This window comes from Scleropages formosus, chromosome 20 (assembly GCF_900964775.1).
Source record: "Scleropages formosus chromosome 20, fSclFor1.1, whole genome shotgun sequence".
Lineage (NCBI taxonomy): Eukaryota > Metazoa > Chordata > Actinopteri > Osteoglossiformes > Osteoglossidae > Scleropages > Scleropages formosus.
This window is the reverse complement of record NC_041825.1, coordinates 24,736,701-24,880,879: the sequence shown is the minus strand read 5'-3', so window position 1 is coordinate 24,880,879 and position 144,179 is coordinate 24,736,701. Positions and strand designations below refer to the sequence as shown.

The 144,179-nt window shown below is 43.7% G+C and overlaps 4 protein-coding genes across 9 annotated transcripts; 1 reads left to right on the top strand and 3 right to left on the bottom strand.

The window, feature by feature from the left end:
* Positions 1-67,896: 67,896 nt before the first annotated feature.
* On the bottom strand, positions 67,897-90,470 carry LOC108927505 (GTP-binding protein 1-like). Of its 4 annotated transcripts, none has more exons than XM_018740865.2 (14): positions 90,414-90,470; positions 89,955-90,158; positions 85,643-85,754; positions 83,368-83,548; positions 81,875-82,223; positions 80,706-80,829; positions 80,471-80,585; positions 80,087-80,231; positions 79,304-79,486; positions 74,031-74,166; positions 73,408-73,586; positions 72,842-73,009; positions 71,336-71,386; positions 67,897-70,370 (listed from the first exon to the last, which is right to left on the bottom strand). In XM_018740865.2, exons 2-14 carry the CDS (start codon positions 90,150-90,152, stop codon positions 70,266-70,268), a joined length of 2,046 nt encoding a protein of 681 aa, XP_018596381.1. In that variant the 5' UTR covers positions 90,153-90,158; positions 90,414-90,470; the 3' UTR covers positions 67,897-70,265. The 4 variants fall into 4 exon arrangements, with proteins under 4 accessions (XP_018596381.1, XP_018596383.1, XP_018596384.1 ...); XM_018740867.2 differs by lacking the exon at positions 90,414-90,470 and adding an exon at positions 90,244-90,388; XM_018740868.2 differs by lacking the exon at positions 71,336-71,386.
* A 4,846-nt stretch (positions 90,471-95,316) lies between these two features.
* On the top strand, positions 95,317-100,073 carry lgals2b (lectin, galactoside-binding, soluble, 2b). Its single transcript, XM_018740831.2, has 4 exons — positions 95,317-95,361; positions 98,166-98,242; positions 98,428-98,599; positions 99,631-100,073. Exons 1-4 carry the CDS (start codon positions 95,356-95,358, stop codon positions 99,775-99,777), a joined length of 402 nt encoding a protein of 133 aa, XP_018596347.1. The 5' UTR covers positions 95,317-95,355; the 3' UTR covers positions 99,778-100,073.
* A 5,535-nt stretch (positions 100,074-105,608) lies between these two features.
* Positions 105,609-106,655, bottom strand: uts2r4 (urotensin-2 receptor 4). The gene has a single exon (XM_018740827.2). The coding sequence runs from the start codon at positions 106,653-106,655 to the stop codon at positions 105,609-105,611; it is 1,047 nt and encodes a 348-aa protein (XP_018596343.2).
* A 2,514-nt stretch (positions 106,656-109,169) lies between these two features.
* Positions 109,170-136,510, bottom strand: LOC108927507 (arf-GAP with dual PH domain-containing protein 1). 3 transcript variants are annotated; one of them, XM_018740870.2, is made up of 12 exons: positions 136,430-136,510; positions 136,068-136,172; positions 124,568-124,698; positions 123,975-124,066; positions 120,209-120,303; positions 119,689-119,801; positions 117,914-118,060; positions 117,730-117,813; positions 117,496-117,558; positions 114,626-114,697; positions 112,789-113,020; positions 109,170-110,803 (listed from the first exon to the last, which is right to left on the bottom strand). In XM_018740870.2, exons 2-12 carry the CDS (start codon positions 136,153-136,155, stop codon positions 110,775-110,777), a joined length of 1,146 nt encoding a protein of 381 aa, XP_018596386.1. In that variant the 5' UTR covers positions 136,156-136,172; positions 136,430-136,510; the 3' UTR covers positions 109,170-110,774. The 3 variants fall into 3 exon arrangements, with proteins under 3 accessions (XP_018596386.1, XP_018596385.1, XP_018596388.1); XM_018740869.2 differs by having other exon boundaries at positions 136,068-136,169; XM_018740872.2 differs by lacking the exon at positions 136,430-136,510 and adding an exon at positions 136,245-136,408.
* Between the last annotated feature and the right edge of the window lie 7,669 nt (positions 136,511-144,179).

Genomic DNA, 144,179 nt, shown 5'->3' with positions numbered 1-144,179 from the left:
ACATTTCATGCGCAAATCACTCTAATCAGCCATCTGCGCACACACAACGCACCCCCGCCCCAACCCCAGTCTGACTAGATGGTCCTCATCGACAACGATGGACAAACAACAGTTAAAACTATTTCTATGTATGTTGGATATCCTGCTGAGTTTTGCTCCTTTGTGTAATTTTTCATCCTATTTGCTGTGTGGGAAACTGAGAGGCATGAAAACTTCTGCTCCAAGAAACTGGACATCCACTAAACTGTAGGAAAAGTGAAGTGAAACAAAAACAATGTCATGCCCATTACATCACCTTGAACATCCGCACCTGCCCGAAATCAGAGCAGTGGGGTATAAAGAAGCCTCACCTGGACACCCTGGTTACAGAAGCTCATTTAAGAAACCCATCTCTCCAGCGTTCTCAAGTGAACCCATGACACTTACCTGTCCTTCCAAGTCCCTCATTCTTCTCAATCCCTCGTTCACACTCCTGAAATTCATGGCTCCCAACACTTGCATCACCTCCTCAACTATGACATGGGATTCTCCCGAAGACCTACGTTTGTGCATCGACTGATCCACACCTCTCCCCGACCATAAATCTTGCCTGCTTCCTTGTGTATCGACAATAAAGATCCCACGACTGGGTCCAAGCCTACCTCAGTCTCCTGCCCATTCAGTATGACATACAAAGAGCAGGATAACAGAGTGAAGGAGCAGAAGAGGATGAGAACAGAGTCTGGAGATTGGGCAAATAAAGGGAGACATAGGAAAGAGGTGTATGAGTGTAAGAGCCAGTGTGTGAGAGACTGGATTAGATTGTTATTTTAGTCAGGTGTGATGTTATCAGAAAACATTATGACAAACAAAGAAAATAAACAATTGTGTCAAAATGAGGTTTTACGGAGGGAAGAAAGCTAAACAACTTCTGTTTTGCTCACTGGGTTTCATTGCTTCAGTGTAATACATGAGTAATTGTAAATAACTAAGAGATGACTTCTCTTGGTGCAGGATCTAGTTAAGTCGAGTAATTATGCATTATATTACACTCTTTATAAAGTCCATCTCTGACACCCTTATGTGATGTCAGGTTTGCTTGGTAACCGAAATAATTGCATTAGGTTGTATACATCTTGGAAGGACGCAGTGGCGCAGCGGGTCTGGCCGGGGCCTGCTCTGTGGAGGGTCTGGGGCTCAAGTCCTGCTTGGGTTGCCTTGAGGGGGATTGGTGCCCCGGCCTGGGGTGTGCCCCCTCCCCTCAACCAGCCCTGCGCACTGTGCTGCCGGGCTGGGCTCTGGCTCATCGCAACCCCATTCGAGATAAGCGGTTGTAGACATTGTGCGTGTGTGTGTTTATACTTCCTAGTATAATAATATAGTATAATAACTACAGTGAGGTTGGAAACATTAAAGTCACCTTATTCCTGGTTATTTGACATTGAAATCTTTTTAGATGGGGGGTGTGGTGGCACAGTGGGTTGGCCTGTGCCTGCTTTCTGGTGGGTCTGGGGTTCGAGTCCCCCTGGAGGTGCCTTGTGACAGACTGGTGTCCTGTCCTGGGTGTGTCCCCTCCCCCTCCAGCCTTACACCCTGTGTTGTGGGGTTAGGCTCCGGCTTGCCGCAACCCCACTTGGGACATGGAGCTTCAGACAGTGTGTGTGAGTGTGTGTGCGTGTCTGTGTCTGTCTTTCTAGACTATACACATTGCTTAATATAACACTGTATTACACAATTATGGTCATTATTATTGTACACTACCTGCTGTGGTTCTCAGGAGGGAAACTATCCATATTATTGCAATTCTAAACTGTTCTTTATTCAGTCATTTACTAGAGCTCATGGAAGAATTTGTGTTATGAAAACAAATGTGTCAGGATTAACAGATGGAAATCTTACAGTCAAAACTGAGAAACACCCATTACTCATTGTTTGTTTGTTTTATTGCTTTAAATGTAACTGGTATATGATTCCTGCAGGTGACTTGCAGCTTTAAAAAAATAATCAGGTATTTCAGGCAATGTCATGTATTAGATATATCAATAACACTGCAGTGAGAATACAGTAGTGTCTCCAAGTCGGTTGAGATTCCTACTTGACCAGTTCAACTTCTCAATAGGCACTCACGCTGCTTCTGGCTGATCTTTGAGTTGTTTGGTGCCTTGCAGACCTTACCTGTCCCTGCAGACATCCCTTTGAGTTTTCAAGTTCTTCCCATGATAGCAGATGCTTCGGAGACTATCTTCAACCTGCCATCCCAGAGGACGTTGCTAAGGACGAAGGCAAGCAGCGCTGTGGCAGCTAGTTGCTCAGATGTTTGGTTAGGCAGATGTTCCAGCACTGCGTCTATGCTCCACTGGGGGAGGCAGTCCCCGGATGGAAACAGTATGTTGTGTTCTCATTGCTACAGTGGAATGCACTGAGGGCTTGAAAGTCCACACCTGTCACATTTTATAAGCCCATCAGGTTGGAGGTGGAACAGGGTGGTCCCCTCTCCATTAACCCAACCCCCCTTTCCCCCCAGGGAAGCTTGTACAGCAGTAACTAAACAGCCAAGCCAAAAATGCAAGTTAGAGAGTTTTCTGCACAAGAAGTAATCAGACACATTAATCACAGATGGGATAATCACATACATTAATCACAAATACAGGGCAAAATAACAGGTCACCCAGTGCCCCCCAGACCAAAACCCCACCCCCGAGATCCAATGTTACTCTGTAACATCATCACCTCCTTTCTCACTACATACTACCGTCATTTCACAAAGTGGGAGCCGTACTTTTAACGTCCTGCAGGAGTAACAGGATGGTAAGGGCAGTTTAGAAAAGAAAACTAATAAACAACACAAAGACAGCAAAGGCTAGCTACTGAAACTGCATTGTTTTAGACTCCGATTTAATTGAACCACTTATGGTATGACCTCATAATTACTATGAGTTTGTTAATGGAGCCACAGAGCCACAGAGCTAGGCTTTGAAAGAACATTTAAGGAGGACGGCCAATAATGTGATACTGTCGAAATAATAATTATCACCATCAATAATGGTTGCAAAAAGGTTGAAATAGAATAGCAATTACTGCTATTTGCATTGCTAGAAAAAAGTACACTAAGATAAAAATCAGTTGATCATTACTCATGCTGCAGGTGAGGTCAAAAAAAAAAATTGAAAATGATTTTGCAGTTGTTTACTCTGGTGCCACTGATCTGAAAAATGCCTAGCATTAGCAATATACTGATAAAACCATTTAAACTTAGAGTATTAATGAGCAAAGGCATATATCCTGCATGGTCAAGATGGTCAACTGATGGGAGAGTTGATAAATGATATCATATGTGCACACTGTAATTCCCACTTAGATGCTTTTGGTACAGCACATTGTTGATTTCTCTAATAATAATAAAGCAATAATGGAATAATATGGGGGGGGGCGCGGGGGCGTGGGGGCATGGGGGCGTGGTGGTGTAGCAGGCTTGGCTGTGTCCTGCTCTCTGGTGGGTCTGGGGTTTAAGCCCTGCTTGGGGTACCCTGCGACAGACTGACGTCCCATCCTGAGTGTGTCCTCTCTCCCTCCAGCCCCGCGCTCTGTGCTGCCAGGCTAGGCTCCAGCTTGCTGCGACCCCACTCAGGACAAGCAGCTTCAGCCAGTGTGTGTGTACAATAAGGTGCAAAATAATAATATAATTAATAACGCGTTCAGTGATATTTTTAGTTCAAAGGTATGTGTTGCTGTTGTATTCTGGGAATTACTGTGCACTGCATCCTGTACACAGAGACTGTAATGTCAGGAGGGATACATTGGAAGGGGATGGAAAAGAACAGTTAAATATGAAACTTGACAGACAGTTTGTGTGCAGAAAGACAGACAGAGCTGCACAGAGCAGACTGCCTCAGACTAAATAAGTGCAGTGTTGGAATTGACTTCTTTCAGACAGTGGCTGTGGTTTCATGGTTCTTTTGGGTCTCAATAATGTGGCAAATACTGATTTTAAAAGTGGTTTATTACAGTTCTGTGGAATCTCAGCTGCTGTTACCCATCACCAACAGCACGTATTTTCACTATCTTAGGTCTCCCAAATGCAATCCCAGTAAATGGAATATTGCAATAACAGAGGTTTTCAGGAAATTTCTACAGCAGGCCATGTCACAGAAATGTACCAATGAAAAGAAAACACGTACAAGTGTTGCATAATGTGGTAAAACAATAAAAGACATAAATTACGCTCTGTAGTGAATAATCCATAATAGGTAACTAAAACGAATTAGTAATAATCATAACAATATCATAAAGAGTAAATAATGAAAAAATATTAGAAAGTAAATTTATTCCATTAGCACTAAGGGGGAGAGGTGGCAGCAACTCTCCACAGACAGTTGTTTTCTCAACAAAAACACATGAGCTGAGGCTTTAACCACTTCTTAAGTCAAAGGGCAGATCCAGGCCTCTCTCAGTGACATGCGTGTGCGTGCGCCCTCTGCTCACACTCCCGCCTCTTTCCATTCCAATGAAATACATCAGACTTCACCAGAACAGGAGGTTCCCACTCTCCCTCAGTGGAGCAGAAGTCAGCCTACAACACTCTGGTCTCCCATCACACTCCTCAATCACGCTGCTCCAGTGCTCTTCTGGGGAGAGCCGGTATGAAGGAAGAGGGGTGACGGTCAAGCTGCAGTTTTGTGTAGAGCACAATGAAGTTTGATACTTTTGTCACTGAGAGGACATTTTTCTGTCCTGTACTTCTAAGTACAGCCTTCTTTAGGGTTATTTGGCAGGAGGCTAAACTTGCAGCAGAGAATGATCCTATTTAGGAAAGATATAATGTGCAGTTTTGTAGTATGCATAGATCTATTATTTAGATGATTGTTACGGCCTTTAGAGAGGGGCACGGTGATGCAGTGGGTTTGGCTGGGTCCTGTTCTCTGGTGGGTCTGGGGTTTGAGTCTTGCTTGGGGTGCCTTGTGATGGACTGGTGTTCCATCCTCAGTGTGCCCCCTCCCCCATCCAGCCTTACGCCCTGCGTTGCTGGGTTAGGTTCTGGCTCACCACGACCCTGCTTGGGACAAGTGGCTTCAGCAAGTGTGTGTGTGTGTGTGTGTGTGTGCGTGTGTGTGTGTGTGTGTGTATGTGTGTCTATGTATGTATTGTCTTTATTCATTCATTTTTGCTGAAGCCTTCTGTACTAGGCTTTTGTTTTTTTAAATTCATTCATCTGACACTTTTCTCCAAAGGGACTTACAATGTAAAGCTACCCATTTGTGGGGTATGATACTTAAGGCTGATACTTAACAAGTGTCAACTTACAGAACAACTCATAGTGTAGTGGATGGAGCTGACATGTTGGGATCCAAAGGTTCTAGGTTAAAATATCACCTGCTGCTATAGTCCCTTTGACAATGCTGCTTACCTAAAATTGTGCCAGTGAAAAGTTTGCCACTTGTATAAATAAGTAAACAACTGTGGATAGCTTAACATCATAAGTTGCTTTGGAGAAAAGCTTCAGCTGAATGGATAAATGTATGTGAAAGTTGTATTGAGTTGGGCCAAGGTCTTAGTGACTTCTCTGGTTTCCAGGGGAAGGGTAGGAATGGAAGTGGTTTACAAGTGTCTTCTTCCATACATGTTTGTGGGGTGCAAATAAAGGGAGAACATGCAAAGTTCAGACACCCTGATCCAAGCTTGAACCCCACAACCACCAAGAAGCTCAGGCACTGTAAGACACCACCATGTCCCCTTACCCACTTGTACAGCTGACCAGTTTGTGCTGATGAACAGGTATTATTATGGCAGTGACCAGTTCAACTTCCATTGCCAGACAGACACTACATTGTCTATCTGTTCTGCCTTAATCCTTTCCTTTTTCAAAATTCTACTGTAGTGTGAATATACTGTAGGTCACACCTTACAGTATACATTTAAAAAAAAAATCTGTAAACACATATCAGTACCTGTGACATAATTGTATATGAAATAAAAGAAAATTGCATCCTTTCTTTTCCAAGGACTGAAATATTCCTTTCCGTAAACACACTTTGAAAGAAGTGTTTTTCCAGTTTAGCATACTATTTGGGCTCAGGAGGTCAAAGATTGGGCCCAAATTGCTTTGAGCCTGTTATACGACAAAGCAAAGCACAGATCCTCTTCTTAAAGGTGCCATGAGAGGTAAAACTTGTTTATTCTTTCAGTTTAATGACAGTTTTGGCCTTAATCTGTATGTCTGTTCTTCCCTTTTTATTCTCCTTTTACTGTGGGTTGGAATGAACTTCTTAGCCTGCTAAGTGAGTCAGCTAGAGCAATCTGTGCCCACCGATATACACCACCCCCAAATGACATGCATAGCACAGCTGACCTGGGCCTTTGGTGGCCAGTGGGTGGATGCTGAACACTGAAACTTGTCAGTGGTCATGAGACGACACCACTGACTGACATGCAAAGTTTATAAAGCAGCTATTTGAGAAATCAGAACTGAAATCTTTTCAAAAAGATGGAGGCTTGGCACATTCATGATAAATTAGATCTCTTTTTCCATTTTGCACTGGATTGCACTAATTTTTATTATAGATTGTACATATTGGGGTGTGGTGGCGCAGTGGGTTGGACCGCAGTCCTGCTCTTCGGTGGGTCTGGGGTTCGAGTCCCGCTTAGGGTGCCTTGCGGCAGACTGGCGTCCCGTCCTGGGTGTGTCCCCTTCCCCCTCCGGCCTTACGCCCTGTGATGCCGGGTAGGCTCCGGTTCCCTGTGACCCTGTAAGGGACACGCGGTTCTGAAAATGTGTGTGTGTATTGTACATATGCAAGCATACACACACACACATCCCACCCCTTGACAGGTGCCATTGTAGAAAGATACACACACACATTTTCAGAACCGCTTGTCCCTTACGGGGTCACGGGGAACCGGAGCCTACCCGGCAACACAGGGCGTAAGGCCGGAGGGGGAAGGGGACACACCCAGGACGGGACGCCAGTCTGCCGCAAGGCACCCCAAGCGGGACTCGAACCCCAGACCCACCGAAGAGCAGGACTGCGGTCCAACCCACTGCGCCACCGCACCCTCCTCCATAGAAAGATAATCAGTCTTATTTACTTCTCCCATTAGTGGTTTTAATGTTGTGGCTGATCAGTGTGTATACATATATTTACATATAAGTGAAAGCTCAAAAGGTGGCGCAGCAGGTTTGACTGGGTCCTGTTCTCTGGTGGGTCTAGGGTTTGAGTCCTGCTTGGGGTGCCTTGCGACAGAGTGGTGTCCCATCCTCCTCAAGCCTTGCTCTGCGTTGTTAGGTTAGGTGCCAGTTCATCACTATCCTGCTTGGGATAAGTGGTTTCTGGCTCTTTGTCCATCCATCCATCCATCCATCTTCCATCCCGCTTGTCCTAATAGGGTCACAGTGGCAGCAGGAAGAGCAGAGAGGCCCAGCTGCCTCTGTCCCCCGCAACTTCCTCCAGCTCAGCCTGGGGGATCCCCAGCTGTTCCCAGGCCAACTGTGAGATATAATCCTTCCAGCAGGTCCTGGGCCGACCTTGGGGCCTTGTCCCAGTTGGCCGTACCCGGTATACCTCCAAAGGGAAGCACCCAGGGGACATCCTTATCAGATGCCCGAACAACCTCAGATGGCTCCTCTCAATGTGGAGGAGCAGCGGCTCTACTCTGAGTTCCTCCCAGATGTCCGAACTCCTTACCTTGTCATGGAGAGTGAGTCCTAACACCCTGCGGAGAAAACTCATTCTGGCCGCTTGTATCCGCAATCTTATTCTTTTGGTCATTACCCAAAGTTCATGACCATAGGTGAGGGTAGGGACGTAGATCGACCGGTAAATGGAGAGCTTCGCCTTATGGCTCAGCTCCCCCTTCACCACTTGTCTGGTACAGCAACCGCATTACTGCTGCCGCTGCATCCAGTCTGCAGCCGATCTCACGCTTCCTTCTCCCCCCCAACTAATGATCAAGACCCCAAGATACTTGAACTCCTCCACCTGGGGCAAATTCTCTCCCCTTACCTGGAGGGGGCATGCCATCCTTTTCCCTGAGAGAACCATGGACTCAGACTTTGAGGTGTTAATCCTCATCCCAACTGCTTCACACTCGGCTGTAAACCACTGCAGTGCATGTGGAGGCAACTTGTGACGGTGCCAAAAGGACAACATCATCTGCAAAAAGCAGAGATGTCACCTTCTGACTCCCACACAGAATGCCCTCTTGGCCTCGACTTCACCTTGATATCCTGTCCATTAAACCCAGAAACAGGAGTGGAGACAAGGCACAACCTTGGCGGAGTCCAACACCCACATTGAACAGGCTTCGCTTAATGCCCAGTATGCGGACACAGCTTTCGCTCCGTATGTACAGAGACCGAATGGCCCGCAGTAGTGGCCCCGGTACCCCATACTCCCTAAGCACCTCCCACAGAATTTCCCGGGGAACACGGTCATAGGCCTTCTCCAAGTCTACAAAACACATGTAGACTGGATTAGCGAACTCCCATGCCCCTTCAGTTATCTGTGAGAGGGTAAAAAGCTGGTCCACTGTTCCATGGCCAGGGAGGAATCTGCATTGTTCCTCTTCAATCTGAGGTTCAACTATCGGCTGGAGCCTCCTCTCCAGCACCCCGGCATAGATTTTCCCAGGGAGGCTTAGAAGTGTGATACCCCAATAGTTGGCACACACTCTCCGGTCACCTTTCTTAAAAATAGGGACCACCACCCAGTTTGCCAATCCGAAGGCACTGTCCCTGAGGTCCATGCAGCATTGCAGAGGTGTGTCAACCATAACAGCCCTGCAACATCCAGGGCCTTAAGCAGTTCTAGGAAGATTTCATCCACCCCCAGTGCTTTGCCACTATGGAGCTTACCAACTACTTCAATGACTTCCACAAGGACTCTGACAGTCCAAAATCCTCAGGCCCTGACTCTTGTAAAGGGAGCATATCACTTGGGTTTAAGAATTCTTCAAAGTGCTCCTTCCCCCTCCCGACAATGTCCTCATCAGAGGTCAGAGTTTCTCCACTCCTGCTGAACACAGCCTGAGGGAAACTCCTCTGCTGCCAGATGGTTTTCCAGAACCTCTTCGAAGCCGACCGATGCTTGTTTTCCATGGCCTCTCCAAACTCCTCCCATGCCCTGGATTTTGCTTCTGCAACCACAACCACTGCTAGCTTTTTCGCCAGTTGTCTGCTGAATCAGGAGTCCCCAAAGCCAACCAGGCCTTAAAGGCCTCCTTCTTCAGCTTGACAGTTTCCCTCACCACCGGTGTCCACCAGCGGGTTCTCGAGTTGCCACCCTGGCTGGCACCAACAAGCTTTTGGCCACAGTTGTGCCGGCTGCTTCCTCAATGGAGGTTTTGAACAAGGTCCATTCAGACTCAATGTCCCCTACCTCCTCTGGGACATGGGAGAGCCTCAGAGGTGCGAGTTAAAATCGTTCTGGACAAGGTCCTTCGACAGCCATTCCCAGCACACCCTCATTAAACGTCTGGGCCTACCATGTCTGTCCATTAGTTTTCCCCGCCATCAGATCCAACTCACCACCAGATGGTGATCAGTTGACAGCTCAGCACCTTCTCTTCATTGGAGTGTCCAGAACATGTGGCCTCAAGTCAGATGAAACGACTACAAAGTCGATGATTGACCTTTGGCTCAAGGAGCTCTGGTATCAACTACCACCCTCTCCAAGAAGGCCGAATACGCTGAACTGCTGTTCGGTGCATAAGCACACACAACACTCAAAGTTTTCCTCTCTGCGACCCTAAGTCGCAATGAGGCGACCCTCTCGTCCACCGGGACAAACTCCAACTTTATGGCTGCCAGCCAGGGGCTTGTGAGTATCCCCACACCCACCCGGCACCTCTCACCCAGTGCAACTCCTGAGTAGGAGAGAGACCACTCCCTATCGAGGAGTTTGGTTCCAGAGCCAACACTGTGAGTGGAGGTGAGCCCGACTATATCTAGTTGGTATTTCTCAACCTCCCACGCGGATTCCAGCTCCTTCCCCTCCAGTGAGGTAACATTCCACATACCAAGAGCCAGTTTCCGTCGCGAGGGGCTGCGACACCATGCGCCACCCCGCCCCCTTCCACTGCCTGGTACACATTGCACCCGACCTCCCATGTTGGACCTTGCAGGTGGTGGGCCCACATGGCCCCCCACGATGCCTTTTTGGGCTGAGCCCGGCCGGGTTACGTGGGCTGCCCAGCCACCAGGCACTCATCTAGGAACACTACCCCTAAGCCTGGTTCCAGGGGTAGGTCCCGGTGACCCTGTTCCCGGCAGAGTAAACAATCTTCTGTTCCCATTTTCCATAGAGGTTTTTCAGATCATGTTAGTCTGGGTCTTCACTACAGACCTGTTTGTCTTGGGAGACCGTACCAGGAGCATACTGCTCCCGATGACATAGCTCTGTAGATCCCTAGATCACGCAAACCCTTCCGCCACGACAAGGCCCCGATCCAGGAAGGGGTTTCTAGCTCTTTGTGTGAAATCTCAAATCAGAAGCTTTTCTGTTGGAGTCACTGTGAGCACCTCCATCCATCCATCCATCCATCCATCCACCCATCTTCCTCCGCTTATCCGGGGCCAGATCGTGGGGGCAGCAGTCCAAGCAGAGTCTCCCAGACTTCCCTCTCCCCCCACACCTCCTCCAGTTCCTCCGGGGAAACCCCAAGCGTTCCCAGGCCAGCCGGGAGACATAGTCTCTCCAACGTGTCCTGGGTCTGCCCCGAGGCCTCCTCCCAGTGGGACATGCCCGGAACACCTCACCAGGGAGGCGTCCAGGAGGCATCCGGAACAGATGCCCGAGCCACCTCAACTGGCTCCTCTCGATGCGGAGGAGCAGCGGCTCTACTCCGAGCTCCTCCCGGGTGACTGAGCTCCTCACCCTATCCCTAAGGGTGCGCCAAGCCACTCTGCGGAGGAAACTCATTTCTGCCGCTTGTATCCGCGATCTCATTCTTTCGGTCATGATCCAGAGTTCATGACCATAGGTGAGGGTAGGGACGTAGATCGACTGGTAAATGGAGAGCTTCGCCTTACGACTCAGCTCCTTCTTCACCACAACAAACTGGTACAATGACCGCATAACTGCGGACGCTGCACAGATCCATCCGTCAACCTGCCGCTCATGAACAAGACCCCGAGATACTTAAACTCCTCCACTTGAGGAAGCAACTCCCCCCAGACCTGGAGGGGGAAATCCACCTTTTTCTGACTGAGAACCATGGCCACGGATTTGGAGGTGCTGATTCTCATCCCCGCCGCTTCGCATTCAGCTGCAAACCTCTCCAGTGCACGCTGCAAGTCTTGATTTGATGAAGCCAACAGGACCACATTGTCAGCAAAAAGCAGAGACGAGATCCCGCGGCCACCAGAACAGACACCCTCCATTCCCTGGTTGCGCCTAGAAATTCTGTCCATAAAAATAATGAACAGAATCGGTGAGAAAGGGCAGCCCTGGCGGAGTCCAACATGCACTGGGAACAGGTCTGATTTACTGCCGGCAATGCGAACCAAGCTCCTGCTCCGGTCATACAGGGAACGAACAGCCCGTAGCAGTGAGCCCTGGACCCCATAATCCTGAAGCACCCCCTACAAGATCCCACGAGGGACACGGTCGAATGCCTTCTCCAGGTCCACAAAACACATATGGACTGGTTGGGCAAACTCCTATGAACCCTCCAACACCCTAGTGAGGGTATAGAGCTGGTCCAGTGTTCCACGGCCAGGGCGAAAACCGCATTGCTTCTCCTGAATCCGAGGTTCGACTATCGGTCGGATTCTCCTCTCCAGTTCCCCGGCATAGACTTTCCCAGGGAGGCTGAGGAGTGTGATCCCTCTATAGTTGGAACACACTCTCCGGTGCCCCTTCTTAAAAGGAGGGATCACCACCCCAGTCTGCCAGTCCAGAGGCACCGTTCCCAAACTCCACGCGATGCTGCAGAGGCGTGTCAACCAAGACAGCCCCACAACATCCAGAGACCTGAGAAACTCGGGGCGGATCTCATCCACCCCCGGAGCCTTGCCACCGAGGAGTTTTTGACTACCTCAGCAACTTCAGCCAGGGTAATGGACGAGTCCCCCTCCGAGTCCCCAGTCTCAGCTTCCTCTACGGAAGGCGTGTCGGAGGGATTGAGGAGATCTTCAAAGTACTCCTTCCACCGCCCGACGACATCCTCAGTTGAGGTCAGCAGCGCACCACTTCCACTGTAAACAGTGTTGGTGGAACACTGCTTCCCCCTTCCGAGCTGCCGGACGGTTTGCCAAAAACAAATACTTTGGAAAGACTGTACTTAAAGTACAGGCTCCAAAGTAGTAACTCATTGCAACAAAAGTGAATACACCTGTGATCACTAACACACAAATTAGAAAACCTGTGATCATTGAAACAACACTAAATACACTTGTGATTTCCAATTAGCATGGTTATAAAATTATCTCTGAACACCAGAACTTTCTCAGTTTTGCACCTGTGGGCTGTGTCTATCTGCATCATGGCTCTATGGGGGAAAAGCCTTGCCTGAGGAATTAAAAAATGAGTCAGACTACACAAAGATGGAGAAAGATACAGGAAGATTGATAACTGCCTCAAAATCAGTTTCAACACAGTTGTAGCAATAATCAGGAAGTAGAACGAGCTGTAGTTGTCACGTCCCACGGGTTCACTGCCCCTCCTGGTCAGAGGCGGCGCCACTCAGTGTCGCTAGTTAATGCTTACCTATCACCTCACAGTCTCGTAGGACATGGAGGTATAAAAGGAGCCAGCGGAGCAGAACTACTTGCGGATTCTTAATCAGCGGTTCTATTGTGCTCTCTTGGCGATTCGTAGTCTCTTGTTCCCACAATCTGTTTCCTAGGTGTGCATGTTCCAGTCCCGAGTGCCCGTCCCGTCAGTTCCTGCCTCTTGTTCTTCAGTCCTGGTCCATCGTTCCTGTCCGGTATTTCGTCACGTCTCGGGGTTGCGGTCATACTCAGATTAGCGTTTCACTGTTCACCGTAGTTCAAACACCGTGTGTGTTTCCTGGTCTCGTGTTTCCTGTTTCACTTCCACCGAGTGTCTTACAATACGCACAGTACACTTTTAACATCACACTGCACGTGAAGTCATTTTATATTTCGTCTGTGTTTGGACGTAATAGCAACGCGCGTCCGTGTCGGACTCCCGTCCGGACGCTACAGTAGTACCATTAATCAGAGCTGCAGTGGCTGTCCTCCTAACCTGACAGTGAGCTACTTGCACAATCTAGCGCTGAAAAACAGGCAGGCAAGTGCTTCAGACTTGGCAAAGGGGTTGTCAATGGAAATTGGTGGTTGACAGCTCAGACAGTGCAAAAGACTTTGTATAACATCAACCTCTATGAATGGCGTCCAAGGAAAAGCCCATGCTTGTTCTTTGGCACACAGCTGCAAGGTTAAACTTTGCTGAAGAACATAACCCCTATGAGAATTGGGAGCACATTCTTTCTTCATATGAGACTAAGGAATTTGTTTGACTCAGATGGCATCCAGCATGTTTGGTGTGAACTTGGCTAGGACTAGCACATTGAATGTATAGTCCTGACAGTGAAGCAAGGAGGTGGGAGTGTGGTGATATGGAGCTGCATGAAGGTCTTGGGAAGATGACATTTATAGATTGCACCATGAATTCCTGTGGATATGCCAAAAAACAGGTGGACAATATGACTCCGTCTCCAGAAACTTGACGGGAGAGGAACATTCCAGCATGATAACAATCCAAAGTACACTGCCAATATCGTGCAAAAGTTTTTAAAGAAAAAGTGAAAACCATGACCTGGCCAAGTATGTTGCCTGACTTGAATCCAGTAGAACAGCTTTGGGGTATTCTAAAGAGAAGGGTACAGCAACACAACCCTCTCCAGCAAAGAGCAGCTGAAAAAAATTCTCTGAAGAATGGCAGAACATCTCTTGAGAAATTTGTGCCACTCTGGTATCCTCCATGCCGAGGAGGATTAAGTCTCAAAAATAAAGGTGGACATACAAAGTACTGAAAAAATGATTTGAATCTTATGAAAGGTGTGCTGACTTCTGTTGCACTGGGTTCCTACTGTGAAGCCTGTATTTTTAATATAGTACAGTTAAACTTTTTTTTTTTTTTTACATAAGCACAAATACCCTACTATTGAATTTCAAAGTACTGTAATTACTGTAAGGTGTTACAATTTTGAATCATTTGACATTTAAGTGATATTGCACAGGGGTGTACTCTGTTCTGTTGTATACTGTGTGGTCCTCTCACACCATCTCGTGAACAGTGTAACTTTAGGAGTATCCACCTTCGAGACTTACCATAAGGGATGCTCAGAAGAGCTCAACTAGGTTGACTCTTTTTTTTTTTTTTTTTTCTTGCTCTCTCTTCATCAGAGTTAGGTCTCTGCTCTCCCAGTGGGCTTCCAAAACATGAAACAAGGGACAATTGTATTGTCCCAGTCATTTGGGGGATGTGATTAAGTTAGACTCAATAACAGACCTTGGGAGCAACACAAGATTTGCAACAGTAAAAACACAGAGATATCTATTCACAGGTGCTTCTAGGTCTTGGGCTGCTGGAATTGTTTCCAATTCCAGTGAAAGGCAATACATCACGTCTTCCACTATTAAATGTAGGACCCTTACTATCCAGAGCAGAAAAGTGTGTTGCAAAGCCTGGTAACGGGATCAAAAATCTCACCCTCAACATACACTGTCAGTTGTGTGCAAGGATGACACTACAAACAATATTTCACATCAAATTACTGATTTTTACCAGAATTATGCTTTAATCTCTGTTGTATCACATTTGCTCTGTCTCTGGTGGTATTATTCCTAGACTTATGCAATTACAGGACACAACATGACTCTTCTGCTGAAAAAACTAGGCATGCATGGCCTTGTATGTCTGACTCTCAAGTTCTTTTCTGAACATCTTTTTCTACAGCTCTTCCTGTCACCCTGTGCAGGGGATCAGGAGAGTAGTCTCAAGTGCTGTTAACTGATGTTTACTCGCTTTTTTGTATTGCACGGGGTTGCACCCAGAGAACAAAGCAGAACAATCAGCCTCAGAAGATAGGTGAGGAGAACATCTCTCAGTTGGGAGTTCCATGGCCAGGTGCATCAAAGCGGGTGTTTTTATACTGCATCTCTGGGGGGGAGGGTGTCGATGTGGTCGTCAAGCACTCGGTTGCTTGGCATACAGTCGTTGGGCGCGCCAGGGGTACCGGTACCAGTGAGGCTGCATTGGTGCATTTCATCTCCTGCAGTCTTGCCTTCAACAACGGATGAGCGCACAGTTCTTTCGGTGCTCTGAGTGAGCCCAAAGCTCAATCTGCAGTCAGCTGATTGTGTTTTACATACTACACATTGCATCCTTGCTGACGTTGTCCCCTGCAGCAATCCCTGAACGATGGATGGAGAAGCTAGTAGTGCAGCCTGCCTGAACTGCCACAGTGTATCAACAATTCATTGATAGCACAGGGGAGAGTTGGAAAACTACATATAAAGATAATCTCACTTATTTATAATACAGCCAAAATCACTGATGACATTATTTTATACAGTGACAAAATTTTGAACAGAATTAAAATGTTGGCCTCATCAGATAATGTGTTCATTGTAGCCATTGCTTTGCATTTAAAGGACTCCAGTTTGAATTCCATGTCTAGTACCCTTGTGCAAGATCCCTACCTTGAATCGGTACAGTAAAAGTACCCATAGTACCTCACAGCCATTCAAGAAGACTTGGCGCTGCAAGCATTCCTCCGGGCGCTCGCTCCAGAACGCCTGCAGCAACATGTCAGACTCATCGCCCCGGCTGACATGGACGAGGCACAGCACGAGGGGGAACGTACAGAAGCCGTCTTGAGGGACACGAAGGAGGCCACACATTCCTGTCGCTCCCTGGAGGACGTCAGTGATGATGAGGCTGAAGGAGAAGTGACGCGCCAAGCTGAGGCGCCACCCCTGCGCCAGTGATCACCTTTCATCTGCTGGCGTTGTTGGAAGTGAGGTCACAGGCGCGTCAATGCAGAGATCCCACCCCTGCCTCGTCTCAGAGAAATGGCAGAGGGACGACGCCGTGAGGGGGGTTTCGCCCTGTGACTCCTTCCCCTCTCAGGGTGTACCCTTGTTCCCAGTGGGATGCATGGGGAAACTCTGCTGCCTCCGGCTTCCCTGCCTAATAGAGGGTGTGCCTTGCGGAGCCCTGCTGGACACGGGGTCTACGATTTCAATCGTCCGCATTGGGGCGCTGCCTGGAACAGCGCACCAGCCCCCCGAGGGATGAACCGAGGTGTCGGCGAGCCAGTGCACGGTCACCAGAGAGACCATGGCGATGTGGGGGAGAAAATGTTTGTGTGTGGCTGTTGGCAGCCAGCTGCTGGAGCACGAGTTCTGGTTCACGGAGATCCAGGATCCGTACATTGTGGGAATGGACCTCCTGGCCAAGTCGGGGCGGTTCTGGACCTGGGCAGACGGTTGCTCCAGCTGGCAGATGAGACCATTGCCCTCACTCACACACGGCGGCGGCGGAAGACCCTCCAAGCACGTGCCCTCTTCCCTGGTTCGCGAGTAGAGGAGACCGAGGCTGCACATGAAACGGCAGCAGAGGGAGAGCCCCAGGCACACAGCAGAGGTGCCGCCGGTGCGGAGCGCGTCCCACAGCCCTCAGCTGCGACTCACGAAGCGGTGCAGACACTGTAGCAGCGCAGCAGGGCAGCGTTAAAAGAGGGTCAGTGAGAACAGTTAAGGAAGCTCCTGGATGCTTTCATTGACATCTTCGCAGCAAAGGATGAGGACTGCACCAGGACGGATCTGGTGCGGCACCGCATCGAGACAGGTGGCACGGCCCCCATCCACCTGCGGCCGCATCGCCGTGAAGAGGCAGATCACAGAGGAGAAGGTGAGGGAGATGGCCGCAGCAGGCATCATCGAGTCCTCCAGTAGCACTTGCTCAGCGCCAGCGGTCCTGGTGCAGAAGAAAGACGGCAGCTGGCGGTTCTGCGTGGGCTATTGTCATCTAAATGTGGTGACGAAGCAGGACTCCTATCCCCTGCCGGGCATTGACGATGCGTTGGACTGCATCGCCGGGTTGCAGTGGTTCAGCTCTCTGGACCTGTGGAGTGGCTACTGGCAGGTCACTTTGGCACCGGAGGCCAACGAGAAGATGGCGTTCACCCTGGGGTGGGACCTCTGGCATTTCGCAGTTATGCTTGGGCAGGTCCTGTGGCAACTCCTCGTACCCCGTGCCCTCAGAGAAGACGTGTTACGGCGAGTACACGGACCAGCCAGCGTTGGGCACTATGGCGTGTTGAAGACTCTGTGTCAGCTGCACCAGCAGTTCCACTAGGCAGGGTGCCGGCAGGACACCTGCACCACAAGCAAGGGCCCCTGGACCTGTCACATGCCCCTCACACCGTCTTCAGTCCGGTACCCCAATGGACTGCGTCGGCATGGACATGCTGGGACCCTTCCCCCTGACTGAACAAGGCAAGCGCTACGTGCTTGTGGCAATGGACTACTTCAGCAAGTGGTCCGAGGCGTACGCGGTACTGGACCAGAGTGCCGCTACTACAGCGGAGCAATTGGTGGAGATGTTCTGTTCCTTCAGGGCACCGGAGAAGCTGCACAGCGACCAGGGAAGAAACTTCGAGTTGCAGGTCATGAAGGCGGCGTGCGACCGGCTGGAAGTGTGGAAGACGTGCACCATATCTCTCCATCTGCAGTGCAACGGTCTGGTGGAGCAGTTCAACCGCACGTTCACGACACAGCTCTCCATGTTTACCGCCCAACAGCAGCCCGACTGGGACAGACACCTCCCTCTGGTCCTGTGGGCATCCCGCTCTGCCATCCAGGAATCCACCAGCTGTACCCCTGCCCTGCTTATGTTTGGGCACGAGCTGAGAAAGCCGGTGGAGTTAGCTTTTGGTAGCCCGCCGGAGCCCGAGGTGAGTGGGGAGCCAGGTCCGGAGTACCTGCAGCAACTGTGGCAGCACTTGGAGTCCACACATGCTTTTGCGAGGCACCACCTAACAGAGGCGGGGGGGCGACAGAAGCACGCGTCCCCTGGACCCAGGGGATCGTCTGTGGGTTTACAGCCCACGTAGGAAAGGCGGACTCTGCCCCAAGCTCGCAGACAGCTGGTGGGTCCCTGCATCATCCTGGACCAACTGTCTGACGTGGTGTACAGGGTGCGAATGAGGCACGAACGTCACCCGGTGGTGCTACACCACGACAGGCTCGCCCCTTACCGTCCCAAGGAGTCTGAAGCGGATCCCCCTGTTGTGAGCCCGCCAGGTCTAGCGGATTCACAGCCGACAACCAGATCCAAGAGGGAATGCAGATTGCCTCTGCACCTTTGGGACTTTGTGTTGGCAGGTTCGACAGTCGCCGGGACGGATGACTGCTGAAGGGGAGGTAATGTAACGGCGCTGAGGGGGTTATACCGGCATCCTAGTTGATGTTAGTGTTCATTTGTGTACATAGTTGTGTGTGTCATGTGCCGATTGGTTGTCGTTCTATTTATGTTCAGTGTTGAAGAGGGGAATTCTGGGGAGTCCCGGGGTAGCCCCTTAACCGTGGGGCATAGCTGGGGGCTGGGAGTGACCCAGGGGGATTCTCCAGTGTTCTGCACCTTTTTGTACTGTCATAAGTATTTTTTAAGACTGATAGTAAAAGACATATACGCATTTAATCAAGAGCACGTTCCTTTTACCCTGATTACTGAACCAATATCTATGTAGTAGTTCCAGAGGAGATGCTACAGTATATATCAACATATTTGTGTCCCCTGTTTAAATTAAATATGGATAAAACAATATCTGAAAACATACATTAACAGTATAAATTATTTCCCACAATCCTCTGCACTTCCTGCATTGTTTATGGTCATGGATGTGTGAAGGTTTTGCCCAAGTTTTCCATCAGCTGTATCTTAACTCATAAGGTTAGAAATATAATATTGTAATGACCCATGTTACTGCGATTTTGAGTGGAGAATGCGTTTATTGTGAATAATTACATTTAGGGAAAGATGTGAATGAACTGTGCAACCATGGGGTGACTTAAGGGGATAATAAAGGGGTGTCTGTCTTTGCCAGTGAGGAGGAGAAGTGAGCCTGGGTGTGCTAGGTAGGATGGGAAGGCTGACTTGAGGTGCAGGTCCTTGAGGAAACGTGGTTTTCGGACCAAGAGCATTAATTCCCTGTGTGCCGATGTTCAAATAAACGCTCATTTTGAACACTGCCTGTGTATCCTTCTTCATCCCATCTAAACCCAGAGTGCCATGTGCCATAATACTACAAACTGTGTGGTGAATTTCAATAATATAAAACAGATATACTTTGCTTGGATCAGGGTCTTGTCATGGCAGACAACATATCGGGAGCGGTATGCTCCTGGTAGAGTCTCCCAAGGCGAGCAGGTCTGGAGTGAAGATCCAGACTAACACAATCCAAAAACCCCCATGAAAAAGTAAACAAAACAATGTTTACCTTTCAAGGAATAGGGTCACCGAGACCTGGAGCCAGGCCTGGGGGTAGTGTTCCTAGGCCAGCACCTGATGGCAGCCCAGGTAACCTGGTCGGATTCAGCCCGAAAAGGCAACATGATGGTAAAATATTTTAATTAACTGTAGTGTGTGTAAAAAATGCCCATGAATGCTGCTGAACATCATGCTAAATGCAAAGCCAAATTAAAGGAGACCAGGAAGAAGTATAATGAATATAAGAAGAAGAATGTTCAACACCAAATGAAAAGCAGACCAGAAAAGAAAGAAAGAATTAAGTCTCCCAAAGCATCAGTAAAACCTCAACCGAGACCGAAATTGAGAAGAAACCAGAAAGAGAGCAGAAGAGTAGCGTTCATTGAAGAAAGAGTCCAAAAAATAAGGCCCCGGCTATGACAAAGTCATTTGCAAGTGCAAAGGCCTTGGGTGAAGCAATCTCTCATGCTAGATGGGCTCTATGGGCAGGATTGCCATCAACACCACGTCGTAAGAAAGCTATCTGTCATGAGCTTTTCCAAAAGACATTTGATGTTGGCAATGAAGAATCAAGCTCCAGTCAGAGTCAGTCAGAAGAACCAAAGCCTCTGTCAAAGGAGACCATTGATAAAGTTGTACAATTTTATGAGAGGAATGGTATCAGCTTCCAAGCTTCAGGAAGAAAAGTTTACTTACTCTAAGAAGTTGAGGGCATAGTGGTTAGAGCTGCTGCCTTTACCCCCACAGGCTGTAGGTTTGAATCTCACCACTAACAGTAGTACTCTTAAGCAAGGCGCTTACCCTAAATTGCTCCACTAAAAAGCCCACCTCAGGAAACAGGTAAATAATTGTGTCTTAACATTGTAAGTCACTTTGGTGAGAAGTGTCAGCTAAATGAATCAATTTACTGTGGTCTGCAAAGGAAGACAAAATCTTCTCCACCAGGGACAAAATTAAGGTGCAGTTGAAGTCACCTGTTCATGTAAACAGATGAGGATTGTATCAATTCAACTTAAACTTTTAAAATGATGCTCAACAAGGCATTACAATCAGTACTGAATTCAAGAATAGTGTCATAAAACAAGTGTTTATTTGTTATTTTAGTGCTTTTTACAAATTGCAACTTGCATTCAATTTGACGTGCCATAATTATATGTAAAATTGTTATCCTAGATTAGATGTCTTTTTTGGAAAATTCAGTTTATATTTGTGGTATATAAAAACTTACTTTGTTAAGAGTCTTGATATTGTTAACTAAGTTGATGTTGTAAGGTGTTGGCTTAATGACTTCTTATTATAACTGGGCAAATTGTAACATCAGTCAGTGTAACATAAGTCGCATAGTAGTTATGCACATTACAAAAAAATGGATTTTTTTCTTGTGCTAATTAGTCTGTGTATATTACTGGGATGAGGTCTTGCAATGTAATAAGTGGAAATTTTCTACTTCAAACAGATTTCAGAGAATTTTGAATTAAAGTTGACAAGAGTTTTTGCGTGTTCATTTTTGTAACACACACACATTGACTGAAACCGCTTGTGGGGTCATGGCAAAATGGAGCCTAACCCAGCAACAGAGGGCATAGGGCTCAAACCCCAGACCCACCAGAGAATAGGAGCTGGCCAACCCATTGCACCACTGCACCCTTTTTCCATTTTTGTAACTTCAGTCAAATTTCAAGCTTTAATCTCAGTGAGGTGTTCAGCTGTTCGTCGAGCTTGGCATTTAGATGGCAAACGTTTCATCACCAGTCGAGGTGAAATCATCAGTGCACAAATTGTGTGGAGTGTGTTGGACTTCTTTCTTTGTATATAGTTTGAGCGTGGGAATTGTCTGGAGGTTTGACGTGATTGGCCGGTTTGTGGTGACTTTCGGCCTTGACAATTGTTTTGGTCTCTGATTGGTCTGTTGTCTTGACCTAAACCGGTTTAAAAAAAACCGGTTTAAAACCGGTTAGGAACCGGTTTGATACTAGCTTGATCCTAATTGGTCCTTGCGTCGCATCAGTTCATAGATGGGATCCAGATCGGCGTGTTTGTTTATAGAGTGGCTTGAAGAGTACCAGGCCTCAACGAACTCTCTTGAGTGTCTTGTATCTGCCTGGGATTTCAAGCAACTCTATAAACTATCCTATCCCAGGCAGATAGACCCCAGATAGATTGTTAGACCCCAGCTCAACACCACAGACATCATGACATTTGCCAAGTCCCACCTAGGATAGCATAAGGTTTGGACCTGTCAGTTAAGAACCCTCTGTTTTTTTGCTAGATGGCAGTTCAATGCTATGGAAACTTGCCTGATACATCTGGGGTTTGCACACCAGATGTTCCCTGTTTCCAAGTCTACCCACAGAATTTTAGGAGGAGATGGGGAATATGCAACATTTGTAACAGCTTCAGTGCAACTGTGACGTGTGCTAACTTTGCTTGCTTTCTACTGGAGATGGATATGGGTCTGCTGGGAAGGAGGGTGAAGGATGCCTGGAGTCTCTTTTGTGTCAATGTACAGATCTAGTGGACATTGCCCGAATCTTTATGATGGTGCTTAAAACTGAAGGCACCCAGCCTTTGAACCAATGGACACCTCTTCAACTCCTACCTTTGGGATCTGAATGATCTGATTCTGATTTGATGTCACAATCTGCACAGCAGGCTTTATCAGGTTCTCATGAAAGCTTTGCTACAAATTCAAGGTGTATATGTAAGCACAGGAAGGAAAATAACTGAAGACAGATTAGGGTGACACAGCTGAGCTTTGGATGGTCTGTTGCATTATTTTTTTCCTACTTACTTCTGTGTTTCTGCCCATCTACCCTTCTTTCTGACACACCATCCATGCCTTGCATTTTCACCTGCTTTTCCCCTTCTAATCTGTTTACCTCTCATGCAGTTCTGATCATGCTGACCAGCCCTCAGATAGGCATCGTGTCAAGCCCCACCTTTACAGACACCCTCAGGGGACTGCAGGACTGACATTTCACGATATGAAAAACTTTTAACTCCACGTCCAATCATAAATCATTGTGGTTTGGTCAAGGAACCTCTGAGATACTCAATCAAAAAAGAGGATGAAACAAAGAAACGAATGCTGGATTGAAAAGGCTGAAGAGATTAGGTTTTGAAATCTGCTCACTGCAAGAGGGTTTGCAGATCATATGACAACCAATAGACCATCACCTGTGTTTTGACACTATGGGTAACTTGATAAATTCACCGTAACAGTGTTTCATGTCGCTCTCAAAATTAGTTTCTCCCAAACTTATGGACCTTTATCAAGTACTGTCCAACCCCACCTCTCCTCTCCTCCTTTGTGGGAGAAGCTATCTGAAACCCTTTTGTACACAAAGGCAACACACCGTGATGTTGAAACTTTGCCAGCTTATTCTCATTCTCCTTGTGCTGCAGGAAGCTGGAAGGCCTTTTCTGGGAGTTTCTACATCAACATTACTAACGATAAACACCCTGAACTCCAGCACTGGGATCTTTTCCCATGTCAGGCTTTGATGGCCATTAATTTACCGTGCAATTTAACAACCCATAAAGCCCGAATCCCACCTTGACTTTTGCATTCTATACACATTTAGTTGTCACAATTACTGTGTAAAAAAAAAAAAAAAATCGAAAAAGCACAAAGCATGACGGTTTGCACATAAATGATTTGGAGTAAACAATCCCAGTCACTAAGTAATTGCTCCTGCAATTATGTTTGTCTACTCTATCAATTCAAGCCTTTAAAGTTTGTTGTTCTCACAAATTGAGCCTTTGTTCAGGCATTAAATATTTTACCTTGAAGACCTGTTCTGTATATAATTTTTCAGCTTAAGATTTTCTTGAGCAGTTTAATAAATGCCTCTTGTTGCAGTGCACTGATAATACCTCCGCTTTACAGAGTATTTTAAACTTCTGAAGCTTGCATTCTTTTAGTATCACTCAACGTGTCTATTACAAGAACATGTTTAATTAGTGCTCCTTTCTTTGCAGCTTCCCTTGAGGATTTGAAAGCAAGGACTAGCAGAGTGATTGGCTGGCAACAAACTAATTGTATTTGTATTGTGGGCAAAATAACAATAGATTCTTTGCTGATAAAGGAACGATTGACACAAATTTTTGCAGTTTGACTGTTATGGTGGAAACATATGCAATTCCTAAAGTGATTTAAAGGCTCATTCTTTAAATATGTTTGCACTTGGTGGGCTTTTGTCTATGGCCTGAAATAAAGCCATACGTCAGATTAACGGATGAAAAATGAAAATCAGTTTCTCTGATTGAATGAGGAATGCCGACATCACTAAATGAAGCCTTAATCAGCTCCATGTGCATCGCGGTGTAATGAAATATAACGGCAGGGCTTCTGAAGTGGAACACAAATGTTGACTGTACTATTAAGAATTCATGAGTCACCTCCAGCCAGGTCTATGCCCACGGGGCCTGGCCGGGCTCAGCCCGAAGCCACAACGTGGAGCCGCTCTTCGGTGGGCTCACCACCTGCCGGAGAAACCATAAGGGGCCGGTGCGTTGTGATTTGGGCGGTGGTCGGGGCCGAGTGCCCGGCCGACCCAAACCTCGGGCGCCAACTCTGGTTTTTGGGACTTGGAATGTCACCTCACTGGCGGGGAAGGAGCCTGAGCTGGTGCGGGAAGTTGAGAGATACCGTCTAGATATAGTCGGGCTCACTTCCACTCACAGCTTGGGTTCTGGAACCACTCTACTCGATCGAGGGTGGACTCTCCACTATTCTGGCGTTGCCCAAGGTGAGAGGCGGCGGGCTGGTGTGGGCTTATTAATAGCCCCCCAGTTCAGCCGCCATGTGTTGGAGTCTACCCCGGTGAATGAGAGGGTCATCTCCCTACGCCTTCGGGTCAGGGAACGGTCTCTCACTGTCGTTTGTGCTTATGCGCCTAGCGGCAGTGTAGAGTACCCGGCCTTTTTAGAGTCCCTGGGGGGCGTGCTGGAAAGCGCTCCCACTGGGGACTCTGTCGTTCTACTGGGGGACTTTAACGCCCACGTGGGCAGCGACAGTGATACCTGGAGGGGCGTGATTGGGAGGAACGGCCTCCCTGATCTGAACCCGAGCGGTGAGTTGTTATTGGATTTCTGTGCTAGTCGCGGTTTATCCATAACGAACACCATGTTCATGCATAAGGGTGTCCACCAGTGCACTTGGCACCAGGACACCCTAGGTCGGAGGTCGATGATCGACTTTGTAGTCGTTTCTTCTGACCTTCGGCCATATGTCTTGGACACTCGGGTGAAGAGAGGGGCTGAGCTGTCAACTGATCACCACCTGGTGGTGAGTTGGATTCGATGGCGGGGGAAAAAGCTGGACAGACCTGGCAGGCCCAAACGCATAGTGAGGGTCTGTTGGGAACGTTTGGCGGAGGCCCCTGTCAGAGAGGTCTTCAACTCCCACCTCCGACAGAGCTTCAACCAGGTCCCGAGGGAGGTGGGGGACATTGAGTCTGAATGGACTATGTTCCGCTCCTCCATTGTCGGTGCGGCTGTCCGGAGCTGCGGCCATAAGGTCTCCGGTGCCTGTCGCGGCGGCAATCCCCGAACACAGTGGTGGACACCGGAAGTAAGGGATGCCGTCAAGCTGAAGAAGGAGTTCTATCGGGCCTGGCTGGCTCATGGGACTCCTGAAGCAGCTGACAGGTACCGACGGGCCAAACGGAGCGCGGCTCTGGCAGTCGCCGCGGCAAAAACTCGGGCTTGGGAGGAGTTCGGTGAGGCCATGGAGGAAGACTTTCGGTCGGCCTCAAAGAGATTCTGGCAAACCGTCCGGCGACTCAGAGGGGGGAAGCGGTGTTCCACGAACACTGTTTACAGTGGAAGTGGTGCGCTGCTGACCTCAGCTGAGGATGTTCTCGGGCGGTGGAAGGAGTACTTTGAGGATCTCCTCAATCCCTCCGACACGCCTTCCGTAGAGGAAGCTGAGGCTGGGGACTCGGAGGGGGACTCGTCCATTACCCTGGCTGAAGTTGCTGAGGTAGTCAAAAAACTCCTCGGTGGCAAGGCTCCGGGGGTGGATGAGATCCGCCCCGAGTTTCTCAAGTCTCTGGATGTTGTGGGGCTGTCTTGGCTGACACGCCTCTGCAGCATCGCGTGGAGTTCGGGAACGGTGCCTCTGGACTGGCAGACCGGGGTGGTGGTCCCTCTTTTTAAGAAGGGGGACCGGAGATTGTGTTCCAACTACAGGGGGATCACACTCCTTTGCCTCCCTGGGAAAGTCTATGCCAGGGTACTGGAAAGGAGAATCCGACCGATAGTCGAACCTCGGATTCAGGAGGAGCAATGCGGTTTTCGCCCTGGCCGTGGAACACTGGACCAGCTCTATACCCTCACTAGGGTGTTGGAGGGTTCGTGGGAGTTTGCCCAACCAGTCCATATGTGTTTTGTGGACCTGGAGAAGGCATTCGACCGTGTCCCTCGTGGCATCCTGTGGGGGGTGCTTCGGGATTATGGGGTTCGGGGCTCGTTGCTACGGGCTGTTCGTTCCCTGTATGACCGGAGCAGGAGCTTGGTTCGCATTGCCGGCAGTAAGTCAGACCTGTTCCCGGTGCATGTTGGACTCCGCCAGGGCTGCCCTTTGTCACCGATTCTGTTCATTATTTTTATGGACAGAATTTCTAGGCGCAGTCAGGGAACGGAGGGTGTCTGTTTTGGTGGCCGCGAGATCTCGTCTCTGCTTTTTGCGGACGATGTGGTCCTGTTGGCTTCATCAAGTCAAGACTTGCAGCGTGCACTGGGGAGGTTTGCAGCCGAGTGCGAAGCGGCGGGGATGAGAATCAGCACCTCCAAATCCGAGGCCATGGTTCTCAGTCGGAAAAAGGTGGATTGCTCCCTCCGGGTTAGGGGGGAGTTGCTCCCTCAAGTGGAGGAGTTTAAGTATCTTGGGGTCTTGTTCACGAGTGAGGGAAAAATGGAGCGGCAGGTCGACAGACGGATCGGTGCGGCGTCTGCAGTAATGCGGTCATTGTACCGGTCTGTTGTGGTGAAGAGGGAGCTGAGTCGTAAGGCGAAGCTCTCAATTTACCGGTCGATCTACGTTCCTACCCTCACCTATGGTCATGAACTCTGGATCATGACCGAAAGAATGAGATCGCGGATACAAGCGGCAGAAATGAGTTTCCTCCGCAGAGTGGCTGGGCGCACCCTTAGGGATAGGGTGAGGAGCTCAGTCACCCGGGAGGAGCTCGGAGTAGAGCCGCTGCTCCTCCGCATCGAGAGGAGCCAGTTGAGGTGGCTCGGGCATCTGTTCCGGATGCCTCCTGGACGCCTCCCTGGGGAGGTGCTCCGGGCTTGTCCCACTGGGAGGAGGCCTCGGGGCAGACCCAGGACACGTTGGAGAGACTATGTCTCCCGGCTGGCCTGGGAACGCCTTGGGGTTCCCCCAGAGGAACTGGAGGAGGTGTGCGGGGAGAGGGAGGTCTGGAGTACTCTGCTCGGACTGCTGCCCCCGCGACCCGGCCCCGGATAAAAGCGGAGGAAGATGGATGGATGGATGGATGGAGTCACCTCCACAAATGGTATAATGGTGCTGCTGATGCTGCTGAGGGTTTCAGCCCAAATTTACACTTGCTATGTATGTAATGTCTTTATTTTGTTTTATTTGGTGAGTCTGCTTAATAATTCTTTTCTGTTTTAAATAATCTGATGTACTACTCTACACAATCCACAAGACAGAAGTCTTTTGGTATATACAAATCTGCACATGTTAAGAGAATTAAGCTGTAGCTACAAATGCAGCATCATATAGGCTGTAGGCACTGACTGACTGATAGCTGTCTTGGGCACAGCAAATTCTTAAGCCATAGGTCATGTGAAGTTAAGTGGAGATGCGTGAAAACCGACTGATAGGTCTGCAGATTGACTGGGAATATCAGTCAATGAAGAGGTTAGTGGGATCCATCAAACAAAAATGCATGTTTTGCTCAACACAATCCCCCCAGTCTACTGATACTGTTGGATCAGTTTAAAGTGTTGGATGACAGGTTGGGTAAACTGACAGACAAACAAGAAAACGTGAGGAGGATTGTTGAGGGGCTGGCAGACCTATCAGAACATTTGTAGGTCTCCGCAGAAGAGGATATTTATTGTCTTAGCAGACTCCTCATCCACAGCAGCTTAGGAGGCTTATGATTTTATGCCACATTCATGGTAGTTAATGAGGTCGGAACAATTAGAAGGGTGCTGGATGAAACAGCTGCTGGTTCCCACAAGATGTCAATCTGATTTAACAGGTTTAGATCCTGAGCAACAGGTATCAATGTTGTTAAGGACAAAGACTAATGGCAAAAAGTGGCCTATTCAAGTCGTAGAAAGAGACCTACTATTTTGCAGTAAGACCCTTAGTAAGAAGTAAGAAGATCTTGAACATTGTTGAAAAATGTTAGACTAGCTCAGGCTGTAAAGTGTACCATCTTGCATTATAAAGAATATGATTTCTGGATGAACTGAGAACTGTTTAGTTACTGTGTTAAAACATCAGATTTAATGGTGTCTGCTTCAAATCTCCACAGCCAAACTTTCATTGCACCACTGAGAAACGCTTGAATTGCTTTAGTAAAACTAGTTGTATGAGCCAATAACATAAAACAGGATAGTTTGAAATTGTATAAAACAATATAAGCCATTATGAATTTGTTGTATAGCTTTGAGTACATTGTATGAAGACTGAATTCTTTAGTAAACTTGGCAATGCTTGGATAAGCTGGAAGAAGAAAATGACCAACATCCAGATGGATAGACTCAATCACAATAACAATGGCCACAGTCCTCTACAGCCTGATGACACAAGAATAGTATTACCCAGCTGGAGGCACTCTATTTATGAGGTCACCAAGAGCTGACATTAACTTGATGGCAGTTAACAACAAGAAGCAAGTTAAGAAAGACCATCGATGGACTACAGGGTTTGCTGGACTCTTATTAACGAAAGCAGAAAGAGCAGATGGCTTGCCACAGAGGCTGAAACAGCAGTACCTTCAACCTGTCAGCTGCTGGTCCATAACAATTAGAAACCTCTGACCTGAAAATTCTGCAAACATGCAGCTTTACAGGAAGGCAGACGTCAGCCACCTAGCAGCGTGGGGGGGTCTCGCTTAATGAACAGAAGCACACATTAACAAGTATAGCATACCACTCCCCATACACAAGAGAAGGCATGCAGGTGGGTGATATGATGAAGTCCACAGAATCAATCAGTCAAACACCTATTTCAGAATTCTCAGCTGTTCTAATAAGACAGTAGAGTTGAATTACAAGCATGTGAAACTTGCTTCCCTTTTCCTAACAGAGGAGGCCACAAATGATTGAGAGTTACCACACTTAAGGAGTGTGAAACAATGTCAATAAGTTTCTGCTTTTTTATTTAATTGTCGATCAATTTGTTTATTTAATGCAGATTTTTCTCCATGTTGACAATTGAATGTCTCTTTGGACTAATTCAGATCAAATACCTTGCTCAGTGCTACAATAACAAGGTTTCTCAGGATCTTTAACCTGTAACTTCTGGGTGATAAGTCTGCCCTTAACCACTGCGGCAATTACCCAACTCCCTTCCATTCAGTTGTGTTGATTTGTCAGGCCCATATTAATCTCAGCACTCTTTCTCATAGGCTTGCTGCACAGTTAATGTAGTGTTTTGTAGCTGTTATTAGCACTGTTGTCCGGTTGCAAAGAAGAAGGCTCCCAACGTTAATCATGCATTTAATATTATTATAATTTACAGAGCATGATATTCTACCATTTGTGTATCCCTCTTCCTCCTATCGGCACGGTGGCGCAGTGGGTTGGCCTGGGTCCTGCTCTCTGGTGGGTCTGGGGTTTGAGTCCCACTTGGGGTGCCTTGTGGTGGACTGGTGTCCTGTCCTGGGTGTGTCCCCTCCCCCTCTGGCCTTGCGCCCTGTGTTGCTGGGTAGGCTCCGTGACTCCGTATGGGACAAGTGGTTCAGAAAATGTGTGTGTGTTCCTTCCATCTTTCATTCTTCTTCATACGCACACACTGTCTGGAACTGCTTGTCCCAAGTGGGGGTAGCAGCGAACCAGAACCTAACCCAGCAACAAACACAGGGTGCAAGGCTGGAGTGGGGGACACACACCCAGGACAGGACACCAGTCCATCACAGGGCACCCCCAGCAGGGCTTGAACCCCAGACCCACCAGCGAGTGGGACCTGGCCAGACTTTCTGCACTACAGTGCACCCCTTGTTCTTCTTCTATCATCATCATCACCATAATTACCATTATTATTCTTATTATTATTATTATATATACTGGAGCACTTCACTTTAAGCAATACCTTTATTTAACACTACAATAGGGCATACCCTGAAGCATCAACATTATGATTTTATGTCTTTCACCAAAGTCGCCTGCTGATCAGCTCTCTGACTTGCATACTTTAAAGTATGTTACAGTTTCACTTTTGCCTTCTTGTTTTTACAGTAGCATATCTGCAGTAACAGCTGCACTGCTGGTATAAGAGGAATTGAACTGGGATATCTACACAGACCCATCAAAGTTATGTTTGCCTGTGAATCAGAGGTCACCGGAGGAGCCTGCATAGCAGGGAAATGGCGGCAATAAGCAGAATAACACGCTTTTTCCAGACGTGTATCTCAGGGTTGTTAGTTTAATTAAGCTCTGGAATGCTGATCAGCCTTCTCTGACATGTGCCAGAGTATTAAAACATAAGGACAATGCTAATAAAAAGCGATAATCCCGCCTGCATATTTCCTCATATTTTAAAGATTCATGCGGAGCAGTTTGGTTCTGGTTTTAATAAGCATGTCATTTAATTAACAATACTGGCAGGCGCTCAGCAGTAACAGTCCTCCTGTAGTAGAAGTGTTCTATCTTTTAAGGGAATTAGATGGAAAAAAAAATCTTTAATTTTCTTTTCTTCTATACTGTTTTAATAATAACTTTCATTTTCTCCTAAGTTTACTAAGTTTTCTACGTGATACCCAGGGAACTTACATTTGGAGAATATTTGAACCTGTTCTGGGTCCATTATTGTTCTCTCTATATGTTAACCATTGGATGATGTAAGTCTCCACTCATATGCTGATGATACACAGCTATATGTTTTGTTTAAGCCTGATGACCCATCACATGTGGTGTCTTTAGTAAATTGTTTTACCAGTGTAAAATTATGGATTAGTAATAATTTTTATGTTTAAATAAAAGTGTGTAATTTATCTGAATAAAAACCCTCAGTATCCAGGCTACAGTTGGTACAAGATGCTGCTGCGAGGATTGTCACTAGAACTAGGAAGAATGACCATTTAACACCGGTACTGAAATCTCTGCATTGGCTCCCAGTTACATTTAGAGTTGATTGCAAAATCCTATGTTTGACCTATAAGGCAGTACATGGCATTGCTCCAGTTTACTTTTGTGAGATTACTGATTCTTATATTCCAAGATGGTGTCTTTGTTCACTGAATGCAGGTTACTTTAAAGTACCTGTGATCAATAAGACCTCAGTAGAAGGGTGTGCCTTTAGCTATAGAGCTCCTAAACTGTAGAATAGTGTACCAGTTACTGTCAGAAATGCCCCATCTGTCTCGGACTTTAAATCCAGGGTAAAGACTTACATGTTTACTTGGACATATCACCAAGCAGTGTAATTCTAATTAGCTGTGCTTTTTCCCCACCTCTGTATTAACCTGTCTAATTTCTTTAAGCTAACATTTAGTAACAATTTTGTTCTTGTGGAGCATTGCTTCCCTATGAGAAGACCTGAGGAGGCTGGCCACTCATCATACCAGCACTCCATGCTGACTGAAGCTGATGACCACCTGCCATGGTGGACGAGATGTACTTATGTGAACTGCGACATCAAGTTGACACTCAGCTACAATGTTGTTATTAGTTGTAAATTGACTTAAAACTCTTCTTTAATCTAGAATGCCCAGGAGAGATGGGGCACTGGCACTTGGACCACCAGAGATTTTTCTCAGTTGACTTTAAGTTGGGAGTTTATGGTCCTTTCCTCCATGGCCAGTAGGCATACTAATAGCTTTAATAACTCGAAAGATAATGTATTACTCTAGTATATAGTCAAACGTATTATCTGTTTATTTGTGTTATGCATTCGTTCAGCACTCTGCAACACAGTGTGAGAAGAGCATTCTACAGAACTGAATTGAAGCAAATTGAATTGAGGATAACCGTTTTAAATATAAATAAACAAAGCAAATAATGCTCATGTGACTGTGTGTGCTATTGTCACACCCTTTTTCCACAAAGAAAATATTGCACAAATACTGTAAACTTTAATAAATGTAAACTTTAAAGTAACCATGCTAAAGTGACATCACACAGCATGTATACAAGACTTACATTTACATTTACATTCATTCATTTAGCAGATGCTTTTCTCTAAAGCGACGTACATCTCAGCAAAAATACAATCTGTCCATTAAATTAAGAGAAAGAGACATGGCTGCAAACGTGATTCTTAAGTAAACCTAGTTTGTTACTTTCCACTTGATGCACTGATGACATTCTCAGAAACTGTTATGTGATTTGCTGATGAGGCAAATCTAGGCTGGGACCACACAGAATGTATAAAAATGCAGAATGCAGTTCTCTAACTGGAAATATGCTACAGTAGTATTTTTTCATGAGGCCCTAGAGATATGAGGCTTGTTTTAATACAAAAAAAACTTCTTAGTAATGCCTAGCATGTCCTTGTAAAGGTATGAGAAGCACTCTAATGTGTATCCCACAAGGTACAGGTGCAGGAGGACAGCAGTCCTGCATAACAATGGGACTGAGCCTCCATCACAAATCCTTGAGGTGGCCTGTGCCCTTAGAAGGCGGTGTCTGTTTTTTCCCAGCATTCCCCTTGCTCCGTGCTGTCATGCAGCTCAAACAACCAATTCCTGTAACTCTGCCCAAAGGGTTATGACACTGACTTTCATTTTTTTCTAAGCTGACTTGTATGCTTTCAGCAACAAAGAAAATATATTCCTGGCACTCTATTGCTTTAAGATTTATACATCTGCTATGTGGCAACATCTGAGTTCAGCACTGGGTAAGTGAATGCACCCTGACACATTTTAAATGGTATCGTTGTGTCAGTGGTAGGACTGTGGGAGGCTGTAGGTGCTTGGAATTGAATCAGGTTGTAAGTTTGAAATAAGCCCTGTGACTTCCTGCACTCATTTGAGTAAAAAAAAAGGTAAAAACTAGCAAAATTTTACGAGCTCTCAGCTTCAGTAATGCACTCCTGGAGCCTTGGTTTAGGTTTACAGTGCCTCTGGGGGTGACACTTGATCTGTTCCACACCGAGACACTCCGGAGGACAGTGCAAGAGATGAGCCAGCTCCATAATGGCAATCAGATCTAATCAAAATATTTGATTCCAGCTTTAGTGCACTGAAAAGGAAAGAATTCATCACCGTGCCTTGCAAAGATGGCACCATTCCGAGCTCCTGCTGGCCTAATATCCTTTCTTTTGTTCTCATAAATTTCATTTCTCACTTCCTTTTTCTTATTTCATAATGCCTCATCCCTCCTTTTTTGTTTAGCTTTATTAATCTTTCCAGCTCAGTTTTCTCTCTATAAGTCACTATCCCTCTTTCTCAAAATCGTAGCCCTTTTCTTCCTGTGGTTTTCGTTCCTGTCACCAGCTGTTGTGTCTCATTCTGTCCATCATATTCCCTACATTGTCGCTCTTTCTTATCCCCATGTCTGTCTCTCCCTTACGTTTCACAGGGAAAACGGTAGTCCAGCTGCAAATGATGTCTGAAAGCACTTGCTGTTAACTAAAAATGCCTGGAATCAGTGAAAAATATCAAGTCCTGAACTAGAGATTATTCTTTATTCTCGTAGTTTTGAGAACATACTGGAAATGTTTTTAGACTTTCTGCAAACCTGTTAGAAGGCAAATTTTACAAGTTACCATACAAAGACTCCAGGACCTCCTGCAGCTTCTCCCCATATTTACTCCCCCCTCAATATCTCACCATCCCCCCATGTCCCCCTACATCACCCCCAAAATTCTTCACCTCTTTTTTTCATCTCAGCCCCATGATCAATAATTCAGAGCTCTCCTGCAGTGAATGTTGGCTGACAGACTGATTAAATGTTAGTGGAGTGTGATGCAGAGAAAGAGAAAGGGGGTGTGTGAGAGAGTGTGTGTGTTTATGTCTTTCAGTTGCTGATTTAGTCTGCTGAGGTAACTTTCTCCATAGTATTGGCAAGACACCCCAACTTGCCAAAATCACTGAAATATATGTGCTCATTATAAAGAGCAGATCCACTTGCTGCAGGGTTAAGTTATGCCATTACTGATTATCACAATCAAGGAGCTCCAGGAAGATGGACCTGATAAGCCACGCCCCACCTGTGCTGGGGTTTGGAAGACTTGTCAGAAAGTACTAACTGACACGCAGGAAAAACTTTCCGAAGGATGAGTTATGTTCATTGATACTGACCTAGTTTATGTATTATTAGTGCCAGGAAGACCAAGTTCAAAAAGAATTTTTTCAAGGTCACTCTTCCAGCGATTTGTCAAAATCCATCAGCAAACAGGAAGTTGTGCTTATTCAGTGAAATGACACATGTGCCATTCATTTTTTCGTAAGAAGGCTGCTCTGACATAATGATGGCAAAAAGACGAATACAAAACCCATGTGACTTGTGTTTAATTCCTCTCAGAAATGTCTCATTAAAATTCAAAAACAAGATTCCTTGTGGTTTATCGCATGAAACATATTTGTTTCTGTCAAGCTGAAGCTCACATAAAACAATTAACACTTATGAACCAATTAGTACAAGTGGCAGTACTGGCTATTATGCTGTCTCCTCAGAGATCAGGTGCAGTAGGTGAAACCATGGTTTAAGAACAGTGAGTGACCAAAAGGACCCTAACTCAGAAGCGGTGAGTAGATGGACACTTAGAGTAAAAATATGTATAAATATTATTGAATCTTAAAATAGAGAGGAAAAAAATATTACTCTTTATCTAGGTATGAATACAAGGCTTACAACGGGGGCATGGTGGTGCAGCGGGTTTGGCCGGGGTCTGCTCTGTTGTGGGTCTGGGGTTCAAGTCCTGCTTGGGGTGTGTCCCCTCCCTCTCCAGCTTCGTGCCCTGTGTTGCTGGGTTAGGTTCCAGTTCGCCGTGATGTTGTGCGTGTGTGCGTGTACAAGGCTTACAACAGTGCAGAGCAGCATAATGGCATACATATAATAATATTATCAATAAAGGCAAATAATGATATAAAAATACACACACACATTATCAGAACCGCTTGTCCCATACGGGGTCACGGGGAACCGGAGCCTACCCAGTAACACAGGGCGTAAGGCCAGAAGGGGAGGGGACACACCCAGGACGGGACGCCAGTCCGTCACAAGGCACCCCAAGCGGGACTCGAACCCCAGACCCACCGGAGAGCAGGACTGTGGTCCAACCCACTGCGCCACCGCACTCCCCTCTGATATAAAAATATATATGTGAATAATTATATTCACCATTTATTATATACAGTATGACACTCAGTTGTATGCATGAGTAAATTATTATGTAAAAGCTTTGTATAAAAACCTTTAGTACACAAAATTTGCAAGTCATTTTGGACAAAGGTATCATAATACACACACAGTATGAATCCACTTGTCCTAAGCGGGGTCATGGCAAACTGATGCCTAATCCAGCAACACAGGGCGCAAGGCTGTGGGGGGACACACGCAGGGCAGGACACCACTCCGTCGCTGGGCACCACAAGCAGGACTTGAACCCCAGACCCACCAGAGAGCAGTACCCAGCCAAGCCCACTGCACCACCTCGCCCCGGTATAATAATATAAATGAGTAAATATAAATATATAATTAAATAACTTATGTGTAACTATATTTGGCTCCAGAGGGTATACAGTACATAAAGAAAGACAGACTGACAGAGTCACACGATATGCTGTATACTGAAATAGAAAATATCCCTGCTAATGACAAAAGGCATTTGATGTCATCGGTTCAGTCCCGTGATTTACAAAAACTACTAAAATTTGCTCACAAAAAGGGATTTGGGTGGTATGATTGTCATCCAGTCTGTTTTACCGTTAATGGGTGAAGTTTTCTATAATGTTTCAAACAAGTCGATGGAGACAGTCGGCATCTTTGCCATTTGTTTGTACTTCTCATTGCTTTTTTCCCCAAACTTTATAGTTTTGTTATGACAGCTTTGTGTGTGTCTCTTCCTATTAATAGATGCTGTTGACTTTCTGTGTTTCTAATCTCACTGAAGCTCTCAGAATGCTGGAAAAGTGCTTTTGAGATAACATGCATCGCTGACATCACTGAAGCAAATCAGGTGCACCCAGCTGGGACGGCCATCCACTGGCAGCTTGTCTCTGACCCAGATGCTGTGGAAGAGAAGAATAAGATGGCTCCATTGACAAGAGCCCAACCTTCTATCACAAAAAGATGATGCTGGAGCTCAGGGTTTTGAGTGGCATAGAAGAGATCTAGAGTCTGGAAATCAGGGTCAAGGTGGAGGTCCAGAGTCTGAGGTTGGAAACACAAAACAGAGCCAGGTTGGAAACGTAAACTGGAAACATAGAGTTGGGGCTTGGAAAGGAACAGTGGAGACACTGATTTTGTGGTTGGAGGGGCAATGTGGAGACAAAGTCTGCAGTTGGAGAGACAAAGTAGAGACTTAGACTCTGGCAGACAGTGGAGGAGATCCAATGCATATAACCAGTAACACAGTAGAGGGGTGTGTGGGGGTTTTGCTTGATTCCCATGGCTGGTATTGACTGTTCTCTGCAGGTTCCCTCTGCAAGGGCATCACTGGGATGTTGGTTGCCTTTACACATATGGTGATGGAAAGTGTAAGTTATCCATTTTCTCTGTCCATCTTTGACAGTGGACACCATGTCAAAACCAACAGACAATTCCTGCAGACAGAAGACCCACTTGATTCCCTCATTCTATATTTGGACATTAATCTTAAAGTCTAACAAAAATGGATAAAGTATCTCAAGTTCTGGGGATGGAGGGTGATGACCTATACAAAAAAAAACTTTATAAATTGGGTTCAGATGAAGGGATGCAGGTCTGAAAAAGATTAGGAAAAATTCACCCAAATGGCATGCTTTGAAGGAATCCAGAGGTGTACATGGGTAAAAAGACATAACAACTTAAAAGCTATATAATTTGCTTTGGATATAATATTTTCCGAAGCAAATAAATAAGTGTTTTGTGCTTGTTTTGGGTCCTGTTTCTGATGAAACAACAGTTTGCTCTGTGTATTTGTCTCTTGGGTTGCATGCAGACACAAAAGACAGTGTCTGCTAGCAATGAGGCTGGTACTGGCTCGCATTTTTGCTTTTCTCTGACAGTCTGTCTTTGTGTCATGCACACACACACACACACACACACACACACACACACACACACACACACACACACACACACACACACACACACACACACATCCATATACAATAGCGCCATCTGCTGTATTCTACTGTAACACAAGGAAATGGCCTGATGCCTGAGACTCTAAGTACAGTCGGAAGCACAGCCTGATACTGTTATGAGATCTAGTGTTCCAGTCATTCTTGGTCTCTTCTTCTTGGCTTGAATTTGCAAACAAAGATTAGGAAGGATAGAATTCATGTCTGCTGCAGGCAAACTGATGAGTGATGAGGTCAATGCAAGACAGGCAAAGTCTGCTACAGCGGCTGCCTGGGAGGGACTGGTTTATGGTTGGTGCCAAGGGAATCGGGAAGGATAGAGTAGGATCTTATTTGCTGATTTATTTTTATGTTATCAATTATATAGCTATGGGGGCGTGGTGGTGCAGCAGGCTTGGCTGGTGCCTGCTGTGTGGTGTGTCTGGGGTTCGAGCCCTGCTTGGGGTGCCTTGCGATGGTCTGGTGTCCCGTCCAGGCTGTATCCCCTCCCCCTTCGGCCCTGCACCCTGTGTTGCCAGTACAAGTGGTTGTTGACACTGGTTGGTTATATGGCCACTGATCGCAGCACATTGATTCAAAAGATGATGAGAAGCGAGAGAGACTCTGTGTTGCTGTACATGCTGGTAACCTCCTTGTTCTCAGTGGACACCTGGTCCTGACTACATAAACAGTGGAAAAACCAAAAGTGGGACATGAGGCTGCTTGATATTTCCATTTTGTTTGAAACTAAACTGCCGGTGGCTCTCATCATCTCAAATGTGTGATTATACAGAATAAAGCCTCTTGCTGCAGGGTTAAGGAGTGTTAAGGAGCCATGGGAGGATATGAGGATATGATCTCATTCCCATCATTGTTGGGTGGCCAAAGTCCAGGGTTCAGGCACAGTCAGCCCCACTTGACCTCTGCTAGTTTCCTTTTATCCTCCACTTGCCCACTGGAGATAGTCAGGGAGGTGAGAGGGTTTCTTATCTTGAATAACATGCTGCATAATTCAGCATGCTTTTAAATAACTAATTAATTCATTCATAACCGCTCGTCTATTGTAGGGTAGCAGTAGTCTGTAACCTATCTCAGAAGCAGAGGTTATGAGGCAGGATGCACCTTGTATGGACTGCTAGTCAATTGCACAGCAATCTCACACACACACACACACACACACACACACTTTAGAGTCACTAATTCACCTGAAACCCATGTCTTGGAACTGTAGAAGGAAATCAGAGCACCTGGAGGAAACCCACATGAACAGGGGAAGAATATTCCAACTTACTTGGATTCAGACTCTTGTTCAAACCCATGGCCCAGGAATTGTGAGGCACCAACACCACTAACTGTGCCAAAATGCTGCCCCATCTTCAAAGCATTGTTTTGATTTTGATATATAACTGATATATTATTTTTATTTGCTTAAGAGATAACTTTTACTATTACTTATTAATCTCTTCCCCCATTTTTATTTATTAATGCTCATCCATGCCAACAGTTCTTTGGCCACAAGTTTGATTCCTTACACAAGTCACCAGAGACCCTATATCTTATTCTGCTCACATTCATGGAAAAGTCATTTTAACACATGCAAAATTCGGGATGACAATATTATTGAATAGTAAGAATATATGATAAGTCAAAAGTAAAAAAAAATAAGTATCTGCTTTACATCCATGCATGTCAAACACACACACATTTTCGGAACCGCTCGTCCCATACGGGGTCACGGAGCCTACCCGGCAACACAGGGTGTAAGGCCGGAGGGGGGAGAGGACACACCCAGGACAGGACGCCAGTCCGTCGCAAGGCACCCCAAGCGGGACTCAAACCCCAGATCTACTGGAGAGCAGGACCCGGTCCAACCCACTGCACCACCGCACCCCCTACGCATGTCAGACATCCATTTTTAAAAGTAAATGGTAAGTAAATGCAAGTCAGTCTCCAGACTCCTGCTTTTTTCCTCTTTCCCCTTGATGGCAGTAACACGAATTTGTCCAAAAGGCAAGGCTTCACTGCTTGAATGGAGTACAGTTACCCCCACATAATAATCCTGGAGTACATCAACCTGCCAAGACACATGGGTGTTGGGCAGGAAGTCAAGATGCTAAGTGTGAGTGGGTCAGCAGAGAGCATGTTAGCCTGGAGCAGCTGAGCCAACGGTGTGGAAAACTGCTGACTCTGGAGGTGCAGGGAGCTCTCTTAATACTGTATAAATACACCTGACAGTTTCATTTGCACACATTAAAACCCTGGTCCTCTACCTTCTCATCTACCACAGAAATGCAGACATCATAATTTTTATGCCTTTCACCTCCACAATGAGGCACACCTGCGGCTGATCAGGGTCCGGGCTCATAAAACAACTGCCTGGAGTTCAGGAAGATGTGGAACCACATTCAGCCTTACTGCTCACCGACGCCTCTCGCATCACCTTACGTACCTTTCCTGACCTAGACCCTCCTCCCCCCGACTCTCCTCATCTTCCTCATTTCCTTCAACCCATTGCCTGATCTTTGACTCACGGTTTTCAGATTCTCCTCGTAACGAGGTCTGCTCCTCGGTGACCCTCGCTAGCTTCCTGACTACGACTTTCGGATCATCCCCTCACCTTGTGCACCTCTGCGCTGCACTTGGGTCTGATGACCCACTTTCTGGACAGAAACATGACAATAATATTTTTCTTATCCTTCTTCCTTGATTTTCACCCAAACCTATGTGGCATGACGCACATGCGCACTTTCTGACCCGCTTGTCCCATACAGGGTCGTGGGGAACCGGAGACTAATCCAGCAACACAGGGCCTAAGGCTGGAGGGGGAAGGGACACACCCAGGACGGGACGCCAGTCCGTTGCAAGGCACCCCAAGCGGGACTTGAACCCCAGACCCACCAAAGAGCAGGACCTGATCCAACCCACTGCGCCACCACGCCCCCCCTGTGGTATGACATTTTGATTGTAATATTATAATACTATCATTTCTTAATTATCTGAGTTATTTGATGCTTACTTAGTCATAAAATGTTTTAAAGGAAAAGAAGGGATGCTACAGTGGTCTGCAGTGTTAGTGTCTGTTCTGACATTCTCAGTGCCTGTTTAGATTGCCTTTGGAGAAGTTAGTATACCATATATACAGACAGAGAGGATGTAGAGGATCAGGAGTCAAATACTTTTCTTCCTTTGTTCAGCTACCATACACTAGTTGAGGTACCAGCCAGGTTAACATTGTGAAAATCACACAACAACTACATCAAACCCAAGCCAACTCCCCAGGTGAGGTAAAGGACACAAAATAAACAAAGTTAATCCCACAATTAAAGCTATTTCACAAATGAAGTTTATGCCATGCCCCAACAGAAGTTAAGGCCTAACTGAGAAAGCTAATATCACTGCCCAGCTGAAGAAAAGTCTACACCTAGGGTTTGGTTGTATAATTAGGCAAATGCAGCCAACTGCCTAACCCCCGGGCCGTGGACCGGTACTGGTCCGTGCCCTGTTAGGAACAGGGCCGCACAGCAGGAGGTGAGCAGCAGGCAAGTGAGCGAAGCTTCATCTGTATTTACAGCCGCTCCCCATCGCTTGCATTACCGCCTGAGCTCCACCTCCTGTCAGATCAGCGGCGGCATTAAATTCTCATAGGAGAGCGAACCCTACTGTGAACTGCGCATGCGAGGGATCTAGGTTGCGCGCTCCATATGAGAATCTAATGCCGCCGCTGATCTGAGGTGGAGCTGAAGCGGTGATGCTAGCGCTGGGGAGCGGCTGCAAATACAGATTAACATTAGCAGAGAGGTTTGACTGTACAGAGACCATAATAAATCAATTGCTTGCAGACTCATATCAAAACCCTATCAGTGAGTGGCAAGTGACAATTAAGCTGGATATGGTGGCAGGTTTTAAGTCAGAATCTGAGTTCTATAATTATTTCATTATATATTACAATCTAATAATAATAGAAATAAAGTGCACAATAAATGTAATACGCTTGAATCATCCTGAAACCATCCCCCGGTCAGTGGAAAAATTGTCTTTGGGACCGCTGGCCTAGAGGACCCAAAATATTGCTGATGAATTCAAAAATAAACTGTAATCTTCATTCATCAATACATTTTTAATAACCACTTTTCTTGATCAGTTTCACGGCAGGCCAGAGCATATCCTGTAATCACAGGGAGCAAGACAGTGGGGCCTACACCCTGGATGGGACACCAGTCCATTGCAAGGTAAAACTGTAATTTTGGAAAATTTTTTTAAAACCTTGCTTAACAGTGAACAGCATTAGTAGAAACTGAAGAAGATCTGCAGCCTTACGTATTATGTATGAACATCATATGATGCATCGTCGCCCCATTTCCCGAGAATAAAGTATTCTTCTAAGCAACAAGCAGTGCATATTTATTTGTTTTACTAATGAAATTCAGTCTTGAAAATAAGTTTAGTTTTCAGTTGTTAAAGTAGAAATTTGTGCTCAGTGCATTTGTAATATTCTCATATGTGTTATTATAAATAATTACATAAAAATAACAGAAATTTCAATTGTACTTTCCTTTTTATGATCTGTATCTGTTTAAAATAAAACAATTTTAACAAAAATATGTGTACCTTATGTATATTAAAATTGTGTAATATATACATAAATGCATACATCTATACAAAATATGTGTACATTTATGTATATATTACACAGTTTTCTCCAAAGCAACGTACATCTCAGTGAAAATACAAATTAGTCCATTACATTAGGAGAAAGAGACATAGCTCCAGAGATGTGATTCTTAAGTAAACCTAGTTTCTTGCTTTTCACTTGATGCACCGGTGTTCATCACTCGAGTAGGTGCATAAAACGCAGGATAGATGAATCCTGATAACCTTTCTACATTTTTTTTATTATTATAATGTACACAGACATTTACATACAATACAGGAGTAGCATCTGTGTAAAGGCTTCTCTGGGGATGATCATGAAGTTACGGTGCATGAACATTTATACCATACAAGAGCTGGAGAGGTCTTGGGTGAAGTAAGTCTGGAAAAGGTGAGTTTTCAGACCTTTCTTGAATGTAGACAGAGTTTCTGCAGTTCTGAGCGAGAGGGGGAGGTCATTCCACCACAACGGAGCCAGAACCGAGTACTTCCATGCTTTACTTTTTGTGCGTGGGACCACCAAGCAAGCAGAAGTAGACAAGCAAAGGGTCTGGTTGGGGTGTAGCAGTTGATCAAGTCCTGTAAATATCTGGGAGCAGTTCTATTGATGCATTTGTAGGCAATAACCAGGCTCTTGAATTTAATCCGGGCAGCTATGGGAAGCCAGTGCAGAGAAATAAGTAGAGGAGATACATGGGAAAGCTTTGGCAGGTCAAACACCACTCATGCAGCAGCATTCTCTATCAGCTGCAGAGGTTTGATGGCAGTAGCAGGAAGGCCACACAGGAAAGAGTTGCAGTAGTCCAGACGGGATGTCACCATCACCTGGACAAGTAGTTGGGCAGAGTCAGTTGTGAGGTAAGGATGGATCCTACAAATATTATGCAGGATGTATCTACAGGACCGGACTGTGGCTTCCATGTGCTGAGAGAAAGACAGACTTAAGTGAATCGTGACTCCCAGACTCTTAGCTGAGGAGGTAGGCAAAATGAGTGAGTTGTCCAGTTTGATCGATAAATCGTGACAGGAGGACAGACCAGCTGGGAGATGAAGAATCTCTGTTTTGGAGAGGCTGAGCTGGAAGTGGTGATTGTACATCCATGAAGAAATGTCCGACAGGCAGGCAGCAATGCGTGAGGAAATGTCTGACGCTCCAGACGGAAAGGAGAGGAGGAGTTGGGTATCATCAGCATAGCAGTAGTATTTGAATCCATGGGAGGCTATGACCGGGCCGAGAGAGGAGGTGCAGATCGAGAAGAGAAGAGGACCCAGTACTGAGCCCTGCGGGACACCGGTTGACAGAGCCAGAGGAGAAGAACGAGAGCTCCGCCAGACCTCTTGATAGGATCTGTCAGATAGGTAGGACTACCTTTCTCACTGCCGACTGGCAATTCCAGAGTCCCATGTGTGTACCTTTACTTATTTGTGATAATTTAGAGATATTTAGAGATATAGAATTTTAAGATTTTAAGGGGTTCTGGATTATTTGTTATCAAGGAGTGCCAAAATCCCTGGTGGCCCTGGCTACACCCACAACAAGGCTAACACTAAGCCAACAGACCAACTGAATTTAAGATAGCCAAACTGAAGCAAAGGCCATTCTACTATTGTGGTTCTGGTTTATGACTATGTCCCTACTGAGGCAACAGTTATGTACCAGCTAAAGCCAAGTCTACCACTCAGCTGAGACAAATGATGCCACACCCTAGTAGAGGGCAAGTCCACTCCTTCAAAGAGGCTAAAGCCAGAGCTCAAAATGGAGCCACAGCCATGATTCAAGCAAAACTCTCAAATACCAAGTACATCAGTGGTTAAAAATATTGCAAAGTATTTAAAGACACTAGATTACCTACTGCACCGAGTAGCGCTGCCACTTCACAGGGCCTGGGTGGTGGTGCTAAAGAACAGTCTGTGTGGGGTTTGCATGTTCTCTCCATGAATGAGTGGATTTCCACCAGGTGCTTATTTTTCTTCCAACAATCCACAGAGATGCAGTTCAGGTGAACTGGTGACACTAAATTGCCCATCGTGTATGAACACTTGACCACGTGTGTGAGTGTGATGCTCCGTCCAGGGGGTACCCTCCTCAGCCTTGTCCATACTGCTTCTGGAATAGACTCGGGTTCACCATGACCGTGTTCAGGACAAGTGGTTACTGAAATTGGATAGATGGATGGATGGATGGATGGATGGATGGATGGATGGACGGTTGGTTGGTTGGATGGAACGCCCACAAGCAAAAGCTGATCTATTTTTTCTGTAATAATGCTTTGTATTTTTTGAACTGTCAATTTCACATGAACAAGTTCTAATAAATAAAAAAACGCATCAATCTGTACTTTTTTCTATTCTTGGTCATTTAGTTGTATTATGTTTGCATGGTGTGTGTGGTTTTGTGTTCTGTCTGCATTAAATTATGTTCTTGTCTGCTGCATTATCGGTAATCTTGTTTGTATTAGTCTATGTCTAGTTCAGTATGTGCATTTGTAACCTGTACGTGTGATGTGCACTGTAGGTTTGCTCTAAACCGGAAACAAATTCCTTGTATGCTCAGGTATACTTGGCCAATAAAACTGATTCTGAATCATACTTCTTGTTTGCTTTGCAGCTAATTTTGTGCCAGCTTTCCTGATGCAAAAATTATATTGTGTCATTCCTCCTGTCTTCAGCGGTGCAGGTCAGTTTAGTTTTTTCCAGTAAACTGAAACCACGGCATTTCCGCCAGTTTGCTGTAATCCTTTTCCTTCCTCACATCCACTTTTTATAATTTGCTTCTGTCTTCATCCTCTTGAAGACTGAAGAAGCCCCGAAGGCTTGTACACTATAACAAGCCTTATCCTCTATTGTTACATAAGAACTACAGGCATCAGCCTAGTGGTTTTAAAGAACTTGACTTATCACTGTTCATTGCAAGTTTTTTTAGAAGTTAAGACATTTGGAAAGATAGTCAACTTTCTTTAATTCTTTAAATTTGCTGCAGCACAGCTTTGCAATACATTAAAATGTACACAACAGAGACATCTGCTGTTGAAGAGAACATCAAACTGAATGGTCAGTCTAACCCATCTTCAATTAAATGAGTGGCAATGTCAGCAACTGTGAAAAAGCCTAAATTTATTAAGGCAAAAGCTGTACAGGGGAGAATGGGAGACAGAGACACACCTAGGAGGGACATTTGGTCTCATATATTTACCATTGCAAGCTTATTCAAAACTGCTGATGACTGGATCTGCAAACATAAAGATAGCAGATTCAATTGCCATGGAGGGTCCCTTTGTGGCCTTATGTGAAATACATCACATGAATGGCTTTGATAAAAACATCCTGCTGTATCCAGCAGCAGGCTGCACAGCTAGTGGTTAAGAACATGAGAGAACTGGAGGTTACTGGTTCATATCTCACAAAGGGTGATGAGGGGAACTGGTAGCACAGTGGTTAGTGCTTCTGCCCTTGCACCCCTAAGCTGTAGGTTCCATTCCCACCTCTAGCTTTAGCAAGTTACTTACTGTAAAACTACCCAGCTGTATAAATGGGTGAATAACTGTAAGTTTCTTTAGGGGAAAAAAAGCATCAGCAAACGGCAGCATGGTGGCACAGCAAGTAGTGCTACCGTCTCACAGCACCTGGGTGGTGTGAGAGAATGTGGATTTGATCCCTGCTCAGTCTGTGTGGAGTTTGCATGTTCTCCTTGTGTCTGTGTGGGTTTCCTCCCACAGTCCAAAGACATGCTGTTCAGGTTCCCCCATAGTGTGTGAGTGTGGTTCACTGATGCATGGATGAGTAACCCCTTGTAAGTAGTGTATCTAGCAATGTAGTCACCTTGGTGAATAAGGTGTGTGGGCTAGTAACACTACATAGTATCTGCTGTAAGTTGCTTTGGACAAAAGTGCCTGCTTAGTGAATAAATGTAAAGGGACTGTGCTGTACTACCCATAAGCAAGAAATCTAATGATTGCACCAGTAAAATAATTGCTCTATCTGCATAAATGGAGGGCGGCATGGTGATCCAGTATGTAGCATTTGTCGTTCTCAAAACCGGCCTTCCATGTGTGATGTTTGCATGTTCTCTATGTGTTAGCATGGGTTTCCTCGAGTGCTCCAGTTCCCTCACATGGCTGAAAGGTATATATTTCAGGTGTGTCGGTTACTTTAAATGGCCCTTAATGCATGTGTGAGTGAACAAGTATGTGTGGTGATTTCTCTGCAATGAACTGGTTTCCTATCCAGAGTGTATCCTGTCTCACATCCTGTTTCCAAGATAGGGTCTGGACCACCATGACCCTACACTGGACAAGCACTCATTGAAAATGGAAGAATGAACTGATAGATGCATAAACGGGATGACATTTGTATATCAGTTTGAATTAATGTGTTAGATAAGGCAAAAAATAAAATTATATAAATGGGAGTACAGCAAAATTGTGAACTAAATTGCTTGTGGGAAAAGCATCTCCTGTTCAGTGAACTGAAGCAGCACAAAGGATTGCAGTGGTATCATGGCACTTTAATACATGGGCTCTCACACTCTGAGATACTACTGTCTAACATGACAAATGAGAAGCAACTGATTTCAGGGGACAGCAGCAGATCCGTTTGATTTCCTTCACTACAACATTTGGATTAAACCCAAGGGAAACAGTAGTGGACTTTACTAATCCCCTTTATTATCAGTCTTTCTATCAAGAAACCTTATCTGAAGCCATTCCTTTTACAAGGAATTAGCAATCATAGGCTGTTGAAGTTGCCCTCGTGCCATGCAGAATCCAACTTCACTCATTAAAAAACTCATCCCAGTATCTCCAGCCCTTTTTCACCCCATTACATGATGCTCGTTGATCCTCCAAAGTTAATTACATCTATCTGCCGTTCAGTCCTGTGGTTCATCCTACTTTTTTCCCTGCCTTTGTCTTTGTATTTTATGGTTTCATAATCATAGGCTCCTTCTACTTTTTTCCTCAGGCTCCCTGCTGCTTAATTGTTCCTTCTTCCTGCGGTTTTGCCTCACATTCTGGATATTCTCCATTGGGACTCTGTTTGAGAAGGTCTGGTTCTTGCTTTCATTCTTTTTGATGCTTTTCACTCTGTCCTCCCTACAACACTCCAACTCTATTCCCCTCCTGCTGTCACCCCCCTCACCACCACCAAACATATACACACACCACACCACATACTTCTATTCCCTCCACCCTCCTCCAGTTGGTCTTAATTATTTTCCCTAGATTAGCTCCCTGGCGATTTCCACATCTGATCTCTGACTCATATCAAATGAGAATGAAAGGGAAGGTAGTGAGCAAGAGAGCACAGAGAGACAGAGAGAGAGAGAGAGAGAGAGAGAGAGAGAGAGAGAACAAACTAAAGACATAGAGGAAAAGAGTTAGTCCAGAAAAAGCACTGTAAGAGAACTTCACCATTTGATTCCGGGGAAAGCTGGTACTCTGTTGAATGGATGATGAGGAGTCTGTACTGTGAACAACTGCAGACAAGGCATCTGGGCAAAACAAGGAGGTGGTGGCAATTTCTCAGCCGTCCACATAATTTAACTATTTTGGCAGCAATAGCATGTAGATATTTCTTAGATATTTTTAAAAATGAATAAAGCATCACTAATCTGAAAACCCTTTGCTATTTTACTTAAGAAAGGATAAGGTAAAATCTGCTTGCAAGTAATTTTTTTCTCTTAGTATAAAACAGTATCTATATTTAACATTGAACTGTATCTTGAACTCTCTACTCCCTTATATTCACATCACACATACACTTTCTGAACCGCTCGTCCCACACAGGGTCGCGGGGAACCAGATCCTACCTGGTAACACAGGGCGTAAGGCCGGAAGGGGAGGGGGACACACCCAGGACGGGACGCCAGTCCGTCGCAAGGCACCCCAAGCGAGACTCAAACCCCAGACCCACCGGACAGCAGGACCCCGGCCAACCCACTGCACCACCGCGCCACCGCTATATTCATATCAACTGCTTCTAATATCCTGAATGAGACCTTCTAAGAATTCATTCACATATTAAGATGATATTTCAGTTAGGCACTTAATCACAATTGACATCTCAAAGAAATTAAGTTGACTCAAGTGAATCATGGCCTTAAAATCTTGCCAACACACAGCCTTGCCCATTTTCTCTTGCTCATTAAATTTAATTCTGGTAAAAGCTGGGTTTTGCAATAAATATGCCATTGCAATCACCACTTGTTGGATATGTAAAAAAACTATTCCTGAAATAGCTCAGTTCATCTGTTAATATGAGACAGACTGACCATTACCTTGGCATGGATCCAATATGGATGGTGGCAAAATAAGATGGTGTTATGGAGTACTGGGATGATCATTCATACAATGGACAAGTTATGAAGATGCTATTCATTATCTGCCTTGGCAAGTGCCTTTTGATAATGTACCGGGTATGTACCAGGTAGCAGGTAATAGAAGTTACAAAAGTTGCTGGTTCAAAACTAAGGAGGGGCTTTGCTGTTGTACCCTTGAAAAAGAGAGAATAATCTAAATTCTTCAGGATTAACATCCTGGTAGGAGGGCACGGTGGTGTGGTGAGCTTCACCGGGTCCTGCTTTCTGGTGGGTCTGGAGTTTGAGTCCTGCTCGGGGTGCCTTGTGATGATGGACTAGTGCCCTGTCCTGGGTGTGCCCCCTCCCCCTCCAGCCTTGCACCCTGTGTTGCTGGGTGAGGCTCAGGTTTCCTGGGACAAGTGGTTTCGGACAATGTGTTTGTGTAATATCCAGGTTTGGGTAAAAGTTTCTGCTAAGCAGCATAGAAATGCCATTGGATTGTTTTTTCCAATGTATTTAAAAATCTGCCAGCTGTTGCAGCTACATATTCTCTGAAGCAGTTCATCTCAAGGATAAAACACACCAAGAGGTGCATAGAACTGATATAATTATTGCTTAGTCCCAGCTGTTTTGTAATGCATTTAGTTTATTCTTGCAATGAAATACACACACACACACACACACTTTCTGAACCGCATGTCCCATACGGGGTCACGGGGAACCGGAGCCTACCCGGCAACACAGGGCATAAGGCCGGAGGGGGAGGGGACACACCCAGGACAGGACGCCAGTCCACTGCAAGGCACCCCAAGCGGAACTCAAACCCCAGACCCACCAGAGAGGAGGACCCGGTCCAACCCACTGCGCCACCGCACCCCCTTGCAATGAAATACTTGTGCATATATTATATTTGCGCTGCTTGTGTAGTCTATGGCAATATATCAATCCTTCATCAACAACCGCTTGTCTCAAGAGTGGTTGCAGTGAGCCAGAGCCTTACCCAGCAACATAGGACAGAAGGACAAAGGGGGAGGGGACACACCCTGGACAGGATGCAAGTCCATCACAAGGCACCCCAAGCAGGGCTTAAACCCCAGACCCATCACACAACGAGCACTGGCTGAACCTGCTATGCCACCATGCCTCCCCTGGCAATATGTCTAGGATGTTAATAACAGTGTCCCATTAATGTATCCCTGCTGAACATGGTAGGATCGGCCACCTTGGACTTGTATATGGTCTGTGCTAGTCAATAAATGGTTGACCAAAATGAAAATGTTCAGAATGGTCAATGAGCTAGCAAACTGTTAGTCTTTTGGTTAGTTGGACATCAAGCAAATTACTACAGTAAGGTGCTGTAAACACATCTGAGCAGTGATTTAAACTGGAATCAGTTCATGCTCATGTGACCTTAATTTATGTTATTCATATTATATTTAACACCTGACAGAAATGACTTTTTGATGAATTTTTAATGAGCCACAAATCATTGCATAATTAAATTAGATCTTGGGACTTAGATTTTAGAGCATGCAATACATAAACAATGATTTTCTTCCCAAACTAAGAGGGATGGTATGACTTTAAAACGTCAGGCTACGTAGGCCTATGTTAGATTGCTTTGGGAAAACCCATCTTCATAAATGGCTTATGGAACATTGTTATTAATATTAGTATTAGTGTTAGTATTAGTATTAGTAGCAATATTCAATGCACTTTGTCCTGTAGGACTGATCTGCTTTAATTTTCAATCTGTAAGTTCATGTATGGAGAATATGCAGAAGAGCAATTAGGGTCTATTGCCCAGTTGTGTGACTCACCACCCATTAGTCCAAAACAATTTGAAGAAATGTAGTGTGAGCCCCATTTCTGACTATGTGAAGCAATTGATTTTTCTTGGTTTATGAGATGTCATGACCAGAGAGATTTATATTATCCCATGATTATTTTCCTAAAGCCATATTATTGTAGAATTTTCTTTGGTTAAGCAGTAAATCTGTGGTGTACAAGTGCTACACTGTCCCCCTGAGAAATAATGAGAGCCTATTGCAGTGTAGCTTGAAAATGAATTAGCTAACTCCTGATATATATATCACTTCTATACATCACTATATACATATATAGAACTTCTTTTTTACATTTACATTTATTTATTTGGCAAACGCTTTCTCCAAAGCGGCTTCCAATAAATTTTATGTAGTGTTCTTGTGTGTTATTGTCAGGGACAAGGACGGGAGACAGGACATAGGGTTTGGACCCAAGTGCGGGTGTGTTTATTTCTGTGCCAACACACAGGAGCAAACAGAGAATGGAGGTCAGGGACAGGCGTGGGTCTTCCAAGGCATGGACGTCATTTTCATGGGCGAAGCAGAACTCAGTAAACGGGTGAACAAGCAGAGGTCAGAAGCCAGGAGAATCAGGAACAGGGAATAGGGTACTGGGAACAGACCGCTGAATCACAGGCCAAGCAGATAGGCATTGTAAGTTTCTGCAACCCTGTGCCGTGACAGCGCTCCCTTTATACCTGGTCGTGCTGATTAGCAACAGGTGCGGTCGCTTGGCTTGCTGACGAGGGCATGACAGTTATAGTTTTTTAAATCTGTGGTGAATTAAAACATAGTTTTAATGTGGTACTGGTTTCAGAATAGAAGTTAATTGAGCATAAAAAAAGTCACAGTCATTTTGGGCTTTTGACAAAGCTCTATATTGACCTTGCTGTGTTTGTTTTTTGTTCTCTCGTAACGTTTCAGTGAATTCATTTTGTTGCCTTCCTGTTGTAGGAATCAATTACCTTTTCCTTGCAATACACAGCAACAAAGATTCAAGCTTTTTGGTCATTTGCACATCAGAAATTGTGCAGCCGTTAATATTCCTTTCCTTTTCCTGATGGGTTTTTGAAATTTTCAAAGTAAAATCAATTGTTGCAGTCTAGCTACACAACTTAAAAATGGTCGAAACCTGACAGGTATCTCGTAAAACCTGCAGTGCATGTTCTATGTTGCATTTTCATGTCACCTTGGAGGTTTGAACAAAAATCCATGCCGACTGTTCAGCAAAATGTAAGACTACGCCAATCTTACATTATCATGTTTGCATGGCATGTGACACAAGAGTGTAGACAGAGCCTAATAAAGATGAAAATTCATTTGTATTTTGATTGGTTGGCTAGCCTCCTTTACTAATAATGTCACTGGCTAAGGGAACAGTTTACATAGTAATGAGGGATCCTTAGGCCTGTTCTGTATAGTTCTAGTAGAGCGAATATCTGGCTCTTGTATGTCAGCTGTTTGCCAGGACTCCCGTGTACTTTGTAATGAAGCTGTTGTTTTACCAGCAAGCAGCTTGTCGTACAAATACAACACCTGGAGTGCAAACTTAGCATTTCCACTGGTTGTCGGATTTACATTGCTTCACATACAACCCATGTAGGAGTACGCAGCAAAAATATATGTTTGACTGCTTGTGTTCACAATTCAACAAATCTCACAGAACATTTTCTGTCTGTGGATACTAAAATATGCACATTCTTATTCATTACAGGCTCCTAAATAGTTATACTGATTACGCTTAAAAGTAAAAGTTGTCCCAATTGGATAAAAAAGAACTGACTTCAATTTGTGGGTTTCTCTGGAAGTTTTTTGTATAGTAATCTTCCTTTTGTTTTGTTTTCCTTTGTTGCCATGTGGCTCCAAGCTGACTGTCGATTCTGACCTAACAGAACAAAAGACAGCTTTAGGAAGTTATTATCCACAGGAATCTGGAACTTCTCAGAATTTCCTTTTACATGTACAAGCTCATCTTTCTCTGGAAAGTTTCTTTTCCCCCTTTACACAGCTGATAAGTTGCAATCGAAAGGCTCATTGAGATTTTTCAGTTCCCCTTTGTCCATCATGCTGACTCCTCTGCTCAATTTTTCCAAGGAGAAATTCAAAGATCACAGCATGTCCAATGGTGAACATGCAGATGAAGAACTGTAATTAGTTCTAGGTTTGTTTTCCACAGGGAGTGGCTGCCTTGATTGTAATGCTGCCCTGCTTGCTGACAATGCCAGCAGAAAGTGGAGTGAGGGCTGGTATTTGGACTACTGCCTTGGCCTTTCCACTAGCACTCAGCCACGCTAGGTCCTATGTCAATCTGCTTGAAACCTCAGTCATCATCACCACCACGTGATCCAACTAAAATGCTACAGAAAAAGATTATGCTTCAATAAAGCTTGATAGCACAATGTGTGAGCTCATAATTTTGTGTTTGCAAAGGAAACTCTAGTGGTTTATTAGTTTTGCACATTATTCACCCTGAGGTGATAGTAAAGTGTTACTCTAACCATTAGTGGTAATGATATACAAGCAAAATAAGGGAGAAGGCTATCACCTGAGGCTGATTCATTTCTCCATCCAATTCTCCTTCCCAGAATCTCCTGTCTTCTGCTTAATGGAAGGAATTATTCAGTTTTGCCCTCTGCTTTAAAAAGAAGTGAGTCATAGAGCCAGGAGAGCAACACCAAAGCAAGTTTGTAGATTTACTTTAAAAGGTACCAGTTCTGGTAGCAATTTAGGAAGAAAATCTTTTTCAAAATGGAGGCAGGATTTGTTAGATGGAGGAGAGGTTTAGGGGAAAGGCATTGAACTTGGGGTGAAACGTAGTCCTGTCCAGTGTGCTTACTCTGAAATTTTGTCACAGGCTCTTAGCATTAAACTTAGTCCTATCATAGGTATTGAGCTTATACTTTAGTCCTAACCTAGGCACTCAGCTCAAAACTTAGCACCGATCTAGGAATTTAGGTTAAACTTTACTTCTGATGCGGCCCATAGATAATACCTTCGCTGAACATTTAGCCAGACCCTTAGCCCAGTGTTTAGTCCTTTGTCCTGTACCCTTAACCCTGAGCCATGTTAGTAAAAGATCAAGATGGTCAGAAATTAAAGAAATGCAAATAAAGGTATAAAAAGAAAATGATGTATATAAACCTTTTTGATAACATTGTTTATTAGGGTAGATCTGGTTTTTCAAAATCACTCTGTCCACTAGTATTTGGCCCTAAAAAGCTGAGTCACCTAATGGCTTTTCAGTGTCTCTGCAGTTATCTGGTTTACTCATGCATCCAATTGGATTTCACTGCTGAGGGCACCACTCTATTGACTACCCTCACTCCCACACTGCTTCTCATATGGGTAATGGCCTCTGATATGGGTAATGGAGTCTTTGATTCAGTTGTTCATGTCCAAAAGCAAAACTGACACTTCTTGGAAAGCATATTTGGACTGTCTTGTCCTACAAAGATTTCTTGATGCAGTCTGCCTTAAATTTTCTTTGCAAAGTAAGGCATCCAAATTAACCAAATACAGTATGTGGTAACACTTGATGAATCATTCAAGGTTAAAAAAGAACAGACTATGAAAGCAAAAAATCCTGTACTGAGAATGATTATGAAAAGTAGCGGTGTGATGCTCCAAGTGGTGTTACATAGAGCCCAGTTTGTGGGATTCCTTCTGCCCAGATACATGACCGCTTTATGACCTTGTGTGCCCAGGTCTCTGTCAGTCCTCTAAGTGGGAGCTCCGTGTGATATGATACATCTTAAGGAAACAGCGAGAAAAGGATGTTGTGGGAAATCCAAGGGATTTAGTGCTCAGTAACATTATCATGGTATCACGTGTAGCATTCTCCCCTGCAGCTGCATGAAAGCATCTTAAACTCATTAGAGAGATCTCTTGGCACTGCAAGGATTGCATTAGTGTAAGTTATGGCCTTTCTGCCCTTTACGTGTATAACTGATTCATATTCCTGAATATGAATCCTTTTGTGGTGCGTAAATGATGCTCTAGTTCATCAAAAGTCTACATCACTATCCAGGTATTAATTAAAGGGCACAAGCACTTATGCAACCTAGGTATTGACTGTTTTAAATTTTCTTTAAATTTTTTTTTTTTTTTTTTTTTTAAATCAGTTCATTTTTTTTTCATTGCCTGGTGAGGTGTAAGACTTTAAAAAGTTTGTCATTATTTGTGTTTTGACTTTAGTCTTGGGGTTAGGGTTAGATTCAGTCAAAGCTGAACCTTGTAAAAGGGTGTAGACTTTTGATATCCATTGTATACTATGCCCCGTCCTGGGTGTGTCCCCTCCCCCTCCGGCCTTGCGCCCTGTGTTACCGGGTTAGGCTCCGGTTCCCCGTGACCCCCTATGGGACAAGCGGTTCTGAAAATGTGTGTGTGTGTGTGTGTGTGTGTGTGTGTATACTATGCATTACCCTCCATTTCTGTGGTGGGTGAATTTTGCTTTACTGTAAAATGTACAGTTTCATACTATGAGACTGCTCAGTTTGTACAGTTTTCAGGGCTAAAACATCTTTGAGCCTTCTCATACTTGAAGTTTTTCACTTATCTGTTTTCCTTAAATGCTATCACTTCCCTTTTAGATAGAGGAGAGTCTGGTTACAGACACACACACCCTGGCTGAAGCCACTTGTCCTAAGCAGGGTTATGGCAAGCCAGAGGCTAACCCAGCAACACAGGGCATAAGGCTGGAGGGGAAGGGGACACAGCTAGGATGGGACACCAGTCCACCACAAGGCACTTCACAGGGGACTTGAACCGCAGAGCCATGAGAGAGCAGTACCCAGCTAAGCCCACTGCACTATCATACCACCATGTCCCCCTCAGGGTCTGGTTAACATTTGTAAAAAAAAACATTCCTTTTTAGTCTGTCAGAAAATATAACCTTCTCAAGTAGTTATGACTGGAAGAAAAATGGAATGGAACTGCAAATTATGCTTGCTTTTGTTTTAGTGAGGTCTTATGAGGGGAGTGCAGAGGACCTCTCCCAGGTGTCACTTTTGCCTACTGAAAGGAAGACAAAAAGATACTTCTGTGAAGGAATATTAACATTCTCTGTTGGTTCTGAAGTGGTTTAGCAGCACAAAACAAACAGAGATTGAACAGAAAAGTCATGTTCAAGGTTTACTACTACATTTAACAGACACCTTTATCTAAAACAACTTACAATGGATACTATGTAGTGTTACTACCCCACACACACTTAATTCACCAAGGTGACTTACACTGCAAGATACACTACTTACAAGGGGTCACTCATTCATACATCAGTGGAATACACTCTCTCTGTCACTCACACACTACAGGTGAACCTCATCAGCATGTCTTTGGACTATGGGAGGAAACCCACACAGACAGAGGGGGAACATGTAGACTCTACACAGACTGAGCAGGGATCAAACCCATATTCTCTCATATCACCCACATGCTGTGAGACAGCAGCTCTACTCACTGTACTACCATGCCAGTTTAGCTTTTGGATGAATGCTATTTGTCTTGTCATTGTCGCTAATAAAATCCAGTGTATGAAGGACAAGAGAGTTGTACCCCTGAGGGAACGCAAGCAACAGTCTACAGAAAATATGTGCTGAACTTTTAACGAGTCTTCAATGAGTGCTATGTCCCACAAAAGCTGTAATGTCAAACAGAACAGGTGTAAGCTTCTCAAGGGTACTGGCTGCTATTGATGGGTTAGTGGGTCTTTTTATGCTGTAGATGAAGCGCAAGCTGTATTTTTTTGTATGCAGTGTTGACTGCAATGTGTTGTTTTCTTCATATTCCCTGTGCTCTCAGTGGGCTGCAGGAAGGGGCACTTCATGAGAGTATTGAAAATGCAATGCAAATGAAACTTCCAACAAATCCAAATTTGTGCATTATATTTTGCATTGGAGGTCCGTCGCTGCAGTTCATGGTGTTTCAGGTAAGTGTAGTGTAGCTGTGGAGCTAAACAATTCTGTTTCCTGTAGTGTGGAGTGGGCATGACTTCGTCGATCGATTAATCGTGTCTCTTTGGTTGTTTGTTTTGGTTGCCATTGTTGGGGTAGTTTTGACTTTCATTAGGAATCTCAGCTGACAGGAATTAGCCCAGTTTAAATAGCGGCTGGCAACCCATAGCAGCAGCGGCTGCGGCAACCTCTTTGTCCAAAGATTTGGGGTGCAAAGACGAGGGAGTCTACTCGTTTGAGTCCACCGAGGGAGGCTACCGGCACTGCATTCCGCGAGGGATCATGCATCAAACATGTCGACCATCAAAGTCATCTATGGGAACCGAGCCATGCAATGTCACCACCACCAGACACCTGAACGCTCTCGCTGCTACAGCAACCTGGTTTATCTTCACCTGTCAAACCAATCATCCTGCTTTCATTTCTCCATGGGACTCTGGAACTGCCAATCTGCTGTGAGAAAGGCTGACTTCATACCAGCCTACACCTTCCATCTCTCACTGGACCTCCTGGCCCTAACTGAAACCTGAATCACCCTAGACAACTCAGCCATACCTGCAGCTCTCAGCAGAGGTGGAGGCACAGGCCTGCTCATCTCTCCCCGGTGGGAATATTCTGTTCTTCCTCTTCACCTGCATGATCAGTCCTCCTTTGAATGGCATGCTGTCTCTATCACTGCCCCAGTCACTCTTGTTGTGGTTACTCTTATCGCTCTCCTGGTCCTCTCGGCTGCTTCTTGGATGACCTTGACATCTTGTTGAGCTCTCTCCCTGGGGACAACACTCCGTTGATTCTCCTGGATGACTTCAACCTGCATGTCAACGACATTCATGCAAGCAGCCTTTTGCTGCTCCTACAGTCCTTCGATCTCTCCCTGTCCCAATCCCCAGCTACTCACAAAGCAGGCAATTGTCTTGACCTCGTATTTTCCCGCAAACTATGGCTGTCCCATCCTCTCTGCCACTCTACTGCATGTCTCTGATCACTTCTTCATTTCCTTTCAACCATGCCTCACCACTAATTCCTCACCTCTTTCTGCACCCATTGTCACCTTCCACCGCAACTAAAAATCACTCTCACCTTCCTGCTTTGCCTCTGCTACGCTGTCCACTCTCCCTTATTCTCGGATCTTTTAACAGACGATGCCATTACTATTTTCCTCTCTGCCCTATCATTCACCCTTTACTCTCTCTATCCATTGCACCTACTCGAGTGATGAATATTGATGCATCAAGTGGAAAGTAACAAGCTAGGTTTACTTAAGAATCACATGTCCAAAGCCTGTCTTTCACATGTCTCTTTCTCAATGTAATGCACAAATCGTATTTTCGCTGAGATGTACATCGCCTTGGAGAAAAGTGTCTGCTAAATGAATAAATGTAAATCCAGTGCTCCTGTGGCATAATCTCCTTTATCACTGATGGACATGTAATGTACATTGAACAAGCACACAGAGCTACATGGGCATATCGAGGATCAACGAAAAGTGACTTGTGGGTTGCTTTGCTTTCAAGAATTGTTCAGTTGTTCATAATCAAGCTTTTCACTGGTACTGCATACTGTATTCATACATATGCACACATACAGGGGACCATTAGCAAAAATTTTTCACTCACGAACCCCCAAAATGCAAGTACAAGACTCAGTGATGTTAACCACACACTCCTGAAGCTTTTCAATCAGTCCTTTTATGGAGGAATCCTTGACAAAATCAAAGTCTTCATTATGTTCAAATGGCTAGCTAAATTGGGCAGAAGAGCCATAATGGTTTCCTGCATTTCTCATGTCAAGGTGATAAATGTATTCAGGCAGACATGGCATTCTGATTACTTCCACACAGATGAAAAAAAGAGAGGAAATTTTCATGCCAGTATTTTTTTTCTTTCCATGCTCTAAAAGAGTCACCTAATACCATGCTAAATATGTGTTTTACAGTACTTACTAATAGTTCTAATCATGCTGAGAAATTAGAAAAAAATTGGAATGAAATAGATGCCATTAGAAAGAGCAAAATATATTTGCGAAGGCACTGCTACACAGCCCGATTAAATTTATTCTGAATGTATCTTTTTCCTTTTTTGCTATGTTCATGGGGGGGTGGTGGTGCAGTGGGTTTGGCCGGGTCCTGCTCTGTGGCAGGTCTGGGGTTCAACTTCCACTTGGGGTGCCTTGTGATGGACTGGTGTCCTATCCTGGTTATGTCCCCTCCCCCTCCAGCCTTACATCCTGTGTTGCTGGGTGTGGCTCCAGCTCACCGTGACCCGGCTTGGGACAAGTGGCTTCAGCCAGTGTGTATGTGTGCTATGTTCAATAACTGCTTGCCTTATGCAGGGTTGCAGTGGTCCATTTTTGTTTAGGAAAACTGTGTTGATTGGACATTTTGAGGAAAGACTGACACATGTACATAATTGTTCAGTACTGGTTGTTTTTACAAAATGTGTGATGGCCCCAATGTTGCTCTGATTTCTTCCTACAATCCAAAAACAGGTGGGTTGCTAACTCTAAATTGCCTTTAGCATGCATGTGTACCTGTTTGTGGCTACCTGAAGATAGACTGGCATCCTGTCTAGAATATGCCTAAAACATTATGCTTCCTGGATAGACCCCAGACTCCTATGACCCTAAACTGTTCACATCCAGGTTACATGAAAAAGCATAACTGAAAACTGTGAAATACCTGGTTTATTTGCTTGTATACTGTGAACACCCATTTGTTCAAGACATTAAATCACAGATTCTACTGTATGTAAAACCAAAAATTCACATTTCTTACAAACTGATTTGTTCAAGTGCCAAACATTTTATTTTTCTATGAAATGGACCTCAAATGTGCAATTATTTGATTCTTCAGCTTTTCACCTAAGTCTCAGAGATAGTCTTTTTATTTACCTCGTGGATGATACAGACATACAGTCATATGAAAGAAAATCTTGCCTTTTTCAACATATCTGGAGATGTTGACATTTGATCTTCATTTAAACTGTTTCTGTAGATATAGGGGGTATACTTGAATAAAAACAATAATGAAATTTAGATTTTTCAGTCCCTTATTAAACAAAAAAATGTCACAGATGTAATATTCCTATATGGAAAAAGTAAGTACACCCCAGGTCTCAGAAGCAGTTATTGCTCCCTTTAGCAGAAATAACTTCTTGTAGCCATTTTGTGCAACTGTCTGCCAACCTTACATCAACTTGATGAAATTTTTGACCACTCCTCCATGCAGAATTCCTGTAATTGATATTTGAGGGTTTTCTTGAGTATATGGCCCATTTGAAATCCTCCCGCAACATTTCAATGGGATTCTAATCTGGAAAATCAAAATTTACTGGTTTTGGAGCCTTCCCTTTTGATTCAATAGAGGATCATTGCACAAAGATGAGAAAGGATGTGGTACCACTGGCACTTACACTCCCAGAGGTTTCTTTTTCTACTCTTTATCATGGATTTGAGCTTTTCGTTTTCCTCTCCGGGAGGTGTGGTGGTGCAGTGGGCTTGGCTGGGTGCTGCTCTCTGGTGGGTCTGGGATTCAAGTCCTGCTTGGGGTACCTTGTGACAGACTGGTGTCCCTTTTGGGTGTGTCCCCTCCCCCTCCAGTCTTGCATCCTGTGTTGCTGGGTTAGGCTCCAGTTTGCTGTGATCCCCCTTGGGACGAGTGGCTTCAGCCAGTGTGTGTGTTTTCCTCTCCTCAAGGCCTTGATAGCTTACTTGATCATCTCAGCCACACTTTAATCACTGTTCTGAAACTGTACATATTTATCAATTTTTAGTGCTCTAGATAACCCTGCTAAGGGGAAAGCTATGTAAAAATTAACTTAATTCAGGTTTACTAAGAAAAAGGGGTGCGGTGGCACAGCGGGTTTGGCCTGTGCCTGCTTTCTAGTGGATCTGGGGTTCCAGTCCTGCTTGGGGTGCCTTGTGATGGACTGGTATCCTGTCCTGTGTGTGTCCCCTCCCCTTTCAGCCTTACACCCTGTGTTGCTGGGTTAGGCTCCGGCTTGCTGTTGGGGCAAGTGGTTTCAGACTGTGTGTGTATGTTAAATGGCTGACTCCATCCCATGCATTTATATTAACTCTACTGCCAGCAGTTCCTGTTGGATGACAGGCAGAGGGATTCTCTCATCACCTCATATAGCAGCTGTTTGGAGTTATTATCCACTTGTGCAGAGACACATTTCACAGGGCAGTCTACACAAAAGTAGGCAGAGTAAATGTGCTGCGATATGTCTGTCGCAGAAACAGGATCCAGTAATTTAATGTGCTAAAGGATTTTTTTCACTCAGTACTCCGGTAATGTGGTTGTTGTGTATTTTAACCACCCCCGTTGACTGACAGACACAAAGACACACACACACAGACATACACACACACACAAACACTTGTTTGTATAAAAATATCTGGTTTCTAACCACACCTCCCTTTTTCTGTTTGTCCTTTAAGTTGTTTCATTTTGTCAAATAGGCTGCAGATCTGAGGCTACACATACTCAGGGTCAGAGTGACCACACTTGAGTGTACGTTGCACATGAGATTGCCCATGGATTGAGGAACATTTTGAAGTTTATGGAGGTGTCAGGTGTTGGGGTTAGAAGTCTAAATGGGATTTCAGTGGAGTCAGACAGTATGTGAAGTATCATGAAGTGTACATGACACCATCCATGAGCATCCTAAGATGGAAGTACTAATAATAGGCATGTGGAGAATATGAAATTACTTATTATCATCGGCAAATCTGTGAGGGTTGAGAATTGCAACAGTGAGAAAAGAAAATGGCAAAAATAACAATATTATGGAATGTGCAAGACTTTAATAAATGGAGGTGGCACTTCCATGAATGACCTTTTAAAATTCAGTATGCAGAAATCCCGGCTTGATTGGCTTTGTAGCTAATTAAGTTAGATGTTATTGCTTTTTGATAACAGCAAAAAAGCAAGGCTGACGTGTTTTTACTGTCTGTTGGAATCAAGTTTAATGGATTGCTTCTTATATAGACTTCAGCCCAGTGGTGTGGCCTGTGTTGTCCAAAATGGGCAGAAATGACATGGCATTCTGCAGCTCATTGTGCTGCTTGCACCACTGGAGATCTCATGGTCCTGCTTCATAAATCTGTCTGTACCCACACTCTTACATTAGTCTGAGTCCCATAGTTAGTCCTATGGGCTTGTGATAACTAGTTAAAAGCAGTGGAGATGAGTCCATTTTAAGAGGAGGGAGAGAGGGGAACACAGGACAACCACTGGCAACAGCGAATGACCTCTGGCCTCTTGTCTAGAGACTGTTGTGGAATAACTGTGGAAAGTGATTTTAACATTGTGAAAAATCGTATGTTTATCCAAAGAATCGAAGGGGGGTGCGGTGGCGCAGTGGGTTGGACCACAGTCCTGCTGTCCGGTGGGTCTGGGGTTCAAGTCCCGCTTGGGGTGCCTTGCGACGGACTGGCGTCCCGTCCTGGGTGTGTCCCCTCCCCCTCCGGCCTTACGCCCCTGTGTTCCCGGGTAGGCTCCGTGACCCCGTATGGGACAAGCAGTTCTGAAAATGTGTGTGTGTGTATCCAAAGAATCGAATAAATTCACGTGGGCGAAGGTCCAAGGATTTGGTCAAGTCTATCAAAAAGATTTTTTTGGTCACTGTAATCCTAGTGGTTACAGCTGAAATTACAGCTAGAGACTAGAAGTATAATGACTTACATTTTCAACTCATTGTATTGAAAGTTTTCTGCTTTTCTGCTTTTGGTCTTGATGGGTCTTTTAACCACATTTGTGGTTTTGTTCCACACCAACTGTCCGGCATTCAGTCTCAATTTCTGTTTCTAACAGATGTCTTTTTCTGAGGTTTTTTCCCTGAATGCCTTGCTCAAAAAAAGTTATTTGACTAGTTTGTCACAAAAAAATGTCACATAAAGCCAGATCATTGCTAATGGCTTAAATCTTAATTGAAGGGCATTGAGAAAAGAATGAGGTAAATATGGCTGGGTGCCCACTGGGATCAAAAGCAGGCAAGTGGCCCGTGCCGGTAGCTGGTGTGTGACATTGTGTTCAAATGTCTGCTCTGGCAGTCAATATTTAACATAGCAGAGGAGCGCTCTTGTGTATACGAGTTATTAATTACACTTGGGTGTCACCCAAAAAATGCAGAAAACACCCATCGAAATAAAAAAATGAACAGCACCATGACTTTAAAAAAAGAGAAAAAGTTGAAGCAGCTTAAGGAAATTAGGTACTGGTCACTAACTGATGATGTGTGTTGCACAGTTGAAGTAACACTATGTGCAACTTCTAGGATATAGTCATCCATGAACAATATAGGTAACCATTAGTCAAGTGCAGGGTTACATCCGGAAGCATAGGGCAAGTGGCAAAATATAGACTGGGCAGGATGTCAGTCCATCTCAGGGCAATTACCTACACTTATTCACTCACATTCTTGAGTCAACAATTCACCTGAAACACATCTTTGGACTATGGGAGGAAACCATGAGAGAACATGCAAACTCCACACCGTAGAGCTGCTCATGAACCTGCATCCAGAGTCACAGTACAGGAGCTGTAGGGCACCAGCACTACCTGCAGTTCCTACCCTTTGGTAGCATATCTGTTAGATATAAAACAGGTAAGTACAGGTTAAGTTCTGAGTAAAAGATTTCAAGTTAAAGCCCTTGAAGTGCTTCATTTGCTTCAGTGAAAACATATACAGCTGTGTGGATGATAAATGGCTCTCCAGTGAAAGCTGTCCCTATCATTATGCATCAAACAATCAGCTGAGGAATTGACTGATATTATGTGAAGGAGTACCATCTGTAAGTGTTATAGGGAGACAAAGAACTGGGAAAGACATGAAGGGTTCGCCCTTAGCACTGCCAAGTGTCTTCCTTCCTTCCTGTGTGAGGTGTCATCCTGTTGGTCCCTTCTAGAGGCCTCATCACCACAATATAAAACACACACACTAGTAAAGAGTTATACATCAGTTCTGAAATACCAACACTCATGAAATTTGTTTCTGTGGTTAAACCTTCGATTAAGCAATTAACAGAGAACCAAGTAAATTCAACATGGATCATAGATGTTCTTGGCCAGTAGTCTTTCTTTTGGCCTAACTCTTGGTTACTGTAGCAACACAGTTTCCTAGCAACTGCTGCCAAAGCAATGTTAGAAGGTGCTGTGCCAATAGTAGTAAATATGGGATTTTGCCCTTTAGGGTTTAGGGATCTTTCTTCTCTTTTGCTAAGAGTGAAAATCAATGCAGCTACAGTTATACAAGCCAATATTAGTCCCCCCACACATAGCTTTTAGCTGTAATCATTAACTGCTATTGACGTGGCCTGTCTTTCCTCAATCGTGTCATAACAGCAATGGATTGGGCTCCAGCACACTGTCAAAGATCCACTAATGAGCATGTGTTTGTCTCACAGGGTTTCTGACATGGGGAGCACTCTGTCAAAACAAAAATGTCATACTGACAAAAACATAAAGTACTTTTTTAATTATTTTTCAAGGATCAATACATACATATGACTGTACTGAGAACAGATCGCAAAGGTTTTAATAATATGGTTTTCAGAAAATGGTTTTATGTGGCCAGCTGTCTGCGGATGTGGATTTGAAGTTGGTATACTCAGTGAAGTTTACATGTTCTCCCTGTGTTCGCGTGAGTTTTTGGCCACAATCCAAAGATGTGTTTCGGGTAAGCTGGTCACTCTAAATCAACATTAGTGTGTGATGGAGCAGCTTCAGATTCAAGTTGCATACTCTATGCTTCCAGGATACGATCCAGACCATCGTTTCCCTGTGTTGGACAATGAATACTAATAACAGATCTATAGATGATGTAATTAGTTTTTTTCCAAAGAGATTTGCATATTGATAAAACATGTACAGTGTTAATGAAGAAATATTGACTTGTTTTTCATAGATACCTCTGCCGTTTCCTTCTAAGACAAATGTTTGAGAAACAGCCCCTTGGTGCCGACATAATAGTTGTGTTGGGTCAATAATTTGTTTTCTTCTCCATTTACTGTTTGGGAAACAACAATGCAGATGTTATCACTGCCTTTCTATCATAGTATTTCCTGAGTTTTGTTACTGTTGCTCGGTCATCATGCATTGCAGATGGTCAGCTGTTTACAAGCATGCTGACGAAGACAATGGTGAATGATGAGGACTTTCACTTCTTTATGAAATGCATTTTTGTGCTCTTATTGGCCTTTCTTGTTTGTTACCTTGCAAAGAGAAAGCACGTTGCAAGTATTCCACCTCCAACCACAAACATGCAAGGGTCGTTGTTCTGTCTGGTGTGATTTTTTTTAGCTTGCTTCATGGTGACAACTCTCACATCATATCTCTTACTCACACTCCCTTGCATTTGTATAAAACATACCTGTACATACATACAATGTCTAGTGACTATTTTTGTATATTGGGTACTTTATATTTTTATGTATTTTTAATCCCTCATTCACATACTCTATCTTCTCATCTGTCTTGTCACTGTCATTCTGTCTGTGCTGTAGAAGTTTCTGTCACCAAGACAAATTCCTTGTATGTGTGAACAGACTTGGCAATAAAGTTCGTTCTGATTCTGATTTTAAAAGTTTAATATTAGGTGCTCCAGCTCAGCATTCTCTTGCAGGCACAATGTAAGCATTCAAAGCAGGAAGCAGTGTGATATGAAGAACACAACAGTACACACAGCAGGTGAAACATGTAGAAACCCTACTGGGCCAGTGTGGAACCAATTTATGGACAAGCATGACCTTGCCTGAACATTCATGTGGCTGGGAGTACACGAACCAGATCACTGGGACACTGTTTGCCCTACAAGTTTTCCTTCAGGATGCCTACACACATGCCTCTGAGAAAGGTCAAGAGCAACATTTCACAAGGGGCCAGCTGGTAGTGTAGTGGTTAGTGTTACTACCCTTAGATTCAAAGACTGCTGGTTTGAATCTCACCTCCAGCTGTAGTACCCTTGAGCAACCTACTTACTCTAAACTGTTCCAGTAAAATTACCCAGTTGTGTAAATGGGTAAATAATTGAAAGTAGCCTTACAGTAATAAGTAACTTTGGAGAAAAGCATCTAACAAATAAATATATATATATATAAACAACAAATAAATGTAAATGCAAGCTGCATTTCAAAGGAAACCATTTGAGAATTAACTAAACAGCAAGAAGTGCTTTGCTTTTTTCAAAATACTTGCTTAATTTGAATGCACTTTAAAGAAACTGCAGAGTGAAGTGAAAAATGAGGAGTTAAAACGTAACATTTACATTTACATTTATTCATTTAGCAGTTGCTTTTCTCCAAAGTGACATACATCTCATAGAAAAAACAATCTGGATTACCTTAGGAGAAAGAGACATATCTGCAGATGTGTGATTCTTAAGTACAATTAGTTTGTTTCCTTCACCATATGCACAGATGTTCATCACACAAGTACCCGCATAAAACCTTACCAGAATATTGCCGATTCCTAATCACCTTCCTAGTAGTTTTTTTTTTGGAGATATATATAAACTATATATAAATAGATGGGTGGCATGGTGGCACAGTGAATAGCACTGCTGTCTCACAGCACCAGGGTGGTGTGAGAGAATGTGGGTTCAATCCTTGTCTCCCCATCTCCTAGTCTGTGTGTAGTTTGCATGTTCTTCCTGTGTCTGCATGGGTTTCCTCTCACAGTCCAAAGACATGCTGTTCAGATTCCCCCATAGTGTGTGAGTGACACAGAAAGTGTATCCAGCAGTGTATAAGGTGTATGGGCTAGTAACACTATGTAGCATCCATTGTAAGTTGCTTTGGAGAAAAGCATTTGCTAAGTGAATAAATGTAAAATAAACATTTATGCTATGTTGCAGGAGTGGCTCTGTAAAGGACTCATCTGAGTATGATGATGAACAATTATACCTTACATGAACTTAAGAGATCATTGGAGAAGTGAGTCTGGAAGAGATGCGTTTTAAGACCCTTTTTAAATTTGGACAGAGATTTAGCAGTTCTGAGTGAGAGGGGTAGGTTGTTCCACCACAATGTAACCAGAAACAAAAACCTCCGTGGTTTACCTTTTGTGCGTGGGAGCACCAAGTGGGCAGATGTGGAAGAGCGTAGCAGTCTGGTTGGGGTGTAGCGGATGATCAACTCTTGTAGATATCTGGGAGCAGTTTCATTGATGCATTTGTAGGCCGTAACCAGGGTCTTAAATTTAATCCAGGCAGCTATGGTAAGTCAGTACAGAGAAACGAGTAGAGGAGATACATGCGAAGGCTTTGGCAAGTCAAACACAACTCAGACAGAAGCGTTCTGTATCAGCTGTAGAGGTTTGATGGCAGTAGCAGGAAGGCCAGAGAACAGAGAGTTGCAGTAGTCCAGACAGGATGTCACCATGGCCTGGACAAGTAGTTGCACAGAGTCGGTTGTGAGGTAGGGACGGACCCTGCGGATGTCATGCAGGATGTATCTGCAGGTCTGGTTTGTGGCTTCAATATGCTGAGAGAAAGATAGACTTCAGTCAATCTTCACTCCCAGACTCTTAGCAAAAGAGCTAGGCGAAATGAGTGTGTTGTCCAGTTTCATCGAGAGGTCGTGACAGGAGGACATGCCAGCTGGGAAGTAAAGAATCTCTGTTTTGGAGAGGTTGAGTTGGAGGTGGTGATCGTACATCCATGAAGAGATGTCTGACAGGCAGGCAGCAATGCGTGCAGAGATGTCTGACGCACAAGGTGGAAAGGAGAGGAAAAGCTGGGTATCATCAGCATAGCAGTGGTATTTGGATCCATGGGAGGCTATGACCAGATCGAGGGAGGAGGTTCAGATCGAGAAAAGAAGAGGACCCAATACCAAGCCTTGTAGAACACCAATTGAGAGAGCCAGAGGGGAAGAACAAGAGCTCCGCCAGACCACTTGATAGGATCTGTCAGATAGGTAGGACTCAAACCACCTTAATGCCACACCTTTGATCTCAAGCTGGTTAAGAGAGGAGAGTAGAATCTGGTGGTTGATTGTGTCAAATGCTGCAGACAGATCGAGGAGGATGAGGACTGAGGAGAGGAGGGTGGCTCCAGCAGCTTAGAGAGCATCAGACACCGCCAGAAGGGCCGTCTTGGTGGAGTGACCAACTTTGAAACAAGACTGATAATCAACAAGGAGATGGTTCTGGGTGAGGAATTCAGACAGTTGATCACAGGCTGCCCACTCTAGGGTTTTAGACAGGAAGGAGAGGAGAGAGACCAATCTGTAATTTTCAACCAGATTGGAATTCAGGGAGGGTTTTTTTTAACAGAGGTGAAATTAGAGCAGTTTTGAAGGCAGCTGGGAAACAGTCAGAGAAGAGCAAGGAGTTGATCTTAGATATGAAGGTGGAGAGTTGCAGGGAAATGTTCTGTAGAACATTTAGGGTGAATACACTGTTCAAGGGTGCTACAGCTGGAGACAGGATTTGAACCTGTGACCTTTAGATTCACAGGCAGCAGTTCAATTTACTACGCTACTAGCTACCCCTTCAGTTTGTTATACTTTTGCTATATTGAATAAAATGGCTTTGTTCCATTTCTTCACTAATTTCACAGAAATTGGAATACGAATACTGCAGAGTATCAATTGTAGTTCATGTTGCACTCATTTTCACTTTTTTAAAATGTTTTTTCACATTTTTTCTGTGCTACCAGAATACTGTTTTTGCTTGCTAGTTATTGCAAAGAGGAAGCAACTATAATGGAATCATTAATGAAAAGTTCTGTAAATGAAATGCAGTTGCTGAATAGACACACTGAGTGAGTCGATACGAAATTTGGTGCCTTGTAGCAGTGTGGCCAGCCGATGTTATCATACGGCAGATGTACAACACTGGCACTTGAAAATACTATAATAAGGTAAGGTCTCACTGTTGCAATTCACAGATGTAAGTCGAGGACTGTCTGTATTTAACACAAGATTGGCTCCGACGTCTGCTACGAGTTATTTGGCTGTCTGATACTTCCAGTGGACCTTGTACAAGCAGTAATGCATTTGCTGCTGAATAACCAAACTCAAAGTTGCTGGCTCAAGTCCCAGAGAGCCCTGCCACTAAAACCAGCCATCATATATATACACTGTACTTAAAGTGAACTTCCAAAAAAGCGCTCAGACAACAACTACTGCCATGTTCAAATTCATTAAATTTCAAAAGGATTCATTTATATCCCATTCACACACATAAAATGCAATTTACTAACCAATTTATCCCCCAAAGCATTAGGAGCTTGGATAGGAAATGTCTAAGAAAAAATGTGTTAAAAGGTAATTGCCTGGAGTAGTTCAAAAATTCAAACAAGTCAAATTTCATGCTGGTACTTTATAATTTATTTAGAAGGATGTACAACACAAACTCACACCACTGATGATTTTTTTTAAAAAAATTCCTTTTTACACATACATAAAATGTCTCTCGAAAATAAGTCATGCAATACTATAAAAAAGGGGGAAAACGCATGGCATTTCAACAATTCGTTTGTTAAAATCCTTTAACCTACACATTTTCTTTTGAACCCATGCCTTATTAAAAGAAATACTATTTGAAAAAACCTAATAAAAATCCTTAATCTTAGAAAAAGAATAGAAATAATTATGTTTTAACTTAGTCCGTCTTCAGACATTCGACTCCCCGGTGTAAATAAATATTCACATCAACTCAGTTGGTTAAGGTTGTTCCCCCCCATTCTTTCAACACTGAAAACAAAGCTAAGTGGTGTGAGACCTCAAGTTGGGACAGTGCAGCTCTACATTTGCAATTCTGTACACAACCTACACAGCCACCAAGATACTGGTTTGTCAGATAAGGTCTTGATCCCTCAGTGGTGGGTATCTTTAGGGGAATCTACCCTCGTGATATCGGCATGCTGCCTGTTCAGGGCCCGCCAGTCAAGACTTATGGAAATTCAACTTGAGATACAGAGAATTACAAAGAGCACCTTCAGTTGAAATGAAGTCTCATCACATTTCTCAAGCAGGAATCCATGAACAAAAGGAGCCTCGACAGCATTTAAGGCATTAAACAAAGAAAGCTGAATGCCATGTGACAACAATTTTTGCAGCTTTTAAAGAAAAAAGGTGGTTTTGGCAGACCAATCTCCTACCAAAAAGTAATTTAAAGAAAATACTGCTCTCAAAATGACCGCTGAGGACCCAAAGCAAGATTACGAGATTATTCGGCATGACAGGTGGTTTCAGAATCAATTCAGTATAAACTGGTAGATACAGCGTGTACATTGACCCGTCCATACAGTCTGCTTTCAGAGGGACCAGCCATCCGAGCTCACTTATGCATGCCACGCCCTCCTGATCTGGAAAACAGTGACGGAGAAGACGACGAAAAGCCCTGCGGGCCCCCGATGGGGCTGCAGCTGTAGCACTTGGGTGCTGCTAGTCTCCTCAAATGCCCACAAACTACATAATCAGATACAACAGTGCTGGGTGAGAAGGAATTTTGCATAGCACAAAGCAAATTCCTACTCGCCTAATCCCAAACACACCGTTTAAATTCCTCTGATTATACCAAACCTGTATCCTATTCAAATCTGAATACATTGCAATCTATTTTATTATTCATTTTGTTTTTCCTCCAGTGAAGGCCGAGACACTCAGCTATGTCTATTCTAAAAAAGAAGGCCGTAAATTATTTGTTCGCTCTTAACATGTACCGGTATCGTACAATTATATTGGCAGGAACTCACAAGCTTCTTGCTGTATCAGGACAATTTACTCTTTGGAGGATTTTAATCTGATTTCCAGATAAATTGACAAGGAACTTTCTAGCACAGGGCATTTGCTGCCATGTGCTTCTACTTGTGGACCCCTTATACAAGGGTCGGCACTCGCAGCTAGTCACGCACTTTGGTGATGCTAGGCAGCTAATGAGGTCCCTTCCTGTGAAGGGCAGACCTTCCTCACTGCAATGAAGGGCCAGCTAGTTTTGGTCTGGTTAAATTCACATTGAGAGCATGCATTCAGCTGTAGCAAAAACACAATGTGTGAGAAATGCAAGATGCTCATTTTCTTTCTACAAGACTTTATCCTTCCTTCCTTTTTTTTTTTATGAAAACATTATATAAAAGCCACAAGCGCTGTGAAGCTGAGCCAGGTTGGAAAGATCAGAAGAGGTATAATTTACCCTTAAACCCCATGAACTGCTTTCCACAGCTTTCCAGTGATGATGGTTACACTTAGTGTAGGCGAGATATGACACCCCCCCCACACATGAATGTGCCATTGTGCCAATCGAATAAGGTGCAGTTGTTATTCAGTGCTTAAGCACCTTGAACTGGACACATGGAGGGTGATGAATGTCTCCCCATCACGTACATCCCATGAAAGAGTTGTACAACAGGTGTGGAGAAGACTCTTCTGAAAGAAGAATCTCAACAAACTCCAAATTAATGACTGCAATAGCCATGGAGAATATCAGAATGGCATATGCCGTGGAACTTTAACACATGGGTCTGATCAACTGGGGGGAAAAAAAAAAAACCCTAACTAAGCTTATCTGGATGAGTGGATAGACTGTGAATGCATGAAGAACAGAGGCTCACTTCTGATGGAGTTAAAAGAATAGACAAAATGGGAAGGACTGGGGGCAATCAACCTGGGTGTGCTTTCAACTCAGCGCATGTGGTCAGACAGACTTTTTACAGAGACATAGAAAAGTTGGGGGGAAGGGGCGATTAAGACCCTCCTACACCTCCAGCAGAGGTCACTGTTGAGCTGGTGAGAGATTTGCTTTTATGGCGCTGGCCTCCTCGTCTTCTGCCTCCACCTCCTGACTTCGGCTGAAAGGAGAAACACAGTATCAACAGAAAAAAAAATTAAATATTATCATGTTATCACAGTAACTATGCAACACATTCATGGAACTATTCAGGTCAGCATAGGTTCAGTCATGATGGCAAGATTTCACCAAAAGAACCATCTGCATTTATTGCTTTGATATAAAAACAATTTGAAGAAAAAATAAGGAATTCTAGGATTTTACTGCCACTAGTAAGGAGTTTGTGGATTTTCCACAGAGGGAAGAAACCCTAACAAAATCTGTATGGTGACACAGACAGAGAAATGATTGTGTCGATCTTTGTTGTAACCCGACAACCTATTTGTAAAGAAAACATAGCCCATAAATGTTGAAATGATGACCTGACTATAGTGTATCCAGTAGCGAGAAGAGGCCATATTCTACGGGAATGACAGAACCCAATGTTTTTGAGCATTACAAAGAGCAACTTGGACTCAAGGCTAATCAACAACAGTGCACCTAAAGGGACAAAGCAAGGAGGTTTTAGTTCCAGCTCCACTGAGCTCTCCTTCTCAGTAGTGTGTGGTCTTTTGCTCCAGGACTCATTGTGGGATCTAGTATGCTTAATCAAGACTATGATTCTTCCTCAACCATTCCTGATAACCTACAGGAAGAGGAAAAAAAGAAAACCACACTGATGTGTTTTTCTCCAAAACAGCAAGTTTTAGGCTTGGTAGTGAAGTCAAACTTATTATTGTTGTCAAATAAGCAAAATTAGTATTTAATGATCATCTTGTGAATTCCAGAAAACTCCCGCATGTACAGTGGTCTGCATTAACTAGAGCTGAGGACCTCTGGCCAAGACTGAACCCATGTAACCTGCTAAGCTCTTAGTGGCATCTGAGGAGCTGACAAATATCTACACTGAGCACTCAAGGGTCACAGACAAATTACACCCATGTCATACAAATGGAGAACCAATAAATTAGAATTTTTCTCTTTTACCTTGTTCTCTTTGTTGCCATCTTTACTCTGCAAGTCCTCCTCCCCCGCTGTCTAACAGCGAGCCGCAAGACATGAAAGCAGGGAGGAGCGCAGGAGACATGTCAATAGATTGGGTTACGGTGAAAGTGTCGGGATGCGAGTGGGGAGAACAAAAATGAGTAAGAAAAAGCAAAGCAAAAATAGGTGACAGATGAAGTGAACAAAAAATGGAAGAATAAAAAGGAAGAAAAGGGATTTTGACAAAGACTGCACGAAAAAGGCAGTAAAATGTGGTGAAGTAGAAAAGAGTTGAGAAAGATGCATGGGGGCGGTGGCTGCCAGGGCACTACGAGACGCAGAGAGATTACCCAGCAGATCGGAAAGGACAGGAAAAAGCTGCAGGCGAGACAAAGGGCTGGCAGCGCGTGGAAATAGGGTGCACGCCGCCAGTTACTGACTGCGTCTAATCTCTGTGCGTGCAGCCAAATGCACTCATGCGCACGGCCAAGAGATGCTGACAGAGAAACAAACCACTGGCGCATTTCAGATTTCAACCTGCTTCTCTGAACCTACCGATCCAAAGCCTTCTTTCACATCTCCATTGCTGCCATCTGTACAAGAAAATATAGTGCACCAGTCCCTGTCCTGCTCAGCCTTCTCATCTCCCGCCCTTTCATCTGTACTTCTGCACTGCAGTGCAGCACCCAACTTCATTTTCCTGACTAAAATACATTATGTATCCAACAAAAAAATGAGTTTCACTGCTTACTGCACTGACATCCAACTTCATTTACATCTTTGTTCTCCCAAATATTCTTTATATTTACCTATTTTTTAAAAATGACCAGGCTATATAAGCAGATAAATTATTAAGTACCTTAACATTAAGTTGTTTGGGAAAAAAGTGTTACTTGAATGAATAAATATCAATGTATTTAACTGGTGTTTTTTCTAAAGCAACTTATAACTTTAAGATACTTAGTAAAATGATTTATTCATCTAAACAGTGGTCTTTATTGAAGAAATTCAGGATATGAACCTTGGTCGAGGGTGCTACAGGAGGAGTAGGGACTCGAACTTTGGTCCTTCTAGTATAAGGTGATGGGTCTAACAACTACACTAAGCTGCCCTTTAAATAGGGACAGCAGTGTGTGAAGAAGCATCATGATGGTGCAAAAAAACCATCAACCTTTTTTCCACTACTCTCACCAAAAATTTTGCTGTGATACACCTACAACTGTTTTCACCTTCTCTCCCCTGTGTGATTTTTTCCGTTTCCAAAAATCAAAATGAAGCTGAAAGGAATAAGATGTGATGAAATGCCAACCTTTCATAATAATGCAAAAATAGAACTTGAATAGCTGAAGCATTGAACTTTCAGCGAAATCCTGGGACAAACAGAAATCATCTGGGGAAATTATTGTGAATGGCATGACATATAAAAATGGTGTATACACACTTTGTGATCACCCCTCATATTTCCACCCCACTGCTAGCCACCACCCCCAACCTTTGGATTCCACTCACCTGCTGCTGCACTGAGTGTGGGCTGGTCGGTCGCCCCTGAGATGCCATCTCCTCGTTGAGTGATGAAGCCACGGCATCTTCCCGGCGTGGCGCAGTCTTCTTTGTGGACTGCATCTTCATTTGTGGGGGTTTGGCATTGGAGGGTAGGTTATTGCTGGACTGCAGCAGCTGGAAACGTGATTTAGAGTGCAACAATCGGTCATTACATTATGAAGCACCTCCTCACAAATCTCAGCTGTAAGCTTTGAGGAGTGCCTCATCATAATTAATTGAGGTCAGCTTGGGTTAACTGCTATATTGAAGCTTTTGCTGCACAGCTGATGGTTGGCTACTCTATATTTTCCAAGGCACGTGTTACGGGAAATAAACCCGAACTCCTCCTGGACTTTATCACAAATAGAACATCGCCACCTGGTGGTAAAAGTGCAAAATGCAGAACATTTTGTCATTTCTGAGTTGCCAAAGGAGACCCTTGTGACTAAACAGATCAATTAAGTGCAGCAGCAACTGTCAAACTACACATTTTAACCTTAACTGCTTTACATCTCTTCCTAAGGCCCCCTGACCTTAGTGATGGTGCCTACAGCTTTGGTCCTTCCTTCCCTGAAGACCAGCCTCTGCTCTGTGTGTAGGTATTCTGGGGTCTTGATGAAGCGGAAGTGCACCGTGGCTTTGTCCCCTGTCCGCAGACAGTCTTTGCTCATAGACAGGATGGTTGCCGTTTGCCTGATGCTCCCACAATGCACTACATGACACACAATAAACAGAGACAATTTGCAAATAATGCTAATGTGCACAAAGAAAGGTCAAGGAAGATGCTGCCTTTGATTAGATGAGCCAATGATAAGGTACTTATTGAAAAAGGCACATTAAGAAATAAGAGTGGTAAGCAAAGGGTCTGGATGTACAGGAATTATTACTTATCTTCATTTATCATTAACACTGTTCAAAGCAACTTACAGCATTAAGCCACTTAAATGATTTCTCCATCAACACAGCTGGGTCATTTTTACTGCATCTTGCTCAAAGGTACTACAGCAGTAAATGCAATTGGAACATTCGAGTGCAAGGCAGCAACTCCAACCACTTTGCCGTAAGACTGGTACTTGTTTGTGTAGGCCTCAAAAGCACTCTTGACCCAGTTGAGCACCAGGGATTGGTTTGCAGTCACCGGTGTTACCGAACTTACCCATGGCCTGGTATCTTGGCGAGATGGTGGTGGGGTGGTGTAGCACCAAAATCTCCGCCTCAAACTCCCAGGATGCCTGTGGGCTCAGCTTTGGTGATACCATCACCATGCCTTTCCTGATGGAGGAGCGCTTGATCTGAAAAGCATAAGCAGACAATGAACAAGGAAGCACTTGAAAACAAAGACATGCACAAGACATGATGAAAATTATCCAGAGACAAGGAACTAACTTATGTTTTTCTCCACTGTGATGATCAACACCTTCACAGAAATACCTCACACCTGCAACTCTCTGCTTCCTGATGCTTTTCTTTTCATTAATTCATTTAGCTGATGCTTTCCTCCAAAATGACTTATGTTAAGGTTACAATTATTACAGATATAAGCTTACAATTATTTAGCCATTTATAAAGCTGGGTAACCTTACTGGAGCCATTTAGGGTACAGCTGGAGGTAGGGATCAAACCTGCAACCTTTGGGCCCAATGGCAGTAAACTATGCTACCAGCTATCCTGAAAAAAGTAGTTTCAACCACTTACTAGTGTGACTTCCTCTTACAAAAATCCACAGGGTAGAATATCTGTAAACACAGCTTACATTCTGACGCTTCATTGACGGAGGTTGCGGCAAGAACACTTTTAATACTTCTGACTTTTCCATACCAATTTTTACTCTCAGTTGACATTGAGGCCTACAGTCCACTAGAGGAAAAAAAAAAGTTCATGGCTTCACTCTACTGGCTTCTTCTGTTTCAGAAGAGAACTCAAAGTCCAAAAACCAATCATTAGATGTAGGTGCTGGTTTTAATCAGTGCACTCAAGCTATTTAAAAAAACAGCACAGTGTCTCCTGAGAAACCGCAAAAATCAAACTTGTTCACTTGGTAAAGGTTTTAAAAAATAAAAAAAAACTACAGGATTTAACTGAGGACAGAGCATTATTTGGTCTAAATGTATTAGGGTGAACTCTTTTCCTGATGTTCAAAAAGCTAAATGTATTGGAAAGGAGCTCAACACAAAGTGTCTATTTTGCCTCAGATGTCTTGTGTTCAGAATTTCAGTTATCTATACTTTAAACTGCAGCAATTCAAAAAACTGACAATTAAAAATTTAAGTGGCCTTCTTTCACTCTTTATAACGGTCTTATTACTAATAAACAACATACACAGCAGTTCAATGCCTTCTTACAGTTCAGGGAGTTCCTCCTGTAGCAACGAGTTTCTGTACGATTCAAACCCAAAATAGCTGAAGACCAGTGGATGAGTCAATGCTGTGAGTTCATGATAACTTAGAAAATCCTTTAGAGGATGATACTACAGTCATCCTTGAACATCAGGATATACGATATATCTATAACTGATGCCACAAATGACAGTTTTTAAACTTATGGTAGTGCGATAGTTACAGAGAAGACAGGACTGTATGAATATTGCTGGAACTATTATACCTTAGACAACAGATAGAAATGTGCCCCTTATGAAGAAACTAAAACCAAGTCTTTTGTTTACCCCGCCCGGTATGGGGTCACCGGGGCCCCACCCTGGAGCGGGCCTCGCATGCGAGTGCCTGGTGGCCAGGTCTATGCCCACGGGGCCTGGCCGGGCTCAGCCCGAAGCCATGACGTGGAGCCGCTCTTCGGTGGGCTCACCACCTGCCGGAGAGACCGTAAGGGGCCGGTGCATTGTGATTTGGGCGGTGGTCGGGGCCGAGTGCCTGGCCGACCCAAACCTCGGGTGCCAACTCTGGTTTTTGGGACTTGGAATGTCACCTCACTGGCGGGGAAGGAGCCTGAGCTGGTGCGGGAGGTTGAGATACCGTCTAGATATAGTCGGGCTCACTTCCACTCACAGCTTGGGTTCTCGAACCACTCTTCTCAACCAAGGGTGGACTCTACTATTCTGGCGTTGCCCAGGGTGAGAGGTGGCAGACAGGTGTGGGCTTATTAATAGCCCCCCAGTTTAGCCGCCATGTGTTGGAGTCTACCCCGGTGAATGAGAGGGTCATCTCCCTGCGCCTTCGGGTCAGGGAACGGTCTCTCACTGTCGTTTGTGCTTATGCACCTAGCGGCAGTGTAGAGTACCTGGCCTTTTTGTAGTCCCTGGGGGGCGTGCTGGAAAGGGCTCCCACTGGGGACTCTGTCGTTCTACTGGGGGACTTTAACGCCCACGTGGGTAGTGACAGTGACACCTGGAGGGGCGTGATTGGGAGGAACGGCCTCCCTGATCTGAACCCGAGTGGTGAGTTGTTACTGGATTTCTGTGCTAGTCACGGTTTATCCATAACAAACACCATGTTCATGCATAAGGGTGTCGATCAGTGCACTTGGCACCAGGACACCCTAGGTCGGAGGTCGATGATCGACTTTGTAGTCGTTTCTTCTGATCTTCAGCCATATGTCTTGGACACTCGGGTGAAGAGAGGGACTGAGCTGTCAACTGATCACCACCTGGTGGTGAGTTGGATTCGATGGCGGGGGAAAAAGCTGGACAGACCTGGCAGGCCCAAACGCATAGTGAGGGTCTGCTGGGAACGTTTGGCAGAGGCCCCTGTCAGAGAGGTCTTCAACTCCCACCTCCGACAGCGCTTCAACCAGGTCCCGAGGGAGGTGGGTGACTGAGTCTGAATGGACTATGTTCCACGCCTCCATTGTCAGGGCGGCGGTTCGGAGCTGCGGCCATAAGGTCTCCGGCGCCTGTCGCGGCGGTAATCCCCAAATACGGTGGTGGACACCGGAGGTAAGGGATGCCGTCAAGCTGAAGGAGGAGTTCTATTGGGCCTGGCTGGCTCATGGGACCCCTGAAACAGCTGACGGGTACCGACGGGCCAAACGGAACGCGGCTCTGGCAGTCGCCGCGGCAAAAACTCGGGCTTGGGAGGAGTTCGGTGAGGCCACGGAGGAAGACTTCCGGTCGGCCTCAAAGAGATTCTGGCAAGCCGTCCAGCGACTCAGAGGGGGAAAGCAGTGTTCCGCCAGCACTGTTTATAGTGGAAGTGGTGCGTTGCTGACTTCAGCTGAGGATGTCCTCGGGCGGTGGAAGGAGTACTTTGAGGATCTCCTCAATCCCTCCGACACGCCTTCCGTAGAGGAAGCTGAGGCTGGGGACTCGGAGGGGGACTCGTCCATTACCCTGGCTGAAGTTGCTGAGGTAGTCAAAAAAACTCCTCGGTGGCAAGGCTCCGGGGGTGGATGAGATCCGCCCCGAGTTTCTCAAGTCTCTGGATGTTGTGGGGCTGTCTTGGCTGACACGCCTCTGCAGCATTGCGTGGAGCTCGGGAACGGTGCCTCTGGACTGGCAGACTGGGGTGGTGGTGGTCCCTCTTTTTAAGAAGGGGGACCGGAGATTGTGTTCCAACTATAGGGGGATCACACTCCTTAGCCTCCCTGGGAAAGTCTATGCCAGGGTACTGGAAAGGAGAATCCGACCGATAGTCGAACCTCGGATTCAGGAGAAGCAATGCGGTTTTCGCCCTGGCCGTGGAACACTGGACCAGCTCTATACCCTCACTAGGGTGTTGGAGGGTTCGTGGGAGTTTGCCCAACCAGTCCATATGTGTTTTGTGGACCTGGAGAAGGCATTCGACCGTGTCCCTCGTGGCATCCTATGGGGGGTACTTCGGGATTACGGGGTTCGGGGCTCGTTGCTACGGGCTGTTCGTTCCCTGTATGACCGGAGCAGGAGCTTGGTTCGCATTGCCGGCAGTAAGTCAGACCTGTTCTCGGTGCATGTTGGACTCCGCCAGGGCTGCCCTTTGTCACCGATTCTGTTCATTATCTTCATGGACAGAATTTCTAGGTGCAGCCAGGGAACGGAGGGTATCTGTTTTGGTGGCCGCGGGATCTCGTCTCTGCTTTTTGCAGACGATGTGGTCCTGTTGGCTTCATCAAATCAAGACTTGCAGCGTGCACTGGGGAGGTTTGCAGCCGAGTGCGAAGCGGCGGGGATGAGAATCAGCACCTCCAAATCCGAGGCCATGGTTCTCAGTCGGAAAAAGGTGGATTGCCCCCCCCCCCCGGGTTAGGGGGGAGCCGCTCCCTCAAGTGGAGGAGTTTAAGTATCTCAGGGTCTTGTTCACGAGTGAGGGAAAAATGGAGCGGCAGGTTGACGAACGGATCGGTGCGGCGTCCGCAGTAATGCAGTCATTGTACCGGTCTGTTGTGGTGAAGAGGGAGCTGAGTCGTAAGGCGAAGCTCTCAATTTACCGGTCAATCTACGTCCCTACCCTCACCTATGGTCATGAGTTCTGGATCATGACCGAAAGAATGAGATCGCGGATACAAGTGGCAGAAATGAGTTTCCTCTGCAGAGTGGCTGGGCGCACCCTTAGGGATTTAGGGTGAGGAGCTCAGTCACCCGGGAGGAGCTCGGAGTAGAGACGCTGCTCCTCCGCATCGAGAGGAGCCAGTTGAGGTGGCTCAGGCATCTGTTCCGGATGCCTCCTGGACGCCTCCCTGGTGAGGTGTTCTGGGCATGTCCCACTGGGAGGAGGCCTCGGGGCAGACCCAGGACACGTTGGAGAGACTATGTCTCCCGGCTGGCCTGGGAACACCTTGGGGTTTCCCTGGAGGAACTCGAAGTGGTGTGCGGGGAGAGGGAAGTCTGGAGGATTCTGCTCGGACTCCTGCCCCCGCGACCCGGCTCCGGATAGAAATGTTTCCTCATTTTTTGTTCCCTTTAAAATTAAGTATTGTGATAAAAATTCAATGGACCACATAAAATGTTACAGGTACACACACTGGCTGAAACTGCTTGGCCTGAGTGGGGTCGCGGCAAACCGGAGGGCGCAAGGCTGGAGGGGGAGGGGGACATACCCAGGATGGGACACCAGTCCATCGCAAGGCACCAGGACTCGAACCCCAGACCCACCAGAGGGCAGGACCTGGCCAAACCTGCTGCGCCACTGCATCCCCCATGTTACAGGTAATAAGTAAAATAATGAAGTCAATCTGCAAACCTTAACCCCAAGGCAGGAACTACTATCTCTTGGAAATCAAGGTAAATGCTTTTAAATAAATAAATAAATAAATAAAATAAATAAATAAATAAATTGAAACAAAATTAAAACTACAATTAAAAATCAGCATCTAACAAAGGTGTCCAGAGAACTTTAAAAATTACTACAAAGCCTCTACAACAGAATAATATTAGGATGAGCCGGCAAAAATGCTTGTCTTGGGTGCATTCTTCTTTGAAAAATAATTATGTCCAAATTCCATCAGTCATAACCTAATGAACCAGAGTGAGTGATTATGACAGAGTAAGACACGGTTACTGACCTTCTTGAGAGCAAAGGAAGCCGTTTGGCCACCCCTGACCTCTTTCACTGGCATCCTTTTGCGGTGGATGGACTTGACTGCGATGGGGATGAAGTTTCCCAGGGGGTCAGGGCCCAGCAGCAGCACATCGTTAAGCCGTATCAACCCTCGTAATGTGGTACCCGACACCACGGTGCCCACGCCCTGGGTCCAGGTGGTAGGAAATGGGGAGGGTTCCAGTTAGTTAGCACAACTGTTTGCCTGGGCTGCTCTGGCTTGGCTAATGTCATTAACAGCAAATTAAAGCATATGAGAAGTTGAAACACAGACAGACAGAGTGTGTTTCACTATTATTAGCCTGTATTTATATGACACCTTTGTTCAAGATTATATGTATTAAATGATAACAGTGAATTTATCCGTTTATACAGTAGGGTATTTTTTCCTGTATCAGCTGAAGATAAATACCTTGATCAAGGATTCTACAGAAAGAGTGAGATTCAAACCCAGGACCTCCAAACCACACAGTGAAGGCTCTATCCACTATGGTGCTCCATAATACAAAGTTTGTCGACAACTGGAACATATTGCTCCAACATACTAGTAAAAGTGTGTTGGATCGGTGTTTTTGAATTGTACTTTGGACTTATGAGCCAAAAACATTTTAATAACTGGAGGGAAACTGTCATTGCATGCTTAAGGTAAGTACTTAATATAGATGCTTCATTTATCTAAATGGAAGTAAGTGAGGGACTGTACATCTCCTAATGTAATAATGTAAATTAGTGTGCAGATGGAACTGACCGGTACAGAGTATGTGTCGTCAATCTGAAACTCTGCAGGCTCCTCATCACTGTACGATGTCCTGGACGAGAGCAAGTTGAGGAACATCTTCAGCAGGTCCATGTTTTCTCCTGTCACATTGGATATCTGGAAGATGGGGCACATCCTGCAGGTGCGTACAGATGGGAAACAAAACAAGACGTTCACAAACAGGGTGGCGCAAATATGTTGCTCATACGCTACAGACATGGCAACATATGGAATATGGTGAAGGGAAGGTGGAAATGCAAGCACAAAAACAAGCAAATGTGGCATTTGGGATCACTTCTGCGTGGCTGGCATGTGGCAGACGGCAGACACACAGAGCACTCGGCAGCTTCAAGGTAGCAGCGCGTGACGGTGTACCTCTCAGAACTGAAGTTGGAGGCAGTGACGATGACATCATCTTTGTTCTGCACCAGAACGGGGATCTTCCTACAGCCTGGAGACTTCAGCAGCCTCTGCAGCAGCTTGAGGGTCTCTGAAAAGTGCAAGTGTATGTACAAGCATGCACACAACTTCAAAACATGGTAAATTCTCATGATTCTCTAGTGTGAAAATGAGACCCCTCCCAAGAAGGGGACCAGCTCAGGTTACTTACCTTGCAGAATGTTGGTGGGACACATGTCTATCTTGGTCACAACCACAAACACGGGGACATTGAGAGCCAGCGCCAGGCCCAGGTGTTCCTTTGTCATGCCAACAATTCCAGCATTGCTTCCAACCTGTTAGATGAATATTTTAATATCTGTACTGATTAAACAGTGGGAAACTAAATTTATTGAGTTCTCCCTGATGTCTAAGAGGTAGTGGGTTCAGATAAGTGTCTCAGTGTGTAGAAGCACAAGTTAAACAGTTACATGATCTGAAGGGCCTCCTCTGAAATGCCTACAGTGGGACAACAACTGACAGACTGCATGTGTGCAGGTTGCACCTTTTAATTGTATATCAAGGTTTTGGTGATCTTGCATGCCAGACTGTCAACTGACAATCATGACAAGACCTTAAAATTTTGGTCAACATAAAGAAAAGGTAACATGAAAAAAAATGATGCTATGCTGAAATCCTGTTGTATAATACACACACACACTTTCAGAACCGCTTGACCCAGACAGGGTCGCGGGGAACCGGAGCCTACCCGGTAACATAGGACGTAAGGCCGGAGGGGGAGGGGACACACCCAGGACAGGACGCCAGTCCGTCGCAAGGCACCCCAAGTGGGACTCGAACCCCAGACCCACTGGAAAGCAGGACTGTGGTCCAACCCACTGCACCACCGCACCCCTTGTTGTATAATATTTAAAAAAATAGTTACAAAAATGAGTGAAACAAAAAAATTTATAAGAACAATATTGGATATGATGTTAATGTGCAGATGTGTCGCACAATTCAATATTAGTGATATAAATTCTTCAATGATACTTTTAATAGTTCCCTATAGTTGATTGCAGAGAAATGTCAAGTTCAGTGGCAGTTTATTGATTTAAATAAATTTCTCAACTATTCATTACATATTGGTCTTTTCAATAATTTCTTTTTTGTTTGATTAAGTCAACAAATTAAAAAAAAAAAAAAAAGAAAAAAAGTTTCACTGCTAGTAACCCCTTTTCCACTCATATCAAGGCTGAGTCAATATTGCTGGCTACCAGCACAACTCTGTATGGGGCTGTTTGGATTTTGTTTTCAAAGTCATCTCAACCAAGTAAACAAATGGAAGTAAAACATGTCACGAAGGTGCCAGTGTGATGGCAAGCCCATGATCGGCCTCACCATCAGCATGCAGAAGTCAGGCAGGTGGCCCGTCATTCCGAACACAGTGGTCTTCAGGTACTTCTCGTGGCCGGCCAGGTCAATGAACGTGATGACTTTGGAGGACTTCTCACAGATCTTAGTCCAGTCTAGGCTTCCCCCGTGACTGTCAGGCTTGTTGACTACCTGGCCCTCCTGGTCGAAACCAAGGATGTCATTACCCACGCTGCTGGTGCGCCCACTCTCCATCTCATGTTTGTGCCGGAAGAGCTTCTGACGGGCAAAGCCACGTCCGTTGTCCAGCTCGCCATGGGTCAGCACACCTAGCAGAGTGCTCTTGCCTGCGTCCACGTTTCCAACCACGGCCACCCTTTGGGGGAGAAGAAGCCCAGGCAGCAGCAAACATAAGGGAACTTAAAAGGCCACCTCATTTGCACTTCCTCCATGAATGAGTAACCTACTGAACTGGCATGCTGCTGCCTACAAGGTCACGTGTTTTCCAATTAGAGCCCTGCGTTTCTTTCCAGCCACTTCCCCCAACTTAATTGGACCCATTAGTAGGCAGTCATAATTTTGCACTATTTATTAGGCACGAGGGCAAAAAAGACTGCAACCACTCGATACACAATATAAATTTCAATAAAGTATTATAAAATACCCAGTGGATTGCAGTACTTATGTAATTAAGGGTAGCGACTAACAAAAACTTTGATACACAAAGTCAGGGACCTATGAGGCTGCTTATGGCCTCAAATAGCACAAACATCCATTTTGTAAACAAAATATTTCAACTTCTCATCTGCACTGTTCACGGTATAGTTTTTGTTAACCAGGCAAATAAGACATTGTGATCATTACCTAAAAATAAAAGATTCCTAGGACCCTAACATATATTAATGTTCAAATCATTTCAGAATTTACACTATAAGGTAGTTTAGAGATTGATTGTATTTATATTTAGCCCACACATAAAAGCATAATGGAAAAATTACATATATAAAATGTTACAAATTGCTCAAGGCTATATAACGTGAAAAGAGAAAAGAAAATTGACTGTTAAAGGTTTTGGAAATTAAGTCTAACTCTTGTTCATACAAAGCTCTGCAATTAGCAAACTTGATGGATACTTTTGATCAATAACCCGAAAACTACTGAACATTTGACATGTGACTAATTATAAAGCAAGCAAGTAAGAGCTAAAGGAACAAAAAGAAGAAATATCTTTGTGACCATTGCATTGCTGCTGAAGAAACTTTAAGAGGAGAGAGACCCAGGTTTGCATTAGAAATCAAGAACCTCCAAATACCCAACCCTGCTAGGGGTGCCAATTTCAACCCCCCTTACGCCATTCTCTGGACTGGAAAGTGCAGAGAAAATTCACCATTGACTAAAGGTGGCGCAAAAACCCTGTTGAGGCCCGAAGGATCCCTGCTAAGATCTCTGGAGGACTGCAGTAGGGATGGAGTACTGACATTGGCTGTCTGCATAAAGCAGCACCCCCAACCCATCCTCACCTGACCTCCAGGAAGTCTGCCTCGCCCACCCTTCGGCGGATGAGGTAGTCACGCACACGTCCTCCTGCCTCAGTGCGCTCCCGCAGGAGGATGAGGTCGGCCTCCAGCTGCTCGGTAAGCGACTGCACCGTGGCCACCGACGCCTCCATGTCCGCTTCAGATAAACCATAGTCACCACCGTCTAGGAATGGACACAGGTGGAATGTGGCCATCAAATAAACATCACTCATGATAACTCTGACAAATAAATATCAAGGGTACATGTCCATCTTCAGCTTCCATTGATGAACCAACACTGCCAATCCCATATATGTGCAAGAAAATCTGAGGGTCAGAAACAAGAATGGCAGCAGGAGGAATACATAAAGCAAGAACTGATCAGACATCTACAAATTTGAAATAAGGTTAAGTGTGAAAGGAAGGAAAACTAAGGTATGGGAGGTAATAAAGTGTGGGCTGATAACACTACCGAGTTTGTTGAAAGTTGCTTTGGAGAAGAGCGACTGCTAAATGAAAACTGACGTGTCTGATAAAGGATTGATGGGAAACAGAGAGAGGGAAGAGAAACTCCACTGTACCAGCACTATGAGCTGTGACCTACAGCCTTGTATGGGTCATGCCATGGATCTGCTGGTGTAGCCAGAAACCACGGTGACAGTACAACGCACCTCTGTTAGGTGTTTAAAGTTGTTTTCCCCAAGGACTTGTTGTCCCATCGGACCTGGTGCTACAGGGTAAACCTGCAGCTTTCTAAAGTGTTTGGCCAGTGGGTCAATGTCGGGGGTGCAGTGGCATGGCAGGTGTGGCCAGGTCCTGCTCTCTAGCGGATCTGGGGTTCGAATCCTACTTGGGGTGCCTTGCGACGGACTGGCGTCCAGTCCTGGTATGTCCCCTCCCCCTCAAGCCCTGCGCTGCTGGGTTAACCTCCGGTTCACCGCGACAAGCGGTTTCAGACAGTGTGTGTGTGTGTCAATGTTCCACACAGGAGAGTTTCTGCAGAGGTAAATGGTGGATATACAGTGTATATATACAGTCTATGCAACACAAGGACTAAAGGCAAAGCTGAACAAAGGTCATCGTATGAAAAAAGTTGTATAGCTTTGTCTTGATTTCCCAAGGATGTTAATGAAGGACTGTGAGCAGATTTACTTTAATGAAGATTATGCTTTTCACTCCTATGCCTTTACCCACCACCTGCTACCAGAAGCAGAGTCCAGTTTCCTGTGCATAACATGGCATGTGGCTTTTCATTTGCAGTATAACAGCTTCCTTTGATATAGGACAACGTGGGAAAATATACACACTGGATCTTCAGCTTACAAACTAGAGTTACCAACTTCTAAAGACACAAACATTTTCCCGCTCATTTATTTTCACTAGCATTCTCTATACTTACTCTATTTTCTAAAATGTTTTGTTTCTACCAGAGACACCCAAATTCAGATCACTTTCACAGTGCTCACAGCTTACGTCTGGCATTTGTGAGCATCAGTAAACAATAATGAAAATGTTGCATATGTTTACAGAATGAATCTGTCAACAATCGGCACTGAATAGGAATTAATGGAGGTGACATCTTTATATTAAATCAATTAAACTTTTAAATTACAAGTAGATCAAAGTTTACAAAAAATAAGACTTATAAAGCATTTTATCTGCAGTCAGTGCATGAACAGTATCAGCAGATATACAGTGTTGCTTGAAAGTATGTGAACCCTATAGGGATAATTATTCTTGTAAAAAAACATTTAAATGAACATATAAAATCTCAATCATAAAATACTTATAAAATGAATAAATTATTAACACACCTGATTCTACTTACCTGCTTGGTTTAACCAATGCAACTTGGGGTTCATTTGTGCAGCTGCACAACTTGTATGTTTCTACCACACACACACACACACACACACACACACACACACAATTTCCTCTAAAGTAACATACACATCTATTGTGTCACATGAGAAACACGGATTCTCATTAAATAACCTTTTCATGGTAAAACTAAGGGACACAAATGATTCGCATACTTTCAAGCAGCACTGTACAGAGGTAGTTATCTAACACCGGGAAATTTATTTAGCAATGGTTCTGAACAGAATAAATTAAACATTTTGTTACCAATTCACATCACAACCAAACTCCCAAATATTTCATATTTCCCACTGATGCCTGATTTACCCCATGGGGTGCCACACATCCTGAGTTGAGAATTAGTGGTGGTAGGGAGGTAAAGGTGAGGCATGCGTGGAGGCCTGAGCAGCTTCCTTACCGGAGCCCACTCCCACGACATAGATGGTCTCCCCGCAGCCCTCCTCCATGCGGTCTCTGAGCTGTCGCAGCAGTGAGTCGTACTGCTCCCCATTGGGGCTCACCAGCGCAAACTGCATGGGAAGAGACCGAAACGGGTGTTTTTCTCTGTGCCACTGTGCTGACAGTGCAGTGCAGGTGCACAATGACTGTGGTCCCTGCAGTGCAATAGGGACCTGTGTCCCACAAAGAGACATGTCTCTCTGTAGCCCCTCCAGAAGCAGACCAGCTCGCAGTTCCTACACAAATGTCTCCCAGTATTCAGCAGATCTCACCCCCCCATCCTTCTGTGCAGAAAAGAAAACTTTTTATACTCCCAACCAATTAACAAAGTTAGGTTTGTCTTACATCATTCAAACAACATGCTTCCCAAGGTTTTCCAGATGTTTCATCAGCCTGTGAAAGTCACAGTCAATCTATGTCTATAGCCAGGAAACCATCGCCTCAATATGTTCCAACATGTTTCTCGAATTTTGGCACTCACTCACTGGGATGTCCCATGGAAAAGTTACCCGGTGGCACGCTCTCTTGTGTCTGCACAATACGGAAACTTCAACATTCACAAATAGAAGTTATTGCTCTGATTTTTTTTTAAAAATCTGCCACTGATACACAGATAATAAAATGCATTCAGATCCCTTAAGACTTCAACAGTTAAATTATTTAAAACAGATTCTTCAGCATGAAGTTCAAAGCGCAAAACGCATCAAAGTGTAGCACTGCTGACTCTATGTTCCTCTTGAACACAAGATATGGAATTGAACCCAGAATAAACTTGGGGTTGTGGCACTCCAAAAATATGGAACTAAACATTACCTGTAATTACCATCAGCTTCTCTGCTTTTCTGCAACAAAGCCTTTTCACCATGTTTACAACCTCATGTGCTCCACTGCACTACAACACATTGAAAACAGTTATTTCAATCCCAGGAAGAGTCGTGACATTAACGGAGGAAATTACAACACTGACTCATCAAGGACCACTGAGGATGTTAAGCAAATAGAATCCACACGTAAGCCACTGTGGTTTCAAACTAAGTGAAGGGGTTATATGATTTCTTTGAATGCACAAGGCTACATTACAGTAATAGAACTGAACACTCTGGTTATGACCCACATGGTGGCCAAAGGAACAGTACCCGGTACCTACAGAGGCTGATCGGTAGTTACATCCCACCAAGAGTGCTGGTTTCTCAGTTTAGGCTCCAGTGCACTGGAAGAAACTCCCTCTGACCCTCAAGAACTGCTGATTCCCTTCCAAGCATTCAGGAAGGTCTCAAAATGCATCTCTTTCAGACCCAATTCAATGCTGTTTGGAGCTGAAGATGTCAAAACAAACAAAGAATTTTCCATAGTCATGTGTCTGAAATTAATGCTCTGCCTACTGTGAAATGCACTTTTGTTTACTCTGGGTTATATATCACTTTGGAGAAAAGCATCTGCCAAATGCGGAAATATTAATGTACACGTGGAGGCACCAACCTGGGGCAGATGAGCTGGAATACTGCAACAATACTAGGGTATAACATCACAGAAAGCTACTCACTGATATAATGGTCTGGCCTTCAAAGTGTGCTGATGCTGGCCCCTTAAAAAGCGCAGATTTTGAACTTTTTCAGAGATAAACTTTTGAGATCCATTTCTGAGCACATTTCTCTTCCACAGATGGAGACAAACGCAAAGATAGGTGGCCAGCACTGACCAAATCAGACCGGACCAACTCCAAGAGCTTCCCCGATGGAAGGCTGCCATCAAGCCCGAAGGGCCCACGCTGACCTGCATGCCGCAGCCACAAACAAATTACTGCCATGCTGCACAAATGAATATTTCATGGCAAATATGTCTCTTCTTATCTAAGCTGCTGGTGGAAAAGCAAAAGGTGGTGATTTTGAGTTTAAGCAAGTGAACCACTGATCCCTAGTCATCAACAGATCTCCAATACCCCAATTCCCATCTATTTTTTACTCCACTAATTAATGTTGACATTACATCTGGATGCCTCAGAGCAAGTGTCTCGAACCCTGGCCCTCGTGAAGGACGTAATTTGTTAGCCTCAGTTCCTGGCAGGCTCTTCATTATTCAGCTTTGATTGGAATTTTTAATGAACACTCACATTTCAAATCACTTTTAAGAAAAAAAATGAACAAGTTGAGAACTCACTATCTCATTTCAATCACAATATACCAAAGTCAAACATTACAAAACTATTGCATGACCTAATATTCCCTTTAGTTGCTCAACTGAGCTGCACGATGCATTGAAAGAAAGCATCTGCCAAAAGCACACGTAGCTGTGAAACTGAAAATAAATTTTTAAAAAAGTTTTTCTTAGTTTATCAATACTTACTACTCAGCTGTTGAGGAGCTAAAAACTAAACAGCCAAATATTAAATTGATGAAACCAATTCAACTATTCATTTTAAAATGTCTTCAAGGACCAAGGCTTCAGATCCCTGCCTTGGAGAGACCACACACACCTCATTATTACATGCATATTTGCCTTAGAACACTCAATATTTGAATAGCACTGGAAGAGACAAATATTCTTACAATACAAGCTTTAAAAGAATTCGCTATATAGCATTTTATGGGCCACGGAGCATACTTCTCCCACACTCTTCAATAACCTGGTTGTAATCAGTAAGCGCTGCTCCTGTCACAGGCCTTGCTTCACATTAGAGAGCTCCGAGCGCAGAGGAACATGACACGTTTGTCCTTCTCTCTGACAGTCGCTCCTGGGGGTGGCAGATTGTTTTTTTTTTTTCTTTTTTTGTCACAGGTACTATAGAGATCAGAGCTGTCACCTTGTTATTATAAAGTCCTTGGTTTCACTTTCACTCCTGCTGGAATACCCTTGACCAAGGTACTTTTGCTAAATTGATACGATATAGTATTTTGGTAACTCATTTTAAAGTTGGTTATCTAATCACTGTTAGTCTCACTGGACAGGTGTAATATATTTAAAAATTAACAATGAGGTAATACTGCTGGGACTGTTCCATGAACCTACACTCTACCTGAAGCATCTGACTCCAGCTGCCACCTAATAAAAAAAAGCAGCATGTAAGCAGTTCAGATGAGAATGCATACTTTTATACTACTGAAAATGCAACAAATGTCACCACTGTAAATACATCCTGTCAGACAACAAAATGCCTTAATGTGAGTCACATGAATCTTGGTATGCCCTCAGACATGAAAAACAACACCCCACAGAGGAAAGTACCATGTTACACCAGGGTTTCATCAGATAAAGCACTATGGCACCATGCTCAGAACACATGTCATTTCATCACCAGTGTCATGGAGGTCAGTACAGCCTTGCATAGGAAACCTGGACGGAAACCCCTTTCCCAAGTCAAGGACTTCCAATTGAAGTATGGGTAAGACACAGCACTCTTGCATCAGCAATGCTTCATATTATTATTATAATTCACTTACTGAATCTGACACTGAACAAACATGTCTAAAATACAACTAGAACTTCTAGGGTTAAGAATGATCACACTACAAATTTTACAAGATGATTCCCGCCAATTTTTCTTAACGTTTTATTTTTTTCTAAAAATATTTGCACGTAGAGCAGTCGAAGCGAGCTGTGTTTCCACACGAAGCCGACAGGTGTGACTAAAACGCACTCAGACGAAGGAGGAGTTTCGGAGCAAATTAATTAAACTGGCTGTTATTCTAATATAATAGCAGCCCGAAAGAAGAGGCGCACTGTTACCACGGTGACTAACGTGAAAATTATTATTATTACCACCACTATCATCATCACCATCTCATTACCTCAGACAGGTCTTCTAATCAAGAAAATTTCCCAAATCGGACATCAAAAGTTTTATTATTCAATCAAATCATGTTGTTTCGTCAGCTGCAGGAGGCTACTCTCCTCACTCCTGCACTTTTCCGCGTTAAAAAAGTCCGTTTTGACTTGACTTGTGTTAGAAGCTTCCGTTACATATTTGGTTCTTACATGACATGTTCTTATTTTCTTCTCCTTTCCCCATAAAAAATAATATATAAAGGAATTTATCTGTTTCTGCGAGCTCCCGGTTGGTCCCTAAGCAAACACAGTAATGGCGGCTCGAGACGTGTCATTCATTTTACGCTTCTCCCATTAGCCGACTAGCTAACTCGACTCTTCACACTCCCGACTGACATATTTTGTGCATTATAATTATCATTTACACCATAAAGTCTTCGAATAAAGCTTACGCAAGATATAATTTCATAAAAACGAACACTTGTAACAATATGGGACATGCGGCCTACCTTGCTGGTGAGGTCTAAATGATCCCCGGGCTCACCGTTGAGTATATCACCGTCCTCGAAGCTCTCTGTGCAGGTTCCGTCTTCTGTACATCCCCGCTCAGGTGCAAACATGCAAGCAGGTACGACAGACTCAGCAGCTGGGGGTACCATTGCACCCGAACTTAAATTCGGCTCTGTCGCCATCGACGACGCCATCATCAGCAACTTTATTAAACAGAAAAAAGGGTAAGTAGTATGTCAAAACACAAACAAACACACACTGTTCTTGCAACCAGAGTTTCACACCAACCTAACTTGCTAGTAGCACCCGGTACCCTTAGCAAGGCAATTGATTGTAAGCGATCCACTCCCTCTTCTAATAATTATTTGTGAACAGTTAATTACTGACATGAACTTTCAAAATATGCTTCTATTTTGATCGTTAGTTCTTCACTATCAAAAATATTACTACATACATACCAGGGGTTATGCTTCAGTACCCACTGGGTACTCACAATTTGAAGTCACAACCACGCCCCTAGTGAATTATTCATAAAACCTCATGTAAGTGGTAGGTGTTATTCCATCAGCCCCACCTCTTTTCATATCCCTCACTGGAACCATCCAATCAAAACACTTTGAGCTGAAAAGCCTCGCCTCTATAAAAGTGTAATATTTTTATTCGTGTTTAACACGAGACCATCCAGTCTTAATTCCAGGACTATATCGCCCCGCCTTTTAGACAGTTTTATTTATCGTACACAGAAGACGGTCCAATCACAAGTGTCTTTCAACATAGTTCCTCCTCTTTTGTCATATTATTAAATATTCAAATTATATACTTCCATCCATTCCCAAATTACGTGTCAGTATGGGCGTGGTCACAGAGTGGGCCCTGTTAGTGCAACACGTTGCTAGTCACTGCTGTGACTCCTGCAAATTTGGATGTTATGAGAAACACATTAAATATTTAATCTATTTATATTAATAATCAATATTATAATTATATTATTTATATTAATCTTTTTTATTTCGTATTGATATGTTAAACGTAAACAATACAAACATTTAGATAAACTTAGTGTCTATAAATTTGACAGTCTTCCTGAATATATAGAACAATATTAAAACAACCTTTCACAAAGTGTGGTAACATTATTTTTTTACCCCCTTGTGTGACGTCAGCAAGTGCAAAAAGTGTCACGAAACCTATATGAAAAGACACTTATTTAAAATACATGAACCATTCACTGTATTACTTGTAATGCATATACAAATGTATGCTTTTAGCATACAGTATTTTAAGAATTAATACATAAGCTGCCAGGTGACAGATCTGAATCAATATTTATAACCTCCAGGAAATGATCATCTTATTAACTATTTCATTCAAATGTAAATCTCTGAGGATACCAGGAAAATCTTGTCTGATGTATGCATCAGTTAAGAATGAACTCAAATGCCTGGCTCTTGTCCTTATGCCAGCATTGTATATTTCTAATCTCTCCTCACCCACAATGAGGTGTGAATTACCCACCAACCCAGAATGTGCCGGACAGCACTGTTCAGAAGCTGAACCCAAACACAGAGACAATCGTAATCTTCCTAAATAAAGAAAGTAACTAGAAATTTATCCATAATCACACAAACATTATATATAATATGTAACCTTATGCAAAAATTGATTAAATTTATTTTTTACTCATTAATCTACTCTCAATAGGGGGTGCGGTGGCGCAGTGGGTTGGACCACAGTCCTACTCTTCGGTGGGTCTGGGGTTCGAATCCCGCTTGGGGTGCTTTGTGACGGACTGGCGTCCCGTCCTGGGTGTGTTCCCTCCCCCTCTGGCCTTACGCCCTGTGTTACCGGGTAGGCTCCGGTTCCCCGTGACCCTGTATGGGACAAGCGGTTCTGAAAATGTGTGTGTGTGTGTGTAATCTACTCTCAATACTCCATAATAACAAAATAAAAGCAAGATTTTAGAAATTTTTGCTAACTTGTAAAAAAAAAAACTGAAACTTCACATTGACAGAAATATTCAGACCCTTTACGTAGTACTCGTGGGGGCTGTGCGTGTACTTGTACTTGTGTGTGTTCTCAGTACTCAGTTGAAGTGCATTTGGCAGCGGTTACAACCTCGAGTCTTTCTGGGTATAACGTGACAACCATTACACACCTGGATTTGGGGACTTTTGTACTTTCTGTGAAGTATTCAAGTTGAGCAAAAGTGAAAAGGTCTGAATACAGTACTTTCTGAGTGCACTGTACACAGACCACTACATAAGTTGAACTCTACTCCTGAACTCCCAGCCTCTTGAGCTTGTAAACTTCTAAAGAATTTGTCCCGTTTTTCTTTTTATAGAGATGTGTCCAGCTGTTTAATTTCTTTTTCTGTTTTTCAGTTATATTTTAAACTTATTAGTCAGTTACCTGGATAGAGTATAAAATGTCAGATTAGCTGACTATTTAAGTTTCTTTCACAATACCAGTTACAAGTACCAATTTGATTTGTTATTTACATTTAATTTATTTAAATATTAAACATTTATTTATTTGTTTAAATATACCATACCTCAGCAAATAGTCAATCAAGTCATTAATCTATGAAATATCCATAATATATTGGGTATTACACTAGTTATGTATTATTACCATTTTAAAGTTACATTTGAATTAATATTGAATGCAAATATTTGTTTCAGATATTAAAGGTAGACATATATTAGAGGTACAGGAAGCAGTTAGAGATATTCTCATGATAACAATATTAGCACAATGAGCTCATTTGGGGCAAAGGCAATGTTCAGTAGCTCTTCAGACATCTTACAGACTCTGAAAGAAAAGTATTATTGGTATTCCTGAGAATATTATTTGTATAAAATTTGATTTAGTGAAACTCCAGGAAGGGTATACTAATATACAAGTTAACTGTAACTGCTGTAAAATGTTATGGAAGGAGAGTAAATTACTGTCCAGCTGCCAATATTAACTTCAACACTCTGGTTCAAGCTGCTTCCCAATTCCTACAAGAACTGTTCACACATTACGCTCAGGTCGGACCATTACGTTCATATCGTCTATCTAAAGCTCTTGTTTTTTGTAAGATAAATTTTCTTGACAAATTGCGAGAAGGTTATTTTTAAATGTGGATAAATATAGGGTTCTGCAGCTTTAGAAAAGTCTTGGTTTTCGAAACTGTTCACACATACTTCTCCATATTATATCAAAAGTAAAGTGAAAGTATGTCAACTCCATATGCCCCTTAGTTTTACCACAAAATCGTTATTTAGTGAGAAGCAGTCTTTCTCATCTGACATAATAAGAGTGTAATGACCAGTTCCATATGTTGCTCTAAAGGAAGTCATACTATGTGTAGTAGAAAAACAGAAGTAGTGCAGGTGCAGAGGGTTTGACTCGGGCCTGTTTTCTGGAGGGTCTGGGGTTCGAGTCCTGCTTGGGATGCCTTGTGATGGACTGGCATCCTGTCCTGGGTGTGTGCCCTCCCCCTCCGGCCTTGCGCCCTCTTCTGCCGGGTTAGGCTCCAGTTCTTCGCGACCCCGCTTGGGACAAGCGATTTCAGACAGTGTGTGTGTGTGTGTGCGCGCAGGTGCAGAAATAAGTGAATCCCAAGTTGCACTGGTTAAACCAAGTTGGTAAGCAGAATCACAATTGTAAATCACAATTGTTTATTCATTGTATGAGTTTATTTTAAGACTGGAGATTTAGTTTTCATAAGTTTTTTTCACTATTGTATACCAGAACAATGACCATCCCTATACACTTCAATGCTTTCAAGCTGCATTGTATTGATCCATATATTTGGGGTTTTTTTTTTTTTTGGAGGGGGGGGTCAAAAAAAAGTGTTACATTACAAGTGCGCTATTCACATACATTTTCTGAACTGCTTGTCCCATTCGGGGTCGCAGGGAGCCAGAGCCTAACCTGGCAACACAGAGCGTAAGGCTGGAGGGGAAGGCACCCCAAGCGGGACTCGAATCCCAGATCCACCAGAGAGCAGGACCCGGTCCAACCCACCGCGCCACCGCACCCCCAAGTGTGCTATTCACAAGTTTAAAACCCTTGTTCAGGTATGACTGCATATCGTATGACACGTATGTGGATGGAGCCATCTGAATGTGCTCAGCCCTGTCAGGTCCCGGGTGAACACAGTTTCGGATATGATGTAATTGGATTTATAGGACTCCTTATCACTTCACTCCCTGTTAGTTCCCATGTGTTTGATTTTATGGTGGTGTCCTGTTTGCACAACATTTTGGTCTGGATGACTGTGGTGCCTAAGCAATGACAATGGATGATTTGTCTGCTGACCTCGGGATCTTGAAGGTAGCTTATAGCTGCTGAACTAGTTAAGGAACACAGAGAATAAAACCTCTTTTGGGGTAACATGTCAATTCAATGTATAGTTGTGTTTTGTACGTACTGTGTAATCCCAAAGAGTGTATTCAAAGCATTGTCACTTTTGAATAAGAAAATAATTGTGGTTGAGTTATTCTAAAAAAAAAAAAAAAGTTGTTCATCTGTATTTATCACACATATGTTAACAGCATGCATCCTCAGTTTGAAACTTTTGTCCCACAAATTTGTAATTATGAATCTTTGCCTGAAATGAGCGTAACTGTGAAAAATAAAGTTATACTGACATACAATGACTATGCGTTTAGAAGCAATAATGCAGAAGACCGGGGAAAAGTACACAGTATTTGGTACTACCAGGCAGTGCAGGAGTTCATTCATTCATTCATTCATGCATTCACTTATTTTGCCACTTTTGGTTCACCCCCTGAACTGGAGTTGTGAACCTTCTTTTGTTGAACCCATTTAACAGGAAGAGTAACTTTCATTCAGGAAACTATACTAGGAGTTAAGCCTCATTTCCACTTTGCTCAGACCAAATGGTACTCATCCGACTTTCAGATGTGTTGTGCATTTTAAATAAAAATATTATACAGTTTCCTTATGTCATGTGAATTCCCTTACCAAATTACAGCACATGACGATTGCTTTGTTAAGGGTTATGGAAATATTAAATTTGTGATTTTCACTCCGAAACTGTTATTTCAGAGAAATACAGTCAAACAACATTTAAACGTTTGAAGCCCCAAGCAAGTATTGCTAAATTTAAAATGCTAATGCTGTGCTAGAACTAAGTAGTCCTGTTTTGATTGCATTAAGGACCCGTAGAAAACGTCAATGTCTTTAAAAAAAATAGTATTTTTCCGATTAGCTATGCAAATATGCATTTTCTTTTTTATTGGCTATGTAAAGATTTATTTTTTGATTGGCTATGTGAACGAACGCTTATTTATGATTGGCTAGAGTGCTCCCCTGCTATGCAATCCAATAAAAAACGGAGGAGGGCAAGCATTCGGTGATGAGAAGTGCTACACTGATGCAGGCACGATGAGTGTAAGTTTCTACTTCAATTTACGGTACTTTTCACGAATGGCTATTTATTCTTGGTTTTCTCTGTAGTAAATGGGGCTCTTTATCATTAAAAAAAAACTTAAAGTGGCAAAGAAACGTGTCTGTTTCAAGCAAATTAGTCATTCATGATTTTTGTAGTGTCAACTTAATTTATTTATTTTTTTGCGAAAAAATATTTTCTAAGTTCCGGGCGGGTTTATTACCTTAAATTAGTCGCGCTTTTTCATCTTTGTGGTTATAATCATGTTCAGGCGCGTGCCGTATGCAGCACCTGCATGATCATCATGTGCTCAGTCAGTGTCAATGATTTTGTGCATGGAGAGCAGTTCTGGTGACGGGCACTTGTCCCACATCAGCACTTTTCACCTTTCTCTTTCTGACACCTTTGTCCAAGGGGATTTGGGGTAGACAAGCAGCTTCACTGTAGTTTACCCATTTATACACCTGGCTTATTTTTACTGGAGTAATTCAGTCAGGGTAAGCACCTTGATCATGGCTATTAAATTACAGCAGTAGAGTGGGATGTGAACTGACAACTTTCTGATAGGTGACAGTACAAGCTACTGCAGTACCTGCTTTGGATCCCAGTAGTACAGGTTAATAGGGCATAATTAATGACAAAGTTCAACCTTTCAAGAGCTCACTCCTCTAAGGTTTGGTCAAACAAAGTTACAGGCTTGTGCCAGTTGGTATGCCAGTCTTTGTTTTCCCAGTAATTTCAGTTGTGTTTCTTTTAATGAATAATTAGTGTTGTATTGAGAACTATGGCCCTGAATTAATGCAGCAAGAATACTCTACAAGGGGGTGCAGTGGCGCAGTGGGTTGGACCGGGTCCTACTCTCCGGTGGGTCTGGGGTTTGAGTCCCGCTTGGGGTGCCTTGTGATGGACTGGTGTCCCGTCCTGGGTGTGTCCCCTCCCCCTCCAGCCTTATGCCCTGTGTTGCCAGGTTAGGCTTCGGTTCTCTGCGACCCTGTATGGGACAAGCGGTTCAGACAGAATACTCTGCTGTATACATGGTGAAATTACCTAGCATACAAACCTCAGACTATAAATTGCGTTGACCAAAGGTCTCATAAGTGAATAGATAATCTGCATCAGTGGAATTGGTTTTGCTAAATTCTTAGCTGGTGTAACACAGCCAGTAAAGGTCCAGAGTTCATGTGCTGGAGTCCTGCAATTACCTGGGTGGGTCTCTCTGTACTTGGTATTACCGCCTTCTCAGCAAAGATGTGGAGACTTCAGAATAGGAAGCAATTTGCACAAATGCCTCTAAGAGTCAATGCCATTGATCGCATTTCATGAGGATGCAGATATCGATAGCAATGATTAACCAGTTTCCACTTCTCCCTGGATGATGGCGATTATCTGTATGTGTGGCGCAAGCGTATAGGAAAGTGTGTAACGCATAACCTTCTAGAGCGATGTCAGTTTTTTTAATTGCAATTGTCTAGTGTATATAACTAATTTGAAATGGCTTATTTTCAAATAATTCTTTTAAAATTAATTTTAATGTTGAATAACAAGCTCAAAGGCTGAATTAATGGATTTTTATCATAACTGTTTAAGGAAAATTTATGTAAAGTCCCTGATGCATCTTGACTGAAAGAGTGCCTTCAGTGTGTTGTTATAAGGTCTTATACCTGAGCTTTTATCTCTTTTTTGGAAAATAGAGCCATTAACATCACTGAAGTAATTGGCACATTCCTACCTGTACAATTCTTCAGATATTACTTGCTGTTATGGATGTAATGTCTGACATGTACGTTTAGTACACGACAGAGCTATGATCTCCATTCATCTATTGTCAAGGTGAATGCGTAGGGTCATGGTGTTCCTGAACCTATCTCAGAAACACTGGGCACATGGCAGGATATGTCCTTTCATTGAGCAAGCTCTCACAGGTAACCCGTAAAAGTCAGGTGACCAGATGTCCCCCCCCCCCCCCCGTGGCCTGTACTTAGGTCTCTATAGCAACAAGGCCTTTCCCAGGTTGCGAAACACTTGTCTCCACCAACATGTCAAATTTATGGTACTGCTATCTCCACCATGACTGTCCCAACGGTCAATGGGGTCCATTGGTTCCCGTCCACACCTGTTTATGACCTGTTTGCTTATCATCTAGCAGGTTGATCGTTAACGCAGAACTCGCAAGTATGAGGAAGCAGCTTGTGCATCTGAACAGTGACATACTTATTTGCCTCTTCACCAGTCAAAGGCTCACTGTGGCTTTTCTATTAAGTGAAGGACTGCAATGGTCACCAATAATATCCCCAGGTGTGCCATTTCTCATGGTGCACTTATGGGATATGACATCACAAAGTATAAGAACAAACTTCCCTCTGTCTGGGTTTCTGTAAATCATTAGTCATTCAACCGCTTCACTGAAATACACACAAGTTTGTGGACAACTAAGATGACTGCTTTAGAAAGCTCTATTGGAATGGGGTAGCAGGAGATGGGGTTAGAGCCAACATCTTGTGCTCATGGGACATATGTTCAAATCCCACCTCCTGCTTTAGTTCCCTTGATTAAGGTACTGTATGTAGCCTGAAATGCTCCAATTAAAAACTACACTGTTTGATAAATCAATGTAAAACTAAATATGTAATGCTGTAAGTCACCTTGACTACAGCTAGAATGGTATGCTAAGCTACTGCTGTAAATCGCTTTGGAGAAAAGTGTTGGTGAAACACCTTACTTTGTCAGTGGAGGAATACTGCTCTCATGAATACACTCATGAATGATCCTTAGGTTTGAATACCTTCCCTTTATGTGCTTCAAACAGCTGACACTGAAGAATATGTCTATAAAGGCTGGGAAGGAGCTGAAGATCACAGGTGTTCCCAAGCCTGATGCCCTCAGGTGAGCTGCTGTCGGGTTTGATCTTTGATGCATCAGGATTTGACGGCACGTTCCTGGATCTTCACGTTCCACCTCATAGCTTCAGCTGTGCCAGTCGATCTTCCCTGGTGTCATGTTATCCTTCATGTATCACTGCTCTACATCCTTCAGTGTGCTCATCTCCATTTTGCTCTCCCTCTGCCAAGTTTCTCTGTCAACATTGGCCACGGGGAGGACAACATTGCACTGCACTTCAACCCTCGGTTCAACTATCAAGGAGACAACAATGTCATAGTCTTCAACTCCCGCCACGGAGGCTCCTGGTCTGAGGAGCGTAGAGAGAACCACTTCCCCTTTGAGCAGGGAGAAGAGTTCAAGGTGAGGCACCCAGCGCTCACATATAGGTGGTCCTCCACTTGAGATGCATGTGACTTACAGTAACCTGGACTTCCAATGTTATTAACCTTATGTTATTTTCAAGGCCCAACATTTGGTTGTAATGTCTAATGACTGATCCATCTGCTTTACAGCAACACTGGCTTGCCGCTGTGCAGCAAAACACCCATATTTCTAATTGAATCAGTCAATGTCTTACTGACTTACCCTCATTATATACAAAAAAATTAGCTTTGATTTACTGACCATCTCATTTGTGATTCCATTAGTTACTTTTCATTTAAAATCACTAGCCAGTGAAAACATGAGTGCTCTGGTGGTGCACAAAAGGAAAAAGCAAAATAAAGTAGATTTGGAAATGAAAGTGAACATGTCACAGGAAAACAGTTAATTCTGTTCATTATTTTAACATAATGTTTGAAATTAATGGAAAAATATAACAAAGCCCAGTATACAATGTTGCATCCATGCGTGTTAATTGCTTATATATGTTAATGCAATAAAGGGGTTTTGAGATTTATGAAGAGGTCATCAGAATGGAACCCCACTGTAAGTTGAGCACCACCTGTACTACCCCAAAAGGTGGGGTCCACTGTTTCCATCACATTTGCATCCTTTGCCAATCTGCAAAGGGAGCAGTCCTATGGAACTGGAGACTAGAGCTGTGGAGAACAATCATTATTGCATGAAAGTATCATTCTTGGGTGCAATTATTAAAAACAAGTTGGAGTGGATGAAACAAAGTACTTTTTTACTTGTAGTGTCATGTTAGTGAGAAGTTACTACAGTGCCGTCCAGTGGTGAATGGCTGTACTTGCATGTCCCCCTATGTTGATGCCCAGGGCCTTTTAAATTCTGTCAGAAGATACTGTGAGGGCTCTTTACTTTTAAGAGTAAGTGTAAATGGATTTGACTGGGATCTCTGTCATACCAATTCAGATATTTTACTTAGCTTAACATTCTGCAGTGTACGTTTATGTGAGAATTACCATCACTTTTCCATCACTCAACAGGTGACCATCTCCTTCAACAATGAAGAGTTTCGGGTCAAGCTGCCTGATGGCAACATGCTGTACTTTCCCAATCGCTTTGGTGACGACAAGTACATGTACATCCAAGTAGAGGGAGATGCCAGGGTCACTGGCTTCAAATTGAAGTAGTCAAATCAAGCAACCGGGAGCATCCTTGTTTCGACTGCTAATAGGTTTCAGTGTCTGACTATTGATTGGCTGATGGGTTTCATGTCTGTCTGCTGATTGGTTAGCCATGATTACGTGCTTATCGTCTATCTAGACACTCGTGCCTTTAACATCCTCCTCCTCGCAATACACCTTTCACTTGTATAAAGGCTGTGAACATGCATGCAGACAACTGACCTCAGTAGTGACCATGTCATAATCAGTTACCAGTCTGTAAATGGCTTTCTCACATTACATATGTGTTTTAATAAACCACTACATCCTTGCTGTGACTCCAGCCTTAGTTTTTCCACCCTAAAACTAAGTGCTCTGCTGACGAGATAATAAAGCTGTGCATAAGGCTTTTACCCTAAAGGGTGCTGGTACAAATCCTTCTGTAATAACTATGATGAAGCTACTTGCCTTGAACTTATACAGTGAATAATGCTTATATATTTACATTTATTCAGCAGATGGTTTTTTTTTTTTTTTTTTTTTTTTTTCTCTTGCCAGAGCAACTTCTAAGGAACACTTTGTAGTGTTATCAGACCACACACCTTATTCACCAAGGTAACTTACACTGCTAGATACACTACTTACAATGGGTCACTCATCCCTACATCAGTGGAACATACTTTCTCTGTCACTCACACATTTTAGGTGAACCTGAACAGCATGTCTTTGGCCAGTGGAAGGAAACCCACACAGATGCAGGGAGAACATGCAAACTCAACACCAACTGAGCAGGGATCAAACCCATGTCCTCTCACACCACCTGGGTTCTGCAGCACTACTCACTGTGCTGACCTACAGTATATATGGGTCAAATACTGTAAGATCAGTTAAAAGCACCACCAAAGCAAGAATCTGATAATCCAGTACATTTTAGGTGAACTGTTCCACATCTACAAACATCTGGACACTATGTGCAGCTAAGTGTTCTACTGCTATATTAGGAATCATTCTAAATCCTCATTCATGAATAATCTAAGATAAGCCTAGTCAGTTAAAGGAATATGAGTCTGGTATGAAATTTTTCTGATCTATTATAGTACTTTGAGTAATATGGCCAAAAATGTTATGACAGTCATTGTATCTGTAATACAAAAACTGTGAGAATGATAGATTTTGGGTCTATAATGGAAAAACACCTGTCAGTCACTTTCATCTGCTGAGAGATTTTGCTGCAGTTTAGATAGATATCAGATTACGTTCAGCTATTTCCATAAAATGATGCTAGATACCAGATTACATTCAACTATTTCCATAAAACGAGGTGTGACATCTAATGAACTTTGTTATTTAAAATGAGCTTCTGTAGTCTCACATTATTCTGCTATTTTCAGGAATGTGTAGTGACCTTTTTTTGTGTAGAACATTCTGAACTGGTCAAGCATTTCCTCATGTCGTCCATGTTTTTGTGCACTTGCTGCCTTTGGACTGGTACGGACAGTCCAACTGCAGGCAAACAGGCGGGGCTCTCCATCCACCTAAGTGTGTTCTTCTCAGCAGCTTGCACAGTGACCCTTGGGGAGGGCCCACATTCCTCAGCACAATTTGCAGAGCAGCACAAAAATCCTGGAGCACCCTGGTCCGAGGAATGTTGCGGACCGAAGTCACATTCCCTGGATGAGGGAGCTTCAACCTGCAGTAGTGCCCCCAAGAAATGAGGACAGCCGCAGACAGAATGAGCCATGTTGGAGGTGTCTCTCATAAAAATAGCTCGCTGGCAGCCTTGTGGTCTGGGGAAGTGGACTTGTGCCTCTTATAATGAGTTTATAATAAGTAATAACATACGTTTTCATACCATGCAAATGAAGATTTAGATACACTGGCTCCTCAACTTTGTATCACATTTTGGAAAAGAAGTCTCTTTGACTCCAAAGTCACTTTTTTCCACTCGGCTATCAATCCATGTTGAGTACTATGCAGTGCATATCTGTCATATTTACAGTGGTTTAACTTCTGTAAAATACCTCAGACAAAGCGATAATAAAAAATAAATTTAATTTTGAAAAAACACTTGCATCGTCCACTATCAAAAGCAGGTTGTATAATGCAGTGTTGCAGCACATGGAGCCTGTCCCAGAAATAGAGCATGAGACAGGATATATCTGACACCACTACATTGCAGTGAAACAGTTTTTTATACTTAAAAAGTACATTGAAATAAAAGCACTTAAAAGTATTGAAAACTAAAAATGCATCATCTACACAATATTTCCCATTCAAAGCTGCAGACCTCATAAACATGTGCAATATTTATCACCCGTGGGCTGTTTTCAGCTTTATCATCTACATACTTAATAACAAAACAGTTCTCTCTTAATTTATGGGAAACATTTACATTCATTTATTTATCAGACACTTTTCTCTAAAGTAACTTCCAATGAACTCTATGTAGTGTTATCAGCCCACACACCTTATTCATCAAGGTAACTTACACTTCTAGATACAGTACTTACAATGGGTCACTTATCCATACATCAGTGGAACACACTGTCCCTATCAAGTTTCAAGTTTATTGTCATAGCTACAAGTACCGTGTACAAGTATCATGAAATTCCTCTTGAATGCTTCTCCACAGACTATGGACAAGATAGAGACAATACAAATACTGCACAAACAAAACAATGATAATGACAGTGAGTAATGCTAATAGCAACGACAATAAATAATGGTAACAGTAATAACAATAATGCCAATAGACAGCCAGAGAACTCAGAACATGAGAGTGAGAATACGAATGCTTAACCTGACACCGTAATTTACCAATGTGCTTGGAAGGAGCAGTCCAACTCTAGTTACTAAAGGTGGCACACTGGTAATTGTTGTATACTCTTACAGCACTGGGGTAAAAGCTGTTCCTGTACCTAGCAGTGCGGGTTCGAATAGACGAGAAGGGAAGAGAAAAGTGTCCATGCGGGGTGACTATGATCTTTCATGATGCACATCGTCTTTCTGAGGCAGCGTGTGGTAAAAGGTGTCCTGGACTGCTGGTAGCTGTGTGCCGATGATTCCCTGAGTTGTCTTGGCCACCCTCTGTAGTAGGATTTTCTTGTCCTCTATGGAGCAGCTGCCACCCCAGGATGTAATACACCCTGTAAGGACGGACTTTACAGCACACCTGTAGAAAGTGGTGAGGACTGTAGTGGACATCCAGGCTTTCTTCAGATACCTGAGGAAGTGGAGACATTGATGGGCTTTTTCGATGGTTGATGCTGTGTGCTCAGTCCATGTGAGTTTGGCAGTGAGGGTGACCCCTAGGAATCTGAAGCTGTTGACCCTCTCTACAATGTCCCCTCCTATGTAGATGGGTGCATGAGCCGCATCCTGTTTCCTGAAGTCAATCACCAACTCCTTAGTTTTACTGACATTGAGAGACAGGTTGTTGTCCTGGCACCACGCTCCCAGGAGCCTCACCTCCTCTCTGTAGGCCGTCTCAGTGTTGTTGATGATCAGACTCACAATGGTGGTATCGTCAGCAAACTTTATGATGGTGTTGAAGCTGCGTCTGGCCACACAGTCATGTGTGAACAAGGAATACAGCACCGGGCTCAGAATGCTTCCCTGTGGAGTGCCAGTGTTGAGGAGGTATTACTGCCAATCCACACACGCTGGGGTCTGTTGGTGAGGAAATCCAGAGTCCAATTGCACAATGTGGCACTCAGTCCCAGTCCTAGTAGTTTGTGGATCTGCTTGGTTGGGATGACAGTGTTAAATGCCAAACTATAGTCCACAAATAATAGCCTATCACTCATACACTTCAGGTGAACCTGAACAGCATGTCTTTGGACTGTGGGTGGAAACCCACGCAGACATGGGGAGAACATGCAAACTCCACACAGTCTGAGCAGGGACTGAACCCATGTCCTCTCACACCATGCAGGCACTGTGAGACAGCACTGTGCTACCTTGCCGCCTTGCAGCCTTCTGTGAATATCTTGAAAATAGCTACAGAAAATAAAAATACTTTGAAAAACTTTTTATTTAAATGTTCTCATTAACTTTGAGCCACACTAAAATGAAAACTATCTAAAAATGAGTGAAAATATATATATATTCTCTTCTCAAACCCATATTTAGTTAAGACTGTTTACTGATTCATCTGGTTATCCATCAAACAACTCAGGAACTCCAGACAGGAGCTGTAAACAAGGTAAACACTGTGGAAGTGCAGTGCAATGTCAGCGGCTCTTTACCTCGATCATGTTTATGTACCTTCTGAGTGCGTTTTGTTGCTAACTAATGGCAGTACATCGAAATGCAACACATTTTTTCTCTGCAACAGACAATTTTAGTAAAGAATAAATGGTGATGAAATGCAGGTAAAATAAATAATCTGGGCGAAATTTGCATCTCTGAAAATTTGTAAGTTAAATGTTAACAACATAAGGTTCCAGAGTATCCTTTACAGACTACTGTGAAAATAAGATCTACTGAATTCATTTGAGTAAAATTTGCTCAAAAGGAGAAGTCCAAAACTCACAATTTGTCACTTCTCAGTTTTGGCTCTGATGTGGTGGAATGAGCTCCCTTTCTCCCTCAGAATGCTAAATCCCTTTTAGCATTCAGGAAGGCTCATAAAGCTCTTTTTGGACCCATTTATTCATGATCAGCTACATAAATTAAAGCATGATGTGTGATGATCTGTGATGATCTTCTGTGTTTTTGTTCTGTGGCTCTCAGTACTGTAAGCAGATACTTGAATAATTAATACCAGTAAAATGAAAGTATCAAAAAAACTGGTTTTATTGTGTCTGTAACGAAAGCTTTCTGTCTGCTGTTGAATACCTTTTTGTCTATTTTGAGTTTTATGTCAAAGTAATAAGCATAAATAAAAATATGAATAGGCCTGTTTTTTATTAATTCCATTTCAATGTCTCACTCCAAAAAACTTCTTCGCTTTTGAGGGGCTCTGAATGAGTTCCGAAATTCTGACATTTAGTTAACTTTTGCAAATTCATGAAAGAAATCACATTTCTTTTTTTGCTTCAGTTAAGAAACAGACACACGTTCAAGGAAAAAAAATCAGTTAGGTATAAGAAATTTAATTTAATTCACATTTATCAGACAATGAAAACAGTGTTATTTTGTAAATCCAAAAATAGTAGAAATAAAGATAGTGACAAAAGACAGTGTTTGTACATGCGAATGACATGTTCTGAAATCTCGGATACCTGTCAAAGTATACCAAAGCATACATACATCGAAACATTACATTGTTGTCCTATTATTTGTTTTCAAATTCTTTCAGACAAATCCATCAATCAAAGGAAACAAAACAGAGAAACATGCAAGACATGTGTCCTATGAGATATTGCTGGCAGGGTGCAGTTCCTATTTGAGAATGTAACCCAGAGCCTCAGTACAGAGTGTGCAACACTTACTTTAATTTCAGTACCTTTTCTACCAGGGCTCCACAGGCCACATGAACACAGGAGGGTGAACCTCTCCAACAATGACATATAGGACTGCCTCTTAGTGGTCATTCCTTTTTCTTCATCATCTTTATATTCTTTTAAAGACACAGAGATGCTTTTGTAACTTTCTTTGCTCAGGTGGTTGCTCTAACTTGTTTGATGATCACCCTGTTTGGAGAACCAGCAGTTCTGTAACTGATAGCTATAGGGAAAAACTGACACTGAGTCACTGCTTCATGGTGTAAATCTTATCATTTCTAACTCACCCATCATGCATTGGAGTTTGAGTAGCTTATTTTGCCCTAGTGAGACAATAAACCAGGTAAACTGTAGAATATGTGGTGTTAGAGAAGCTTGCATGGTGGCCTGCCTACAGGTTTTACGTTACTGTTACCCCGCCCCCTCTTCTTCTTCTTCCCTGCCCTCCAGCTCAACTGACTCTCCACCCCACATGCCCCCCATATCCACCCGGGTCGAACCAGATGACTGACCCTTCTGTAACAAGTAGTCCTTGTAGTTGCGGGTCAGCAGCGTGTATAGCAGTGGGTTCACACAGCTGTTGCCATAGGTGAGACAGGTGACAAAGAAGTTGACATAGGTGTGGGCAGCCGGGGATATTGCACGGAGCATGCCTGGGGAGAAAAGTTTGGCTAGCTGCCAGACCCAGAAGGGCAGGAAGCAAGCCCAGTAAGTCAGGATGATGCAGAAGATCATGGAGACCACCTTTTGCATTATTCCCCTGCGGCGGGCCGGCCTACTGCTGCTCCCCAGGTTGGCCTGAGCCACCCAGTAGTTCCTCAGCAGCGCTGTGTAGAGACTAACAATGAGCATACCTGGGCCCAGGACACTGGTGCAGAACAACACACTCAGGTAGGCCTTGAAAGCCTCTGGAGTCCAGGTGGGGAAGCAGATACGCTTGGGGCCACTGCTGGGGCCAGGCCGGCCCTCCGACAGGCGGATCATCACCATCATAGGCAGAGTGAGAAGGAAGGAGGCCCCCCAGAGGACCAGCACCACCACCCTGTGTCTGCGGATCGACGGATGGTGTGCGACGAAGGGGCGCGAGACGGCACGGTAACGCTCCAGGCTCATGGCACTCAGTACAAAGACACTGGCATGCATGGTGAGCAAGTCGAGGCTGAGCAGCACCCGACAGCCCGTCTCCCCAAACGGCCAGTCCCGGGCAAGGTAGGTGCCCACCACAAAAGGGATGGTGCAGAGGTAAAGCAGGTCAGCCAGTGCAAGGTTTACGATGTAGATATACATGGAACCACTCCGGTGCACTGCTGCTGACTGAGTCACCACCAGGGTGTAGATGTTCCCTAGCACACCCAGGATGCACATGACCAACAAAACGGCCCCCAAGAGAGATGTCAACCACAGGCCACCATGCGCCTGCGCTGGTAGAACAGAGGATGTATTGGATGTCTGGTTCATGGTGGGAACTTCGTGAGAAAGAACCAGTGAAGATTCAGACTGGAGTTTCAAGCTCCATTCAAGAGTTTGGTACATTCCTTCCACAGGGTTTACATTTCTGCTGTGCAGCTGATGTCAGATGACTGGATTCTACAATATAAAAAAGTCCTTTAAAGTAATCCACAATTTACATGTTTGCAAAGGAGTCCACGATCAGTGCTCCACATTGGTACTGCTGTGGATGATGTCAGAAGTCAACTGCCTTAAGAAGCTTGTACCATTTGCACAGTGGTCCTTCCTGCTACCAATGCTGCGAGCTCCTCCAGGAGATGCTCCTTTGGATCATCTGGTGTGAAAAGTGAAGAATAAATTCGAGAAGACCAAGTCGAGTGTGATGGAAATGCACAGCAGTCTCTTCAGAAGTCTTCTCTTTCCTCGAGGACTCCCAGAGCTCCCTTCTTCGTTCCCCAAGGATGTTCAAGCGAGAGGCACTGGGCAAACCAACCCAAAATTTCTACGTTTCTCTCCAGTGCTGTGTTTTCTATATTTCTGAGGAGCAGGCCAACTTTCTGGTTAATATCAGCGTGCAGCCACATCGCCAAGGAAAGTGCGACACCATCCCACCCAACACCACTGACTTACATCACCAGCCACATCTTCTCTTACTGGTCCTCTTTGCCTGGGCCAAGCTGTGTCATGTCCCCCATTTCGGAGCTTTTGCAGGGGAATTGTTGCCGTCTCCTATTCCTGGCCCCAGCTTCCAGTGAGTCTGTCCCAGCCTACTCATCGAGTGTGTTTGTCCCCGCCCACCCCCCAAACCTACCAACCCCCTGGACCTTCTGATGGTCCCTCACGTGTAGGTGCAACCTGTCTTGACACTTGGGATTTACGAGGTATTTGCCATGACCGTCCACTGTGCCTGTGAACACCTGGATGGTGTCTGACACAGATTCATAAGAAAAAGTGAGAGAACTTTTGTACGTTTTACAGTGTGGGAAGGTACCTTCTTATGATGACATTAAAAAAAAATGTTCCTGTAGAGTTAGGAAAACATGCACGCACATGCACACACACACACACACACACACACACACACACACACACACATAGAGAAAAAGGCCACCCTCCTGGCCAGTCATGGGACAAGCTCAAAAAGGCTGCAGTACTGCTCTGATCCAATTAAAGTGACCTGTTTTGCTGATTCACACTCTGCCCATAATCGTGACAGGGAGCAGAGTACAGGAATGGGTGGGGCTTGTCAGGGTGGGGAACAGATTGGGGGTTGGGCATTGGCTCCCAGTCGCTTATAGAGTTGATTATAAAATCCTACTTTTAACCTATAATGCTCCGGCTTACCTTTGTGAGATCATTAATTTTTATATCCCAGGACTATATCTCCGTTAATTAGATGCAGGTTACCTTAAAGTAGCTGTGATCAATAAGACCTCAGTAGGAGGTCGCACCTTTAGTTATAGAGCACCTAAACTGTGGAATAGTCTACCAGCTACCATCAGAAACGCCCCGTTTGTTTCTGTTTTCAAATCCCGACTAAAGACTTACATGTTCACTCAGGCATTCCACCTTGTAATGTAATTCCACCTGCCTTGGTTGTTTTTTATCACCTTTATAAAAATGCATATTAAATTTACTGAAGTAACAAATTACTAACTCTGTTCTACTTGTATAGGGGGTACGATGGCGCAGTGGGTTGGCCCACAGTCCTGCTCTCCGGTGGGTCTGGGGTTCGAGTCCCGCTTGGGGTGCCTTGCGACGGACTGGTGTCCCGTCCTGGGTGTGTCCCCTCCCCCTCCGGCCTTATGCCCTGTGTTGCCAAGTAGGCTCTGGTTCTCCACGACCGTGTATGGGACAAGCGGTTCTGAAAATGTGTGTGTGTGTGTGTGTGTTCTACTCGTTGAGCACTACCTCACTACATAAGACCTGAGAAGGCCAGCCAGTGCTGACAGACGAATCCTGTGCTGACAGAGGATGATGTCCATCTGCCATGATAATCGAGACGTTCCATGCCGAGCTGGGGATCCAAGATGCCATTTACCAACATTATCACTATTACTTGTTACACACTGGCTTACAAATTGTTACTTTCTAGAATGCCCAGGAGGGGTGGGCAACCACTGGCCTGTGGACCCCCAGAGGTATTTTTTTCTCCCTCAACCTTCAGGTGTGAGTTTTTGTTCCTTTCTCCGGTGGCCAGTAGGTATACTTATAGCCCTATAATAAATTCTTCATTATGGTAACCATTAGTTGACTGTCTTCTTTGCTTGTATCAATTTTTCTTACTTTATTCCTGTGTTAAAGCGCTCCGTGTCACTGCGTGAGAAGAGCGCTCTATAAAAATAAAAATAAAGAAATAAATTTGTGCCACTTTTGTCAGAAGGAAGAGTGCAGTGCACCACTCACTCATGGGCCACTTTCTGCACCCCAGCCCTTTTTGGAGGATGGAGTGCACAGGACCAGCAATATGGCAGATGGTGGGGTCCCAGGTAAAAAGTTCACAAACAAGCACCGAATCATGTACCAACTTGGTTTTATTGCTGATAACATTGAGTTGCATGTCTTTCCTTTTTTAACAAAATGCAAATTGCACTGCAGCTGTATTCTCGGAATAGGTCCCAGTGACAATAACACCGGCCTACAGCAATTTAAAAACATAAAGATACGAAATAGCCTCATTTTAATGTTCATAATTAGTGGATATATAGGACCAGTGAAAATATATATAGAAAATAACCTCCTACAGAAAATAAACAGACATTATGACAATTTAACAAGATGAAACAGATTAACTTTTTACCATTCTAAACGAGTTCAGCTCTAATAGGCAGTTGTAGGATTTATACTAAAATGTACAGTATTAAACAATGCAGTAGAGTACAGTTCTGTCATTTATAACAAATAACATTCAGCTGTGCAAAACCCAAATCAAACCAGACAGACGACTGGACAGGTGACATTTGAGGCATTTCCTTGTGATAGCAGGTCTTAATGACAAAGGCAGCCAAGCTGGACAGAGCAATGTAGGATAGGAAGGGAACTCCATGTTGTTTTTAAAGACTCTCCAGTTTGCAAACACACACCATCTATCCAGAATCAAACATTTAACATGGAATGCCATGCAGTGAATTAAACGCCCCAAATTAAAAATAAGTATAAATCAATAGTTATGAAAAAGTTCATAATGGACCACAGCAGAAATACACCACCACTTACATCCATATTTGCATCCACATACGGTGGCTATTTGGTGGTTTCACTCATGAGTTAATACTCATGTGGTGATGGAAGTGACATCTTCATTTTGGCTAGTTTTGCTTTTAATATTACATAGGGTCCAAAATTTTAACCACTTGCCAGGTACAGGGGCTCAACAAATGTCATTAATGGTAGTCAGCGCCATTATATTTGGCTCATTGGTGTGATTTATGTTGGGGCACCAGGTCACTATTAAATAAGGCTGTTTTTGTTCCCAGCGGTTTTTAAGCATCTAATGGGCTTTACTATAATTTAGCCATACAGCTAAATTCTTAAATTATCACATGCCCTCCTGTTTGAAGTTAAATGGCTCCGTCATCTATATTACCATGCTGTAGTACTGCTATCTGCCAGTAGGTGTCAGAAGTGCTGAAGGAACTGATGTTGGATCACATTGACCACATGGTACTGAGAAGATGGGAACTAGGACATCTTTGTAACTAAAAATTCGAAAACTGTTTCCTAAACAACACCAGAGAAAACTAAATTTGTAATAATGAGTGGTACTGCCATTCCATATTGTAAAATATTTTAATTGAATGTAATTAATTTAATGTCATGGCTTACAATTATGATGCAGTAAAATACAAAATGAATTAGTGTACAAGTATTTTGACACACAGTACTGTCATCCCATGAAAAAGGATTTTCTTTAAAACATTAATACATGCTACTGTACAGCAACAGTCCATAACTCTCAATGGCAGATTTCAGGTTGTGTCACTTTTAAAGCTATTCTGCTGAAATGCAGTAAACATAGAGAGGGACCCTCGCACCACATGGCCAGTTTGGTGGAAGAGCAGCAATGAAGGTCCCCTGCCAGGATCTGTTTGGTGCTGGATGTCCGACCGGCAGTAGTGTTCATGTCAGTCAGTGTTTGCGCTTAAAAAGAGCCTCCACTGCAATGTAAAACACATTTATTTCAGTACAGTACTGAGATCAACAGGGAAAAAGAACACACTTCTCTGGACACTAATTTTTACACAATCCACACAGCTGATCTTTTAAACATTCGTATCACACAGACACACACACACTCACACACACTGGGGAATTTCAAATCAGCATCTGAAACACATGTCTGTGGGAGGAGACACGTGAACATGGGGAGAACATGCACACTCAGGTCTAAACTCATGTGAGGTACTAGCATTACTCGCTGCACTAACATGCCCCCTGCCTTTAAAACAGGAAAACAAAACTTCACACCGATTTCAATAGACTTGGACAGAGGTGGTGACTAGCAATGCTGCTCTGAACTATACAGCAGTTCTGCTTCATGACGGCGTACCTCACGTCATACCTCATGGGGTCAAAAATGGCCGACAACCTGCCGCTCTTCACAATTCCATGTTAAAAAAGGAATTTCATCCAGGAATTTCCATTTACAGTTACATTTCGGTGATGCTGTAATATTTGAGGCATGAAAGTGAGATAGCTGTATGCTTCAGTACTAGACTATCTTCTCGAAAAAAGAACAAGTGGGTCCCCTGCTTGCAAACATAATTTGCACCAACAGTTAGTTCACTGAAAGTACAGGCACCCCTCTACTTACGTAAATTTGATTTACGTAAAAAATTCCAGGCATACACATTATTTATGGATAGCGCTTACGCAAAACATCTTAAATACGTTAAGCGCAAGTCGGCGTAGCCAGACAAGGCAGGAAGAACATATCTCTCATTAATGCTGTGCTTTTATCACATACTTTCTACCAGTCTCATTATTCATAATGCCTGGCGGTAAACGTGTACTTGAAGGAAAACGAGAACCGTCTCGCAAGCATACAGCAATCAATTTGGAGATGAAACTGAAAATAATCTGGACATATGAAGGTGGATAAAGATGATCGTCTATAGCACAGGAACTAGCTTTAGCAGTAACGACTGTGAATACTATAGTGAAGGATGCTGTACATATAAAGGAGCACATAAAAGGAACAGCTAGCATGAAAACAATAATATGACAGAAATCTAATATGTCTGACATTTATTAGAGAGTTATATTGTGTAATTTTTTTATACTCACGTTTGCAACAAATGCCTAGGCTAGGGTAGGCTAGCCTATGCTGAATTGCGGGGGCGGAGAGGGAATGTGACATACGTAACTTTTGACTTACGTAAGGGGTTGAAGAACAATCTATTTGTGTAAGTCGAGGGGTTTCTGTATCTGTTGAAAGAATAAATGTAATGTTTGCAATATGACAGCTCTGTGTTTTGGGCGGAAACCGAGCCATAGATTCTCTCTTCCACAACGCAGCCTGCGGAGACCATACTGGCAGACAGCTCATCCCTCTGGTGAGCCAGAATGCCTTGTGCACGTTCTGAATCCCCAGGCAGGGGTATTTATAACTTGTGGGAATATGAAAGCACAATAAAGAAACCTGGCCAGCGCAAGTGCAGGGTGTTGACAAACTTAAGGTATCATTTACTTTTCGCAATCACTACCTGTCAACATAGCAGGTGAAGCTTAGGTGCATGATTTGAATTGGTATCTAATCCATTTGAGAAAACTGCATACTGAATACTTCTCAAAACACTTTGTGATGTCGATTAGTCAGAAGTTTATAAGCTGTTATTATAGCTGTTGACAAGGCTGTGACAATAAAACACATATCCAGTATTTGTTTCTTTGCCTTATGCCTTTGTTCAGCATCTGTGTCACTGTGTGAGAAGGGCATTCTATAAAAATAAATTGAATTTAACTGAATTGAATTCAATAGCTGTGTAGCTAGTTTGGCGTTAAATTCCTGCATCTAAGGTCATCTTGCTGCAAATCTGGTGCCACATCCAACACAGAGAAACTAGTGTAACACAGAAGCTTTTTGAAACAGGCCGATGCAAAGCAAGTGCAAAGGGGTGACAGGGAGAGGTTTAGAGCTTACTGGAGTACTCCTGTGGAGACATGGACGTGGCGATGACTGCGTTGAAGTGGGTCAGCCAGTCCTGCTGCTCGGCCTCCGACTCGCAGGTGAACAGGAAGTTGCGATCGGGTGTCTCGATAGTGATGCCGTGCTGCCATGCACCGTTGCAGTGGGTGCCCGCTGGCAGGCCGGCCTTGGCACTGTAGCCCAGGTCGCGGTGACCCAGATACACTTCCCCTTTGGCGAAGGCATCCTGGGCATCGCAGGAGACACCGATGGTTAGAAAGATCCCACACCTGGCCCTGCCATATCCAACAAATTCTCTTCCAAACATGAATAACTGTGATGTCAGACCCCCACGGGGAATCACAAAGCAGCTATTGAAATGGAGCTGCAAAACAATTTCTCGCTAAACTGTGTGTGCAGCTATCGTTTCACATTCTTAATGGATTTCCCAGCTCAAGCAGCACCAGCACACATTTAATTCACTCACTTTGCTGTGATGTCCATGACAGGCAGCATAAAACTGCCATTTTTCTAAGCATAAATCAAATCGAAGAGAGTAAAAGTCCAATTTTTGTAGCCTACATTAGATTGGTTTTTCCTTCATACTGAACTTAAAATGCTTTTTAAAAATATGGACATTTCAGCATTTCAATTTGTGCATGACAGTGATCTGGTGACTTGAAGGGTGGCCCTTGTGTAATGTGCTAAAGCTTCCTGATAGGACCCAAGTATCTACAAGAGCTGATGACTGCCTGCCCCCTAGCAAGAGCACTGACCCTGTCAACCTGTGGTACCATGGTGGTCCCACTCACAAGGGGTCCAAAATTAAAAGTCTGCCGGTTCTTGGTTTTGGTGGAATGATTTCTCTCAGGGGGGCGCAGTGGCGCAGTGGGCTTTACCAGGTCCAGCTCTCTAGCAGGTCTGGGGTTTGAGTCCTGCTTGTTGGGGTGCCTTGTGATGGACTGGTGTCCTATCCTGGGTGTGTCCCCTCCCTCTCCTGACTTATGCCCTGTGTTGCTGGGTTAGGCTCTGGCTCACTGTGACCCCGCTTAGGGTGTGGGTGTGTGTGTGTGTTTGTTTTCTCTCTCGGGGGGCTTCAGTGGGCTTGACTGGGTCCTGCTCTCTGGCGGGTCCAAGGTTCGACTCCCACTTGGGGTGCCTTGTGACAGACTGGCATCCCCTCCTTGGTATGTCCCCTCCCCCTCCAGCCCTATGCCCTGTGTTTCTGGGTTAGGCTCCAGCTCGCTGCAACCCTCCTTGGGATGAGTGGCTTCAGCAAATGTGTGTGTGATTTCTCTCAGTCCCTCAGAATGACTGAATCCCTTTCAAGAAGGTTATGATCTCTTTAGGACCAACTTCCCTTCTGATCTCTAAGCTGCTACATAAATTAATCTGGCACCATAAGCCATGATCATTTGTGTATTTATCATCTGATTCTCACTTCCATAGGCAGCTACTTAAGTAAAGTGTGCCAGAAAAATGATGAAACAGACAAACAAAGTGTGCATTTCTAATCACATGTCTGTCCTTTGTCAGTTGTTGAATGCACTTCTGAATACTCTCGAGTTCTGCATCACACTGGAGAAAAGCATCTAAATGGAAGGTAAATTTTTATGCAAAAAATGTAAAAAATTTACATGTAACTGTAAAAATCTTAAGCAACCTGTGCAAAACGTTTAGTGGTAAGATACTGTGGACTAATACAAATACACCTGCTAATTCCACAAATATTAACTATTTCTTTCTCATGGATGAGTTACCACCAGGACTGGCCACAAAACTCCAATCCTGATGTGACTGCACACTACTCTGTGAGTCATGAAACCATGAAGATAAGCAGGGTCACACTTACCAAAGGGTCCTTGAAGTACATCAGAAGTCGGCGGTCCAAAGTGAACCACCTCTTCTTGAAGCCTTCTGTTTGCTGTGAGAAAAAAGGGGAATCATCATTTACATTTATTCACTTAGCAGACACTTTTCTCCAAAGCAACTTACAATGGATACTATGTAGCGCTACTAGCCCACACACCTTATTCACCAAGGTGACTTACACTGCTAGATACACTACTTACAATGGGTCACTCATCCATGCATCAGTGAAACACATTCTCTCTGCTTTACTCACACACTGTGGGGGAACCTGAACAGCATGTTTTTGGACTGTGGGAGGAAACCATAGAAAACCCACGCAGACGTGGGGAGAACATGCAAACTCCACACAGACTGAGTGGGGATCAAAGCCACATTTTCTCGCACCACTCAGGCACTGTGAGACAGTAGTGCTACTTGCTGTGCCACCGTGCCACCCAGCATCAGTGGCATCTACAATAAAGAAAGTGTCGGGGGTCACCCAAGGTCAGGCAGCTGGTTCCCCAAGAACAGGAATTGGTGCTTCATCCACCATTGCTGAGGCTGACGTTTGTTTTGACACTCCTGTTTCCTCCACTTCCTCCACGTTTGATGTGCCACAAATGAATAACTATACATAGACACTGGATTCTCTCAACGAGCCTATTTCCACCAACAGCACAACAATGATAAACAAAGAACGTCTGACATGGATTAAAAAAAGACACAATTTTCAGCCCTGCTCAGCTGTTTCCTGTTCTGCATTGGGCACAATAGCCTGCAATAGCCCTGTGAAACACTGCGAAGTGCTCCATCAGAGGGACTGTGCCCTCCAGAAGGGTGTGGGTTCTCTACCCACCACAGGTTACAATGTGACAAGCAAAAGATCTATTGTTCACCACCTGCTCTCACGTGACAGAACCTGCCAGGTCTGTGGTGGAACTTGTGATCACAGTCAAGTGGATGACTTCATCTAAATTTCTGAAAAGATTTGATGTCATATTGCTGACGATGACTTGTGTCACAGCAATAAATCTCAAAGGACTTATTGACTGCATTGTTCCAGCAGGAATAACTGTCAGCACATCATGAAAAAACAGTGTATACTGTGTCTTGCCTCTAAAATGAAGACATTAATTAGCCCTGAGAAAATATGAAACCCCAATGAGATTTTCTTTGTCCTCTCTGTTTATAGAAGGTGTCAATTAGCCTTGAGAAATATGAAACCCCAATGAGATTTTCTTTGCCCTCTTTGTTTGCAGTAGGTATTATTTAATTAACGTAAGAATTGGGAAAAACAGCAGACGCCGAAAGCTGAAATTAAGACGCAGTAAAGCATTCTGAGATGTGAACTCGGGCAGAAAGGGAAGTCTGAAAAGTGTGCAGCACATTAATCCAGGTGCTGAGCAGTTCCATCTGAAGACACTGGATAGCACAGTGCTTAAGGGAACAGACAAGCAAACTTAAGGTTGCTAGTTCCAAGAAGTGCCATGTCATAGAATACCTGAATAATACTATTTAATTTTTTTTTAGCTGACACTTTTCTTCAAAGTAACTTACAGTGGTAAGGTTACGATTCACACAGTGTCTGAAACCGCATGTCCCATACAGTATTATACACGGAAAGATTTTCAAACCCTTGTGCCAAAATTACAGGGGCTGGACACAAACCAACCATGTCACCAGTACCCCATCCCTCCTAAGGCCCTATATACCACCCAGTCCACCTCAGAATATCTCCCTCCACCTATAAATCAGCCCACATCATGGACAGGTACTACCCTCCTCACCGGGAGTCACAGTGACCACTTCGCTGGGGTTGTCAAGTGAGCACCTTCCTTTGTTGATGTTTCATTCAGTTGAGCTCACGACACCTCCAGAAGGCTCAATGGCGAGATCTGGCATCCCAGACCCACCCCCCTCCATGCTCGCGGTGCAATCCCGGTGATTCCACCCACCAAGAAACCTCCCATTCCGGCCATCCGTTAACCACCAACAAACCAATGCCAACCAACACACCACATCAGGACATGGAGGTGACAACAAGACTTACTATTTGATATTCACATAAGCGAATATCCCCAACTCAAGTCTGCTTCCAAGTGGGGTCGTAGCAAACTGGAGCCTAACCCAGCAACACAGGGCATAAAGATAGAGGGGGAGGAGACACACCCAGGACAGGAAACCAGTCCATCGCAAGGCACCCTAAGCAGAACTCAAAGCCAAGACCTGCCAGAAAGCAGGACCTGGCCAAGCCCACTGCGCCCCCCTTTAAGTTATAATTACTTACCCATTTATGCAGGTGGGTAATTTCACTGGAGCAATTTAAGGTAAGCACTTTGCTCAAAGGTACTACAACCAGAGTTAGGGATCAAACCAGCAACCTTTGGATCCAAAAGCAGCAGCCCTAACCCCTACACTACTGAGACAGCCAGTAGCCTACAATTTACTGGTTAGCAGGTATTTAAACTCTCAGCTGTCTGAATGAGAGAGACTGCAATCTGTTTTGGATAAGAATCCATCCATCCATCCATACATCCATCCATGTCTAACAGCAGGTCATGGTGATCCAGAGTCTATCTTCTATAGGGTGTAGCAGCAGAGCCAGCCCTGAATGGGACACACTACAGTCAATTTAGATTCCAAATCCACCTGAAACATGACTTTGGACAGAAGGACAAAACCTGAGCACCTCAGAAGAAACCCAAGCGACACTTTTGATATTTTGACTGTCAACATATTTCAACACCGTGTCAGTCAGATGAGCCAATATAATAACAACATCAACAACAATAATAATAATAATAATAATAATAATAATAATAATAGTATGTACTGAACAAAATAAAGACGAGATGGAGAGATCCAGCTTACCCTCGGGCCTGTCTTCTCCATGTACCCTTCCTTCAGAAAATTTCTGGTCAGTCTGGGCTTCAGCTGTGCGACAGAAACAAGAAATCACAAATACCACTTCAGCAGCACAGCTTCTCCCTTGCACACAGAAGATATGTGGTAGGAAACACCAGCACAATGAACATCAAGAAAAATGTAGAGTGACACGTTATGCTTTTCACAATTAAGACTGTCAGGGCCAGGAGGCACACTCACCTCAGCATCAGAGGCTCCTGGGAAAGCCACTTTCATGTAGTGGAACTGCACAGCTCGGACGGAGTTGAACCAGTCCACTATCTCCTGTTTAACACAAAATAGGACTGGAATAGGACTGGAGATAATCCTTAACTTGTAGACCTCCCTGTGTCTCTACCTCTACCTTAACCCTGCCCACACCCACCTTACTGCTCTCGTGGTAGAGGAAGATGTTGCGGGTGCAGTAATCCTTGCGGTAGGTGATCTGGAGCCCATTAGGGTTCCCGATCTTCTCCGGCTGGAAAGTGGCATTGATGGTGTCCACCTTGATCACTGCCTTAGGTACCTTGGACTGCCAAGATCAGAAAAAAGGTTCAAAGGTCATTGACGGTGGTGTCCAGTGCTGCTGTGAGTAACAGTTACAACCCAATAGCTTCTCACAAAAACATGGTTCCTCTGAAAGCAATTTCCATAAGAATGGAGGCAACAAGCATGAAATGACCGGAGTCACTTATTCCTGTGGAAAAGAGGTCTGTGCGGGATGAAGTGGCCACTCGGCCAGCGCTGTCATCCGTCTCATCTCGGAGAAGCAGCAGCTGAATATTTCTAAAATCATGTGAAGTGTGGTCTCATTTGTAGGCTTTCGGAGGCAGAGCTAAGCCAGAGGAGAAGGAAATGTCTCGGCTACTTAACGGGGAATTAACTGGTGATCCCCTGGGCTGCTAGCAAATTTAGCTTTGAGGGCGAGGGATGCAGGAATTACATGCACGCAAACAGGGGGCTAACAGCAGTCCTTGCTGCTGCATAACATGGGGATTTAAGCACAAATTACCATGCTGGGTTTGTGGGCAAATGCCACAACCTGGTCAACTGGCACGGTGCAGTTCCAGCTAAGCCAGTGGTGCTGGAGTATCAGAGGTGGGAAATGGGATCTGTTCACATCTCACCCCTCGACTCAAAATAAGATTTGGTCCTTTGATGCTGCCACTGTTGCTTATAAAATTAGTTACTGGAACAATTCTATTAAAATACAATAAATGAACACCATTTAAGTATTTAATTTTTATTAGGGAAGTTTCCATCCATCATCAGCAACCGCTTGTCCTAAGGCAAGCTGGAGCCTGACCTGGCAACAGAGGGCGCAAGGCCGAAGGGGGAGGGGACACACCCAGAATGGGACCCCACTCCATCGCTAGGTACCCCAAGCAGGGCTTAAACCTTAGACCTGCCACACAGCAGGCACTGCCTGAACCTGCCATGCTGCCATACCCCACTCGAAAAGTTTCACATAAACTAATTCATTCTACCCAGGTAAACTTGGTTTCAAAAAAATTTAAGAGAAATTGTCCTTTCATCAATACATTTACATGTATCTATTTAGCTGACTTGTTTCCAAAGGGACTTCAGGCATATTACAGCTGGAGGTGGGATTCAACCTGACAACTGTCAGAGCCAAAGCAGAAGCGCTAACCACTACGCTATCAGCTGGCCCCTCTACTGTAGAGACTTATGTAAAGTCATTAATGATAATCTGTGTCAAGACTTCACTGTTTAAAGATGTGGTGCCTGGTTTCTACATCAGCAGGAACAGAGATAACAACTATGAATGATTTCATTAATTTTTACAAAATTTCATAATCATAAAAGGAAACTTAGTGGTAAAAAGCCTCTCTTTATTCACATACATAGTGACATCAACCAGTGTATCAGTACCACCTTGAGCTCCAGTAACTATGAATCTGAATCGTGAACTATGAACATATTTAATTCAAGCCTTTTGACTAGTGTATGGCCCCGCTATTCTGTTTTCTTACATCTCTTCTGTTTGTATCATATTTCTTTTTTTTGGTGATTTGCACTGTTAAGAATCTAATTAAAAAAAGGAAGACAAATTAAAAAAAACACTAAACTGATACACAGCCAGGTGATGTTCGCGAGCGTTGCTCTGGGTGTGTGTGTATGCTGCCCTGCCCCACTCACGTCATGCTTGGTGTAGTACTTCAGCGTGCCGTCTCGCTCAAAGAGGACAAACCTCCGGCTCAAGAACTGCCCGTTGTCGCGGCCCCTCTTCATGAGCTGGCCCTCCCGCATCTCTGCACAATCACACGGACAGGGAAGCTCATACAACTACTGGTAACTTAACCTTAAAGAAACCTTTAATACATTTCTGACAGAAGACTGATGAAGACGACAAAGAAAGAAACTTTCTTAGGAAATGTTTATAAATTATGGAATTATGTTTCCAAAATCTCAGACACAGGTTCGCACGTGATCACACACTGAAAGACTGCAATTTTTTGTCCATGTGTTATATTTGCGGATGTATTTATATGTTGCTGTTTCTATGTAGCTGTTGCTAAAGAAAATAATAAACAATGCCTGGAACCCAACAGGAGTCCCCCCTCCAAGATGACAATGAAAGCTATGTTTAAGAGCAGACTTCCCATGATGCGAACCTGGGAGGTCCCTCGCACCCTCAACGCCTGGTACAGGTACTCACCCTGTTCATAGGGCAGCTTCCCTCCCGTCTCGACAAACTCCTCCGTGAACTCCTTCCTCTCATATTTGGCCCTGATCCACTGCTCCCTCAGTACCCTGCACAATGAACATGAACACACACACACACACACACCTTGTTCACCAGATATTTCCACACAAAACACAATAACTCATCCAGATCTGTCTGCACTCAACCAGCCCTGGTCAGGTTACACTTTTTCTCCAACAAACCCTTTTGTGTTGGGTCTTGTGCAACAATAAATTGCAAAAATGAGCAGCTAGGGAGAAACGTGTCATCATGCTCGACAATTTTTAGTTGAGAATGTGGTACAAGGACAAAAAAGGACAAAAAAGACAAGTTGACACCAACAAACACCATCAGTCCAGTAGAACACAGCTCAGATAATGTGGAGTTTTACAACTATAGTTTGGGAATGATTTGATCTTATTGTGAAAATAAACACTCACATTTTTTTTGCATGTAGTGTTAAAATTTGTTCCACTATACTAGAGTCAAACGTGGTTATACAAAGAGGTAAGAGTGTAAAGAAGCATTCTGGTGACTGACCATCTACTGCTTTTCTCCAAAGTGACTTATACTGATTTACCCATTTCCATGTTACCCAGTTCCATATTAAAATGTCCAGCTGGGTACATTTTACTGTGTCAGTTCAGGGTTAGTACCAACAAAAAAGCAGAGACTAACACTTGAAGGGAAGTTGGACGATACAAAGTGCTTTGAAAAGAAGAAGTGCTGGAAACCGCACATTCTTTCATCATTTACATATTTAGCAGACACTTTTCTCCAAAGCAACTTCCAACGAACTCCAGGCATTGGGAAACAGCAGTGCTACTCGCTGTACCACTGTGCCAGCGCATTCCCATACATTTTATTTCGTAGGATTTGTACAAAAATTTTTCAGTTTAAAATCATTTTCAGGGTACTGTAAGTTCTCCAGAGTGATGATCTCTGTACTTGAAATGCATTTATATATTTACGTAGTTCAACCTGGTTTCCAAAGTGACTCATGCTGTTAAGTGCCTTCCAGTCATGTACCTGTTTACTGCATACACCTGAACAATTTCTACTGTATCAGTTCAGGGAAGCACACTGGGCAGAAGCAGTGGGATTTGAACACACAGCCTTTAGACTCATTTACATGTATTCGTCTAACTGATGCTTTTCTCTGAAGCGGCTTACAATGTTAATCAACCTACAATTTTTTACCCATTTGTACAGCTGGGTAATTTTTACTGGAGCAATCTAGGGTAAGTACCTTGCTCAAAGGTACTACAACCAGAGGTGAGATTTAAATCTGCAAAGGGTGAAAAGGCAGCAGTTTAAACCACTATGCCAGCAGATGTCCCAAGAGCAGGAGAACTACCAACTGCCCCTGTACTTCATATGCCCTGCCCCAACCCATTTTCATAACTGAAACAGATATTTTCAATGGGAGAGAATTAGCAGAATGTATTGTTTCATAAGAACACAACTATTGTGTTACAGCAGAGCAGACGGTACTTAATGAGTTAGTTACCTAACTGGGGCTTGGTGGGGATTAGGGCCAAAAATGATGTATTCACAAATGAACAAAGCACAAAGCTGTCAAGCTCAGTTGGGGTCAGCCACGAATGGCGAGGTCTAGTAAAAACTGTACTACTCACACCATAACTAAGTGGTCCACTTAAACTTGAGAAACACAGAGAGAATGAACGTTAACTGGGGACCCAAAGGGAATTGTCATGCCACCGGAAACGAGCAGATCGGCAACACCTGTGTCTAATCAATGAGACCCAGAATATAAAGAGGTCTGTGACAAAATTGCCTTTGTGCCCTGGCAGTTTCAGTGGCTTTGCTCTTTGTGCCTTACCTGGTCATCACAACTACAAAGTTTGGGTTGCCTGCATTGTAATGTTCATGCCCAGAAAGACTTTTGCTTGTTCCTGACCTTGGTCTTGTCTTTTCCTTCAAACCTGATTGCAAGAATAAAACCAGCCTGCAATTGGGTCCTCAACCTACCTGTCTGTCTCCAGTCTGTCTGCCACCATGACAGAAATAAACAGAACCTGCCACATGGAAACTACAGGACCAAGAACTTCTACATGGTTATGGATGGAAAGCAGGGGCTTTTACATTTACATGACCCTTTTCTCCAAACCAGCTTACAATGTTAACTACTTACAGTGATTTACCCATTTGAGTAATTTTTACTTTAATAACCCTGGGTAAGTATCTTGAACAAGAGTTCTGTAGCAGGAGATGGGCTTCAAACCTGTGCCCTTCAAGTCTAGAAACAGCAGTTTTAACCACTATACCACCTGCTACTTCTCAGGTTAAACACGTAACTGCATCCTGACACAGGTGAACAGGAACAACAGTGAAAAAGTGAGAGTAGCAACCAAAGCTCTCTTTTCCGAAGAGTGCTTTTCCACTGGATGTTGGGGAATAACACACACCTTAGTGTGTATCGCTCTGCGGATCTTGTCCTAGCAGTCCACAGAGGTTGCAACATGATCTCCAAGGAGAAAGAGCTAAGCAGGCTGACATCTGGAACCTACCTTTGTCTAGCCCTGTAGGTGTAATTGCAAGGGGGCATGTTGGATGGAGCACAGTGAGGATGGTGGACCAAAGTGGTCATTAATGGTTGTTAAGTATTGCTCTAGTGATGCTACTGAAAGTGTTCCCTTCTGTTCCAGACAGACTGATAAAGGTCAAGTGTAACAATCAGGCGTCTCTTCTCCGAGCAGCATAGGAGGGAGCAGCACGGTGGCACTCACGACCCTGCAGATATTTACAGTTAGTCATTATAGGAGGGACGTGCATCTGGCTACAACATAAGGACAGCAAACATATACTGAGCACACATTAGACTCTAAAAAACACCTTAGCATTTTCAGCTGGTGAGGTGCTGCATTTAGCCACCCATGTAGCATTTGAGTTATATTAAAAATTATTTTTTTTACTTACCTGATACCTGCAAGGTGCCAAACAATGTCAAGTCTGTACAATAAGATACTTACAGTGATTTATCCTTTTATACAGCAAGGTCATTTTTACTGTATCAATTCAGAGTAAGTTGCTTGATCAGGGGCACTACAGCAGAAGGTGGGATTCAAACCCCTCTCACTGCAAGGTAACAGCTCTAATCACTTCTCCACCTGCTCATGGAATGAAGAAGCGAGCAAATATGAATAATATGTGAAGGAGACATAGATTTTCTATGAGTCTGGACCATCCTATCCTGTTGGTCTGGTTTTCTCTGAGAATTTACCACTCTTTTCCCATGCGTTTAACGCATTTATTATCTGTACTGTGAGTTGATGGAAAACATCTCAGAAGTCTAAGGAACGCCATGTGACTGATAGCATGTGAGGTGAAGACAATGTTTAGCACAGAAGTAAAATCCATTCTGTAAATTATAAATAAACCCTATTCAAAATAAATAACTATTGTGAATTTTAGCGTAAACCAGGAACAAGCAAAGAAATTCATAGCAAAAGCCAATTGCTTAACAGTTGTCAGTTGTTAGCCACTGTTCTACTTATAAAATTGAGTACTTTTTTCCTTGCCCACGGCTATAAGATCCGTGTCCTTCTCAGCACTTGACCTGTCTCAACCCAGGAGCTTTGGCTGCCCTATGTTCCCTACACCATTCTCTGGACTGATGCGTATGCAGTCAGCAAGAGTGACGCACATCAAAGCAGGAGGAAGAAGCAGCCGCAGTATTATGACATCGATGAAGTAAGGATATTTCCATATCACTTACTGGCAGTCTTTGTGCGAGGGTTTGTAGTAGTAGACGGGAACCACGGCCTCATACTTGGCCTTCATGGTTTTATTTCCGTTCTCTGCCATGAACTGGGAGGAGCCAGAGCATGTGGGTTAAAATGTGGGTACTCTTCCAATGCCACATTTACATTTATATTTACATTTACATTTATTCATTTCATAGATGCTTTCCTCCAAAGCAACATACAACTCAGAGTTAATAGAGGAGGAGAGATACAAATGAAAACACGATTCTCGACGTACAGTCAGTTTAATGCCAGCACAACTGTAAAAATGATGACTGGTGGCAGATTGCGGAAGCATGTTTTGAATGTAACACATCTAATAGTAACAAATATGGCGAAATCATGACTTCAGACTGGAGGCACATGACTGCTGTCGGTTCCTTTACATGAAGTGTTTCAGTTTAAACACAGGTGAATGGATGAGTGATAGAATGTCTCATGTTCTGAACTGTGCATCTGTTTCAGATTTCTCTAAAGTGTTTAAAAACTCACTGTTTTTACAAGGTTGAACGTTGACTTTGACCCTAATCATGTTTGAGCTTGACTTTCATACTAAATGTCCTACCTTCACTTCAGAGTCTTCCCAGCGCGACAGCGTCACAGACTTGACCTTGCCCACATTGGGAAGGTTCCGGTGAATTCCGGAGCAGCCCAGGCAAATGAAGACCCCCAGGGAACAGGAGCCCCACTCAGGATCTGGAGGAGGGGGAATAGGGGCAGAAAGAATAGATATGGAGAGGAAAAGTGGGACAATAATGGAGAGGTATAAAAACATATGGATGTGAGAATGTGTTAACTAGACATTCAATGGACTTAGTAATCACATCATGTAATAAAAATAAATGTAAACTCATGACAAATGATAAATAATTGTATACAGTATTCCAAGGTCTGGAGTCTACCCTGGAAGCACAAAGAGTTCATCAGTGTACATGCTGGGTGGGTCCACCAGTGTATATATTGTAGTGTGCGGTGCTCTGGGTTTGGATGCAACAAAGAAGGATGCATGGACACCATTCATTATGGAAATTTATTGGAACACCGGCACACAGCAAGAGGCATAAACGAACGAGGACACCTTTTCGTCAAGGACCTAGACCTCAAGCCAACCTTTTTACACTCCCCAACAGGCACTAATCCCCTTATAATCCCTGTCAGCCTCCACAGCTGTTGAACTATTATTTTACATTTTTCCCACAGTTCCAATTATTCCAGCTATTTACAATAAACATCTTTTTCCACTTGAAGGTGATACTCTTCAGTAACACAGGTCATTACAATATTATATACAGTATAATGCACATCCACTACTATACATTGTTATACATATTTCATTACGTGTATGTATTTAGCAGACATTTTTCTCCAGTGCAATGTAAATCTCATAGAAAATACACGATGTTCGTTACATTAGCAGGAAGAGAGATATAGATGCAGACCCATGATTCTTAAGTACAGTTTGTTTCTTTCCACCATGTAAACCAATGTTCATCACACAAGTAGTTCAGCACACTTGTGCATAAAACTTTACTTTATAAGAATATCTACAATTCCTGATCACCTTCCTAGTAATATACAGTATATATATTTTTTGTGATACATATAAATATTTATGTTACAATACAGGAGTAGCTGCGTAAAGGCTTATCCGGGCATGATGATAAAATTATAGTGCATGAACATTTACACTTTACATGAACTTAAGAAATCTGAGCGAAGTGAGTCTGGAAGAGGTGAGGTTTAAGACCCTTTTTAAACGTAGACAGAGAATAAGCAGTTCTGAGTGAGAGGGGGAGATCGTTCCACCACAATGGAACCCAAAACCGAGAACCTTTGTACTTTACCTTTCGTGCATGGGACAGACCAAGCGGGCAGATGTGGAAGAGCATAGCAGTCTGGTTGGGGTGTAGTGGATGATCAAGTCTTCTAGATATATATTATACACTGTAATTTACCAACACTTGCATATCACGCAATGTAGCTTGTGAAACTGTTGAACAGCCTTTATCAGTGTACACACACACATTGTCTAAAACCGATTGCCCCTGGCAGGGTGGCGGGGAGCCGGAGCCCAACCCGGCAACACAGGGCGTAAGGCTGGAGGTGGAGGGGACACACCCAAAATGGGACACCAGTCTGTCTTTATCAGTGTCACGCCCCCGGGAACAAGCGGAGCGGTAACACCTGCAGCCAATTGATGACACCGGGGATAAAAGGAGCTCCAAATCCAAGCCCCGATGCGGATTCTTGCAATCGCCCTAGTGATCTTGCAGTTTCAGCGTACTTCTCGTGCTCTTCGCATCCTGCCCAGTTACCTAGCTCTTGGTTCCTGACCCTAGCCTGTTTTCACTCACTATTGAGTTTGCCTTGCCCACACTGTGACGTTCGTGCCCCGAAGACCTTCGCCTGTCCCTGACCAACGAGTTTTGCCTTGTCCCACAAACCCAGTCACGAAATAAAACCCACACTTGGGTCCAACATTCACCTGTCTCCAGTCCGTCTGTCCTGGCGATGACAATCAGTGTACTAAATTATTAATTTATTTTTTAGTAACTACTTTATTCATTTATTCAAAGGTAAAAAAATAACAATTTTGGTCACATGACAGGATACTATCACAATGAATGATTTGACAAAAAGCATTTAAAGAAAATGAACCTCCTTAGGCATAATTCTTTTGAATGTAGACCATTCAGGGAAGCTGAATTTTGTGCAGAGGGTGCTGATTCAAACCTTAGGGGGTACCACTGTTATGTTACTGTGTCTCAAACTGCATTATCGAGTAAAACTGTTAATTGGACTATAAACTAAACTCTAAGGTACTGTTAAAGTATGGTACTGCTGGAAGATATTTTTCAAAGTTAAAAACCCATGCAAAATAATAAACATGTAAAGAACGAGTTATAGCTGTGGTAAAATTATCTCACAGCACTACGAACCAGGAACAAGAACCGAGGTCAAAGACGACCAAACTCAACAACACAGGAAACCAGTACTCCCCTCTGATACCACAAACATGCTGTAGTTTTGAGTGAAACCTCCACATGTAAAGCTCCACCATCAGTTAGGTACAGTACCAGTTTAGATTTCCACTGTCTGACTGCACAGGCAGGGAGTTCTTCACCACAATCACCTACCACCCTCGAACCTGGAACCCAGCAGGAGGTGTGGAGGCCAAAAACAGTGAGCTGGCATCCCGTTCAGAGTGTATACCTCTACATAAGCACACTTTTCAGGACTGGCTGTACTGTTGAACAGAAGTCACTTAGGATCAATGGATGGGGAAATGGGTAAAATTGTGTAAAATGTGTAAAAAAAAAGCCAACCATAGTAAATATCATTTCACAACTTCTCAAAAGTCAGAGATGTCCAAGAGCACAAAATACACACATCTGCTACAAACTATTGCATAATATTTCATACGGCAAAACCACATTCCCTGGTTCCTCTGAGCAGTGCTGTGAAGTCAGAGTCGGAAGCAATTACTGGGTTACTGGAGTCAGAGTGGGTAAAAATGTACCGACTCCAACTAAATGTACTGTATATGTCAGCGTAAAAGTCGAGCCCCAAAAATTAGAGGTGTAATATAGGTTTAGGGCTATATTCTCCAGATAAGTCGACCCCCAAAATAATATGCAACTTTTGGGCAGTGCTGTGGAGTCGGAGTCGTGGAGTTGGAAGCAATTATTGGGTTACTGGAGTCGGAGTCAAAGGTTTTGTGTACCGACTTCACAGCCCTGCCTCTAAGTGCTGTCGATAGTTTGTCCTCAAAGCTCACAGCATAAGTCACATGACCACTAGAATCATTCATCACATCAAGGCAAGTTCAGCCATCGTCAATCACTTTCCAAGCCCAGTCAAAGCAATGCATGTTTCACTGTCAAACCATTTAACATGTATTGCTGTTACTACTAACAAATGCACATATTTAAACTGTCACGTTCCAGACGTCCGCCGCTGTAAAATTTGTATTATACTGAACTGTACTTCATTATCACAGAATGCCAAGAGGCATTCATCTATTAACACAATTAGCAGAGGCATCCAATGTGCAACATGATGCATATTTCATTAGAAATCCATTTCATGTTTTTTTTTTGCTCTTGCTCTTAAAATATACATGTGTGACACTGTAAACTTTATTTTAATATATCCTGCCAAGGGGTAATAATCAAAAGTGGCCCAGTTTATATAAAATATTGCATGCAGATACAGACAGCTATGGATCAGTGGACAGTATTGCAGTTAGAGCAACTGAGTTGCAATCAAAGCACGTGGGTTTGAATCCTGCACCTGCTTTTAATACTCTTGACCAACTTACCAGTCCTAAATTGATACACAGTAAAAATTATCCAGTCTTACAATTGAGCAAATCACAGAAAGTACCTTACTATACAAACCCAAGACTATAAGATAGCTTAATAGATACATAATAATAACAGCAGATGAGCTATATCATATAAGACACAGTTACATTGGCAGGATAGTTAAAGTCAATAAATAAATACATACACACACACCATCTGAGCCACTTGTCCCATATGGGGTTGCAGGGAGCCAGAGCCTAACCTGGCAACACAGGGCAGAAGGCTGGAGGGGGAGGGGACACACCCAGGAGGGGATGCCAGTCCATCCTAAGGCACCCCAAGCAGGACTTGAACTCCAGACCCACCAGAGAGCAGGATAAGGTCCAACCCACTGCACCACTGCACCACCGCACCCCCTCTGTGCAGTAAATTCAATATGTTTTTATTAGTACATGTGTTTTGACATCACCTTTTTATTACATACATCTCATTACATATCTCCTTTCATCAAAGTGATATGTAATTTTACCCATTAATAAAAATGAACCAAAATGTACCGGTTTTACCAATTAACAGAGTAACTGAAACAATTTAATTAAAACCTCTCTTCTACTGTTGGCCCACCACTTCAGGTTACAGGTCAGTGTCTTTAATCTCTACACCTCTTGCTGGACACTTCCACAGAATCATAAGCACTGAGAGTTATTTTTGCTCAAACTGAGTCTTCCAACATTACGTTTATCTGGGGCTTTTCTCCAAAGCAACTTACACTGTTAAGGTACTTACAGTTGTTTACTCATTTACACAGCTGAGTAACTTCACTGGAGCAATTTTTAGCATAGGTACATTGCTCAAGGGTAGTATAGCTGGAGGTGGGAATTGAACCCACAATCTTTGCGTCCAAAAGGAACAGCACTAACCAGTATGCTACCAGCTGAAGATGGAAAGCCATTTCTATTAAAGACACTGTTTGTTCCCTGCTTTCAAACATGGCAACTGAGAGGAATGCGAAGGAAGGCCAAGGCTTTCGAGCGATTCCTGCTCCTGTGTCACCCTACCACTAACCCTGTTATGGCACTGTTGCCAACAGAAGACATTCACTATTTCGAGGGAATTTTTCTGCTCTCTCACTGGTATTAGTAAACATGGAATTAATATCATTCAAGAGACTATTGCAAATACAGCGCTTTCAGCTATTTGGGGGTTTTGCGACACACAGGCTGTAATTGGATTTAATTGTCTTGTCATTTTTCACATCTATTATTACGCCAAAGGAAACCATAGCAACATGGCAGTGTTTTGCCACGGTTGCTACATTAGTTCCAAGCACAATAGCTTCAAAAGACACACAGCGAGATACATAATGCTTATGCATGAATAATAAAGCACGGCATGAATAACTGAGGGACGCCCCCAAGGGAAGAGAACAAGATTCACATCGTCCTTCTCACATGTATAATCATATTTTTAATTTTAGGCTCCTGATACAGCAGAAAAAAACAGGCTATTTAAAGTGTGCTAGGACTTCAGGCTGAAGAAATCATATATTATACATACATTTTAATTCCTGTTTGAACTGAGACAAATTCAATGTATCACTGCTTAAAGTACAGTCATAAATTAGATTTATACCAGTGAAGTAAAATTTGAACACTTCTTTTAACACATGTTTTTAAACTGCAGGAATAAAGAAATGGGAGGATTTGAAGTCAATTAAAATTATTTAAAAATATTACCACAGATAAAGCACAAATATAAACGCCATTAAATGTGGTTCTTAAACAATACAGTACATTTAGTTTTAACAATTTGCAGTTGTTCTGGAATTGAATTTTGGAAAAAAAAAAACATTTTGGAGAGATGCAGCTATGATAAATAGAGGTACTTTGCATAATGAACTCTGACTCTAGTGAAAATGTGTTTCATGTTTTCAAATTTAGGTGGAAAACATCCTATTTCGCCATGCCCCCTGGCTGTTTCCGGGCTACCCCATCTGTGTGCGAGTTCATTAGCTCAGTCAGGTGTCAGTCCTGCAAATGAATGACCGATAAATGAGAGACTGTATAGGGAGGTCTGAGACATGGTATCCCCATAGCCCCGACCCTCTATGGCCTGCATGTCCTGGGAAGGCATCTTTGCATTTGTTACAACACCTTTGCCCAAAGAAACTGACTACATCAGGTATGTACTCGAAGATGCTTGCAATGATTTACCCATTGATACAGCAGCTGGATTTTTACTGTATCAATTCAAAGCAAGTACCTTGGTCAAGGGTATTACAAGAGGACATGGAACTGAATCCCAGGTCCTTCAGTTACAAGGTGACAGCATTAACCACTATATACTATGTTAATGTACCAGATAGATGAAAGTGTTATAGGGAAACTATAATAATATTTTATTATAGCTTAAAGATTTGTCTTTTTTTTCAGAACCTAACCCCTTAAAAAAGGATGAATGTATACATTATTCAGTTTTTATTGATTGTGACTTAGTAACAAAAATGACTTTACAAATACGTAATGCACAGATTGTATTGTAATGCACAGATTATTTTTGCTGAGATGTACATCGCTTTGGAGAAAGGCATCTGCTAAATGAATAAATGTAAATTACAAACAGACTTCCAGTCCAAGTGGTGTTTATAAGTTAAGTACCTTTTGTACCATAGTCAGCAGAAACATTTATTCATTTAGCTGGTGCTTTGCTCCAAAGCAACTTACAATGTTAAAATTATCTACCCATTTACACAGCTGGGTAATTTTACTAGAGCAATTTAGGGTAACTAGGGTACTACAGCCAGAAGTGAGGTTTGAACCTACAACCTTTGGGTCTAAAGGCAGTTGCTCTAACCACTATGCTACCAGCTGTTCCAAACAACTAGAAGAGGGACTGAGACCCAGATCCTTTGCTTATATGCTGACATTTCTAAACACTCCCTAACAAACCTAACTTCATTCATCGTATTATTCACTGTGCACTGACTGTAACATAGCAAAAGTGACATCAGCCTTACAAACGAATTGAGTTCTGAACAGGTTTCCAGTACCCCCTGAGTTTATCAACCTTGTCTACATTGATCACTACAGTAGCACTAGGAATTCAGAACCAGGCCCTTCAGCTGTAGCCCCAACACTATTATCCAAAAGGCTGTTCAACTTCCCAGGTGATGAAAGCTAATCTGAAGCGCTTCCCCACACCCATCATCTACAGTGCAGGACCTGCCCTGGCGTGTCAAGTATGCTTTTTTCCAAATGTGGCAACAGCGAAACCCTCTAAAACATGTGGCAATAGTGGAACTTCTTCCCCGGCTACTACGTTTATTACTAAATTGACTGAGTTTCTATTTACTGAGAGTAAATAAAGAGCCTGAGAGTCTTACAGTAGGCTGTATGAGAAATATGTTTTCAAACAAACTATTGGGCTTAGCAATCACATAACAATGCAGCTGTTTATGGCAAATAAAAAAAAATATGAATGACTGAAAACATATCCTGATTACATTTTTTTTGCCACATGTCTGCCTCACGAGAGACAGAAATGCTGGAACTGGTTCTGCCAATGACACCACAAATGACCAAGCCAATGATGCTGAAAGACAGAAATTCACTGCTGCCAAAACAGAAGAAACGGTTAAGTGCTGCTTTATTTGCGAGATGTTCAGAATTCCTTCCAGAGCCAAAGAATAAGGAAGAACACTGATGCTCTGACAGTTCTGTCATTCTTCAACTGACCCGGAAAACAGCAAAATCTGCTGGTCTAAACCACTGAAACGTGACCGTGGCACCTCTGGTGGGAAGGAGGGCTGGTGTTCTGCAGACCCTCAGGAGTTGGACCTCCAGAAATGAAGAGAACTTTATGAGGACAAGCTGGATTTGTTCACACCTTGAACAAGTCTAACACAAAGGGCAATTCAGAGTCATCAATTCATTGCATATCTTTGGACTGTGGGAGAAAACCAGAGCTCGAACACAAACATGCAAACTCCACAGACTGAATTGGATTCAAACCCACATCCACACGCACATGGGGCTATAATGGGGATATGGCTGAACTTGAGAGATGGCTCTGGAGCACCCATTCCATGTCAGTTGTTCTGGATTGTGAAGACCACCTGCTGCCCAGGAGAGAACAGTCGAGGTAGTGACATGAGGCAGTTGGTCTGAACTCAGATAGGACACAGGAAGGACTAGAAAGGAGAGTGCCTCTATATGGTTATGTCCAACATCTAGTCTATGGCTCTTTGTTTCAGTTTTCACCCTATTTGGACGAGCTGGACAGAGTTTTAACAAAAGCCCATTTTGTGTTAGAAGCTCTGTCGCCCTGAGCCTCTGCCATGCCCATGTGACCACCTCCACCCAAATATGCATATACAGTGTGTGTCTTCAGGACAAAAATAGTGATGAGTACATGACTGTTTGTGAAGTAGTGACCGATGCAGATGAAGGGAGCATCTTGGAACCCTAAATAGCAGACTATGGTTCTCTGTCATTCAGCAGTTTAATACTGGGAACATTATCAAGGGATAACAGAACTTTCATCATCAGATGATGAAATCCAAGGTCTAACACTGAATAAGCACTATGATGAAAAACTGTTCTATTAAGTACTTGTGTCTTTCTAAGCGTTACTTTATGGTGCTTATACAAAAACTGAAAATTTGAAGTAAAACAAAGTTTTCACCTGTGGCTGAACAACTTCCCAATATCCAGTTATGCAATATCCGGTGATTTTCTGCTGTAAATACTACTGCAAGTACGAAGTAATAAAGGGAAATGCAGAACACACACGTGTGCTGAATTCACAGCTAACCTTTCCTATGAAGGGACCTCAAGAACATGCAGGTGTGTTTTTTTGAAAATCCTAATAAACAAAAATCTCTTGTTGCCAAACATGCTCACCCAGAATATTATATGCATGTTTCCAGTTCAAGGCACAGTGATCCAGTGCCCACCTGGAAACATACAGCGTGAACAAACTTTACCAGTACAGTAAGTGCAAAAGTAGAGAATCAGTAGTCCATATTTACTGCAGCAGCCTTTTTAACTACCTTGTACTGCAGCACTACCTCCTCTCGGACTCCACCCTTCCTCTTATTTCTGGGCATCCAATACACAACACTGCAGCATAATACCAAAAATACTAACAGGCAGAAGTACATTAGTTATTCAGTATATGCAATTGTGCAAAAATGGTAACTGGTTTAAATCCACCTCTAGAAAAAAAAAACTAAAAACAAACCATGTGTAATTAATTTAGCAAAACAACTTTCTACATAGATTATTAAAACCCTGCTAAGCAATGACAATAGCAAACAAATAAACAAGAGCAGAACAGCTTGTTAAATATCTCCTTCTGTGTCATTCTTAGATGCTGGTCGATGACAGTCCTTCTCAGTTCCTGTCTGCTTTAGTGTGAGATAGGCTAGGATTTAATCTAGATTTGCATGTTTGTTTAACATGACCACACCTGCTTCATGTCCACGGCAGGGTTGGCAACCAAGACAGGGCTTGGGACTCCACACCCCAGGACTTATCGTGGTCAAAGGGCACCGGCGTGAATGCTAAGCCCGCTCTCAGCAGCTTGAATGGGATTGAATGAGCCTACTGGCAACTCACGGCATGTTCTATATGCATAAGTACACAAAGAAATAAATGAATATGTTCCACAAACGTGGAACGAGCTCTGAAGGTCTAGCACCAGGGATTAAAACGTAGTACATGGTATATGGTGTACAGTATATGATACTCAAGATAAGAATAACGGGGGGACATAGTGGCGAGAGGGTTTGGCTGGTGCCTGTTGTATGGTAGGTCTGGGGTTCAAGCCCTGCTTGGGGTGCCCTCCGGGGGACTGATTTCCCATCCAGGGTGTGTCCCCTCCCCCTGCACCGCCAGGTTAAGTCCAGCTCGCTACAACCCTGCTCAGGACAAGCAGTTTATGACATTGGTGGGAATAATAGCATATGGGTATTTCAAGCAAGTGATGTACAATTCAAGAATGCAGACAAACGTGTAAATGAATTTACTGGCAGTCATTTGGCAAACTAGTGTTTCAAACTATTTTGGACCATTTCCAGGTTCTGTTCCTTATAGCGAATTTGACACTAAAATAAATATCCAACTTGTACCATCTTCTAAAAAACTCTCCAATGATGACTGACCACAGGATCAATAGCCAGAAGGTGGTCTTGTTCACAGTGGATCAGTGAGACAATGATTTCCACAAGCTCGTCTCTGTCAGACCTTATGAATATCGTGGTTTATCATGTGTCCTTACATATTATACTGAATATATTCAACAGTAAAAACAAGTATGCAGAGCTTACAAAATCATTAAGGGAGTACCGGCGTGTCGAAGTAAAATATACTGGAAACGGTCTCTTATACAATACCTGTGTTATTGGACTAATCCCGAATATGGCTGATCGATGTTCCCATGTTAAACCTTGAAGAATAATTTACAAATGCTGCCAAAGATAATCAAAACAAATTAAACCTTTACTGAAGCCCATTTTAGCAGAGCTGAGTCAGTTCTACTGATTTTCTCATTTTTTCCCCCCCACTCAATTCCAGTTCTCAAACAATTTAACAGTTTTCCCCATTTTACTTATTCACTGATTGCTCCATTGTTCTAAATTCACACACACACACACACACACACACACTTTCGGAACCGCTTGTTCCATACAGGGTCACGGGAAACTGGAGCCTACCCGGCAACACAGGGTGTAAGGCCAGAGGGGGAGGGGACACACCCAGGACGGGACACCAGTCCGTCGCAAGGCACCCCAAGCAGGACTCGAACCCCACACCCACTAGAAAGCAGGACCTGGTCCAACCCACTGCGCCACTGCACCCCTGTTCTAAATTCATTCAAACACAAATACTTTTGACTTCACTGAGATTCCAGTCTGTCCTTTGAAACTGTAATTCTGACAAACATCTGACTTCCTTCTAGTAAGCTGTCCATCTGGGGAATGTGGATGCCTCAAGAAATGTGAAATAATCTGCACTAAATATTTATTCAAGTACTTTCATTAGGACATTTGAAAAATTCATTGGGACATTATTCACTGATATATGTGTTCTCCACTGCAATATCAAACATATATTTGTATTCATTGATCAATTCAGAAGCTTTGCAGGCAAGCCACCATAACCAAATTTATTTGGTGTGACTTTATAAAACTCAGTGAATGGCATCAATCTATTTCATACTTTGTTAAAATGAAATTCACCTTAACTTGGTGCCTGAAAATAATTCTGGCTGCAAAGAGAAGTAATTCTCATTTTAATCCTTTTCTGACAACGGGACTGAGATTTAGTCACAGATCTCATTCATGTCCTTCGGGGGAGACAGCCTTTCAGACCCATTATAAAACTTTAAATGAATATTATATTAAAATGTATTGAGACCTATTGTGCATTATATTTTAAACAAAACTTACCCCCATGAAATGTTGAAATACATTAGAAAACAATCACATGCATATGTGTTGTTGGCCTAAATCTATTCATGCCATGGTTTTGAAGACTAATATTTGTATTAACTATGATCACGGCGCTTCCTGCCAATTTTACCGTTGCTCAAGTGTGTGTAAATGTGTGTCTTCCAGTCCCCAGCGCACAGGCCGAGCCTATGTGAGAGCCGTGCTGCGCTGCGCTGCCCTGCCCTCGACGTGCCACTGCTTGCCCAGCGCGCTCCCGCCACCTTCACGAGCGCGTTCGCGCTGTGCTTGCCTGTCGCTGCACTCACCGGGGGCGCCGCAATCCGCGCACGTGTCGTTGCCGGGCTTCTGCAGGATCTCCTTCAGAGCGCGCGTCGCCCTCTCGTTCACCGTCATCCTCGCGCAGCCTGCTGCTGAGGAGCAAACACATGGGGCCGTTAGAAAAGACAAATGTGTGCGCGATGTGAATCCCCCACCACACCTACCTAGCTAGGCGCGGTGCGTGCACAGCTGTAACTGGACGCCTGTAGCTCCACGCGCCGTTCAGCCGGTCTACATTTTTCGATGCTACGCCCTCCTGGCTTCGGCCAGCTTAAACTAAGTACCCTCGCTCGCACAGGTGCGCGCGCTCCCGTCTGGGGACAATCGAATCGGAGGCGGCGGTACGTACAGAGGACCCCCAAGAGAGCGCGTCCACCGGCGGCTTCGACTCCCGTGGCACTAGGTGTGATTGAGGCGCGCAGGCACTCGGAAGTGCGCGACTTGGCGCTGTTGGAACTTGCTGTTCCGCATATTTGTGCGCGATGTGGAGACACGTGGCTCCATGGCGCCATCCCTGTGAGGGAGCCGAGAAGCGCCGCGCTGCCGAGCGGCCCTTGTGCGGCTCGTCCAGTTAGTTACGCGTCTTCGTGTCTCTCTAGGGATCACTTGCATTATTCTTATTATTATTGTTGTTGTTGTTGTTGTTCCGGGGCAGCTGGTGTCTCTAAATCGCCCTGTGTGTATGTGCCTCACACTCTGTCTGTACTTCCAGGATAGACTGGCAAAAACTTTTATTGAAATTGTGAAAAAAAAAAAATCCCTATTATTATTATAATTATTGCTACTACTACTACTACCATTGTATATTGAGAACACTGGTCCAAATTTTTAATGTTTACTTTTTAACAGACTAAAAGTTTGGTGTGCCCTGAAGATTGAAAGACATATCTCAGTTTCAGATTGTCATGTAATAGCCCCTAAATGACTGGTGGTGGAGAACTGATAAGGACCTGGAACTATACAAATTAAACTGGCAATTTATCATAAACCTTTATTTATCTAACGTCTTTCTCCAGGGTGACTTGGAATGTTAAAGAATGAACCTCACAGTTATTTACCCAATTATACAATAGGGTAATTTTTACTGTATCAAGTCAGGGTAAGTACCTCAGTCAAGGGTGCTGTAGCAGGAGTGGGTTTCAGACCTGGAACATTAAGGTTGTAAGCTTACCAGCTGACTGCAGGGGCAGTGGAAGTGTGTTCTTTCGCTTTATTCCCCTTTGATGCATCCCATCTGGAATGGGCCCCACCCCCTTGCACCCAGACCCCAGTGCATGTCTTCCATGTAGTCAGTCAGCAAAAGGAGTCACAGCAGCCTTTTCACAAATGTGACTAGAGAATCCCTGGAAAACCTAGGACTTGTTTGGACTCTGGAGTAGGCCTGACATGCACTGCTCCTCAGTCTGTAGTAACCCTGTTTGATAGAAAAGTGGAAAGCCTTTCAATTCCCAGAAGTGTATTTACCCTGATTGCCCTAACAGCTACCGTCCCCTTTACCAAGATAATTACCCTGTTTTAACACTGTAAAAATTACCCAGCTGTACAAATAAGTAAATCATTGTAAGCTGCTTTGCAAAAAGGTGTCGTGCACTCTGACAATAGTCCTGGGAGTTACAAAAAAATGATAAAAATTAATTATTTAATAATCACTAAATTGCAGGTGGTTGTTCAGTGGTTACAGAACTGTAGAAAGATTGTCATTCATTATTGGCAGTGGGAGTGGAAGTTTTTGTGCAGTACTTACACCTTCAAACCTGGGTATTCTTACTGTTATGCAGGGTAAGAGTAACAACAGCGGGGGGAGATCCAAACCAGGAACCTTAAGCCTGCAAAGTAGCAGCCCTAAAGAGTACTGTATTCACTGCTTTAATCACCTCAGTCTGTTTTTTTTTTTTTTTCCTAAGACATAATATAGTATTTTCAATCAGTTCGGTTAAGAATCACTATTGATAAAAGTTCGCGTGACGGTTTCTTGTCACGAGGTGGCGCTACAAACCCGATTAGCGGACACGTTTATAAGAACGGCGTGATTGCAGAGTTCCTTTACCACATCTTGTTAACGCGCTCCTCATGGGTTCATGTAAAGTACCTCTGAATGCCTGTGACTTTTTTGCAGTATTGCTCGCGGAAGTGAAACTAATTCACCAAAATGTCCAGTAATAAAATATGTTATTGATTATTTTTTTTTCCAGTGGAAATCTGTAAATTAGTTGGGGCCCTGAGGTGCCACTCCTGAGTAGCATACACTTCATTTAAAAAAGACATGTAGAAGGATATGTTAATATAAGCTCTTATTTCTCTGTGTTACTCCAAGATCATGTTTACCTATTAAAATGTTTTTTTTTTCTTTCTAAGGCAGTTTACCCTGATACACATGGGTAACTTTTACTGCATCAGTAGAGTACCATGACCAAGGAGGATATAGCAGGAGATGGGATTTGAACCAGGCTATTTCTAGTGCAAGGGAGCAGCTGTAACCACTGCACCACCTGATGCTGTTCTCTTGAGTGCTACAAAAGCAATGGTGGAACTGAATTTTGTACTGACATTTAATAGCCACTCTCTTCTCTTCCTCAACAGAAAGAGATCTGAGAAATGGCAACACTAACAGCTCAGTCTGCAGTCCTCCTCCCTGAATGCCTTCTTTTTTAACTTACAGCACTAGCAGCTGCCCCCTTATTAAACAATAATGCACAAAATACTGTAGTTTTCAAAAATATGTTGCTACCACACATAACAAATAGAACCCCAAAATGTATTATCTAAATAGAACCGTGCTACACAGTTTTGGTATATTCTGGCATACGCACGTACCAAAAACGATTGTTTTTTGGGTCTAATACTCTGGACATTTGCTTATTTATTTGTTTGTTTAAATTCTTTCCTTCAGTGGCGTGACTGGGGGGGGGGGGGGGTGTGGACCACACGGGGTGACACCGTCAAGAGGGGGTGACACCAAAATGATTGTATATAAAATTTTTGTGCAGTGTTTCAACAGAAATTTCTTCTTATTTTTTTCTTAAAAATATCTCTGTAGTTAGTTATAAAAATAAAACATTTTTCGTAACAAAGCCCAGCTTACATGTAAGCTCTGTGCTCATTTACTTTTCATACTCTCATGCTCTCCGTTCAGAACTTTCTCACACACACACACACAGAGAGAGAGAGAGAGTGAGTTAGTTTGAAACCGCTTGTCCCACGCGGGGTCGCGAGGAAACCGAGCCTAACCGAGCAACACAGGGCGCAAGGCTGGAAGGGGAGGGGACATATCCAGGACGGGACACCAGTCCATGACAAGGCACCCCAAGCAGGACTCGAACTCCAGACCCACCAGAGAGCAGGCCCCGGCCAAACCCGCTGCGCCTCATAACTCTCATTATATATTCTAATTAAAATAACGCTTCGAATCACGTGGTGTCGTCTGCACGCGCTACAAGCACGGGCTCTTGTTTTCGTCGCTCCCGCTGTGTTTAGTCGCTGATTTTGTCACATTTTCTGGTGTTTTAGCTAGCCTACAGTATTGTGGTGATTAATATTTGTGAACCTATATCAATAACGTTAAAATAAACACAGTTTTGATGTAGCTCTTAAACGTTTGTACTTCTAATTTTGTTTTCTTACCAAATCTTCACTTAACCAAATGAAACTGCAAATGTAAACACATTTAGGATGTGCGGATGAAGATGTCATTTTAATTTGCTAGTTGTTTATGTCACTACTATTGCCTTTACAGGCAGTGATATAGGGGAATTATGAATAACGAATAACATTATTATACAAAAAACTTCACATTCTGTATGGTCTGGTACGGGAGGAGGTCCGTGGGTGGGGGGAGATGACGCCGCACTGCGTGACACAAACCTTAGTGACGCTACTGCTTTCCTCTACTTCTCAGTTGCCGTCGTAGCCATCGATGGTGGCTGGAGACGTGGTCGCGCACTGCATCCCCGGTGCGTCGCGCGTTCCCCGTGGTGCCGCTTCCTATGGGTCCTCGTCTCTGAGCTCGGTCCCCCCTGTGCAGACAGTAACAGTGCAGAATCAACAAAATCCTATCGCGCTGTTAGAAATTAATAGTCTGTTCCGCTGTAGTGGTGCTGATATGTATGAAGCGTCGCGTTGAACTTTTGGTAAATTCGCGTTTCAGTGGGGAGAAAATGCGGTTTGCGGCAGAGAGCAGTCGTCACCGACCAAACCGCACGCACAGCACAGACAAAATTGAATTACAGGTGCAAAACCTACCAAAACAGTCTACTACAAGTAAAGTATAAGTGCATGAAATAATGAGAGGAAAAACAGTTTGTGACACCTTTTTCCTTTCCCATCGCTCCAAGGACTTCATAACAATCCGACAGATGGTGCTTAAAGCTTCTCTTTCACGATCTACACTTGGGCGGCAGAACACTTCTTAACACTCTTATCTCTCTGGCCAACTATATTCAAATGCAATACAAAATGTATTGAAATTAGGCAAGAAAAACGTGCAGCGCCAGTTGGAATTGTTGAAATGGCGTTGCGTTATTTCCAAATTGCATTGGTTCTATTTATTCCTCACGGTATGACAGAACCAGCTGTATAAATTTACCTGAACAGAAAATGGTAACAAATTAGTTTAAATAATTCATGCTATATTAACACTCACAATCCATCAGTTCTGCAAGAGCACAAACCAGTTCCACACCTTGTGAAAGCCTGTGGGCCGCAATCATTTCCAACTTTCACACTCATATGACTGAAGGAAGCCAAGAAGAAATGGGATGATTAGCTGGAAAAGACTGGTGCTGAAAGCGGATGGTGATGACTAATGGGTTCTCTTTTTTATTGTTTTCGTGGATGTGAAGTATCCATAAGTAACATCAAGACTTTGCATTTAAACCCAGGATAGTAGTGGGGTTTGAAGCTCTAACATTGTTCTAGTTCCAACCTCCACACCACCCTCACAGTTTTAATATGTTATAATATGTGTTAATATATGGCACCAGCAGTTTGCCATCTTTAATGTACCTCTCCCTGTGTAAAAGCCCTTTTGCTCATTGATTTACACACTGATTCATCCTCAGAACTCATTTGCCATTTAGATTTACATTTATTAATTTAGCAGATGCTTTTCTCCAAAACCATGTGTAACTCAGAGTAAACAAATGGGCATGTCAAGAGATGGATCAGCTGTAGAAATAAACACACACACACACACACACACACACACACACACACACACACATTTTGTGAACTGCTTGTTCCATACAGGGTCGTGGGGAACCGGAGCCTACCCAGCAACACAGGCTGTAGGGCCGGAGGGGTAGGGGACACACCCAGGACGGGACGCCAGTCCGTCGCAAGGCACCCCAAGCGGGACTTGAACCCCAGACCCCCGGAGAGCAGGACCCGGTCCAACCCACTGCACCACCACACCCCCCAGAAATAAACATGTAATTGTCAAAACAAAGTTGGAAAAGAAATTGCTCATTCCAGTATATCAGAGCTGAAACAGGCAACCTAAGGCCAACTTTGGACCTCTCAACCACAGGACTGCCATGGGGCCAGAGGTGTGGGAGCATTGCACTCTTGCTGGGGCGTAGCGAGTGACGTGGCTCAAATACATGATTGCAGATACTCATCAGAGGCAACATGCTTGTCATAGAAGACACCAATATTGCACAGAATGTCACACCACCCTTGTCATGGCAGACACAGACACACACATACTTCTTGCATACAACTTAATGTCACCAATTCACTGAACTTGCATTTTTTGAGCTGTGGGATGAAACCAGAGCACCCAAAGAAAACATTAATATGGAGAGAAGAGGCAGAGAGAAGAATCTAAAGCCAGTGCTACCTGCTGTACCACCATACCCTTTTTGCTCTTTTCTACTTCTGACAACCTCAGATCCTTAGTCGGTGGTCTTGGTGAGTTCAGTAAAATATTTAAGTGTATCACTAACATGCAAAGGTAAAAGTTTCACTCCTGCTAGCAGAGGTGTCAAGCTTTTATGCCTAATGCCCCACCAAATTTAAACTCACATATGTATTTACAGTGCTCCAGTCAGACTGGTCACCTGATCTCCTTGAGTTCTGTCTTATTGTACTGTTTTAAAGCTCTCTGGGGGGAGGGATAGGGGAAATGAAGTAAATGTTTTCTCTGCCCTAATGAAATTAGAAAACGTTCAGCCCTTCAGGCGGATGCTGAAGACCAACAAGGTTTCAGTGACCAAATGACTTGAAGTACTGTTTTTTGCAAATGAGATAATTAAGCTAGAAAATCAAGTTTCTGAAGAGTTTAGTGGAGTCCCTAGAGGGAGAATGGGATGACTGGCTGCATGTAATGTTTCCTCTGTCCGATCATAGGCTGAGAGCTTTGCCTGCATTGCACAACCGAAACGGGCCAGGGCATCAGGTTTGAGGCTGTCACTAAGAACAGCAGCATCCTCTGCCCCCGATGCAAGGGATGGCCCTAAATTGCACTTTCAAATCTGTGGAGACAAATTTCTTGCCATCACCCAAATGTATAAATGAGTAAAAGTGTGAAACCTAAAGGCGATGCACAATAAATTGGGCAGAAGTGCCTGGTGTGCAGAAAGGGAAGGAACATAGTTTGTCACCTGTAGGCAGGCCCTCAGATTCACTTATTGTGAGTATTGCCTTCATACACACCTTAACTTTGAATTAGACGCTGCTCTCTCTCTCTGCCAAGGGTCCAAGGTGAGTTTGTAAGCTCGATGTGACAGGTTTGAAGGTTACTGGAGACCAAGAGGGCCATTTCACATGGTGAAGCTCCCTCATTGTTTGCGAAGGGGGGGTAAAAATATTTTGAAATAAAGTATAGCATGTAATTTTTTTTATTCACAGAATCCATTACAGTGTATTGTGATTTAGTTTTTACTTTTAGCACTCTGGCTCGCCTATTTTGCATATTATACTATAATAGACCCTTAGCTGAGGTGAGTCCCCCCAGTGAGGGAAGCCCTGATCCCCACCACCACCTTAGGTACGGCCTGTTGCAGAGTCATCTCAGTAACAGTTATTAATACCTGGAAATATCTTAAAAACAAACATTAACACAGCTGGCTTATAACTGGCTCATTCTCCCTCTGAAAGTATTTCATTGTGATGTTGTAGTGTCCCACCTCTGGTCTCCAGCCCCTGTGTGTAACAGATGGACTGATCAGTTAAGTTGATTAGTGCAGAACATCCAGCACTGTAAGTTGCCTCGGGCAGCTACGTATGTAAATGTTTTTTTCTTTTTAAATTGAGATAGTTAAAAAAACAAGAAATCAAGGTATGCTAAATTAGTATAGTGTGGTAGCTGCCATTGAAAGGCTTACATGCTTTTTTGTGGCACATGAATATAACATGCTGTCACTAAGCTGTTTCGGTCATCAGGAGTGGAAAACATGGAACAGGACAGCCTTTTATTTGAGGTAAAAAAGGAGGGAATTGATGCAATTGATGATTACAAAAGGACAATGTGTGTGTCTCCATCTCAATACACCTCCCACATCTCCTTTAGCTGTGTTTGATGTGAAAACAGCCCGGCCTCCCTGACAGTCCCTGCAAAGCATGAGTATTACTATAGCACTGAGGAGAGAGCTATCCTCACTGTGACTGCTTCTCACTCTCAATCAAAGACATTATTTATTTTTTTCCACAGTGCAGTTTTTTTTCTAATTTGGGAGGACCACTTCGCTAGATGTGAGAGAAGAATCTCATTACTATACAGGAGATTTTTCTAGTCTTCTATATAATCTAACAGATATTTTTAGATGTGTTTGGCTGCAACTGAGGAGAAATGTGAAAATGCATGTAGCACATGGGTCACAAGAGAGGAGACTTAAAAATGAGCATAAAGAAGAATAAGTAAAGAACTTTGGCTATTGATAGTGTCTTTATTAGGTAGTAAACACCACATGGATGAAAGTTCTGACTGGAGGACCAAATCCGTCCCAGATTCACAGTCCATCGGACTTAAAAAGAGGAAATAACAATGGAATATTGTATGACAAAAACATCACAGTGCATATACCATTTAATTGAGAGGAATGTCTTGTCAACTCCTGTTGTTTTCATCCACAAAAAAATGCTAGTGCAAGAAAACTGGAGAC

Excerpts from the sequence above, each read along its gene's own strand:
- uts2r4 (XM_018740827.2), bottom strand. The coding sequence starts at position 106,655 with ATGAACCAGACATCCAATACATCCTCTGTTCTACCAGCGCAGGCGCAT.
- LOC108927507 (XM_018740870.2), bottom strand. The coding sequence starts at position 136,155 with ATGACGGTGAACGAGAGGGCGACGCGCGCTCTGAAGGAGATCCTGCAG. Across the intron at positions 124,699-136,067 it reads CGCGGATTGCGGCGCCCCCG|ATCCTGAGTGGGGCTCCTGT; the intron begins GTGAGTGCAGCG and ends CCCCTCCTCCAG. Across the intron at positions 117,814-117,913 it reads TCTACCACGAGAGCAGTAAG|GAGATAGTGGACTGGTTCAA; the intron begins GTGGGTGTGGGC and ends TGTGTTAAACAG.
- LOC108927505 (XM_018740865.2), bottom strand. The coding sequence starts at position 90,152 with ATGATGGCGTCGTCGATGGCGACAGAGCCGAATTTAAGTTCGGGTGCA. Across the intron at positions 79,487-80,086 it reads ACGACACATACTCTGTACCG|GGCGTGGGCACCGTGGTGTC; the intron begins GTCAGTTCCATC and ends ACCTGGACCCAG. Across the intron at positions 73,587-74,030 it reads GCCAAGATACCAGGCCATGG|TGCATTGTGGGAGCATCAGG; the intron begins GTAAGTTCGGTA and ends TGTGTCATGTAG.
- lgals2b (XM_018740831.2), top strand. Across the intron at positions 98,243-98,427 it reads CCCAAGCCTGATGCCCTCAG|TTTCTCTGTCAACATTGGCC; the intron begins GTGAGCTGCTGT and ends CCCTCTGCCAAG. Across the intron at positions 98,600-99,630 it reads AGCAGGGAGAAGAGTTCAAG|GTGACCATCTCCTTCAACAA; the intron begins GTGAGGCACCCA and ends ATCACTCAACAG.